Source organism: Ursus arctos, unplaced genomic scaffold, assembly GCF_023065955.2.
Source record: "Ursus arctos isolate Adak ecotype North America unplaced genomic scaffold, UrsArc2.0 scaffold_20, whole genome shotgun sequence".
Classification (NCBI taxonomy): domain Eukaryota; kingdom Metazoa; phylum Chordata; class Mammalia; order Carnivora; family Ursidae; genus Ursus; species Ursus arctos.
The window spans coordinates 31,529,946-31,651,841 of NW_026622875.1; the positions used below are offsets into that span (position 1 = coordinate 31,529,946).

Here is a 121,896-nt window from a genome sequence, read left to right on the forward strand (position 1 = left end):
CTATGGGTAAGAAAGCTTCTTCCTTGTAGATCACTAGGACATGTGTAAACTGAGGGAGACTCAGGTCTTGCAGGACTGTGATCTCTGTTAGTTAACTATTTGTTTTTCCTTTCCTTAGCTTTAGGGCAGCCAGGGGTGCCTGGGGAACGTCATGTACCTCCCATGGGGGGTGGAAGGGTGTCAGTTTCTGCTTTGTCCTCAGCTTGCCTTCTGTTCCCTCATCATTTAATTTATGAATGTTCTTTCTCGAAACTTCCCTTTTTCCTTACCTCCCCCAACCCCATAGTATAAATCAGCCACCCCTCACAACCCCAGTGCAGCAGCTCTTTCTGCCCACGGGTCCTGTCTCTGTGCTTTAATAAAGCAACATTTTGCACCAAGATGCCTCAAGAATTCTTTCTTGGCCATTGGCTCTGGACTCCACCCCACTGAACCTCACCTATATTCCAAAACCCCATCAGAACCCTGGCTGGGACAGTGTGGTCTCAGAATCCTTGGGGTCACAGGAAGACCGGGGGTGCCTGAGTACGGCAGAGCTCCCAGGCATTGGAGCGGGGAAGCCAGCTGCAATGAGCGAGCCCTGGAGTGGCCTCTCAGCTCGGGGTTGCCATAAACTGTGAACCGCGGCACAGTCGGGCGACCGCTCTCCGAGGCGCAGGCTGGGTGAGCATGAAGTGCAGATGGAGACCAGGGAGACAGGAGTGGGTGGCTGCTTTTCTCTGAGGGCTCACAGAGGAGTGGGACCCTGAGCTTTCACCTAAGGGCCAGAGATTGGGAGGCCAGATTTTCATGCTCACCCTCTAAAACTGTGCGGAAAAGCCTTCAGGGAACAGGGAACAAAAGCTCCGGAGAGCAAACTGCAGCAGATGACTTAGCCTGCCAGCCGCCCCCCCCCCCCCCAAGGGCGGTGCAATTCCGCCTGGGGCAGACACTTGAGAATCAACACAACAGGCCCCTCCCCCAGATCAGCAAGACCTTCAGGCCAAGACCAAAGGTTACCTACCCATCTATGAGAACAGCAAAACTCCAGCACTAGAGGAATACAGCACATAGAATTCATGGCTTTTTCCGCATCATTCTTTAGTCTTTCAACTTCAACTCTTTTTTAATTTTTTACTTTCCTTTTTCAACCAATTTCTTATTTTATCAACACCTTTTTAAAATCTTTTTTAATTTTCATTTTTACAGTTATATTTCATCCCTTCATTGTATTTATCTTATTTAATATGTAAGTTTTTCTTTCTTTACAATTTGGGGATGCAGTTTCTTCCAATAGACCAAAATACACCCAAAATCTAATGTATGGCTCTGTTATATTCACCCATCTAATCATATTCTCTTTTTTATTGTTGTTTTTTTCTACTTTTTTTGTATTTTTTTTGTTGTTTTGTTAAAGTCTTTTTTAATTTTCATTTTTACAGTTACATTCTATCCTTTCATTGTATTTAATTTTTGTATATATAAGTTTTTCTTTCTTTACAATTTTGAGATGTAGCTTCTTCTAACAAACTGATCAAAATACACTCAGGAGGTACTGTATTGCTCTGTTCTGTTCATCTGCCTGTTTATATCCCTTCCTGTTGTTGGTTTTTTGTTTTTTTCTTGTCTTTTAATTTCCATTTTTCAGTTACATTTGATCCTTTCATTGTATTTAATTTTATTTTTGTACATATATAAGTTTTTCTTTCTTTACAACTTTGGGATCTAGTTTTCTAAAAAAACAGAACAAAATACACACAGACTCCAATATATTTCTCTATTCTGCTCACCTGTCTGATTATATTCTCTCTTTGTTTTTTTTTCTCCCGGTTTCTGGTCTCTTTCTGATTTGTTTAGTGTATATTTCTCTGGGGTAATTTTTGCCATTTTAGTATTTTGTCCTCTCGTTCATCTATTCTTCTCTGGACAGAATGACAAGACAGAAAAACTCACCTCAGAAAAGAGAACAAAAGGCAGTACTGACTGCCAGGGACCTAATCAGTACGGACATAAGATGTCAGAACTAGAGTTCAGAATAACGATTATAAAGATAACTAGCTACGATTGAAAAAAGCATATAAGACACTAGAGAATCCCTGTCTGGATAAATGAAAGAACTAAAATCTAACCAAGTTGAAATCAAAAAGGCTATTAATGAGGTGCAATCAAACCTGGAGGCTCTAAGTGCTAGGATAAATGAGGCAGAAGAGAGAATTAGTGATATAGAAGACCAAATGATGGAGAATAAAGAAGCTGAGAAAAAGAGAGATAAACAACTACTAGATCACGAGGGGGAGAATCCAAGAGATAAGTGATACCATAAAGCAGAACAATATTAGAATAATTGGGATCCCAAAGAAGAAGAAAGAAAGAGAGGGGCGGAAGGTATTTGGAGCAAATTATAGTGGAGAACTTCCCTAATCTGGGGAAGGAAACAGGCATCAAAATCCAGGAGGCTCGGAGAACCCCCCTCAAAATCAATAAAAATAAGTCAACACCCTGGCATATAATAGTGAAACTTACAAATCTCAGAGACAAAGAGAAAATCCTGAAAGCAGCTAGGGAGAAAAGGTCTGTAACCTACAATGGTAGAAACATTAGATTGGCAGAAGACCTATCCACAGATACCTGACACCAGAAAGGACTGGCATAGTATATTCAAGGTGCTAAACGAGAAAAATATGCAGTCAAGAATACTTTATCCAGGGACACCTGAGTGGCTCAGTCGGTTAAGTGTCTGCCGTTGGCTCGGGTCATGATCCCAGGGTTCCTGGGATCGAGTCCCACATCAGGCTCCTTGCTCAGCAGGAGCCAGCTTCTCCCTCTGCCTGCTGCTCTCCCTGCTTGTGCGTGCTCTCTCCTGCTGACAAATAAAATCTTAAAAAAAAAAAAAAAAAAGAATACTTTATCCAGCTAGGATATAATTCAAAATAGGAGAGACAAAAAGCTTCTAGAACAAACAGAAACTGAAAGAATTTGTGATTAACAACCCAGCCCTACAAGAAATATTAAAAGGGATCCTCTAAGCAAAGAGAGAGCCAAAAAGTAACATAGACCAGAAAGAAACAGAGACAATATACAGTAACAGTTACCTTACAGGCAAGACAATGGCACTAAATTCATACCTTTAAATAGTCACTCTGAATGTAAATGGGCTAAATGCCCCAATCAAAAGACACAGGGTATCAGATTGGATAAAAAAGTAAGACCCATAGATATGCTGTCTGCAAGAGACTCATTTTAGACCCAAAGACACCTCCAGATTGAAAGTGAGGGGGTGGAAAACCATTTATCATGCTAATGGACATCAAAAGAAAGCTGGGGTGGAAATCCTTATGTCAGACAAATTAGATTTTAAACCAAAGACTGTAATAAGAGATGAAGAAGACACTCTATCATAATTAAAGGGCTTATCCAACAAGAAGATCTAACAACTGTAAATATTTAAGCCCCTAACATGGGGGCAGCCAATTATATAAGACAATTAATTACAAAATCAAAGAAACACATCAATAATAATACAATAATAGTAGGGGACTTTAACACCACCCTCACTGCAATGGACAGATCATATAAGCAGAAGATCAAAAGGAAACAAGGGCTTTGAACAACACCCTGGACCAGTGGACTTCACAGATATATTCAGAACATTCCATCCCGGAGCAACAGAATACACATTCTTCTCTAGTGCACATGGAACATTCTCCAGAATAGATCACATCCTGGGTCACAAATCAGGTCTCAATTGGTACCAAAAGATTGGGATCATTCCCTGCATATTTTTGGACCACAATGCTTTGAAACTTGAACCCAATCACAAGAGGAAATTTGGAAAGAACTCAAATACATAGAGGTTAAAGGGCATCCTACCAAAGAATGAATGGGTCAACCAGGAAATTAAAGAAGATTTTTAAAAATTCATGGAAACAAATGAAAATGAAAACACAACTGTTCAAAATCTTTGGGTTGCAGCAAAGGTGGTCCTAAGAGGGAAGTATATAGCACTACAAGCCTTTCTCAAGAAACAATAAAGGTCTCAAACACACAATCTAAACTTACACCTAAAGGAGCTGGAGAAAGAACAGCAAATAAAGCCTAAACCTGCCAAGAGAAGAGAATTAATAAGGATTAGAGCAGAAATCAATGAAAGAGAAATCAAAAGAACAGTAGAACAGATCAACAAAACTAGGAGCTGTTTCTTTGAAAGAATTAATAAGATTGATAAACACTTGGCCAGACTCATGCAAAAGAAAAAAGAAAGGACCTAAATAAATAAAATCATGAATGAAAGACGAGAGATCACAACCAACACCAAAGAAAACAAACAAGTATAAGAACATATTATGAACAACTATATGCCAACAAATTAGACAACCTGGTAGGGATGGATGCATTCCTAGAAACGTATAAATTACCAAAACTGAAACAGGAAGAATAGAAAACCTGAACAGACCCATAACCAGCAAGGAAACTGAAGCAGTAATCAAACATCTCCCAACAAACAAGAGCCCAGGGCCAGATGGCTTCCCAGGGGAATTCTACCAAACATTTAAAGAAGCACTAATACCTATTCTTCTGAAGCTGTTTCAAAAGCTAGAAATGGAAGGAAAACTTCCAAACTCTTTCTATGAGGCCAGCATTACCTTGATCCCCAAACCAAAGACCCCACCAAAAAGGAGAATTACAGACCAATATCTCTGATGAACATGGATGCTAAAATTCTCACCAAAATACGAGCCAATAGGATCCGACAGTACATTAAAAGGATTATTCACCACAACCGAGTGAGATTTATTCCTGGGCTACAAGGATGGGTCAAGATCCACAAACCAATCAATGTGATACACTACATAAATAAAACAAAGGACAAGAACCATATGATCCTCTCAATAGATGCAGAAAAAGCATTTGACAAAGGATAGCATCCTTTCTTGATTAAAACTCCTCACAGTGGGGGTGCCTGGGTGGCTCAGTTGTTGGGCGTCTGCCTTCGGCTCGGGGCGTGATCCCAGCGTTCTGGGATCGAGCCCCACATCAGGCTCCTCCGCTAGGAGCCTGCTTCTTCCTCTCCCACTCCCCCTGCTTGTGTTCCCTCTCTCACTGGCTGGCTCTCTCTCTGTCAAATAAATAAAATAAAATCTTTAAAAAAAAAAAACTCCTCACAGTGTAGAGATAGAGGGAACATACCTCAATATCATAAAAGCCATATTATGAAAAAGCCCGAAGTGAATATCATTCACAATGGGGAAAAACTGAGAGCTTTTCCTCTAAGGTCAGGAACACAGCAGGGATGTCCACCATCACCACTGCTGTTCAACATGGTACTAGAAGTCCTAGCCTCAGCAATCAGACAACAAAAAGAAATAAAAGGCATCTGAGTTGGCAAAGAAGTCAAACTCTCACTCTTTGCAGACATGATACTCTATGTGGAAAAGCCAAAAGACTCCACCCCAAAACTGCTAGAACTTATACAGGAATTCAGCAGAGTGGCAGGATATAAAATTGATGCACAGAAATTAGTTGCATTTCTATACACTAACAATGAGACAGAAGAAAGAGAAATTAAGGAATCAATCCCATTTACAATTGTACCCAAAACCATAAGATACTGAGGAATAAAGCTAACCAAAGAGGCAAAGGATCTGTACTCAGATAACTATACAACGCTCATGAAAGAAATTGAGGAAGAACAAAGAAATGGAAAAACATTTCATGCTCATGGATTAGACGAACAAATATTGTGAAAATGTGTATGCTACCTAGAGCAATCTACACATTCAGTGGAATCCCTAGCAAAATACCATCAACTTTTTTTGCAGAACTGGAACAAATAATCCTAAAACTTGTATGGAACTAGAAAAGACCCCAAATAGCCAAAGGAACATTGAAAAAGAAAACCAAACTGGTGGCATCACAATTCCAGACTTCAAGCTCTATTACAAAGTTGCAATCATCAAGACAGTATGATACTGGCACAAAAAGAGACACAGAGATCAATGGAACAGAATAGAGAACCCAGAAATGAACTGTCAACTGTATGGTCAACTAATCTTGGACAAAGCAGAAAAGAATATCCAATGGAAAAAAAGTCTCTTCAACAAATGCTGCTAGGAAAATTGGACAGCTACATGCAGAAGAACGAAGCATGACATTCCTTACACCAGGCATAAAAATAGACTCAAAATGGATGAAAGACCTTAATGTGAGACAGGAATCCATCAAAATCCTAGAGGAGAATACACGCACAAACTCTTTGACCTCGGACGCAACAACTTCTTGTTAGACGCATCTCCAAAGGCAAGGGAAACAAAAGCAAAAATGAGTTATTGAGACTTCATGAAGATAAAAAGCTTTTCCACAGCAAAGGAAACAGTCAGCAAAACTAAAAGGCCACCTACAGAATGGGAGAAGATATTTGTCAATGACATATCAGACAAAAAAAGGGCTAGTATCCAAGATCTATAAGCATCTTATCAATCTCAACACCCAAGGAACAAATAATCCAGTCAAGAAATGGGCAAAAGACTTGAACAGACATTTCTGCAAAGAAGACATCCAAATGGCCAACAGACACATGAAAAAATGCTCAACGTCACTTGGCATCAGGGAAGTACAAATCAAAACCACAATGAGATACCACCTCACACCGTCAGAATGGCTAAAATTAACAAGTCAGGAAACAACAAATGTTGGTGAGGATGTGGAAAAAAGGGAACATTTTTACACTACTGGTGGGAATGCAAGCTGATACAGTCACTCTGGAAAACAGTATGGAGGTTCCTCAAGAAGTTAAAAATGGAGCTACCCTATGACCCAGCAATTGCAGTACTAAGTATTTACTGAAAGGACACAAACATAGTGATCTGAAGGGGCACCTGCACCCCAGGGTTCATAGCAGCAATGTCCATGATAGCCAAACTATGGAAAGAGCCCAGATGTCCCCGACAGACGAATGGATAAAGAAATGTGGTGAGATATATATAATGGAATATTACTCAGCCATCAACAAAAGAAATCTTGCCATTTGCAACAACATGGATGGAACTAGAGGGTATAATGCTAAGTGAAATTAGTCAATCTGAGAAAGATAATTATCATATGATCTCACTGATATGTGGAGTTTAAGAAACAAAACAAAGGATCATAGGGGAAGAGGGGAAAAAATAAAACAAGACAAAACCAGAAAGGGAGACAAACCATAAGAGACTCTTAATCATAGGAAACAAACTAAGGATTGCTGGAGGGGAGAGGGAAGGGGGGATGGGTAATTTGGTGATGGACATTAAGGCGGAAATGTGATTTAATGAGCATTGCATAGTAAATAAGACTGATGAATCACAGACCTGTACCTCTGACATCAATAATATGTTATATGTTAATTAATTGAATTAAAATTTAAAAATAAAAAAATAATAAAAACAAAGTTTTTTGAATTCGTGATCACCCAATACAAGGTCAATATATAAATATCACCTTTATTTCTATATATTACCAAAAACAGTTGTAACTAGACAATGGAATTTAGAATAGCATAAAAATATGAAATGATTAGGGATAAATGTATTCAACGATGTGCAAGATCTGTGCACTATACAACACTGCCGAGATAAAGAAGACTGGAACACGTGAAGACATTTACTGTGTTCACGCATTAGAAAACTCCATAAAACTCCATTTTGTTGAGACTGCAGATTATTTTGAAGCTTCAACTTACTTTCACCCTGCCTTATCTCACTCTCTTGCCTTTGTGTCTTCAATATGTTGCCCTGTGCCTGGCACTAAGTAGGTGTCTAGTGTTCACTGAATAAATGAATAAAGATAGGATTAAATGTATAGGCAATAAATGAATAAGTGCAGGAAGTGATCACAACTACCTAAGAGGGATAGAAAAAGCTTCCTTCAAAATGGACTAGGAATTCTATAAGCTGTAATGAAAGGAAGAACATTAGACACAGAAATCCTCTTACGAGTAAAACTGCATTTGTCTGCGCTAGCTTGTGGTCAGTTTGTGGGAGACAGTGACTGTAAATGCCTTGGGAATATGGCCTGAGCTTATTGTTCCGATGGACCTTCTAATCTGTACTAAGGAATTTGTATCTCATTCTTCAGAATGGAGATGAGGGCAGGCACATTGAATATATTTAGTAGGGGAGTTCCCTCCTTCGTTTTAAAATACTGAACACCTGCTCTGGACCAACGCTTGTGTTTAATGCTAGCATAAAACTGGTAAAGACAGAAACCATTCCTGCTTCAGTTATGAAACTGTCATGGCTAACGATGAGAACTGTCTTTGTACCAGGCACAAAGTCCAATTCTTGTTTGTTTGTTTGCTTGTTTGTTTTACAACAGCTCAGATAGTTGTTATTAATTTCACTAAATGTGAAGGGTTAAAGAAACTAAGAACTGAGACTCCCAGTTAAATGCAGACCATGACTAAAACAAATTTTTTTAAGTTACCATTAAGAAAAAAATTAAATCACGGGGCGCCTGGGTGGCACAGCGGTTAAGCGTCTGCCTTCGGCTCAGGGCGTGATCCCGGCGTGATGGGATCGAGCCCCACATCAGGCTCCTCTGCTAGGAGCCTGCTTCTTCCTCTCCCACTCCCCCTGCTTGTGTTCCCTCTCTCGCTGGCTGTCTCTCTCTCTCTGTCGAATAAATAAAATCTTAAAAAAAAAGAAAAGAAAAGAAAAAAAAAGAAAAAAATTAAATCACACATTTAAAACGTAGAGTTTAGGGGCACCTGGGAGGCTGGTCAGTTGGACCACTGACTCTTGCTTTCTGCTGGGGTCAAGATCTGGGCAAGGGTGAGGAGGGTGGGGGGATGGGGGGTGCGTGAAAAGAAGCTCTGGCTCCCAGCTCAGCAGGGAGTCCGCTTGAGATTCTTCCCACTCCCCTCTCTCTACCCCCCTTCCTCCCCTTCACGGTTCTCTCTCTCAAATAAAAAAAAAATCTTTTAAAATTTCATAAAAATAAAAATTAAAAAGATAAAACGTAGAGTTTAATGGATTTCCACAAATGTATATATTTTGGCATCATCACCAAGACATAAAACATTTCTATTATCCCAAAAGTTTCCCTGTATCCCTTCCCAACCTTTGATCTGATTTCTAACACTATAAATTAGATTTGTCTTTGTGTTTCTTATAAACAGAATTATGCAGTATGTACTCTCTCTGCTTTGAATAATCATGATTCAATTTTGACTTTCAGCCATATTGTGGTGCCTATTACTAATTCATTTTTATTATTCCTGAATTCAGAGTTTTAAGGGTAAAAGATATTAATCAAATAATCACCTAATTAAGTGGTTAATTACAATAGCATTAAGTTGACCAAAGGATAAGTACAAGTGAAGATGTATTACCTTGTTTGTTGACAATTAAAGCAATATACACTGCGGGGCGGGGTGTATACGATCGACTTTGTGGAAAATAAATGTTATTAAAGGGTATCTTAAAAGAATCCTATGTCCTTATTTTACGTTCCTAGCTTTTAAAAAGTCAGCCCAGATGGAAACTTTTACTCCCTGGCCCTTTATACCTCCCCTTTACACACAGCAGAGAAAACGGCTCCATAAGGCGCATGCGCCGCCTCCACCAAGCGTTGTGAGCAACAGCCCCCGGTTGGCATTGCCACATTCGCGCAAACCCGGGAGAAGTCGGCGGCCCGGACTTGACTCTGCTTTCGCCTACCCAATCCCGGGAGCCATGGCGATCACGTGCGCGCCGGCGCCCAGCTGGCCAGGCCCCGCCCATCACACACGTACTCCCACGAACCCGGCCTTAGCCGCCCGATCTCCGGAGAAACTTCCGAGGATGAGGTTGCGACTGCGCAGTGGAGCCGGTGGGCGGGGCGGGGGAATGCGGTTGCCGGGATGTGGGGTGGCCCCACAGGCCGGGAGCCCCAGCGGCGCTGAGGAGGCGCGGCGTTGCCCCGGACCCTGGCCGGGAAGGCCCGGTGTCTTCCCTCAGCCACCGAAAATAAACTTTGCTGCTGTTTTCGCGGCGTTCTCGGGTCCGCCTCCCGGCGGTGCGGTGGTCCGCAAAGAGCCTTCGTGCGTCAGGGCTTCCCTCCTTCCCTGGGCTCGTGCGGGGCCTCGGCGTCATGGACGCCACGGCGCTGGAGCGGGACGCCGTGCAGTTCGCTCGGCTGGCGGTGCAGCGCGACCAAGAAGGTCGCTACTCCGAGGCGGTGTTTTACTACAAGGTAGGGCCGAGGACTGCTGCACCAGGAGAGGCCGGGGGCGGGTCCAGGTGCGGCGGCGGCCATGCCTTCTGGGCTTTGCTTTTCCCTCTTCCTGTTCTGCTGCTGTCATTTTCAGGGGAGAGGCGACCTGGCTTCTGCCAAGGTGGGGAGATTTGGTCGCGGCTTGGGAGCCACCACTTCTCCGGTTACAGTCTTGAATGGCAAATGTCCACCGCTGAGCTACTTATGGCAGCAGTAGTTAGGTATGGGTAGTTAAGTAGCTAATTCTCGCTGTCACTTGGCTCTGATTTATGGCTAGTGGGAAGTGGTCTCTGATACGCACTAAAATAATGCACGTTCGTTGAAGAAAATAAGGTTTTATAAGAGAATAACACGTCTCTTATCTTGGCATTTAATATATCTGTACTTGCTTTTCTACGCGTATTTACATACGCAGCTTTGAAAAAATTTGAGTGTAGTTTCGAGGGAACGACATAGTGATTCAACTTCTCTATACGTAAGACAAACTTGGATTGTACCGTGTAAACTATTTTTAACCTGTTCTTTGTATTTGAGCTTTTAAAAACTCATTACAGTTGCTTGTTTAATATAATTTTATTAACGACAGATGCGTAGTATTCCATTATGTGAATGTACCATAATTTATTTACAAACTAATGGGCATTTAGGTTCATTCTGATTTTTCAGCATCGTAAGTAATGGTGCGGTTAATATCTTTATAACTTATGCTTTACACATTTCTTGGCTTTTTCTTTTTTTTCTTTTTCTTTTTTTTTTGGCTAAGTTACTGGGGGCAGAATTATTAAAGAATATGATCATCCACGGTCCACTGTGCTCTCCAGTCCTGCGGATTTGCAAATACATCCCTCCAGCTGTGACTATGTCCTCCGCTTCCTTGTGGAGGTAGCTGTATCCTCATATTGTCCCCCCTCCTTTTTTTTAAAGAATGTCAAGCTTTGATAGTAGCGGAATAGTAATTTTTACATAAACGTATATGCTATCAGTAATATATGATTTGTTTTTCCTCAGATTATTTTATTGCCTTTATTTTATCATCTATATTTAGAGACTTTTGGTGTGTTTCAGAATCATTTCTTTTGCACTTTTTGAGGAAATTTTCGTGAAGGCAGTATTTCTTTAAAAGTAAAATTCTGTGTGTTTGAGTTTTGTGAAATAACTGACAAATATTCATAGGTTAAAGTAGTGCCACATAAAATAGCTTCGTGTAAAGCAAAAGAAAATGCTACGCAGGGCCTCTTGTTTGCTGTGAGATTGCATGCATGCCATTAGAAGAATTTTTATCCTTGAGAAAAGTGGTTGTGCTTCTAGGAACTGTGTATATAAACTTTACCAGATCTTTAGCATTTTCTGTCTTCATTACTGTTCTATGAGGGATTTCTTAATTGTCATTTTCAAATATAAATTAAATGAGTAAAATAAAATTGATATCAGCAATTTTTTAGTTGGCTCTATTTCTTTTAAGCAAGATAATTATTTGAATGTCAGTATTTACATGCAAGGTAGTTGGAGGTGTGAAATATATATATACTATCAGTATTTAGATAATAATAGTACATAAGAAAATATTTAATGTTTACATGTAAAGTTATATTTTCCTTCCGTGAAATAGAGTCTGAGTTGCAGCATCTGAGAATATCATCTTTCCTACACAGCCTTTCAGTGAATTTTCATTTGGATCAAAACCAGACTCTTTTTACTGATTTTGTTAAGTTCAGTGAAACAACTCCTGCTCCAACAACTGGATTCAAAAAAGTTAGATGTTCAATAGATGGCTGGCTTCTTTGGATCCACACAGGCATCAGCCTCTCTGAAGTGCACATGCTTAGGTTATTGCTGAAAAGGTGTTGTTACTTTGGAGAAATTTCTCTGTGGTCCTTCTCGCTGTGTTATCCTGGAATGGTGATGGGGAGAGTGAGGCTCTTCCTCACTAGCACAGCATAACTGGCTGTGGGAGTATTAGAAAAACTGGATGATGAATCCAGGTTTTCTTAATTAAAATAAGTTGATTTCATACAACTGACATCTGCTTTAAAATGTGTCACACTTTGGCAATATTTTCTATGTAGAAAGATATTTTCTTTCCACTGTGAGATATTTAACCTTTATGATTTTTTTTTAATTTTATTTTTAAGTAATCTCTGCACTCAGCATGGAGCTCAGACTTGAGATCAAGAGTCGTGTTCAGAGCCAGCCAGGCACCCTAACCTTTATTATTTGTTATATTCTTCCTTTGACATTTAATTTTATTTATCATTAACCAATTGATTATTGATTATTATTATTATTAACCAATAGTAATGAGTATTGTTATTATATACCTGTTATGCTTTTCAGGCTCAATTCATATTTTCAATCATATTTCATGTGATTTTAAGTCTGACCTATTGCATAAAGAAAAAGGAAAGCAAAAAACATGGAAGCTAAAGCTATTCTAAGAAAATGTTTATAATCTCTTGTATTTGAGTTTGTAAATTTTCAACAGTATGAGAAAATTGAGAGTATTGAGAACTGAAGAAAAGGTATTGGAGGGTTATATAACCCACTTGGTACTGTCCTAAAGACATTCTTATTTTGTCATTCATAGACAGCAATAGTGAGTTAGTGGTAGAGAAAATTCAAATCGTAATTCATCTATTAGATTCCTTTGATTTTTCTTCTTTTTTTTTTAAGGAAGCTGCACAAGCCTTAATTTATGCTGAGATGGCAGGATCAAGCCTAGAACATATTCAAGAAAAAATAAATGAGTATCTGGAAAGAGTTCAGGCTTTGCATTCAGCAGGTTAGTAAAGTACTACTAAGCTTACCGTTTTTTTTTTTCTTTTCTCTCATCACATTCTTTCCCCCTATGTTTCTCTTTTTTTTTTAATTTGTATTATTGAAATATAGTTGACATACAGTGTTATATTAGTCCCTTGTGTTTCTCTTTCCTTTTGCTTTTTCATCTTTGGATCTTGATCTTCACTCTTGCTGCTCATTCCTTTTTTGGTAATCATGTCTTTTAAAGTCATAGTATGGAAATAAGTGATAGATTTGTGAATAGGAACCTTACAAATAGTATAGTCCAATCTCCTAATTTCTCAGGGGTACAGTGAGAGTGAATTATATACATACAAACTGTATCATTGTCAGAGTCTAGGTTAGGACCCTGTTAAAGTCTATTTTTTAAATATCTGTCACATGCTGTCTCCTGATACTAAGATTAAATGACTACAGTTGACCCTTGAACAACAGGGATTTGAGCTGTGCAGGCCCACTTATATGCAGATTTTTTAAAAAAAGATTTTATTTATTATTTATTTGAGAGAGAGGGAGAGAACACAAGGGGGCGGAGAGGCAGAGGGAGAAGGACAAGGACAAGGAGACTCCCTGTTGAGCAGGGAGCCCATCTTCGTCAGGCTCCATCCCAGGACCCCGGAATCATGATGTGAGCCAAAGGCAGACGCTTAACCAACTGGGCCACCCAGGTGCCCCTACGTGCAGATTTTTTACAGTACTGTTAATGGACTTTTTCTTCTTTATGATTTTCTTAATATTTTCTTTTGTTTAGCCTACTTTATCACAAGAATATAGTATATAACACGCATGCAAAATATTTGTTAATCAACTTACGTCATTGGTAAGGCTTCCAGTCAACAGTAAGCTATTAAGTTTTGGGGGAGTCAAAAGTTATATGCAGATTTCTGTCAGTGCCCCTAAACCCCCACATTGTTCAAGTGCCATCTTTACTTCCCTTTAGTGTCAATGACTTGAGCAAGTATGTTCATGGTCTCTTCTATATCTGTATCCTCAACCTCAAGACCTTAGCTAAACTCTTTTTAAACCATATCTTGGAAAGCAACATGTAAGTAGAGACCTGGAACAACTTGTATTTATTTTTGTAAACAGCATGGCAAATGCCATGAAACAAGTACACAGGCTTAGTGATCACAGTTTTGTTAGAGGTATGTGGCTGCTGTCAAAATCTGCTATTGACATGGGTAGAAAAGAAAATGGTCACCTACTGACATTTTGTTTTAGAAACGCATTTTTCTCACTAAGAGTTTTTTTTTTAACCCTTTTTTTCTGCAGCTGTATAGTAAAACCACAAGCAGCTTAGAGGACTTTATTCAGCATTGCCTGATGGACTTTGTGCTACTTTCCACCACTCATTCTAAGTAGATAAGAGCAGTTATAAGCACATCATTAGGAAAAAGTAGATTCCATCATTGGATTTCTTGTTAGAACAATACCCTTAAGGATGAGGTAGTTGAGTTTAAGACAATGCCCAGAAATTGGACATATTGAAAAGTGAACTGCCTATGTAGCAGGGCCTTAACTGATAGAAAGTTATATTGATTCAGGTATCAAAAATACCACGTAATTCAAGTAACTCCATTTCCCCAGCCAAATAGATTTATAAATAAGATATTTATAAAGGTGATATTTAGGCACAGAATGTCACAGCTCTAATCTCTTAAGGAATAAAGACTTGTCAATGAAACAGAAATAAAGTTCAAAAAAGATTTTTAAAGCATAGGATACCTTAATTGTATTACCAGCTTTTTGACCCGTTATGTTCAACCTGTGGAGTGTAATCTGTGGAGAAATAAATGGTTTCTTTAATTAGCATTTCAGACAATGTTTAAAACAAACTTTGCTGATAGGAAACTCTTGAGTGTTAAGTTGATTTCTGGGTGGGGAAGGGTAACACGGTTTGAAATTCACCAGTGTAGTATAAAGAGCTCAACACTTAGAATTAAAAGATCTAAATTGTAGCTTGTAGCCACAAAACTTTAGGCTAGATCAGTCATTCTCAACTGGGAACAGTTTTGTACCTCAGAAGATTTTTGGTTTTTGGATTAGGGAGAAGTCGGGAGTATACTATGGCATCCAGTTCAGTAGAGGTCAGGGATCTTGCTAAAAATCCTTCAGTGCACAGGTCAGTCTACAGCAAAGAATTATCCAGCTGAACATGTCAGTAGTATGATGCTGAGAAACCCTAGGCTAGATATTATAATGTTTTTGAGCTTTCATGTCTTTGTTTTGTATATGGGATTAGCACATACTTCAGAGTGTTAACTGAGAGTTAAAATTCTAAAAGATCACCACCATACCTTGAAGAGACAAAATGTAAAGCTTTTTTTTTTTTTTTTAAATAACAGCTTTATTGAGATATAATTCATGTACCATAAAATTCACCTTTTGGAGGTATACAATTCAGTGGTTTTTAGTATATTTCCAGAGTTGTGCTGCCATCACCACTATCTAATTTTAGAACATTTTTGTTGCCCCGAAAGAAATCTCTTAGCATTCATTCCCCATTCCTCCCACTCCCTATCCTCTAACAACCACTAACCTATTTTCTATCTCCCTGGAGTTGTCTATTCTGGACATTTCACGTAAATAGAACATCTAATACTTGGCCTTTGGTGTTTGGCTTTTTTCATTTAGCATAATATTTTCAAGATTTATCCATGTTGTAGTATGTATCAATACTTCATTCTTTTTTATGGCTGAATAATAATGCCATTGTACCAATATACCATATGTTGTTTATCCATTCATCCGTTGATGGACATTGTCTTGTTTCCACCTTTTGGCTGTTCTGAATAATACTGTTTTGAATGTTTGTATATGTGTTTTTAGTTCTCTTTGATGCATGCCCAGGAGTGAAATTGCTGGGTCATATGGTAGCTTTATGTCTGATTTTTTAAGGAACTGCTGAACTGTTTTCCAAAGTGGCAATACCATTTTACATTTCCATCAGCAGTATATGAGGGTTTCATTTCCTTTACATCCTTATCAACATTTGTTATTTTCTGTCTTTTGTAATTTTAGGCACCCAAGTAGGTGTAAAGGTGGCATCTTGGGTTTTGATATGCATTTCCCTGCTGGCTAATGTTGTTGAGCATCTTCTCATGGGCCAGATGGCCATTTGAATATCTTCTTTGGAAAAATGGTTATATAGACCCTTTGCCCGTTATGTAAGTCAGGGTTCTCCAGAGAAAAGAACCAGTAGGATACATATAAAGAGATTTTGTATAAGGAATTGGCTCATAATGGAACCTCATTATGGAGGCTGAGAAGTCCCACACTTTGCAGTCTGCAAGCAGGAACGACCCAAGAAAGCCAGTGGTATAGTTTATTTAGTCCAAGTCCAAAGGCCTGAGAAGCAGGGGAGTTGATGGTGTAAGACCCAGTCCCAAGGGCAGGAAAAGACCCCCCCCCCCAAAAAAAAAGGCAGTCTGGCAGAGAGGGCAAATTCTCCCTTCCTCTGCCTTTTTGTTTTATTCAGTCCCTCAGTGGATTAGGTGATGCCCACCCACATCAGGGAGGACAGTCTGCTTTTACTACCAATTCAAAGGTTAATTTCATTCAGAATCACTCTCTTAGACATGCTTAGAAATCATGTCTAGCCAAGTATCTGGGGACCCAGTAAAGTTGACACAAATTAACATGATTACTCACCACACTCATTTTCAAAATTGGAGTTGTCTTTTTATTTAGTTGTAAGAGATCTTTGTATATTTTTGATACAGGTCTCTTGTTGATATATACTTTTATATTAAATACTTATTTCAAAGAACAGTAAAAATATATGGTTATTTAATCTGGACTCAGATGAATAGGAAACAGCAGGAACTTTATCATCAGGTATTGTATCACACAATTGTCTGTACTGAAAAAAATTTTTTTAATCACCTTAAAACATAATGAAGTTTCTTTAGGCTTGCATTTTTTAAGTTTTTTTGTTTTGTTTTTGGGAGTGGGGCCAGAGGTATGTAAGGAGGAGGACTGGTGTTATATTTTTTTAAAGGAAGAAAATGCTGGTAAGGAAAGAGAAATTCAGGGGGACATTTTTTTGAATAGTAAGTGGGGACTTTTTTTTAGGCCTTAAAATTCATATTGAAAGAGTCATTTTTTACGGATTATTTTTTGACCTTGCTAAGTTTTTAAATTGAAAAATTGTAGTTTTGTGTTTTTTTTTTTTTTAAAGATTTTATTTATTTATTTGACAGAGAGAGACAGCCAGCGAGAGAGGGAACACAAGCAGGGGGAGTGGGAGAGGAAGAAGCAGGCTCCTAGCGGAGAAGCCTGATGTGGGGCTCGATCCCAGAATGCCGGGATCATGCCCTGAGCCAAAGGCAGACGCTTAATGACTGCGCCACCCAGGCGCCCCTGTAAAGTTTTTATAAAGCGTGTCTTAAATGTATTAAAATGGTGTGTTGTTTCCTGGATATCTAAATACATATATAGGTAATATTTCATCTATATGGCTTTCTTCCTATCCTAGTTCAGTCAAAGAGTGCTGATCCCTTGAAATCAAAACATCAGTTGGACTTAGAACGTGCTCATTTCCTTGTTACTCAAGCTTTTGATGAAGATGAAAAAGGGAATGTTGAAGATGCTATAGAATTGTATACTGAAGCCGTAGATCTCTGTCTGAAAACCGTATGTATAGCTACTAGTTATATTTGGTGGAATTATGCTAAGAAATTTCTCTTACTAGTGAATTTTACTTAACAGTTCCTTAAAGAAAATAATTACTATATCATTATAAATATAATTAAGTTACTTTATTCAAAGATGAATAGAAAATTAATGATGGATTTTAACCTCTTGTTAAAAAATTGACAGAAAATTGAGGCATCAGGCAGTAGTTTTTTAAATTATAGATAGTATTTTTTTAACCTGTTTCAACCCATATACCTAAAATTAACTTACTGCAGGAAGAATTCATCACAAATCTATGAATTTAGAATAAACCTCCCCCTTTTTAAAAAAAAATTCTTACATTTAAAAACAAGGTAGTGGTTTGGGAGAGCTTTATTAATTTGTAGTGTAAAATCTATATGCTGAGTGGCTTTTACTCTTCCTGAGGACCCTGGTTGGAAGAGCTAGGTTTAAGGGGCATCTAGTGCATAAGAGCAGTGCATTTGACAGGACCGTGAGGTGAAATGATTGAGAGCGGTGTTCTCAGTATTGCCAGAGGATTGCCTTTTTGTTCAGAGAAACCATCGTGCCTGATTTCTGGAGGTAAGTGCTGGTCTCCTCAGTTTTGTGCTGCTCAGCTTTCCATGGCAGCATGTTCTTACAGTTGTGGTTCATTTACCACATGAAGTGCTCTTCAGGTTTACCTCAGTGACTAGTTTTCAATACTATTTTAAATATTTAAGGATGAGAACAAATTGTCATCTTTGTTTATTCTTTCATTATTTGAAGAACTATATTGCATTATAAGTTTTTTGCTTAGAAATATGGATCAAGCGAAGAAAAAAATTATGCTTCAGAATGTCTGTCTCTCTTTTTCTTAAGTCTTATGAAACTGCTGATAAAACTCTGCAAAATAAACTGAAACAGTTGGCTCGACAGGCACTAGATAGGTGAGTTTTGGTCACTCAAGTTCTTATCCATGGATAGCAGTGTACTATGTTACTTAAATTTGACAGATTTCTCTAAATATGTTAGAGTTCATAGTAACAAGCCTCCATCTTTAAGCTGAGATCTAGAGCAAGTCTACCTTCTTCCTCCAGCTGAATTTATTCCTCTCTAGTTCCCTACTTTAAACTCAAGAAATAACAGATCAGCCAAGACCTGTTTTATTTAGTTTTTGCTATGTGTAAAACAATGATTATGATGTTTGAAGTGGAAGACTTCCTTCTGTTGTGTAATACCAGATTTCTGGGGAAAACTTCCAGAGAGCGTTCCAGAGCTACTATTAAGGTAGAGAAATTGAGAATGAGCTGGCCTACAACCATTCACATACCCCAAATTATACAGCGTGTGTAGCTCCTTCAACTCTTCGCTCAAATGTCAATTTTTCAATAAAGCCTGCCCTGACCATTTTATTTAAAATGGAATCTCCTCCAGTACTTTCCGCCTGCTTACTCTATTCTAATATTCTTTCCCAAAGCTCTTAACCATTTCCTAAGGTATATGAAAGTTACTAGTTTATCATGTTTGTTATATTGCCTATGTCCCTTTGAACCCCCCAACCCTCCATGTAAACTCTGTGAATGCAGAGAATTTTGTCTGTTTTGTTCAATGCTGTAACCACCTAGCAGAGACATACCGTATGTGCTCAGTAGGTTATTGAGAATGAACAGATTTGCACAAGAGAATTATTCCTCTTAAAGAGTGTAATAGATGAAGGAAAAGGATGGAAAATGCATTTGTAGTTATAGCATGAATTAATAAAATTACCTCCTTTTGAGGGTCTGACTAGGTAGCTATACCACCCCCAGCCCTTCTTTTTTTTGATTGAAGTAAAACAGCCATCCTTCCTTTTCATTGTCATCATCTAACATTTAATTTATCTCTCCAGATTCATGAGGATATGGGCACTTGACACATAGTTATCTTCTCCATTTTCACTTTTTTCACTAGTCAGAATCGGAGGTGATGTTTATTACAACTATGTGGATAACCCATCCAGTATCCTCTGAGTGCACCCTAAGCTCAGAGGGGTGGGTCAGTCATTGGCTCCTTTGAGGGTCTGTTCAAAATTATGGATCCTCTTTCTAGGAAAAATGTACATAAAATTTTTTTCATGTCCATTTTATGTAATTTCAGAGTGTTCACAAGATTCCTGGAGCTCATATGTGGACCTCAAATTAAGAACTTCTGTTTTTTAGCTCGCTGAACCTTTGACAAAACAGAGCCAAAGTTCCCTTGAATATCATGTGAGACATTCCGTGATCAACTCTTGCTCCTAGTCCCTTTCCTTCTGCCTCTTGTTTGTACTTTTCACAGGGCCTTCATCCTTTTTTTTTTTTTTTTGAAGTTATCTTAACTTGCTATGCTGTTTCATACTTCTGCACCATTGCTATTTTCTACTTAGAATGCTCCCTCACTTCCCAGGTGGACTTCTCTGCAGCTCAAACATCAATTCAGAATAATCTCCCCTGACTTACTCTCTTTTCTTGGTCATTCAGTTAATATCTTCTGCTGTGTGTTCACTCACATGTAATACTTCTTAGTATCTGTCACTTTGGATACAGTTGTCTTTCTTTCCCCCACAAAACTGTGAACACTTTAAAAGCAGAGATTGCATTTAATACTCTCTCATATCCCCCTTACCTTTCATAGTATCTGACATGCAGTAAGTGCTCAATTAATGTTAGCAGTATTATCAATTAATGTATATCAGTTGTGAAATACTTACTTTTTGAAGTAGCTTCAGAAGTGTACTGCTGACTGGTATGTATGAATCGTATATACTAATTTTACATTAGGAGTGCTTGACTGGTTCTTGAAGTACATTTTATTTTCTGGAAAGCTTAAATGTGAGAAGAAAAACTAGAACAGTTTTTCTGTACCTCTTTCTATTACAGAGCAGAAGCATTGAGTGAGCCTTTAACAAAACCATTATGCAAAATCAAGTCAACAAATATCAAACCAAAGCCACCTCCAACGAGAACACATTTTCCACTAGGGACTAGTCCTTTCCTTGAAAGACCTCAACCTTTTATAAGTCCACAGTCATGTGATGCACAAGGACAGAGATATACAGCAGAAGAAATAGAAGTTCTCAGGTAAGTCAGTTTGATTCGTTGTAATGAATAATTTTGTTAACATAATCAACGCAGGTAATTTTATTTTCATTAGGTTTGGTGAGTTGTAATCACATCTTTGTTATAGTGTGTCGTGCTCTCATTATGAAATTATAAATTATATTGTCATATAGCCTCAACTTGAAGTAGTTAAAATTTGTTATATTTTAGTATTAGCATTTCTACTAGACATATGTTTTTCTGAAAATCCTAGCATACTTTAAAATCGAGCACTAAAGGTCAAACAGCAGAATTAGAGCTATGGCAGACCACTCATAATCTCTGCAGCTGGTAACCGGAGCCCTCCTAGGGAGAAAAACTGTTACCTTGAAATAGTGTAGGCCTGGCTCAGCAAAGGGAAGCCTGAAGTTATGAATAGTTTTTACATTTCTTTAAAGGGTTATAAAAAAGAAAACAAACAAAAAACAGAAGAATATGTGACAGAGACCTCATTACAAAGCCAGAATGATGTACAGTCTGGTCATTTACAGAAAACATTTGCCAACTCAGGGTCTGGATGCAGCCTCAGGGGATTTTAAAAATGCAAAACAACAAAGCTGAGGAAATCCTCGTGATTGCAGTCTGAGCCAGTGTAGATGGGCTAGATCTCTGCGCCAGTGTGACTTCTCTTCAGTTGGAGGAGATCCAAGCTGCTTAGAGCTGTGCAAGTCATGTAGTTGCTCACTTTTAATTTCCTAAAATTGCGCTGAAAAGGTGCCTTCGTTTGTAGCAGCCACCTGAAGGCAGTTATCTTTTTTTTCCTACTGGCGATTTTAATTCTTCTAATGTGTCTCATTTTGCTTGGAAAAATTGCATATGGGGGCGCCTGGGTGGCTCAGCTGTTAAGCATCTGCCTCCGGCTCAGGTCATGATCCCAGGGTCCTGGGATAGAGCCCTGCATCGGGCTCCCTGCTCCGCTGGGGGCCTGCTTCTCCCTCTCACACTCCCCTTGCTTGTGTTCCCTCTCTCACTGTCTCTCTCTGCCAAATAAATAAAATCTTTTAAAAAAAAAAAAGGAAGAAAAATTGCATATGAACCGCTACAACACACAAAAAGACAAAGAAGGATGGTTTTGGAGTTGAGAGACAGTAACAGTGCAACACTGAGGCTACTTAGCATCCATGTGCTCCTTTCTACACACATTTGAATTTCATGCTACAACGAAGCACTAATATTTCTACCTAACAGAATTCAGTTATCCTTCATACTGGTGAAAAGTTTTCATCCTCTCAAAATGAGGATACACACAGTCATTGTATCCATTGCTTACTGTACTAATTAGTCTTCAAAGTCAGTCACAGTCTCACTGAACATTGTTACCTAAAGGCTAAGTTGTGAAGCTACCCTGCAACTACTTTTAAATAAAATGAGGGAAAGAAACAGAAGAAGGAAATAGTTGATATATACAAATGAACATACACACAAAATGTGCAAAGCTACTACAAACCGCATTTCTTTTAATTTGTCACGTGGCCAGAGCTTCCTTCTTGCACTATCCATTCCTCATTCTCGTAACCAGGATATAGGAAGGACATCTATTCCAGAATTGTAAATGTCATGTTTTTTTTTTTTTTTTAAAGATTTTATTTATTTGACAGAGATAGAGACAGCCAGCGAGAGAGGGAACACAAGCAGGGGGAGTGGGAGAGGAAGAAGCAGGCTCATAGCGGAGGAGCCTGATGTGGGGCTCGATCCCATAACGCCGGGATCACGCCCTGAGCCGAAGGCAGACGCTTAACCGCTGTGCCACCCAGGCGCCCCATAAATGTCATGTTTTTTAAATTCCAAAATAACCAATTGCTTTCTCCTTTTGGGCTTAGGATAGGATTCATTTTGTGTCTTGGTGTGAGGGATACCTTCAGTACCTTTAGTACAAGCTTTTCTTGAGACCATGGTTTAGTTGTGAAGGATGTAAGTCTTACTCTTACAGGATTGAATTGAATCATTCATTTTTTTGGTATTCAACTATTTTCTGAAAATTTAATTCAAATAAAGATATCAACAAATGAGACTGTCATTTTCATTTTATTACAGTGCCATACTTTGTCATATAAATTTTAAATAAGACTGGTAGTTAAGGTAAACTCGAACATTTACTTTAGATTTTTTTTCCTTGTGTTTTATAGGACAACATCAAAAATAAATGGTATAGAATATGTTCCTTTCATGAGTATTGATCTGAGGGAGCGTTTTGCCTATCCAATGCCTTTCTGGTAAGTAAGCATTATTGTACTTTTTATTTCCAAGATGATTTTAATTTTTGAGTAGTTTTTCCATACTCTGAAGTCCAATTTAACTCATAGCCTTGAAATTACAATTTGTAATAAAAAAGTCTGTAAGAGAGGTACAGCTGTGGGAAAAATGTAAGGCAACATAGCAAGAGTATCTGTGTGGTCATTTGCCTGGTAATGGGCACATATGGCTCTCTTTTTGCCTGTCGTTACACGAGCACGGTACCTGGCACAAAGTAAATATTTGTCCAATTGGTGTGTGAATCACAACAGCAAAGTCAGTAAAGAAAGAAACGAATGGAAAAGTGGAATAGAATGATGACAGTGTCGTTGTTTACTAAAAAAAAATCCAAGAAAGGGTTAATTATGAGAATGTTGGTTAGCACAACCTTCTCGGATGGTGGCAGCTTGTGTTAAGAGCCTTAAAAATGTTACTTGGTTCATGACTCCCAGCTTCTAATTCTAAGGCAATAAAAGTTTGACTAAAGATGTGTATAATAAAAGCATTCATCAAAGCATCTGTTACAGCAAAAAAATTACTGAAACAAACTAAATATCCAACAATATAAGAATGAATAAATAATGGCACATCTATGTTATTATAGTAAATGTTTATGCTACCAATAAAATATACATCTTTGAAAGATATAGGGAAAATGCTTACAATATAGTAAATTTAAAAATGGAAAATTTGGATGTTGTATTTATATATTTTTTTCATTTCATGTATTTATGGATAGAAAAAATGATGTAAAGGTACACGTCAGATATTTACAGTGGTTATCTTTAGATAGCAAAACTGGGTGATTTAACTTTTTAAATTTTTTCAAAATTTTTGCAATGAGCGTGTTCTATTTATTAGAAAAAAATCAGAGTTGAATGTTTATTACATACCAAATATGTAAAAGGTTCTATAAAGAACAAAAGAGCTGCTTTCTCATTCTCTAATGCTTTGTTGTTCTTAGGTGGGCAAAAGTTGGACATCTAGCCAATGAGTTATCAACCTAGTTTTTTTTCACCCAGGCAACCATGTGATGCTAGTCACTGATTGGAGTCCAAGAAATTTTTATATCTGAGAAGCTCTGTAGCATTGATCGATGCTAAGGACATAGATTCTAGAGCCAAACTGTCCAGTTTTGTATGCTGTATGATGCTGGGCAAGTTGTTAAATCTGTCTCAGATTTTAAAATAAGAATAGAATCTACCTCATAGTGTTACTGTGATCATTAAATTAGTTAATAAAATATAAAGCACTTAATAATGCTTATTATATTGTTATATAATAAGGGTTAACTTTGAAAAATAATTATTCTAAATTATATTATAAAATTTGGTTGTACATTTCAGATACTTCAAAATGTGTAAAATAAACAAGCAAACAAAAGTTTATCCCTTTGACCATTAATTTCACTTCAGGAAACCAATTTGAAAAAGTGTTCATAGATATAGTCAAAGATTTATGTAAAAGATATTCATCAATATTGTAATTGTGAAAGTGTGAATCAGTTATTCTAGTACGTTCTTAAATGGTTATATCCAAGTAGGGGTATAAACTTGTAGTGTCAATCTGCGTAATAAGTTAAGATAGATCATGTTTTTAGTGCTCATACAACAGAAGAACATCTATAAGAATAATACCATACAACCATGAACAATCAAGTTTTTGAGAAATTAAATAACATGGGAAAATATAACTGAAACAGTAAAATATGATACTATGCAAACTCCCTTAATTTACGCATAGCACTTGTCACAGTTGGAATTTTATATATTTTGTATAAGATTACTTAGTGTCAGTCCTCCACACTGGATTTTAAGTTTCCTAAGGACAGAGAACATGTCTGTCTTAATTACACTCCAGTGTCTAGTGCAATGTGTGGCATCTAGTAGGTACTCAGTAAATACTTGCTGAATTAATTAAATTTGGAGAAAAATCAAGAATAAATACTATATTATTCTAGCAAGATTTTCCCATTCTTGTTTTTTAGATTATTTTACAGTAGAATAGTCAGAAGAAAAAGTAACAGTAAATATTTCAAAATTCAAAGGTAACAGACTAATGAAAAAAGGTTCCACAATTTATGAATCTTTGGTTAGAAAGATTGATTTTTAAACTTTTTTTTTTCTATTCAGGTCATGTATTTTTAAATCCTAAAGTAAGCATATTTGAATATAATATTTATAAAATATTTTTAATATCTTTAAAGTTATAAGAAAACACTGAATTTGATAATGGTGACTTTTGAGAGAACAGAGATTAAGGAATCTTGGATTTACTCTGTATTCTCATACGGCAGGTTAATAATACAAAGTAATTAAATTATAGATTTGAATTAACTTTATATTTTCCCTTAAATTTTGTGATGGCTGTCTTTAAATTCTTCTGAATTCGTTCAGCTCACTTTGTATGTACAATCAGCTACTGTTCCTACACAGGTACCAAAATGTCACCAGAACACTAGTGGTTCTTGAGATGGTCATCAAAAAGTTTGAGAAGTGTTATATACAATAGTCTAAGAAGTTTACATAAACCTTGGTTTATTAAACATTTACACATGTCCTTTAATGAAGAAAACAACGTAGGAGTTTGTAGATCACACCTGACCACAAAACCACCTTTCTCCTAATGTCAGTATTTTTTTGAGAAAAACATGTTATATTTGCTTCAGTTTGCATATCATAAACTTTGTATAATCCTAGAAATCTTATGAAACCCAAAGACTGTTACCCTTCTTCTAGAAGAGGTTTGAGGAAAGATGTTTTTTATTTTGTGCTATACATCAGTCTTAGAGAAACACCACACAGCATATTCCCAACACGCAGTCGGAGGGTAGTGGATAAGAATGGTGGATCTGGCACTGGAGACCTGGATTCAAATGCCAGTGCTGCCACTTTCAGCTGTGTGACCTTGGCAAGTTATTAGATCACTTTTAAACCTTTTCCAAAAATATTTGCTTTAATGGAATTGTTTTATGGATTAAATGAATAGTTCATATAAAATACTCTAGCATGATGTCTGGTACATGGTTATAATAATTAGCTGCTCTCATTGTTAGCCTTGCAGAGAAGAGTTTATCAAGAGCCGTCATAAGGATCTGTAGCTTCCTAGGTCCTTTTGAATTCAGTCAGCTTGTATTATTGTTAATGGTTCCATTTTATTGAAACTGAATTTCTTGAATATAATGATGTTAACTTAAACTTTTAAATTTTATTCTTAAATAGAAGTGAATTTAAGTTGCTTTCCTGTTTGCAGTTATAAATTTATATTTTTTTAATTGAGAAGGATGAGCACATTGACTGGATTCATCATTAAGTGTAAAGAGCCAGATTTGACCAGAGCATTATTTTAGGATGATATAAGAATAGCTATACTCATTCTACCAAATAAATAAATCTCTAGGAAATTTAATTTTGTTTTCGTGTCATTTTTAAAGATTAATTTTAGTAGTAGTAGTATTTAATTTTTATTATTACCGCAGTGATAGATGGGGCAAGCTACCATTATCACCTAAACAAAAAGCTACATTTTCCAAATGGGTACGACCAGAAGACCTCACCAACAATCCTACAATGATTTATACTGTGTCCAGTTTTAGCATAAAGCAGGTAAACATTTTATATAATTTTATATGAAAGCTAACATTTTGAAGTAATTTGAATATAGATTTGGGTTTTTTTTTTTTTAGCTTTTATTATATATTAAGGTGCATGAGTATAATTGGAAAAATTATTCTGCACAGTTTGACTTAGACATACTGAGATAATGTGAGTATGAATAACTGGTTTGAGCAATTACAGATTTTTATATAGACCCTGTTTATCAATATATTCTTGCAGATGAGAAAGTTGAGGGTCTCAGCTTCACCTTGATAAGAGAAAAATAGGTATTTTTTAAAAAGGAAGATATTAGGCTTATTTAAAACACTTCAGTGATGGAACAGCAATAGGGCTTTATTGTAGGCTTTATTCAGTTAAGTTTTGCATTGAAATACAGGTGTCTTCTAGTCAGTAAAAAAATAATGGTCCTGAAATACTGTGATTCAATAATCTTTTGATGTGCATATTCAGTTTAATTGGTCATATTATAATAAACTTCTTTTAAAATGCCTTTAAATTATCATTAAAAACTTATGGGTTCAGTGAGTATGCTTTTATCCATGTAAGAAATAAATCATCATATTTATTCTAAATTAACTTTGTTGAAATATTTTACTCAGTTTTTCTAGGATTTGTTTGAAGAAAATATGTGTGAGTTGGCAGTATAGAATTTCTGTTATTATTTTGGTATTCAAGCAACAGTTAACTCAGCATAAAATGTCAGCTGCTTAAGTGTAGTGGTTAAGTATTGTGGTAATGTTGAAATTACATGAAGGAATTAATATATTCATAAATTCTTATTAACAGACAATAGTATCAGATTGTTCCTTTGTGGCATCACTGGCTATCAGTGCAGCTTATGAAAGACGATTTAATAAGAAGTTGATTACCAGGTAAAATTTTGTATTTGTCCCTTTAGCCCTTTTCATATAATTGTCTCTTAACTAGAAATTAACAGCTTAGGTCTTATCTGCATAGAAAGTGAAGAAGGCATATCACTTAGAATATTGTGGCCCTGTATATGTATTAAACAGATGATTTGTGAATGTGTAAAGATTTCCTAAAATAGTCTAAGAACATATGCACATGTGTTAATATATATAAAATAGGTATGTTTTGAAATAAATAAAATTGGTCAAAGAAAATCCTGTCGTGTTTATAATTCTAGTATATGGTAACCACTAGCCACATGTGGATATTGTATACTTGAAAAGGGCTAGTCTGAATCAAAATGGGTTGTAAGTGTAACGTGCATCAGATTTTGAAAACTAAGCACAAAAAAATATAAAATTGGAAGATATTTCAAATTTTTATAGTAATTACACACTGAATATTTTGGATAAGTTCGGTTAAAATATATTAAATCTCACCTTTGTAACTTTTTTTTTAAAGGTTTTGTTTTGTTTTGTTTAAAGATTTTATTTATTTATTTGACAGAGACAGCCAGCGAGAGAGGGAACATAAGCAGGGGGAGTGGGAGAGGAAGAAGCAGGCTCCTAGCAGAGGAGCCTGACGCGGGGCTCGATCCCAGAATGCCAGGATCACGCCCTGAGCCAAAGGCAGACGCTTAACGACTGAGCCACCCAGGCGCCCCCCACCTTTGTAACTTTTAATATGGCAACTGGAAAATATAAAATATTTCTTTTGGCTAGAACTGCTGAATGTACTGAAATGTTACTGAAATAGTTTTTCTCTCATTTTTTAAAGTTTTATTAGCTAAAGATCATTCATTGTAAAATTAAGCATTATAATTTTTCATGCATCTTTTCCTGAGTGGTTTTTGTCTAAGTCCTTTAGATCACAAAGATAAATTAAACACAGACCTTAGTTTCAAGCTATTTGCCATCTTGGATAAATAGATCATATAAGTAAATAATACGTAGTGTAAAAGAAAATGGATACTGATACAAATATCTTATTAGATAATTTTGTGTAACTTTATCAGAATTGTGTTAACTTTATCAGAGTTGTAGTTAGTTGCCTTAGTTCTTGTTAATTGAAATGGTCTTTTCTTGAGCCAGTGAGAGAAGATTATTTCAACTGGCATAAAATATATCCACTTAATAGAAAATTTATTAGAGTATATAATTAAAAACTTAGTATTTTTCAGAGTATTGTGAAATTTACTCTTTATGATCTCATAAGATATTTTCTTTATATTAAATAAGCACTTTGGTTAGGGTGAAATCCTTTTCCTAGGCCTATCATAGAAAATTTTCTCATGTTTATTTTTATAAAATTGCCAAGACAGTAGCATATGTCTAAATAAAATATAATATCCTGCATAGTAGTTTATATTGAATATTAATTTGGTATTTCAATATTTATTTTCCTTACAAAAGCATAATTTACCCTCAGAATAAGGATGGTGAGCCAGAATACAATCCATGTGGAAAGTATATGGTAAAACTTCACCTCAATGGTGTCCCAAGAAAGGTGAATAATATCTCTCCCCACCCCAACCCCTTCTCTCTCTCCCTTCCCCACCTTTGAATATTGAGTAGAATCATTAAGAAATGTTATTTGTGTAAACATTTAAAAAGATTTTGAGTCTGGTGTTCTGCATATTGCTACCAATAACATCATGTTAATAATTAAAAATAAAAATTAAGAAAGTCTTTTTAAAAATGTTTTTGGGAAATTTATAGAAAATTTCAAGAAGTATCATTGAACTAATTATTACTGATGCTTAAACTTTAATCAGATAGTTCTTAATTGATTAAAAGGAAAAGGAAATCGGACGAACTAAATCTGTTAGGTCACAGGAGTTTTTATATATAGTCATAACCTCAAACCAAGAAGCCTTTAAAGTTATGTTTTCCTTTGTGAAATATATATAGTCTGCAATTACACTGTTTTCTTTAAGAGCTATGAGTTTGTTGTAATAGCTTGGTATTGTTGGGATTCTCTAGCTCTTGTCTACTCAGAGGTCCATGAATCAACATTAGCATTTACCTGGGAACTTGTTAGAATTGCAAAATTTTAGGCCTTATCCTGAACCTACTGAATCAGAATCTGCATTTAAACAAATCCCCTGATTCTTTCAGTCTGGGAAGTTGCTCAGTGGCTCAGTAATACTCAAATTTTGGTATGTATAAAATCACATGGAGGGCTTAAAACAAAAATTGCTGCCCCCCCCCCCCGAGTTTCCGGTTCAGAATTTGTGGGGTGGGGCCATAATCTGCATTTCTAACAAGTTCCCAGATGATGTTATGCTGCTAAGAAGTCCGTTTGAGAATCACTGTTACTTAAAAATTAAGCAAAATCATTGAGAATGGTTTTTCTGAACTGTAGTCTTTAACCCCTTGTTTAAAGAGTCTTTGAAAATGTAGTTGCATGATTCTCCTTTTAGTGTTAGATCAGAATTCTTCTTATCCTTGTTTCCCAAATCACTTAATGTGACTTAGAAACTGTGTCTTTGTAGTGATCACTTCCTCTACTACTTAAATGTATCTTTTGGCCATAGTGTTCTACTTTTACAACTGTACATAACGAGTCTTTTTGCAGGTTTAGGTTAAAATTACATGTAGTAATATTGTTATTTACGTTAATAGTGAGGCCCTTTTATAATTATTTTAGATATAATGTACATTTCTAGAATCTGTAGTAATTTTGATGGTATAGATCCATTTAACCAGTTGGGTCAAGGTTATCACATGACAGGGAGATTAACCTATAAAATTGAATAAAGACATTGTATAATATTTTATAATTGATCAGATTCTAGAAATATGAAGCGACATTACTTTAATAATAGGCTATTGTGCCTTTTATTTCATCTTTGAAAGGTATTTTTTTCCTTGATAGGAAGGATTTTGAGATATTTTGTACCACCTAAGGAAATTAATGTTCTCTTTCTCCAGGTGATAATTGATGATCAATTACCTGTTGATCATAAGGGAGAATTGCTCTGTTCTTATTCTAACAACAAGAGTGAATTATGGGTTTCTCTCATAGAAAAAGCATATATGAAGGTCATGGGAGGATACGATTTCCCAGGATCCAATTCAGTAAGTATCAGGATGATCCAGACACAGACTTATGCTACCTAATATGACTATTTTAAATTTAAGAGATTATAGATGACATTTTTTGTTTAAAGGAAAATAAAACAGTATCAACCCCTAAAAATGTTGATCAGTCACCTTATTAAGGAAAACTGTATTTTCTTTTACAAGGATAGTGCATTGTAAAGGGATTCAGGGAAGCCTTAAATGTATGTCTGCTGTCATATTGGGATACAAGACCAATTAATTAGATACAGTGTACCTTTCTAAAGACGTCTCTTCAGATCAAAGGGATGTGTCATATTGTCATCCTTATGTATGTTTTTTGATCTGTAAATTCAGGTTCAAGGAGTTTTTTTAGTTTTTCCCAATCTTAGCAAACTAAACTACAAAATCAAGGTGTGTGCCAGTGTCCTTTAGTTGGATGAGGCTTATGCCAAAAATTAATCAGATTAGTGTAACTTTGAATTATGACACTAACCAGCCTGTGGCCTTAGGAAAGGTATGTAACCATTCTTAGCCTCTGTAATATGAGGATAATACCCACCTCTCAGAGTTGTAAAGATTAAATGAAGTAATGTATACAAGTCATCCATCATTCATAGCTGGTTAGTTTCCCCACCTAGTACCAGGCCTTCACTCTTCTGGTTCTTACAGTGCTAGGCAAAGAATGTATAGGTCATAGTTAAATGCAGTAGGATATTAAAATTTCCTCTCAGTCTATATGCCCAGTTGTTCTGTTCTTCAAATATTTTTATAGTTTAGCTTCTAATTCAGTGCCTTTTAATTCACCCAGTGCAGCGTAGAGAGAGAGAATGAGAATACATGTAAGACATTAGATAAGTGGCTGTCCTAAGAACTCACTAAATGGTGAGTGACTGTCATCATCATTATTAAAACAGCTTTTATCTGTAACATGTTTTGAGTTTTCATCATATTTACCAGTAAAACAATTGTTGCATTCAGGAAAAGCAATGGAGATTATAAGGAACAGATAAACTTGTGCTTAAATCCAGGTAGGAATTCAAGTTAAATAAGAAATGTATTACTGGTCGAAAACAGCTTACTACCCTCTGATTTATTCTATCAATCATTACATCAAATCAATGAAACTTAATAGCTACCCTCGGAATTTATTAAAGAGCTTGAAAACAATATTGACTCAAGTCCTGAAAATGTATTTATGTTACAGAATATTGATCTTCATGCACTGACTGGGTGGATACCAGAAAGGATTGCTATGCATTCAGATAGCCAAACTTTCAGTAAGGATAATTCTTTCAGAATGCTTTATCAAAGGTAAACATTTTCTCTCTCTTTTTGGTAGTAAGAGAGGCTATCTTTTAAAATTCATGCCTTATTTAGAAGAGATACTGCAGAAACTGCGTTTTTAGTTATTTAGGGAGATTCTGGTTTTGTTTGTTTTCTTTTCTTTTTTTTTTTTTTTTTGGTCTGTTTGTTTACTCTCTACGCCCAATATAGGGCTCAAACTCCACAACCTCCAGATCAAGAGTCATGTGCTCCACTGACTGAGTCAGCTAGGCACCCCCAGGAAATTGTATTTTTAAAATGGACTTCGCTGTATGTACTTGCTAAGGCCAGCGCTCAGTTATCCTCACAGATGCTGCTATTTTTTTTTTTTTTTTGGTTGAAGGACAGTTTTACTGGCTACAATAAATCCAGATTATAAATAATCCAAAACATTTGAATCTAGAATATATCATATGGACAAATTGTTTTATACTTCCTAAGTACTTACCAATTTGAGGGAAGGTGGAAAAAGAGAAGTCTGAGAATATAAGGAGGAAGGTAGCTTTTAAGCCTTAAATGAATACTCCGCAGGTGGAGATGGGAAAATTGTGCAGTAGTACACATTCAGTAGTGAAACTAGAAAATTTCAAAGATTTGACAAAATGTATTTGACATCTTCAACTTTATTTGTAAATCATTTGAAAACTTAGCATTTGCTTTCCTTCATTGTTAAGTTTCTACCTGATAATTGTCTAAAACTAGAGGAGGGTGGGGCAATGTGATAATTTATCTGATTCGTTGTGAAATAGAAATGTACTTGTTCTTTGCGGGGTGTTGGGAGTAGCCCATTTTAGCAAAGATGTGAAAATTTGTGGAAATTTTCATGTAAACCTTTAGACTAAAGGAAAGATAGTGTGATCTGATGCTATAAACGTGTTTTCTTTTGATTATTTGTGTGTTGGGGTTATTCCAGGTTTCACAAAGGGGATGTCCTCATTACTGCATCAACTGGAATGATGACTGAAGCTGAAGGAGAGAAGTGGGGTCTGGTTCCCACACATGCGTATGCTGTTTTGGATATTAGAGAGTTCAAGGTTTTGCTTTGTTTTTTTTCTTCTTTCTTATACCTGATAGTAAGACATTGCAAGGATCCCAAATAGTATTATAGACCTTTTTTTTTTTTAATTTTAAATTTTAGGTAGTTAACATACAGTGCAATATTTGGATCCTGGAGTAGAATTCAGTGATTCATCACTTACATACAACACCCAGTGCTCATCAGTAGTATAATAGACTTTTGAATACCAACAAGTCAAGGTTTAGATGACGTTTTAAAAATCATTCTACCTATGACATTAAATAAAATGACCTTAACCATTGGAAATTATGAAATAAAAAGATGGGAAATGTAATGACAGTGACGCACAGATACTGATGACAAAATAGAAATGCCTTTTGCCTCTTTTTCATAAAAGGAAAGGGTTGAAGTAAACACAGAGCCCTCAAGGCTCTGGGCTATTTGCTGGTATTGGGGGCAATCATAACGTTAGGCTCTAGAGCGTGGTAGACATTCAGTAAATATTTATGAACGGACAAAAAATAAGAAAATACCTGTGAATTAGAAACATGCCAATGGATTTGCAAATGTTTCTCTTCCTAGCAGCCCTCACATACTCTCTCATTTCAGACTCTCTCTGCTCAGGCGTTGGAATGGTTGACTTCATTACTTCTCGGGTTACTGATTAGTTCTTTTTAACTGAAAAATAGATCTGTTCTATGGATTAGAAAATAACAGAGATTGACCCAAGTGTCCATCCACAGATGAATAAACAAAATGTAGTGTAAAAAAAAAAATAACAGAGATTGGGGCGCCTGGGTGGCTCAGTCATTAAGCGTCTGCCTTCGGCTGAGGTCATGATCCCAGCATTCTGGGATCGAGCCCTACGTTGGGCTCCCTGCTCAGTGGGAAGCCTGCTTCTCCCTCTCCCACTCCCCCTACTTGTGTTCCCTCTCTCGCTGCCTCTCTCTCTGTCAAATAAATAAAATAGAGAGATTGTTATGGGAGGATTCTTTTTCTCTGATGATACAGAGTACCTAAGCATTGTAGTCACTGGCAAGTTAACTAGCCACGTATTCCAGTTTCCCCTGCTTGAACTAACAGAAGGAAGTAGTGATCAATCAGCAGTGACAGTGTTCCACTATGTATTAATTAGATATATTTTCTTATACGGCATGTAAAATTATATGAATTACGAAGGCAGTAGGGACCTGCTGCAACATCAATTAAATAGTCTCAAGGCTTTCTAAATCAGCCACTCTTGTATCCCTAACCATTTTTGTAAAGAATAGTAATGTTCCTTTAAAAGTAGCATGAAAATTGATTACTTACAAAAATAAAAACGAATGTGAAATTGAATAAGCTGAGAGGTTTGTGTTTGTTTTAGAAATGTAATTTTTCACAAACATGAGTCAAACATTGGCCATAACAGTTGCTGTTATTTAGTACTATGTGTATGTTATTTATTGTTAAAACATCCTGGTAGGTAACCAGGACGCCTGGGTGACTCAGTTGGTTAAACATCTGCCTTCAGCTCAGGTCATGATCCTGGGTCCTGGGATCGAGTCCTGTGTTGGGCTCCTTGCTCAGCAGGGAAGCTGCTTCTTCCTCTGCTTGCCGCTCCCCCTGCTTGCGCTTGTGCGTTCGCTCTCTCTCTGACAAATAAATAAATAAAATCTTCAAAAAAAACCACATCCTGGTAGGTGATCAACAGTGAGATAATAGCAAGATAATTAAATTTAGATAATGAAAGTCAATATAAAAGTAAGCTTGAATTTGAGGAAATTTTCTGTGAAGATTGTATCATTTATTTTGAATAATAAGACTATTTGTTTTGATAGTTCAGAGGAAACTAGACAAATAACATGTTTATGAGAGAAATAGGCACTTGTGGTTTGACCTGAAAACAAAACATTAAAAAATTTGCTGAATGTCAGTAGAGTAAGAATTTCAGATAACAGCCATTTTAGTTAAAAATCAGAAAGCACTATTCACATAGTTTCAATTCCATGTGGGAATTATTCTGTAGAGATGAAGGCATTTTAGAGCATGTATGGTTGAAGTAAACTGTGACCCTGAGACAGGTTTCTTCACTATGATGTAATGGTCTCTGTTCATATGTATGCTTTATGTTCCTGTCTTAATTCTGTACAAGTCACTCATCCAAAGCAGCATTGCCCAGCTCGAGCAGACATCTCACAGTTTCCTTTTGCTTACACGAACTCTGTAGTCAGGGTTGATCTTTATCTAAAGGCTTCTTCATGTGTTAAAATTTATAGGGGTTTTCACCAGTATCTGATTAGTTATATACTTGGTGAGTTCCCTGGGTTCATCATTTTTTGCTTAAAGATTTTATTTATTTATTTTGAGAGAGAGAGCATGAGCGAGGGGGAAGGGCAGAGGGAGAGGGAGAAGCAGGTTTGCAGGCTCTCCGCTGAATAGGGAGCTTGATGGCCATGGGACTCAGTCCCAGGACTCCAGGATCATGACCTGAGCCGAAAGCAGATGCTTAACCAATGGAGCCACCCAGGTGCTGTCTGTATTTTGAGATAGTTCCTTAATTCTGACTTGAATTTAAAAATATTTCCAAAAATATTTATCTCATTTAGGCATTTATCTCTAGAACCTCTGTTGTGCAGATAGACCTAATCTTAGACTAAAGCTACTGGCAATCTTCTACATTTGTGAATATCCTCACTTAATAAGATTTTATTAATACTTGTGTGAATATGTTATCCTTTTTGTTTGCCTCTAACCAGCTTGAATATTCTAAGGTCTTCACTTTTAGTCTCAGCAGTCCTTTGGCTCATTTTGTTGTCTCCTCCTTGAGGCTATGTTCCATAGTCTATTGTGAAGTTACATCTCAGTTTCAAGCTACTGTCTCTAAGTCCAGGAAGTCTTACCAAGGGATCTCTGAATCCATCCAAGTCTTTTCGTTTGCTCGCACTTGGATATAACTTTGGAAATGGAATGTTTCATCATAAGCCAGATCCTTTTTTAGTCTAACATTTCTTCCCCTATTCAGGGCCTTTGAATTGTTGGTTCTCTACCCAGACAAAATCTACAGCTCCTTCTTAGTGTTCTTACATGCCAGTGATGCCTGGGACTTGCCCCAGAAGAGCTTAGCAGCAATTTTCTCTCCTTTATATTCGTTCTGTAAGAAGGGTTAGAGTTCTGAAATAAGGCAGATTTCCTGCTTATGTAGAATTAGGTTTTATGAAAAAATAATAATAGTTAAAATCTGTATGGCAGGAGTGGACAAAGGGTAAGAAGAAATTGAGAAAAGGAATTTGAAGATTCCTGAGAGGAATGAGTCGTATGTCCAGAAGTCACATCTTTCCCAGGCCATGATTTGCCACATTTAAAATAGCCGAGGAATGTGTCTTTCAGAAATGTCCCCCAAACAGTTTGACATCATTAGAAAATGAATACAGTTTCCTAATTTGACTGCCTGAAATAAGACAAATACTGTTTTGGATTTACAAGCTCTTTTGATTTTCTGAGTCCGTGTAGTGGTTTCTGTAGACACACCCAGTATTTCTTGAGCACTTACCATAACCTTAACACTCGTTTTATAAACTCAGTGGAGACTTCTGAAAAGGGACAGTAGTGTTACCATTTCAAGGAGTTTATAATCTCATTGGGGAGAAAAGACTCATACATTTGCACAAGTAGGAAACAGGATAGGACATTATTTGTTTTAAACTAAAGTAATACAGAGTGTTAGCACTATAAAGTTTAGAGAAGAGGTAGTAATTAAAAGAAGACAATTACTAATTGCTAAATATTTTGCATATTTTGCATATGTTACTTCATTTAATCTTCACAACAGTGTTCTAGGAGGTATTATAATCTTCATTTCATGTGTGAGTAAACAAATGATTAGAGAGTAAATGACCCGCCCAAAGTCCATAAAGCTAACTAATAGGAGAGCTGGCCTTTGGTCCCGTTTCATTCTGACTCCATGTTCTTTTTCTCTTCACTGTTTCAGTCTTCACTGAGAGACAGTCAGTGGAGGAAAAAGCTAAGGAGGATCTGCAGGGGGGAGGGTGGTTACAGGGGATCAGAGAGGGCCTTCGAGGAAAGGGGGACAGCATGGGTAAATGCCTTTAGAGGTAAAACTGTGAATAAGGGTTATTTGTGGGGATGAGGAGAGGAAAGACTGAATTAGAGCCAAAGATACATGGGGTATGAGTACTGGAAAATTAAATGGGTCCAGAACAGAGTAGACTTTGAAAGGATGGGGAACCCTTGCTGCTGTAAGGCAGCACTGTCCAAAAGAACTTCCTACTGTGATGGCGATGTTCCGTATCTGTGCTACTAGCTATGCGTGGTCCTTGAACACTTGAAATGTGGCTAGTGTGACTAAGGAACTGATTTTTCATTTTTTTTATTTTAAAAAATTTTAATTACCACCTGTGGGTAGTGACTACCATATGGACAGCATAGCTCTTGGGGATAGGTAGGTATTTACAGTTTTGGATCAGATATGTAACCTAGTGAAAATGTTGATTAAAGAGTATTGTAAGTTGATTTGGAAGGAAAAGTATTGATCAGTATCCAAAATGCATCCTGTCTTAGAAAATACGTGATATAGCTAATAAAAATTTGGTAATACTGTTTTGCAACTGTATCTCCTGTTTTTTTTTCAATAGGGGCTTCGATTTATCCAGCTGAAAAATCCTTGGAGTCATTTACGTTGGAAAGGAAGATATAGTGAAAATGATGTAAAAAACTGGACCCCAGAGTTACAAAAATATTTAAACTTTGATCCTCGAACAGCGCAGAAAATAGACAATGGTAATTATATCTTTTTAATTTTAATACCATTTGATCTTTAAATAGCATGCTTTAATAATTTGAAATGCATTAACTGACTGAAGTCATTTGTCATTAAGATATTTTATAGATTAACAGGCATCTAATTTTCAGGAATATTTTGGATTTCATGGGATGATCTCTGCCAGTATTATGATGTGATTTATTTGAGTTGGAATCCAGGTCTTTTTAAAGAATCAACATGTATTCACAGGTAACTTTTTTGTATATTTCAGAATATGCTTTATAGTAGTCTCCACTTTTTTCATGTAAAATATAAGGATTAATTTATGAAGACTAGCATTCTTTTTGTCATGCCCACAGATGACTGCAGTGTAATATTTATTTTGTTTATATGCTATTTTGGTTATGCCCAAAATTTTTTAAGCAATAAAACATCTGATAACTTAGTTGTATTAGAAACACAAAACTTAAAAATAGTCTTCTAATTTAGCTCAATGAGAAATTTAATTATTGCTTTCTTTGTTGACTTTGTCTTTTAGTACTTGGGATGCTAAGCAAGGACCTGTAAAAGATGCCTATAGCCTGGCCAACAACCCCCAGTACAAACTGGAGGTGCAGTGTCCACAAGGGGGCGCTGCAGTTTGGGTTTTGCTTAGTAGACACATAACAGACAAGGTACCAATCCCTTCTTACATATCCTGTACAGAAACTGTAAAAAATATAATTAGACCATTGTGAACAAGATACGTAATTTGGTCACCAGCATGTTTCATTTATATAGGTGGCTTGAAGATCGTGTTGTATTACATAAATGAGTATTTTCCTCTAAGGAAATTTATATACTTAAAATCTTGAAGAAAAACGTGAGTTTATGCTTGTCAGTGAGGGTTTTGAGCTTGATTATATATGCTTTAGGTCTTAAGAATATTAACATTAAAGTACTCTGAAGGGGGTTTGTTGATGTTAAATCATTAGGCCTAATTCTGGAAAGCATAACCATAGTCTTAATAGCCTCAGAGTCTTTTTAATGTTTTACTTTATACAGTGTGGTCATCCACTGAAATGAGTTTAATTCAGAAAAGTGGTTTTTATAGCACTAAGTAGCTGAAATGCTCTTAAAATTAGAATTTTTTTCCCTACTTGAGAGCATTTTGAGCCCATTTTCGTAACTACATTGGATTCTTTGTACTTTCAGGATGATTTTGCAAATAATCGAGAATTTATCACAATGGTTGTATACAAGACTGATGGGAAAAAAGTTTATTACCCAGGTATGTTTAGTAGACAAACATTCAAACAAACATTAAAATTACATTTACCTGATTAAAATGACAAACTTTTTGTAGATATTATGCAGAAATAATGCTGATCAGCTAATAAAAACCATTCAAACAGACGTGCTGGTATTTATGCTACTTTTGTGTTTTGATTTGTCTTTAATTTAGAGACCTCAGGAATTTGGGATTCCTATATCCTTGCATACTTCTGTCAGTGTTTTATTTCTAAAACTTAAATCCTTTTTCTCTGATCAGAAATTCTATGGTTTTCTGTGGACTCTTGGGTAAAATCTAAGCTCTTTGGTGTGGTTTATAAGACTTTTGATAGTCTGACCTTAACTGTCCTGTTACCTTTTATCTCAGGCCCCAGCTTTTCATAGTACCCTCAGTGAGGTACTGACTACTCCTGAACACACCATGCCCTTGCTTCCCCTCTTTTCATACAGTTTCTTCTCCCCAGTATCTCTCTCCTCCCTGTCTTCTACCCACTTACTCCTCTTACCCTATCCTATGTAATGAACATGGTTAATTAAGATCCACCTTAAATGTTATTTCCTCTGTGATAACCTTTCTGCCAGGCAAAGTGAATCTTTCCCTCTGCAGGGCTCCTGAGGCATTTAGCATACTATATTGAAACTACTTTGCTTTCACATTAGTGATGTGTGTGTAAAGAAATAAGTATGGTCATGTGTTTGTGACTGACTGGTTGCTTTGGTTGGTGGCCATGGAAGGCTTCTTTGAGAAGGGATAAGGAGGAACTCTGAATGACAAAAAGGAATCAGTCATGCAGGGAAATAGAGGGAAAAGCATTACAGGCAGAGGGAACAAGTGCGAGGACTCTAAATGAGAAAAAGAGTGTTTCTTAGAAACAGAAAAAAGGCCATGGGCCTGGGGTGGTATGGTATCAAGAGGTCAGAAAGGCTTGCAGGCTCAGATTACATGATGTTCTGTAAGCCACACCCGGGTTTAGATTTTGTTCTAAGTGTAACAGGAAATTGGAGAGCCTTGATCAGGAAAATGACATGATACGAATTTTTTTAAAGACCATTCTTTGTAGAATATATTGGCAGGGCAAAAAATGGAAAAGAACCAAATTAGTGGAGATGAGGAGGAGTGGGCAGATTTGGGTTTCAGTAGGATTGTCAGGACCTGAGTTGATGTAGGGGGCAAAGAGGACTCAAGGATGCTTTCTGGTTTTTTGGCTTCATTCATAAAAAGCTGCTGTAACATTTACTGAGATGGATAAGAGCTGGTGGGGGTGCAGTTTTGTTGTGGAGTAAAAGCAAAAGATAATTTTTTGTTTTGTTACTTATTTAAGATGCCTATTAGATATCAAAGTGTAGAAACCAAGGAAACAATTGGGTTTTTGGGTAGAGTTCTGAGATAAGGTTAGGATTATAGATACAAATTGAAGAATCAGGGGCATATAGATACCTTTTGAAGATAGGACTGTATACACTGCCGGTATAGAGAGTTGTAGGTACAGAGATGAACACCCACGACCTGACCCTTGGATTTAGACATCTTAAGGTTGAGCAGAGGAAAGTTACTGCACAAAAAGTAAAACAGAGTACCTGAGGAAATAGAGTAAGGTTTACATGACCCAAGGGAAGACAGTGTTTCATGAGGGAAAGAGTGGGCAACTGCAGCTGTTGCTATTTTAGAGGTGAAATTAGGTTAGAGAAGAAACATTTGGACTTAGCATCCTGGCAGTCATTGTTGACCTTAACAAGAACAGAGTTGGTGGAGTGGAGAGGTGGGCTTAGAAGCCCAATTGGAGTGGATTGAGGAGAGACTAGGAGGTAAGGAAGCAATTATTGACAGTTCTTTCAAGGAGGCTGTGCAAAGAAAGTGGTTTCGTTAAGTCTTGTTTTATTTAATCAGAAGAAAACATGGTATTCAATCCCTGGTAGTTGGAGGGTGGGGGGCCAGGCCCGGATTCTCTCAGTCAATATCCCTTGATATTCTGGAATGGGCATGGCACATGGTATTCCAAGGATTAAAGGTAAATTACCCAAATTTCTTATTTTTCATCTGCTGGCCACTATACAACCAAAAAAACACAAGTATTGTGAGTATATATTCCTAGCATTAAGATGTTTATATGGCTTTTGAACTTCAAAAATATTTTCGTTACGCTTTTTATTTGGGTTTGTTCTTTTTTTTAAATGCTGCTCCCTCTTACATATAGTGATACTGCCTTTTCAGAAAAAAGTACTTTTTGGTTTACAATTTTATTTTTATCACAACACTCTGAGGTGAATTTAAAAAGCACTCTTCTGTTGTTCCCCTTTTGACAATTGAGTAAACTGAGGCACAGAAAGGTTAAAAACCTTGTCCAAGATCACAGATATGCCCTTTCTTTTTCTTTTCACACTAGATCACACCACTCTAAGCGTTAGAAACTTATTACTTGTTTGAGATACTAAAATGTTTAGTTTTTCAATAGATTATATTAACAAATATTCAATGTTCCTAAATAAGCTAAATGATATAGCCTTGATTTTAAATGATGTGTAGTAATTGACATGCATGAAATAATTTTATTGTATTGGCCTTGATTGCAGTGAGACATCAGAGAATATATCAGATAGCATTGTTTGTAATAGCAAAATATTGGAAATAATCTGTCAGATTGAATAACTAATGGGGGTATAAATAAGTCATATTCATATGCTGGAATATCATACAGGCAGTTTTAAAAGGAATAAACTATTCCTGTATAGAACATGAATCTTAAAAACATGGTAAGTGAAAAATGAAAGTTTCAGAATAAGGCATATGGCTGTCCTTTTTTTAGTTATATGCCCACAGAAATAACATTTATTCATTCATTTTTAGGGATGTGTGTGTGTTAAATTCTGAAAAGATGCCCATTAATCCATCAGAGTGGAACAGAATAAGACTAAGGGTGGTGTTTAAAAGGGACTTTGTTTTATAAGGAAGCTAGTATGACCCCCTAAAATGTTAATTTAGTTCTGAATGGTGGGGAATATAGATACATTTTTATATACTACTTTGTATCTTAAAAAATTTCCTCAAAAAAAAAAAAAGCCAATCTTGATTCTAAAATCCTTTATTGGAGAAAATTCAACATAGGACTAATAGGAATTATCTTATACCTCATTGAATGTATTCCAAAAGATTGCATTTACTTCCTAGAAATTATTTAAATTTTTTGTTTAATTGTAAAGTTTTAAGTTGAAATTGAAATTCTTTAGTACTATTGTAAAGATAGAATCAAGGGGGGAGGGATGTCCATCCATTTGATTTTTTTTCCTATCATGACCTATAAAACTTATATTTAAAAACTGCAGAAACTAACGTATCCTTTTCTGTAAACCTTATTTGTAGGTGACCCGCCTCCATACATTGATGGCATTCGAATTAACAGCCCTCATTATTTGACTAAGATAAAGCTGACCACACCTGGGACCCATACCTTTACATTAGTGGTTTCTCAGTATGAAAAACAGAATACAATCCATTATACCGTCCGGGTGAGTAAACCAACATACAGTGACAGAACACAATGAAATAAAGTACATAAGGTGCTCTGCTTCGTAAGTGGAATTAGCTATAGAAAAAACTTATTTTTGAAAATTATTTTCTATAAATTTTTGTGTTTATTAATTCAGTATTAAATTATGCTTCCCACAGAAACTAATCCTTTTGAAAAGTAGTATTTTTATTTTGAATGACATATTGAATGAACATTTTAGTTTTCAGAAAAATAGTTTAGTCCTGTGGTAATGTGATATGTTGGACTAATTCTATTTCAGGACAAGCAGTTAAGAACTCCTTTAGCTTGTGTAATACCTTAATTGACTTAAAAAAAACATAACTTTGAACACTGTGAAAAGAAATCAATTGCCTGTAAACATATTGCTGTCATGTAGCTGGGCAGGTTGGTTGGTTGTGGGGGTATATTGTAATTTTTTTCTGCATAGGTTTTTTTCCTCCATACATCAGTAAGGGAGCTCAATTTGAATAGATTTTTAGTGATGAAAGGGACATTGGGAGGCTGCTTCCACCCCCTTTTTTCTTCAGATGCAGAAACCAAGGCCTAGGGAGATTGCCCTGAGTCACACACAGTAGCAGAGAAAGCCAGAACAAGATCCCTAGCTGTTCAATTCCCAGTGCATTAAACCTTTGTACAGAATAATGACTTTTATGTATGCCAACTAATTTTTCAGTCTTCTAGTATATTCTTTTATCACTTTGGAGTTTTTATAAACATAAACTTTATCACTAAATAAATTTTGTTTTAAATCTAGGTATATTCAGCCTGCAGCTTTACTTTTTCAAAGATTCCTTCACCATACACCTTATCAAAACAGGTAAGAATTTTTTCTCTGGGTCATAATACCAGAAATCTTAGAATTCCCTTGTCTTTTTCTCCTTTTCTCATTTTACTCACATTTAACAATTTCTTAAAAAACAAAAACATTCTGGACTTGACAGTAATACAAGGGAAATGAAAGTGTCCTCCAGTCTGGGTTGGAATACAAGATCTTTAGTGAAAAACATTAGTGATTCTTGGGAAGAAATAAAGGTCAAAGAAAGAAGATTGTGCAGGGGCGCCTGGGTGGCACAGCGGTTAAGCACCTGCCTTCGGCTCAGGGCGTGATCCCGGCGTTCTGGGATCGAGTCCCACATCAGGTTCCTCCGCTATGAGCCTGCTTCTTCCTCTCCCACTCTCCCTGCTTGTGTTCCCTCTCTCGCTGGCTGTCTCTGTCTCTGTCAAATAATCTAAAAAAAAAAAAAAAAAAAAAAAGATTGTGCAGACTTTGGTCATCAGGGAAGCGTCCATCATGTAGATAAACCTTTATTTTTAATTTTTTTAAAAGATTTTACTTCAGAGAGAACATCTGCACAAGCATGAGTGGGGGAGGGGCAGAGGGCTAAGCCGACTCCCTGCTGAGCAGGGAGCCTGCCATGGGGCTCCATCCCAGGACCCTGGGATCATGACCCAAACCAAAAGCAGATGCCTAACCCACTGAGCCACCCAGGCGCCTTGTAGATGAACCTTGAAAGTAGAATTTGAGACTGGTTTTGCAGGGTGGGCTAGATGTGTAGAGGAAGATTTGAGGGAGAATTCTTGGCTCCCTTGTTAAATATTGACCATATATGCTTGGGTTTATTTCTGGGCTCTTAATTCTGTTGGCCTGTCAATTTTTATACTGTCAATACTGTATTATTATTTTGGTGACTATAGCTTTATAGTGCAGCTTGAAATCAAAGTGTGTTATCTCCTGCTTTGTTCTTTCTCAGGATTTCTTTGGCTATTCAGGGTATTCTGTGGTTCTCTGTAAATTTTAAGAGTGTTTTTTTTACCTGTGTTTAAGGTAAATAAATCAATAAAAGTTATTAGAGTCCTGATAGGGATTGGATTGAATTTATAGATGGCTTTTGGTGTATTGACATTTTAATAATAACTCCTTCAGTCCATGAACATAGGATACCTTTCCACTTACTATTTTCAGTTTCTTTGATTAGTGTGTAATAATAGTTTTCAGATGATAGCTCTTTTACCCCATTAAATTTACTCCTAAGTATCTTATTTTTGATATTATTATAAACGGGATTGATTTCTTTTTCAGAAAATTTGTTGTTAACATAGAAATGCTACTGATCTGTATGTTAATTTTGTATCCTGCAGCTTTACTGAATTTGTCGATTAGATTTAACAGTTTTTGGTTGAGTCTTTAGGTTTTTCTATATATACAATCATGTCATCTGCAAATAGAGACAATTTTATTTTTTCCTTTCCAATTCGATACATTTTCTTTTTCTTGTCCCTTAGCACTAGGTAAGACTTCCAGAATATGTTGAATAGGAGTGGTGAGAGTGGACATCCTTGTCTTGTTCCTGATCTTAGAGATTTTAACCTTTCATCATTGTGTGGGACGTTAACTATAAGCTTGTCATATGTGGTCTTTATTATGTTGAGATGTGTTCCTTCTATTCCTCATTTCTTAGGGAAGAGTTTCTGTCATGAATGGATGTTGAATTTTGTCAGATGCTTTTTCTGTGTCTGTTGCGGTGATGATAAGATTCTTTCATTCTGTTTGTTGGACTAATTAGCGTATGTTGAACTCTCCTTGCATCCCTGGGGATGTCTGTGTTTTCATATAGTTCCTTAAGCTTCCTTAAGGATTGTTCTGCATTCTTTGACAGTTCGTAGATCTCCATTTTTGTAGGGTTATTGGAGCATTATTCATTTTTTTGGTGATGTCATATTTACCTGATTTTTTTGTGATCCTTAGTTTTTAGGTTTGTAAATCTGCACATTTGAGTAATCAGGCTCCTCTACCAGACTTTCCAGCTTTGCTCTGGCAGGGACAGTTTTCCACCAGTTAGCTTAGTTTGGGTTTCTGGGTGTGTCTGCTGGTACTGTCCTTGGGCAGGTGGAGCCTGCCGTGATGGTCTGTTTTTGGGCAGGGTGATTGTCAGAACTCTGAGGATGGGGATGGTGGCTGTGCCATGAGCTGGGAACAGTTGGGTAGGACTCCTGGCTTGGTCCTACCCAAATGAGGCTATAGAACAGACTCCACAGTTGCTTAGATTCTCTGGTCAGACTCACCATGTGGTCGGGACACAGTTCTATAAGCAGTGGTAGATGGGGCTATGAATTAGTTTCCCTGCTTTGGTAGGCACAACAGGACAGGACCCAGGGATCGTGCAGCTCATTATTTGGGGACCCGCACTGAATTCCCTAGTCAGGTGAGGCCGCCGGTTTTGCTCTGCAGAAAGGGTAAACCCACGAGCTGTGCTCTTTGTTCAAGCACCGCTATAAACAGGGCTGTGGGGTTATGCAGCTTTCCTTGTGCTCTGGTTCGGTTCCCTGGTCAGACAGGCTGAAGGCTGTATCTAGTGATGAACAGCCCTACACATCAGATTCCCTGCCTGGGCTCAGCAGGAGAAGTATCTCTTTGGTATTCTGACACAAGCCCACCTACACCCCAAGTTCTGTAACCAAACAGGGCCACTGGCTTTGCTTTGCAAACTGTTAGTTCTGCCCGCCTCTTGGCTAAAGTGGCACTAAAATGCACAGCATCCAGTAGTCGTCACCAGCCCTTCTGGTCAGATGGTGCTTGAAGGCACTCTCTACAGTAGTTGGGGCTGTGACTCAGCTCCTTGCTTGGGTGTGGGCAATCCAGGCTGCAGGGTGGGCAATCCAGGCTGCAGGGTGGGCAAAACTCATTTGAGTATCCAAATCAGGCAGATCTACACCCTGCCAAGTCCCCGGGTCAGAGCATACCCTTCATTTGGTTGTGCAGAGAAGCAAAGCCACTGGTTGGGATTACTACTTGGGCACTGCAGGTATGAATTCAGTCTGCCGAGATCCATGTGCTCGTTGTTGCAAGCTCCACCCTCTGTCGAAGATTCCCCTGTAATCCTCACAGTACAAGATGAGGTAGGGGCTTCTGGAAAGCCACCATGCTTGGGGGAAGCTTGTCCACTAGAAGAATCAGAAGCTCAGGGGAGACCTCTCCACATGGTGCTGCAGTGGCCTGGAGACAGTGCAGTCAACATGTCACTGCTTCTCTTATCCTTCTAATGCAGTCTGTCTGTGGTGCAGGAGGGTGCTTCTTCCTCACCCCCATGTTTGGGATTTTCTCAGTGCTGTCCTCTTCTGGAATAGCTATTAGTTGTCCTTGTGAACGGGAGCAAAGCAGGAGGAACCTTTGTTGCCATCTTGGTGACACCATTCCCTTTTTAAAGTCTTTAAAGTAGAATTGGAGAATGGGAAGTTTTGTTAATACAAAAACTTTGTTTTATTAAAGATTAATGGAAAGTGGAGTGGCCAGAGTGCTGGAGGATGTGGAAATTTCCAAGAAACTCACAAAAATAACCCTATCTACCAATTCCATATAGAAAAGACCGGGCCATTACTGATTGAGCTACGAGGACCAAGGTTTGTGATTAAGTCACTTTCTTAATATCGTATTAAAAATGAGTTTAATGGAACAGAATAGGGTTTTGAAACAGAGCTGTGCATATACAGGCACTTGATTAATGAAAAAGATGGCACTGTAGAGGAGCGGGGAAAGGATAGTCTGCTGAATAAATGTGCTGGAGTAATTGAGTATCCATGTGCCAAAAAGGTAATTAGACCACTTTCTCACATCACGTCTAAAAATCATCTGTTGCAGTTTGGTTACTAATAAAGGAAATATCTGAAGAAATTTCTCTTTATCCTGAAAAGTCATTAAGACACGAAGAGCGCATAGGAAGATTTGTAAATATGGTACATTAGTTATAAAAAAGAGTCCACAGTTTAAAAAATAAAAGCTTGGATAGGCATGTCATAAGAGGAGCAATCCACAATGACTAAGAAACCGTCGTAAGAGCCAAACATTTGTAACAACCCAAGTGTTCATCAGTGGCATTGAAGATTATAAATAGTCATATAGAGTCCTGCATAACAATGGAAACGAATTACAGTGACCCACTACGTGATGGATAAATCTTAAAAACATTGCTGAGCAGAAGCCACACACAACAGAACATTAGCTCTGTGATTCCACTTACATGAAGTGAGGAGCAGGCAAAAGGAAACTGATTTAAAGATGCCTGCTAAGGTTGTCTGACTATATAAAAGCCAGAAAGTAAGGGAGGGGGTCGGGAAGTGGGGGAAATAGTTGAAGGGGTTTAAGAGGTGCAAACTTCCAGTTAGAAGTCAGAAGGATGAAAAATACAACAGAATATCGTCATTAATATTGTTGCAACATACGGTGACTGCACTCACTGGTGAGCGTAACGTAGAGAACTGTCGTATCGCTGTTGTACATCTGAAACTAACAGAACATCGTATGTCAATATACTTTTTTAAAGAAAGGCAAGAAGGTGTTAAATGTTAGCTCTGCGGGGACGGGAGCTGTAACGAGAAAGGCATTTGCGCGCAGGGACTTGCGGCGCCGAGAGCTGTGTTGATCTCGGCAGTGACAACCCGTGTGTTCACTTTACAGGTTATTTAGGCTGTAGTTGTGTGCACGTTGTGTTCTGTTCCTCAACTTAAAAAGGTTTTAAAAACAGAATAAAAATAGTACTTCTAAATAAAACTAGGCTTAATTTTGCCTCTTTACAAACTATTTCAAAAACTAATTCTTTAGATACGGTTAAGCTATTTTTCTACAGTTTGATAGGTGAAATAGGTATCTGGTTGCTCTTTTGTATTTAATTCGTAGATTGAAATAAAAGTATTTGACGTATAAGTGTTTGACAATGTGTATCTTTTGCTTTGCCTATTCATGTCCTTTGCCCATTTTTCTCTTGGAAATTGTCATGGTTTTCTAAACTGTAAGCATGAATAAGGATCTGTATCACATATTTGCAAGTATTTTTCCCAGATTTTTTTTTTTTTACAGAGAAAAATTTTCATTTTAAAGTAATCAAATCTGTCTTCTCAGGTTTATTTTGCTATGGGCGGGAAATCTCACCCCAATATCGAATTTGTACCATATTTTTTTCTAGTTCTTTTGCGGTTTACTTTTTACATGTATATGGAATGTATTTTTATATTTGGTGTGAATACAGTGTAAGTTCTTTTTCCTAAATTTGTCAGCTTATCACCATCTAGTCCTTCCTTTCCCTACTGATTTGGAATGTCATGTCTACCATATGCTAATTACTTCTGTAAATTCAGATTTTATTTCAGCGCTTTCTCTCTCCTTCCACTTTTTCTGCAAATACAGTATCTTATTTAAATTTAACAGTATTCTCTGAGAGCCTGTGGCAAAAATACAGTTTCTTCTAAAGTAAGTTTATAGCTTCAGTTTAAAAATATAAATGGTATCTTGTATAATTAAGAGTAAAAATAGTATATGCGTGTGTTTCAGAGTGGTTTCCTCTTCCTAAAGCTTTAGAAAGCACATACTTGATTTAATAGTATATCTGCACTTTAGTTATTTTTAGGTATGTATTGGAGACTACTTAATAACAGTAATTGTTTCTTTTTATTGCTAGGCAATATAGCGTTGGATTTGAGGTTGTAACAGTGTCCATGGTGGGAGATCCCGGTCCCCACGGCTTTCAGAGGAAATCTAGTGGTGACTATAGGTAATGTTGGCATTTTGACTGCATCTAATATATACTTTTTGTGGCATCGTCTTCTGTAAACTTTGTTCTCATTTTCCCTGCATGTAGGTGTGGGTTTTGCTACCTGGAATTAGAAAATATACCTGCGGGGATCTACAATATCATTCCTAGTACTTTTTTGCCTAAACAAGAAGGACCTTTTTTCTTGGACTTCAACAGTATTATCCCCATCAAGACAACACAACTTCAGTGATGCAGCTTTCAGCATTTACTGGATTTTATACTTACCAAACATCAGCTCTTCAAATGGGGACAGAAGTACTCGGGACACTAAACAACCAGAACAGAATTAAATCTCTAAAAATGTTACAGTGGGATCTGGTGCTCAAGTCACAGTGTTTAGAATTGTATATAGTCAGAATTACCCTGAATCACTCAGAAGTACTATTTACACAGTTGTGTGTGTATAAGGAGTTGGTCTGCATCGAGGGGCCACATTGAATAATGGATCGTGGAGGACTGATTAAAGGCTAGGCTCAGGCAGCGCTTGTACGATGCCTTTGCTGAAAGAGAATAGAGACTAGATAAGGGACATGACTTATCCCCTCGCTGGGTGGAACAGTAGGCTGGTATAATATTCTGAGATATTTATATTCGTCTTTTGGCAGAGCATGTTGTAAGTTAAACCTGCTTGTGTTGTGACTCTCCTGTACATCTCGGGCAGCTAATTACCAAATGAATCATGTCACCATAACAGATGTTAATTGTGTTATGATTTTTAATGTTTGTTGCCCAGGTGTTACGAAAGAATAAAGCTTTAAGAAGTATTTTAACCTAGTTAACAATGAAGGTTGTTGAACTTAGGTACCTGTCTCCCATTAACTCATGTAAAGAGAACTGAGATATAGTCACTATTGCAATTCTTATTTTTTATCAGGCTGAATGAAGGTAGTAATCTGAGACACTGAAGACAGACATTATAATTTAGTTTGTATAGTCTTAAAAATGGTAACACTGAACAAAATACAGTTGAAAATTTAATATATGATAATTGGGGTTGTATTTGGAGGAAGTGCCAAGATACTACGGCCGTGTATAAATTCCCAGTTTACATAGAAATCCAGGAGAGCAGAATGATGCTCGGGACTTTAAACCTCTGAGAACAAGGTGGAATTTTTCATCGTCTCTACTTTATAATTATCACAACTTATTTTGTATTTCTACTACCTTTATTTGAAATAAAATCTTTATACTTACGGAAACTGCATAGTTTAACCTAGAGAGATTATTAAAGGGCTTCATCTAGTACGTTCCATCTAAAAGAACTCATTATTTACATGACCATTCAGGCTTCAGCAAATCTGTTTCATATTCAGGATGGTGGTTCCACTTTGGTAAATATTTAGTGCTTTCAATTTTGGTGGATTAATTAATTTTCTGTGGCCCTTTAAAGAAAAATTTAGATACGATTGGAATCTTTTCTATTAAAGATATTGTACAGGATGCAAACAAGACAGACCTAATTCCCGCCCTCAAAAACCTAATGGAGACCTACAGTTTAATCTAATACTGAATTCTCTTACAATAGAGCCACGGATATGGTGCTACAGATAGAAAAACAGTCTGAATGTCAACTCGATGCACATTAGAATCACCTGGGAGAGCTTTTTAAAAGTTCAGTACCTCAGGTGTACCCCAAATTCTGTGGGGCTCTAAGACCAGAGAAGAGCCGGCTTCTTGAAGCGCCCCCGGACAGTGCGGTACAGCAGAGACTGGGCAGCACTCCCGCACAGTCACCTTGTCTTCGTCCCCCTAACGCCGTGTCTCCTCACTGCTCAGCTTCGGTAGCAGCGGCAGAGTTCTAACCCAAACCGTGGTGACTGGGGCTTAAATTATTAGGATCCAGGACCTTAACTGGAAATTAGGGCAGATGACCACTGCGTTCCATGCTCTTCCTGGTGCCTAGAATGGAAGATTTAGGCAACATCAGAGTTTACTTGAAGACACAAAAAGGTAAACATTGTCTTCAGCCATTTTTATTACACTCAAGGAATTAAGACAAGTACAAAATAACCTAGTAATTAGGATACTGGTCATTAAAAAAGGAGAAAACACTACAGTATGAAGAGATGATTTACAAATGACTAAAATATACAAGCTGTGTCAGGATTAACAGACAACTTGAAATGGGGTTGCTTTTCTTTTAGAAATGCTAAGTTTTCTTAACAAAAAAGGACAAATAAAATACAGTGCTCTAAATATGTGTAACCATGAAAACATTAAAGAAAAGCAGTCTTAACACGTACTACTATTAGCATAACAGACTTCTTTGCTTCTATTTAACAGCCTGTGCCAACACATGCCTACTCCCTTTCCTAGCTTTAAGGAACAATTCCCTCTAAGAAATACTAATGCAGCATAACCCTTAAATAATTTATTTTTAAAGTCACAACCTACAGAGAAATTGACACCTTGTCAGTCTAGATATAACAATGGCAACCATTCTTCACATGCACTTCTCTTAAGTCCCCTGGCTGGTAGGATAAGGTTTATGCTACAGACCGTCCTCCCCCACAGCCACAAATCATCTTCTATGGTATGTCCCTCCCATCCCCACGTTGGCATTCACCTTTCCCACCCCAAAAAGTGCAGTTCATGGTAACCTTTATAGAAAATGGTTCTAATGGGTATCCCAGCACATAGGCTTTTTTAAGAAGCCCCTTCTGAATACCAGAGGTGATTGTGTTCTTGGATTTTTTTTTTTTTTTAAGCCTTCGCTGGGTCAAAAAGGTATGTTCTGAATATTTGAGTTTTTGTGTTTTTTCATTTCGGTCCCCTGGGATATAAAGGAGACACCATCTCCGTCTTCCCAAATTGAGGGTAAGAGAAGGAAAAGAGAAGCAAGCTGTCGACCCCAGTCTGGCTCCGCTTCCCAGCCCCTTTCCTGGCTCGGCTTCTTTCACAGGAACTAGTTATTGCTTCCATAACACTGTTACGGGTAATATTCCACAAAGGCTGTGACCCTGGCCACAGTCCACCACAACAACGCCTCCGCTCTGAAAAACAAACCAGCCCAAGAGCTCTCTCCCAGAAGAGCACTCTTCAGCCCTCAAGGTCGCAACTTCATCAGTGCAGTTGAGAGTAAACGCTTCAGATTTGGCATATAGTAAATGATTATTGGCACAATGTTCTCCATACAGCTTCGTGTATAAATACTGCTCTGCACTTGGGCCGGGGCTCTGGACGGATCAGCCGATCTGCACCATCTTTCTGTCGGCACTGAGCCCGTCTCTCCCCTTGGAGCACTGGAGGGAGAGCTGCTTCATCCTGCTCTCCAGGGCCTGGCCCTCGCGGGCGGCGCCACTTCGGCTCTTGCCGCCGCCGCCGTTGCTGAGACTGCGGTTGTTGTTGGCTTTGTCACTTGTTTTATTCTCTGCCCCTTCTGCCCTGTCTCCTGGAGAAACGGAAAGATCATTAAGTGAGTACTGGCCGTTCCGAGAGCCACGTGGGCCCAAGCCAACGCGACCCTCCAGAATCTGCCAGGGTTGCCCGACTGCCCCTCGCAGAGCGTCCTCCGGCACCTGGTGACAGACTGCTTTTGTTGCTCCAGGCATTTGATATATTCCTTATCTTTAGAGGGGGCTGGTTCCACCCTGACAGCCGGAAACAATCTCTAGCTCGTGCTCGTCAGGAGGACTGCTGGTGATGAAGGACGCAGAGCCCAAGCCGCCCTGTGCAGCAGCGGTCAGGAGCAGAGCCAGAAAGCCCCAGAACAGCAGCCGGCGTCTCCGTGATCAACACTGACTGCACGTGCGCAGCCCAGTGACGCAGCGCTGCGGGCGCCGAGACCTGGCGAGGGTCTAGAACAGTGCGGAGATCTGGCTGCCGAGGCAGGGCGTCCTCTGGCCCGGGCACTACTGGGGAGAGGGCTGTGACTCACCTCGTTCCACCTCACACTCGGGGGAGGAGGCTCCACTGCACTCGCTGCGAGGGCCCAACACCGGGAACATGATCCCAAACTCCGACAGAGACACGGGGCTGGGCAGGTCCAGGCTGCCGGGCCGCACGACTGCGGGGAACTGGTCAGGCATCTCTGATGGGCTCGTCGGCCCCGAACTAAAGCTGGATACCGACTGGGTTTCCGAGTCGTCTTCAGACACGAAGTTGCTGCAGTTGTCATCTTCAAAGGCCTCAGAGGCCACTAGAGGGAGAGAGAGAGCGGTCAGAGGTTCCTTAAACCCTCCAGAAGCGAGCGCTGCTGGCCAGCAGCCGGACACGGCCCGGGAACTGCAGAGTCCTTGCCACCGTGGGGACCTGATAAAAGGACTGACCCTCCCAAGTCTGCATGGCCAGACTGTCCAGCAACTTGAAGGGAAGCAGTTGGGTCCCACGGATATTCAGTGTCCTTCCGATAACCTTAGAACTCCCGCCCCAGAAGTCCGTGTCGACTACCTAAAGACACTGCCTAAAGGTGGGGGATGAGTCAGCCCCAGATCGGGGGCTTTTCTGCACCCCAAAACCCCAGGCAGATCCACACGTACAAAGGAAGAGAGTGGCCCTTTGTGATGCACCCCGAACTGAGCCAGTCAGACGTAACAGCTGCTTCCATGCAGTAGAAGGAGCTGCTGGAAGCATCAGTCCTGTGCGGAGGATCTGTGGGGACTGTGTGACCTCCGGGTAACTTCCGATCGCATAAAAGACACACCATTCGCTGCAAAAGGACAAAATTCCTTTACAGTGCTCTTACCTTGTGCCTCACTCGTTTTGTGGATCAGAATAACAAAGGCCCAGAGGACAGGTCATTCTTGTGGTTTGAAAGCCACTTCCACCTTTAACTATTTTCCCCTCAGCCTGTACACAGACCTGCTTATTAGACCTTTCCTATTCTCTCCTTCCCTCCTCCCTCATCTTTAAAAACAGCCTTGGTAGCGTCCCCTGGAGGACTACCATAAATGAAAAGTACTGTAACGCTGAGGACAGAAAACGGGCTCGAATCTGAATTCAGATCCTGTCTCCACTTCTTTCTGTGTAGGCTTGGTCAGGTTACTCACCTCTCTGAGCTTCATGTTCCTCTCCATATGAGAGGATGGATATTAGAGTACCTCACACATACTGACAATCAAATTTTAGTTTCCTTTCCTTTCCTTTGGTCCTGGCACTTAAACATTTGTTGAGTGAATTTAAAAACTCCGGAGGAAGGACCTTGGGAGAGCACCAACAGGGACTATTCCACAGAAAAGGGAAGAAAGGAAGTGTGCAAACAGTGCTGGAAAGGTTTTCTTGATCAACCTCAAGGGAAAACTGGACCATTTTCTTTCATCATACACCAAGAAAAACTCAAATGGATTAAAGACCTAAATGTGAGACCTGAAACCATAAAAGTCCAGAAGAGAGAACAGGTAGTAATTCTCGGACATCAGTTACAGCAGCATTTTCCGAGATAGGTCTCCTGAGGCAAAGAAAACCAAAGCAATAAACTATTGGGACTACATCAAAATAAAAAGCTTCTGCCCAGTGAAGGAAACAACAAAACTGAAAGGCAACCTACAGAATGGGAGAAGATATTTGCAAGTGAAATATCCAATTAAGGGTTAGTATCCAAAAAATATAAAGACATTTATACAAGTCAACACAAAAACAAATAATCCAATTAAAAATGGGTCAAAGACATGTACAGACATTTCTCCAAAGAAGACATCCAGATGGCCAACAGACATGGGAAAAGATGCCCAACATCACATATTATGAGGGAAATGCAAATCAAAACCACAATGAGATATCGCCTCACCCCTGTCAGAATGGCTAAAATAAAAACAAGTATTGGCAAGGATGTGGAGAAAAAGGAACTCTTGTGCGTTATTGGTGGGAATGCAAACTGGTGCAGCCACTGTGGAAAACAGTATGGAAGTTCCTCAAAAAATTAAAAATAGAACTACCCTACGATCCAGGAATCGTACTACTGGGTATTTACCCACAAAAATACGAAAACACTAATTCAAAGGGATCCATGCACCCTTACGTTTATTGCAGCATTATTTACAGTAGCCAAGATACGGAAGCAGCCCAGTGTCCATCAATGGATGAACTGCTAAAGAAGATGTGAGATAGATACATACGTATCTAATATATATATATTAGATACATATAATGGAATATTATTCAGCCACCAAAAAGAATGAAATCTTGCCACTGGCAATGAGGTGGATGGAGCTAGAGAGAGTATTATGCTAAACGAAATAAGTCAGAGAAAGACAAATACTGTATAATTTCACTCATATGGAATTTAAGAAACAAATGAGCAAAGGAGAAAAAAAAAAAAGAAACCCAAGAAACAGACTTAACTACAGAGAACTGTACCAGAGGGGAGGGGGGTGGGGGATGGAGGAAATAAGGGATGGAAATTGAAGAGTATACTTATCATAATGATAAAGGAGGGAACACAGCAAATGTATATCGGTTTCCCAAGGGGTGGCCCTGGGAAAAAAGGTCTCCACGGTTAGACACCAATGAGAGCCACCATTTTCAGACTTTCTGGGTGCCTGCCATTATTTCATTTAACCCCAACCTCCCCTCTACACAGTGGGCACTAGGTGCTCATACTCCCCACTTTACAGGTGAACAGTTGAGCCTTTGCCCGCATCGTGTACTACGGGGGAGCCAGGATTTGAATCAAATCTGCGTGCGCAACCCCTATTCTTCAGCAACCCTCTCCCTCCCGGCGGTACTTCTCAGAGGCCTGAAGGTTCTCATACGTACTCTGAATGTCAGAGAGGGTGAAAGTGTAACATTTCCCAAACTCATCCACCACAGAATCCTGACTCTGAGGAACACTCAGTGGCACCTTGATGAATACAGTGTTCCACAAAACGTGGGATGCCACGAGAAACGGCCACCTCTCTGGCCTGCCCAACTCTGACACCCTTCCATGATGGCGAGAGCCCCGGAAGCAGACCACACAGGCTGCGTCATCTCCCACTTGCACACGAGCCCCAGAACTCACCAGAAACGGCATCTGGCTCAGGCTTGCTCCCTGACAGGTCCTCCACAGACGTGCTGCTGCCCTCAGCCCCCACGCCGCAGCCCCGAGGCCCCATGGCGCTGGAGCGCCGCCGCTCGTGGATCTCGTCTGAGATCATCTCCAGGTTCTTCAGGGCCGTCTTGTACTCGCCTTTCGCCAGGGCCAGTTTGGCCTGCAGGTCATCCACAGTCTTCTTCAGTTGCTGGTCAGGAGAACAGGAGGCCCAGTAAGTGCAGGCAACCCTACTGGCCTTGCGAGGCTTCTGGACGACAGGTTCAAGCATAGTTTCTGCCCATCACTCCACTCCAAAGATGTCCCCAAGACATGACTGATGGCCGATTTCTCTTACCCGGCTATCCGCACACCCGATAAAAAAGCCACCACCAGCCCCAACTCCCATCCAGGCGACAAAGTCAAGCTAATAGCCAGAAACTACCACTGGCAGAACGAACCCCATCAGAGAAACAAGAATGGTGACAAACTCACACACAAGTCCCCCTTTCTAGCCATCTGGTCCCTTGCACTGTGGTTCTCTAACTTGAGCTTGCATCAGAATCCCCTGGAGGCCTCTTGAAAACACAGGTGGCTGGGCTCGCACCTGCAGTTTCTAATTCAGCAGGTCTGGGGTGGGCTTGGGAATCTGCACTTCCTAAGCGATGCTGATCGCAGGAACCACGGAGAACCACTACCCCAGTACAGTACAGAGAGCGGCCGAACGGCAGGCTGAGAGCACTTCAGGGACCACCGAGGCCCCAACCGAGACCATTTCGAGACCTGAAAACTCAGTCAAGAATGTGTTTCTCTCTCCGCTCTCCTCTTGTAGCAAATATGCCATGTGAAAGCCCGCCACATCAGGTGGGACTTTGCGGAAAAATCCCATCAACAGCAAACCCAAAGGCGGCCACACGTACCTCAAGCTGCACGTAGTACTTTGCCTTGAGTTCAAAATAAGGCCTGTGGAAGATACAAGGAAAAACGCTAAGGCCGAGAGAACACAGTGAGCCCAGGGGACAGCACAGGGCGTACCAGGGGCACCAGCTCTGGCTGGCAGGCCATCCGTCCAGGACGTAGTGAACTCTGACAAGGCCATGAGATGAAGAGAATACTCGTAGCTCTGGAGCCTGATGGATACACGTGCCAGTCAGAGCTGAGCTGACCAAAGCCCCGTCTCAAGACCCGGGAACCCACACACGTGAACACTTATCTCCTTGCACCCTGGTTCACCTTCCTCTCTGGGAGGCGGTTCAAGGCCACACAGGGCGTGCCCAGCAGCCACGGCAGCCCGGATCCCCTTCTCCTAAGGAGGAGATTGCCTCCCTCACGAAGGAAAAATAGATGAGGCTGGAGGGGAGGCTGCCTCAACACACGGGTCACCCGGGGAAGGGAGAAGCACCATTCCTCCCACACCGAAAGGATGGGGGCTCAGACCCCTCCTCCTGGATTCCGTCCGGGACCACACGGATCAGTCTGCAGACGCAGCCAGGTCGTGGGCAAGAGAGAGGACAAATACCAACGTTCTACTAGACCCCCTGTTCTGGGCCGTCAAAAGACCCTGGCTCTTCGTAGCGGCTTTGGTGTCGAGCGCTGAGAGTAGATCAGTGCTTTGTTCTCAAGCTGTTCACCCCCGGTGAAGCTCTTTGAAAGCCTGGAGGCCCAGCAACTGTGAGTGAAGCAGGGGCTTGTCCCCAAGATCATTACTGTATACAAATATACGGCAGTCGTGAGAGAAGCGTGCAAAAACCTCCGCTAAAACCAGTCTTGCACACATTCATCACACAGAGAACGTGTCTGTGCGCACAGCTCATCCCCATTATGCTGACAGCCAAACTGAAGGACAGGCTTGTCCACATTGTCCACCACAGAGCCAAGGGCACAGAGTTTCCCAGAGCCCAGCCCCAGGCCCCCGCCAATGAGCCATGCAATGGTTTGCTTCTAAATTCCTTTTTCTGTCTCCTGGGTCGGTCACAGCTGGAGCAGCACTTCCAGCATCTGGGGGTTACAGAGAACTTGGGGGGCTCTGAGGAGGCGGGTGCATGGCACATAAAGGGTGGAGAAGATGTCCAAGAGGAGGACAATCACACACGGGCCCGGGAACCCACACGCGCAGACTCACTTGGACTTGTTGATGGCCCTCTTGAGTTTCTTCTCCAGCTGCCGCATGCGGCCCATGGCCGCGTTGTACCTGGCCGCCGTCTCCTTGTGCACCAGCTCGCTCCTCGTCTTGGTCTGCTCCGCCTCCATGACCTTCAAAACACAGCAGGTGTCAGCCTGGCCAGACAGTCCCTTGATGGGCTATTTCCTGTACCATTTTTAATAATACTCTTTGAGGAAACTGTGGACAGACTAAGATTAAACTAAATTCCAAATAGAAGAGGAGTGCTTTTCTCTGTTAACCTGTTTTGGAAAAGTCTGGTCAGGTGAGAGAAAGCAAACTGGCTGTGGCAAAGCCTGGGAAAGAAAACAAGGAAAAGCAAAAATCAGAGAAAAGTGAAACATTCTCTGATTCCAATCGATGTCCACTTCCTCCTGCTCAGCCCTCCTGGCACGAAGTAGCCACTGTGGACTCCTTGGCTCCTGCCTTGGCGCAGGGGCTGACAGGCACGCAGATGGGCCAACAGCACTAGCAGGGACATCGAGGAATGGGGAGACCTCGCACAACCAGGCCTGTCCACGTCGGAGTGGCAAGGCAGTCCCCGTGTCAGCTTGTTGGCCTGTTCCCAAACATCGTGCATTAGCCGGGGCACACAACTGAATTCAGGATCCAGAAGGGGCAAACTTTCCATTTAAACACATGAATATCAAGTCATTCAGATCAGATTCTGAGGTTCACAGACACACGTGACCAGAGACCAGTCAATGTTCTGGCAGGAAATTCTGGTGGGGACATTTCATTGAGCCTGTTGATAAAAATGAGTTTATAACCAACAACCAGGGCCCATCGATGGCCAAAACCAAAGCGGCTGAGACGCGCATTCCCAGACACCTGGTCCTTTCCTCCCTTACATAAGCAAGCAGGACGAGGCCTGCCTTGAGGAGAGAGGAGGAAGGAGACACACGGCAGTTTAGGCCACGTAACCAGCCTGCCAGTTCTTTCCCATCTTCTAGATACAGCTCACACCTGTGTTAGCGGATGAACTGCAGAGGCCGGAGCGAGGCCAGAGGGCTCCCAGGAGCTCAGATGCCAGCAGGACGATTTTGGGGAGGCACCGCCACGCCTTTAGCTTGGGGCTGCTGATGCTCTCCCAAACCCCTCCCGTCAAGAGCCAGTCGGCCCTGAGAGAGCTTAGTTATGCACTTGCTCGTGAGGAGGATTTTTTAAAAGTGTCAGGGAAAATGGGGAAAGACTCAAAGGCGCATCACACACTGCTGGGTGTCCCGGCTCGTGTGCCCTCCCCGGTCCCCTCGGCCTTTCACTGTCTTGGGGCCGTTTCACAGCCCCGTCCCTGCTAGCACTCAGGCTGTACTGCAGGCGACTCTTATGCGAGAAGCGAAGGCGGACCGCGTCCCGGAGGAGCCCCTGCCTGCCCCGCACGCTGCACGCTTGCCAAGTCCCGTCAGCACTGCCGGTTCTCGACGGGCGCGTTAGCATTCTGTTACGTCTTACCAGTTTCCTCCTAAGTTAGGGAGTTAAACATATAAACAAATATAAATATAAAACATTCAAAATGTTATTTATCAGTTATGCTTTTTCCTGTTTAAGAATATACGGATCTTAGCAAAGGCTTTGATGCTTGAGACACTTTGAAACAACAGAATCAGAACCACGTCAGAGAAGGGAAGTACGACGGGCCTGATCTGAGCGGGCGGGAGGTTTCGCGCTTGCTGAAATGACTTCTCCGCCAAGCCCAAGGGGCTAAGAAGCTCTCTCCCTCTGCTTCAACACCAAAGATTTCACAGTTTTGAAATGAAGTACACAAAAACCGTCCCATACTTGGACGCTTAGCGGAGCAGCGGTAACTCTTCAGTCGTGACTTGAATCTTAAGCATTAAGGATTTGCCGGTGTGACCTTCCTGAAAACTCAAAACCCTAAGTCAGTGAGACTGTGGAGAACTGTGGCATTACGATCGGATGTGACACAGGGCTCCTCTTTAAGGAGTGGCGTGAAAGCATTTTAACTAGACCGATTCATAAAAAGCTGTGATTCGTGGCGACGGCACAGGAAGAGCCCCCACAAGCAGCAGGAGCCACACCAGCTGCACACAGGCCCTCGTCTCTCTCAGTGCCTAGTCTGCAAAACGCAGCCAAGTCTGTCTGAAATTAAACGCTCAGGAAGCTCCGAGCACTTGGCAATATTGCCAGTGAAGACCCAGGAGGCGGCGCGGCGTGCGTCACTGTCCCCTGCTTCACCCCCTCAGGCCACGTCGGCCGTCTCCCATCCCAACCTGGACCCCCACATACAACCCCCAGCTCTCAAAAGAGACCCCCTCCAACCCCCAACTCCTCTTTCCACCTCCAGGGAGAAAGTCAGTGAGCCTGCCGCCGTGGTTGCATGGTAACCAAGGAGCATCCCCCAACTGCAGCCCAGCATCAGGCACGAGCGATGGTGGGGGAAGGGAAGGGCAGGGCGGCCCAGGACCAGGGGCTTTGCTAGGAGGCCGGAGCCCCAGAGAACACCAGCAAGCCACAGAAGAAAGCAACCAGGAGGTCCCTTAGCGCCTCACGGTAGCCACAGGTTGGGCTGAGCGACCAGACGGGCAACTCAGAACTGGGGTACACACTGCCATTGCCCTGGGCCTCCCGGGGCCACCCTTGCTCTCCTCCAAGCCTGGCTTGACAGCTGTCTGGTCCAGACTCTCATCTCTGCAATGGGCTTTTCTTTTTACTCACCATCATCACCACCTATGGTGCGCACCCACAGTGTGCACAGAGACGCTGGCGACCAAGCCGTGGGCGGCCGGCCTCACCGGTATAGATGTATCCAGCAGCCGTGGCCGCCACTCCAGGCAGCATGGGATCCGGGCTGTGGGGAGGGCCGCAGCAGCTCAGGGGGCTCGACAGCAGGGGCGGCACGTGAGCGGGCTCTTCGGGATGGGCAGCCGGGGTAAAGGACGTGAAGGGCGGAAGGACGGCTGGCTGCAAGGGGCTTTATCAGCAGAGGATGCGTCCTTCCCGGTGTCCACACGTCCCAGAGCCCCATCTGCCACCCCCGGTGGGATGAGCAGGCAGGACTCAACAACGGAAGACAAGCAGGGCTCAGCTTCCCACCCCCTCTCCTGCATCGGGAGGGCTCCTGAGGGAGATAACTGTCCAATGGGAACAGAGTCTCACACTCCCGCAGGATGGCTGAGAACCTTCTCCCCAGAGAGGGCCCTGTCCTGGAGATGACCTGCCGGCCGTGTTCGCTTCTGGGCGCTCCCACCTCCTGGGCTGTCCCGAGTGCCCAAGAACTGACCACCGGCTGGGGCCCAATGGCAAGGTTTGAGGCTTGCCTGCCCTGAGGGGTCTGCTACTGGACAGCCACAGCTTCGAGACCCGGGCAGGCGAGTGGGCAGCGGGACCTGGAGGGGACATGCAGGCCAGCAGCTGCCTGTGCTCAGGACCCGGGGAAAGACCCAGGTCTCTGCCTCTCCTCCTGGGTCAGCAGCACAGAGAGAAATGTGGCTCCGGGGGTGCCAGCCTGGCCACATCCTGAAAGCCCAGGGCAGGCAGGCAGCTGGGTCCCGAAGGCCGTAGGGACCCTGCTCGCAGCAACCCACAGTGGATGCTGCCCCAGCTGGGCCGTCCTGCCTCAGTAGCGCCGGCACTGAACGGGCCTGCCAGGCCCCAGGCCGGCGGACATCCCCCGGCATGGCTCCTCACACCTGCGGGTCTGGCCTCCCCAACCCCCTGCAAACCCCAAGGCACTCCCCGCTTACTCCACCACCCTCGACGTCCCAGGGCCGAGACTGGGGCCCTCCTGTCCCCAGGGAAGGCGGTTTCGTGGTCTCCTCAGCCAGCCGGTTCGGGCTGTTTTCGGGTTCTGCGGCATCCCCGGGCGCGGGGGCCCACGGAGGTGGTTTCTCCCCGCGGAGCGGGAGGCGCGTACCCAGCGATGGCTGTGCACGTGCCTGTGCGTGTGCCCCGCTGCAGGCCTGGAGCCCCGCCCCCGAACCTAGGACGTGCGACTGGCTCCGTGCCCTCTGCTCTCCAGAGGCCGCCTGCAGCCTGTCCGTGAGCAGGTAAATGCCTCCCCATTCCCAAGTCACAGTTCCTTCTTCCTCTCTCTGCTCGCCTTTGACAGGTGGCAGAAGAGCCGATTCCCCTCCCCTCAGAGGCCACGTCTCCTCTCCCATCTGGTGACAAGCGCTCACCTTCCCACAAAGGCTGCTTCAAGGCCAAAATGGCCAAAGCTGGAGGGGCCTCTGCTGCCCAAGCCCCCAGGCAGTGAGCAGCAGGAACCCCAGGCCCTGTGTCCCCTGCAGGCAACTCAAGCGCAGGCCCAGCCCACTCGGCCACTCTGCCTCACCTCCTACGGCTTCTAAGGCCCTCCTTGAGCCCAGCACCGAGAGGAGAACTGTCCCTTTGTCCCGGTCTGTGGCATTACATGGGCCTAACAGAGGACGCTGGGACTCCTGGCATTGCTCACGGTTTCCTAGAATGCTGGCGTCAGCCATGGCTTTAGGGTGTGGCTGCCCAACGTCACCATACGTCTGAAGGGAACGAAGGGGACACACGGATGGACTTGGACAAGGAACAAGGGTACCCACTGCAGTATTCCTCCATGGTGCCCAGAGTCACCCAGCCCAAACACAGCCCAAACCACTGCCCCTTACTCAGGACAGCCTGGACGTTCCTGAGCTCTGGATCTCTGACCAGACCATTAAGCAGTACTTTTGGGGGGGGGGGGGGCGGGGAGAAGAGGGTGAGATGAAACTAGCTCCCTTCTTCTGAAGAAACAGGCTTCCTGGAGTAACCAGGAGTCAGACAAGGCAGGAGACATAGTCGGTACCTCCTTGTCAGAGATCAACCTGCATTCAGCAGGCGGAGTGTGGTGGCCCCATGGGGTTCGGGGAGCAGGCAACACGACCCCCATTTGGGGAAATGCTAAATCCAGAGGGAGATCCACAGCCAAGCCCAGAAGAAGGGTCTGCACCATCCATCCGATTCAGCGCGCCCCCTTCTGGGCTAAGTTCCTCAGTAACGCGGGCACGTGGTTGGGGAAGGCTCCGCCACCAGCTCTGGCTCTTGCTGGTGTGTGTTTCCAACTTTCCTTCCCCCTCAGCAGTTCAAACCTATGCAACCATGAAGGAATCTGGGGGAGAGAGCAGCAGCCCAGGCTGGAAATCCTGGCCTGTGACCCAGAACACAGGGGTTATCCCCACGACCAAGAAACCTCCAGTGGCCTCAGGGAGGCCCTCCCCAGGCCCTTAGGAGACCACGCGACCTCGGGAGGCCCAGGTACAGCCCCACAAGTCATGCACTGCACAACCCCAAAAGGCACCACTCTCAAAGATGACAGCATGAATGGGGCTCCCAGGAGCTGTGCAGCGTGGAGGTCCTGGGGCCACCTCTCCTTGACCAACTACTCACCATCCACACTAGGGCCCGGGGACTTACAAAAGAGGTTAAAAAAAAAAAAAAGGCACGGACATATTTTGTTCCTTTTTCAAGAACAGATTAAATAGTTTCTGAAATAATTTTGTAAGGCTGATTTAGATCTTCAGTTGAGGTGGAGGGAGGACAAAAAGGAAAAGCAGGCCTTTACCTAATTTCTTGGAAGGAGCTACTCCCCGCCCCCCTTTTTCTGGTCCTTTCCACAACTATCAGACCGTGGCTTATAAATTTCTAACTTCTACTTTGGTTTTTCACTGGCTGACCCAGAAAAGCTATTCCAGCCTGTGTGTGACTCTCTGAGCATCACGTCCACTAGGGGGCAGGAGGCGCAAAGCCACACAGAGCCAGGCCGGGTATCTCGGGCTTCAGGGGAAGGTGGCACGAAGATTTGACTTGAAGTCATTTGTGTGTCAGGCTTTCTATTTAGGGAAGCACAAGGCCATCTTTAATTATCAGATCCCCTAGGACTTGAGCCACTGTGGCAGATGACACTGAAGAGGGAGAAGCTGCTGGCGTTAACTCCTGACTTTTCTATTCTAGCCCCACAGGTGGCAAGACCAGGGGGGTTGCAGCCCCCCACCCCCTCTATATCACCCCTCCATCTAAGGCCTTCGTCGGAGCTGCTGAAGCCACATGTCAGCTCTCTCACTCACCCTGCAGCAAATCAGCCCGGAGAAGGGGATAGGTATCAAGAATATTCTGTGTGACTCCTAGAAAACCCAATGGAGTTAGGTAGAGATAACTCCAACTAAGCCAAGCAGCTGTCTTGACTCTGAATAATGTGGTCAGAGAGCAGGTCATGGGAGCTGGTAAAAAGCCAAAGATAATGGCATAAAACCTAAGAGTCAAATTAGGGTAAAGATCATACACGGCCCACTTTCTGTTCCCATGCTGGCTGCTCGAATCCCAGCCCAGCCTGAAGGCCAAACTTGAGTGCCCACTGGATTCTGGTCTCATCTGTCAGGGCCCCCACCCTCCTACCAACAGCACACATACCCTGAGTCCAGGCCCTACATGGTGTGGGGCTGTTAATCAAGGTCTTCCACTTGGGATTCTAAACTCAGCCATTCCCCCTGGAACTCAGTGGGAATAGGCCCTGGAAAATAACCTGGTCCCTCTGGGAAGCCCAATCCACAGTCAAGACCTTCAGGGATGATGTGAACCAGACAGACCTCGAGTGACACAGGGAAGGAAGAGCTATACCCATTACTGGAGGACTGCACTCTGAGTAGGGCTTAGTGCCAGGCCAGCAGAGACCATGCGGAGAGACAACCTGTGACTTTCAGAGAGCGTTTCCAGGCAACAAGCCTGGGAGTCTGTCTCCTCTGCTTGGGGAAACCCCCGCACCCAGAGCTCAGCAGGACCGGGGGGGTAGTCTGATCACACGGACCAGGGGAAGTGTGAAGGATGCTCCCTACCGCACCCACAAAGGGGAGGCCCCCACTGCAGAAGCCCACACGCGCACAGACACCTGCAGACACAGACGCATGCTCGAGAACCAGGCACTCCCCCCCCCCCCCCGCCCCGCGCACCCGGCAGTGACTCATACCCTCTGGGTGGCATGATTCAGCATCTCCTGCCAGGCGGAGTCGAACTGCCGCTTGTCATCCTCCAGCAGCCGCTGCTCGGCCAGGGAGATGGTTTCCTTGGCGGCACGGAGCACCTCTGTGGCCCTCTGGAAGTCCTGCGTGGCTTTCTGAGCTTCCAGCTGAGCCTGTGCAAGGAAGAACCCTCGTGAGGCCTCAGGAAATGGCAGGGGCCCCCTCTGGCCCAACACACCCTACAAAAGATGATCTTCCTGAGGGCTGGGACCTGCTCTGTCCATCTCTGCCCTTCCAAGTGGGAACAGGCCTGGTACCAGCAGGGCCTTGTAAAAGCTGGACGCGGGGACAGGTGCCAGGTAGGTGAGTAGATGATTTTACAGTCCAGGGCCCAAGAGACCAGATAAACATACCGGCTCTCGGTCAGAGCTGGAGATGGCAAACCCGTGGCCTTTCATTGAAAAGCTCTCATTTGCTAATGAGGCCACGGTGGACAGATACAGTGCTCCCCAATACCATCCCTGCCTGGAACCATGGCTCAGTGCAAGCATTCAGAACCAGAAGGGCCCCTGAGATCACAGTCCAATGGCATCATTCGACAGGTGGCTCCGAGAGACCCGGCCAGACCACACAAAGCTGGCAAGAAGCCGAGCTGTGACTGGACACTAGGCGCTGCAAGTCCCACTAAGTGCCATCATTCTGCCAGCCAGGCCCTCACCCAATTCACACTCACCAATGGTCACGGGGAAGGACTGAATGGTCACGACACAGCCTGCCTTTCAAGGAACATCGGGTGGGAGCAGGCACATAAATCGTAGCAGACCGTACATTACACCGCCACCAGCCACATGTGGCTAGCAAGCATTTGAAATGTCCTTAATCCACACTGAGTATAAAGCACCCCAAATTTTAAAGGCTTAGTACCAAAAAAAGAATTATTAACAATCTCAATTTTCATAGTGATTACGTGAGGAAATGATAGGATTTTGGATGTACTTAAATAGATGATCTTATTAAAATTAATTTCACCTGTGTCTTTTTTTTTTTTTTTTTTTACTGTAACTACCAGAAAATTTAAAATTACATAGTTGGCTCACATTCTATTTCTTCTGGACAGTAAACACATCTCCTCCAAGAGTGGCCCATGAGATTGCATCAGGAATCAGCAACAAAACCCCCTCAGGCCCCCACTCTGAATTTCCCAGCAGAGCACAAGCAAGCCACTGCCCAACGCTGGGCCGCAGCAGCATCTGACCCACCCACCCTCCGTTACCCAGATCGGTTACACGAGCCCGTGGACATCCACGGGGTAGCCCCTGGCACTCAGGAGAGGGGAACAGGGGCCCTATCCATCCCCAGAATGAGTCTCACATGACTTAGAGGAAGTCTTGGAGAACCACAAGACAAAGATGGTTAAGGAGAACAAAACAGACTTGGAAAACACCAGCCCCCAAGGCAAGGAACAGTGCTGTGACCCCATGGGTGCCACTCTCCACCCTTCAGGCAACAGTGGACACGTGCTGTGTACCACACCCAACCCAACCCTCCAGGACAATGATCTGGTCAGGGAACAGACAGGCATGGAGGGGACATCCAGAATCTGTCCCACAGAGCTGAGCACTGGAGCGCCCTGGGAGGGAGATACAGAAAGTAGGAGGGTGTGTAGGACAAATTACTTCCAGGAGAGGGAATCCAGGGCTACTTCTGAAAAGACAATGATCCCGGAGGACTAAAGAACATGACGACCTGAAAAATGCAGGGTTGGTGGGGGGCCAGGAGGAAGCAGCCTCGTGAACCACAGTATCTGCAGGAGACCTTGACAAAGGCGAGGATCAAAGTTTCAAAAGGTAGAGGAAGAGCACTGAGTAATGCATGGAATTGCTGAATTGTTATGTTGTACACCTGAAACTAAAATAACACTGCAGGTTAACTACACTGGAGTTAAAAATAAACATAGAATAAAACAAAATAAGAAATAAAAGTATGTATACTGCCATCAAAAAAAAAAGTTCCAAAAGGAATCAAGAGTGGGGGCCTGAATGAACACCAGACTAATGCTTCAACCAGCAGCCCCGGGGCCTGCCTGCTGGCGGAGGGCCGCTGTGTGACCCTGGGCCGCATGGCCAGGCAAGGGCGCCTCCGAGACACAGTGGGGACAAGGGGCCCGGCCCTACAGAACTGACCAACCCGCCGCGCGGTAACAAGACAGCACGGCGTGCTGCTCCAGCCTGCAGGCCAGTCTGTGGATGTCCCGTGAGAGGACAGCCCGGGTGGGGCCCTCCCTCGGCCTAGCTGTGCTCCGGGGCAAGTGGGGTGGCACGGGCGCCCGCCCCACAGACCACCCACCGGCTTCGAACCGACACCAGCAGACAATAATTAATCCCACAGGATTCTCACATTTCTGAAGGTGGGATTCGTATTTATGTTTTTCAGGAAATTTTAGTATTTCAATTCAGCAACACTTAAGGGTAAACTCTCTTCCCCCAGGTCTCCCAGGTGTTGGCACCAGGCTAGGTCATGGTAATACAGGAGGCATCCATGAGTTTACACACACATCTAACTGGGGAGGGTTAACTTCAAGATTGCTTCCCAGTGTCCTAATGGGACACGTGACCTCAAAATCAGAAGCTGACTTAGCAAGCCCAACAGGGGCTGGCTAGCCAGTTCTCACTGGTGTATGAGGGAGGACACCCAGAAATCTTGGGCACAACCAATGGCAGCAAGTTTTATCTTCAAACTCTAAAAAAGGACCTAAGCCCTAGTATTCATATATTGCTCCTGGTGTGCACAAATCAGGCTGTGGTTCTCCCAGCAGAGAACCCAGTTAGCAAACTGAAGGGCTGAGGCTCTGCCTAGAAGAGTACTGACGAGGAAAATGGTGGGGGAGCTGGGTTTTCGCTGTAAGATGCAACACAGGAAAACTTTGAACATCTTTATGACTCATGGATACTAAAGACTTTCATGGAAACATCTCTCTGGAAAGAATTTTAAAAGGCTGCTCATGAATGAATTTGCTAAGTGACCTTCATTAGACTCTGGCCTGGGGCCAGCTGTGACTGTGAAGGCCTCACATGCGTGAGTGTTCCACGGTGTCATCAATAAGGCGGTGGAGGGGAGCGTGAGCGGAGAGGTCCGCCATTGTCCAGGCTGCCAGGAGAAGGGAAAGGCCACAATCCTGGCCATCTACTAGCCTTCCACCCCATGCCATATTTGGGCTCAGGAAGGAACGAGAGTATCTGGACGTTTGCGCTGGTTGCAACAAAGGGTCAGGGTAGAAGGAAGTTTACAGACCATCCAGTTCAAGGCCTTCATTTTTCAAAAGATGACCCAGCAATGCAAGACAACTTGCTGAATGTCACACAGCTATTCAGTGCCTGGCCACAGCCAGGAAACCAGAGCTGCTGACCCCTAAACGTGGCTAGTTCTGCTCTACCTCTAATATGAGGCTTCAGTCTACCTTTGACCCATGAAAACTGGATGGTATCTCTCCATCGTTTACCATCACTCATCTCCAACCTGCATAACTTTGGCAAGGACATAAGCACCGCACGACTGGACGGTCTCCCTGTAACTAATACATACCAAGAAGAGCTGCTCAGGGGACCAAGGATGAGATGAGAATTCAAGGTGTGCGTGGGACTGCTGCCTGCCACCTGTGGCTCATGCGGGGGCCACTAACAGACAGCTAGTCGGCTAAGGAAATTGGAAAGGAATCTCATCACACACGGCTTCCCAAAGCCAAGCTTCAGCTGGGGGTGGCTCCAAGTCACGGACAGCGCCCCCACGATGAGACCAGTCTCGTACCTGAGTGCTAGCAAAGCCCTAAGGATGGAGACAGGTGGTTATAAGACAGTAATGATAGCAGTTACTGTTTGAGCATTTATCCGGAGTCAGATAATGTGTGAGAGGTGCTCTGAATACAGTACCTCATTTCAATCTCAAAATTCCACTATGAACGCAGTCTAATTATTATCCCTCCTTTATAAAGGAGACCAACACTCAGAAAGGTTAAATAAATTGCCCCAAATCACACAGTTAACAAGGGTGAGGTCAAGACTCAAAGCCTGAGCCTATGTTCTAAATTTCTATTAAATACCACCTGCTGGGGCTACAGACTCCTCACAAAGAGGTCAAGCTCACTTCCGTCTTACCCCTGCACCTGAAACAAGGCCATGCTGGCCATTGCTACGTAGATCCAAGTAGGTAGGGGCGTGCCGGGAGAAAAGAAGTCAACCACAAGGACAGCACGCTGCTGCCCCAGAGTGCACGCAAGGAGCAGGCCGCTGCTGTCCGAGCGGAGCACGCACAGTGAGGAGCCAGCGTGCAGACAGTAGGGTCCAGAAGCTGATCCTGAATGCCCTCCAAGCTTAACCGCTCCTACAGCCCCTAATGCTACTTCCTTATCTGCTCTCGGGAACAACTTGCATCCCACTCACAGAGGAGAGCACGGAGGATGGAAGAGACAGGGAAGCATCTGTCAAAAATCACACTCCCATTCCGGGTCCAGGTCCTCCTGGGAGTGGAAGCAATTACAGAGCAACCAGTCTTCCAGAAAGCCCTGGATGCTGGGACATGTAAAGGAAGATGGGGGTGCCCCCCTTTCTTCTAAAGAGGGTGGGGAAGACACCTGCCTGGGCGGAAGCAGAGGCTGCCCGGAGTAGGAGGTCAGCGACAACCCTCCAGCGAACATGGGGCTGCAGGGCACTGAGGAAAGGGAGGCCCGGCTTCTCCTGCTGGGTCAGTGCTCCAGCTGGGCTGGCCCCAAAGCCCACAGGCATCAGGACACAGTTGCTGCACTGAGCAGCCACTGGCAGGGGACCCTCTGTCCTTGTTTTGCTTTTCTCTTTTTAAACTGGATACAGTTTTGTTCTTGCCTCTATAGTGAATGTTGTCTGTGCTGCTGGAAAGAACCCATCTTCCAGCTAGAAGCTCATGAAGAAAAGTCCCAGATTCCTCTCGAGGCCTCTGAGGAAACCAAAATTTTTGAAAGCAGGATCCAAACCCCTGCTGGCCTCAGTGAGGGAGGCATGTCCGGGATAAACATCAAAGGGGACAACAGACAGGGGCATCCGTTCTCCATGCGATTCAAGCTCTCGTTTTTTGCGTGTATTCTGAGCAATCCTAGTCATCAGCAGCTGCCAGACAGTCTGAGCCTCTCAATTCTGAACACTTTCAATCCTTCCACACCCCCTTCAAACTTCTGTCTGAGGTTAACCGAAGGGTGGCCGGAGATAGGAGCCGGCCATTTTGACGAGGCTGTTTGGCTCCCAAGGACATTTTGGATACAAACATTTTAATCAGAATTACCCCAGGGTAGATACATTTTCATTTGAAAGCATTTTCTACAGAAAATTCCACTACAGTCCATTCAGTTCCTTGATCATTTTTCATCCCCAGTGTTTCTAATTTTTCATTTTTCTTTAGTCAAAGTTATTTTTATAAAAATCAGTTCTTTTCTGCTTCAAATCAATAGATTTGATTCACTGAACGGTTTCATCCATATCACACTTTACTAATTACAGCTTGTGCCACGGAGCTTTTCATTATTTTTCTCAAACTCGGTTTTCCTGGATCAATTTTGGATAGCCCTAAAAACCTGCTGAGCACATGGGACAATTTCCACTCAGTCCCAGCTGTCACCGTGCACAGGCTGAGCCATTATCAGTTAATAGTCAACGGCATAATACAGGATATAATAAATGATAGAGTCTAAATTAAAGGTCCATGGTGTGTATCTGTGAAAATCATGAGAAGACTGTGTGCGCTTCTGAGACAGAATGTAGGGCCTGCAGCGGTTTCAGAGGACAGGCCACAAAGCTCTTTAAGGGATCCCCGTGTCAAAGGGGCCACGCGGGATTAGAAAAATCAAGGTCAGATCAAGCTCTGTTCTGAGGTTAAATATGAGCTACTTAAAAATAAAAAATTAAAAAGTTTGGGTGCCTGGGTGGCTCCGTCGTTAAGCGTCTGCCTTCGGCTCAGGTCATGATCCCAGGGTCCTGGGATCAAGGCCCGCATCCGGCTCCCTGCTCGGTGGGAAGCCTGCTTCTCCCTCTCCCACTCCCCCTGTTTGTGTCCCCTCTCTCACTGTCTCTGTCAAATAAATAAATAAAATCTTTAAAAAAATTATAAAGTTATTATCTATGTTCGAAACAACACAGCTAGAAGGGAGAGCTGGGGGCTGGGAGGGGTTAGATTGGCCAAGGCTTAAACACCGTAGAAGCCGGACGAAGAATAATACGGGGCTCTATTACACTATTCACTACTTTGTATTTGAAATCTTCTATAATAAAAAGTAAAAAAGAAAACAAATGCTATCATTTGCAACTACCCACTTAGGGTTTTCTAGAAATGCACTAATACAGGAGGTGCTAGCCACATGTGGCTATTTACAATGAAATAAATTAAAATGTCAGTTTCTCTAGCCACATTTCAAGTGCTCCACGGCCACATGTGGCTAGTGGCTCCCATACTGGACAGTGCAGATACGGAACGTTTCCAACGTCACGGAAAGTCCTACTGGACAGCGCTGGCCTAGATACTGTGCAACCCTGAAAGGAAGGGCGACAAAAGATCTCGGCTAACATCCATAGTCTTGAATTTGCTGTGCTCCTTAAAACAGCTGCATTCCTGCCTTAGGTGATTCATAACCAGACATTTAAAAACCCATCCTAAAGGAACCTGGAGGATACACTGTGGCAAGACTTGGATGTGGGGAAGGCCTGGCCACCCAATATGGTGTTGTGACCCTGTTTCTGGCAGGACCACTCCCCGTGGCCACCCAGGGCCTCACACTGACCAGGGCAGGGTCTAACTCAAGGGTTTCAGTTGGGGTCTTTGGGGAGGTTCTTCCAGGATTGAGTCCACCTTGGCGGGTCTCCCGTGAGGGGCATTAGCCCGCAGCTAACCTCTGGACGCAGGCATACACACCCGCATCAGACCCCAGGGCTTCCCGATCCACTCAAGGGCCACTCGTCCCTCTGCGTTAGGTTGGCACCACTTGTCACCCTACCAAACCTCCCCAATTTGGCCAAAATCTTCTGGCAGGAGGAAGGCACAGGCCTTGGACTTCCCCAGGGCACCGGGGGCCACTTAGTCCAAATCAGCATGTCAGAGCCTGTCCACCGGCGCAGGTCTCCGACCCCCCCCCCCCACACTCCTACCCCATTCAACTATCAGCGGCTTACACGGTCTGCCAGCCACGCACGGCACACCCCGGCAGGCCCCCCGATCAAATCCTTTCTGTTGTTGCAAGGACACGACAGATGTCCGGCCCTCCCCACCCACCCCAGCTAGAAGGACGACACCTACTTCCTCCTCGGGCTTCCTCTTGCTCTCACATACACCCTGGCTGGGCACGGCATCTGTGGGCTACAGAACGACCAGCTGGCACGAATTTGGGGCCGGGCTTGAGGCAGAGGCATGAGGCAGAGGACAGCAGCTATGCCCAGTGTCAAGGCCCGCGTGACCCAACAGCATCCCAGAAGCCACCACCACACCTGGATCCCTGCTCCACAGAGTCAAGTCACCGAGTCTTCGGGCTCAAGGCGATGGAAAAAACGTGAACCAATCGTTTTCTTTTATGGAATAAAATCCAAGAGCCTAACAAAGTAAGATGGCCAGCTCCAGGGCACAAGTCACATACCCCATCTCTTAAATTCTTCAAACGTGTGCAAACGCAGAGTTCCCCTGCTGTGGCGGTTTCCCCAAATTCAGCACGGGCTGTACCTTCGTCTCCACAAGCCCATTCCAACGTATCTCCCTCTCTGCCTTGGCCCCCCACACTGTCACGCCCAGGACACACAAAGCATCAGCATCGCCCAGTGCGAAGGCCACAGAGACACACACACCAACCAGGGAAGCCATCCCATCCTTTCCAGGGAAATGCAAGGTGGACCCAGGGCCACGACACAGGCCTGATCACCGCCCCGCATCCTGGGGGGGTGGAGAGCGCGGCTCTATGCTGCAGGGCAGTGGGGAGGCGAGGGGGCCAGACCACCACACCGGGGGCGAATCCACAGACTCTGTAACCATGCAACACTTCTCTGTGCTAGTCAGGAGCCCCCGTTTCCTGTGAGGAGGATAGAGAAGCCGAGAAGTGGGCGTAGGAGGAACTGGGACGCTGGAGCCGGGAACAGCATCTCCCTCCCCTCAGCCACAGCCAGGGAGTCAAAGGCTAGCAGCCATGAGGCGCCCCTGGAGCAAAGCTCTGATCCCCGATTCTCCCCTTCCTCTCCAGGGGAGGAGCAGGTGGCCCACTGGCCCCCGCGCCGGGCTCGGCCCCTGCAGACACGCCCTCTCTGCTGTCAACTCTGCACAGGGCCCCCCGCAATTCCAGGGACTGCTCCCTGGAAAGATGTGCCTTCCAACACCAGGGGGACAACCAGGTCCCCCTTGCAGCCCTCCAACCCCCAGGGACCCCAGCTCTTAACAGACCACAGTGGCAACAAAAGAAACCCTCCAAAGCCCCGCACAGACCGGAGCGGACTGAACAGCACAGCTGGGCCACTCTGAGGCAGCACGCTTCGTCCGGAGAACGGGGAGCAACAGGGGCTATTCCCGGCACCCACGATGGCCATTGTCTTGGGTCTACAACCTTGAACAAGTCATTAGACTTCTCGGACTAGAATGCCAAGGCCTCTGCTAGTTCCCAGGGAGCCTCGTTTTCAGCACTGAGGATGCATAATGACAGCAGGGCTCACAAGGTCATTCTGGAATGAGGTGTCCGGCTTCAACAGGTGGAAACACTCAGTCGGCAAGGAAGTTAGGCACTGAGCTATTTCGCTTCTGCCGTCAGCATTTTTATTGTGTGTGTTTGCAAATCTTCCAAAATACAAAGTTAATAAAATTGCTTCTTGAGGCGCTTCTCAGTCAGCTATCATTTTGCTCTTTATCTACGACAGAGTTCTTTCTGTAAACTCAAAACTATGTCCCTGGGTTGGGCAACAGCGTAATGCAAGGGCAAAGGGGAGGCCCGCACTGTCAAGTCAACATAGAACAGCTGTGTCAGGTCAAACGGTTTAAACCAATAGTAAGAAACACATTTTTAATACAGCTGGGGAAATCTGAAGAAGGACTGGGTACTGGAGGATATTACAAGAACTTTAATTTTCTTAGGTGTGAAAACGTGATCTCTTAGAGGTTTTTATCTATGAGAGATAAAATACATAAGTATTTATGGTTGAAGGTATATGATCTCAGAATAGTTTTAAAATAAGAAAACAGGAGAAGAGAGAAGATGTGATTGGCAAGATGCTAGTTGCTGCTGGTGGTGATGGGTACAGAGAGGTCGCTGATTATTCTCTCTGCCTTGCTATATACTTGCAATATTCCATCATAAAAAGCGGTCAAGAAATGTTTTTTGAGGGGCGCCTGGGTGGCACAGCAGTTAAGCATCTGCCTTCAGCTCAGGGCATGATCCCGGCGTTATGGGATCGAGCCCCACATCAGGCTCCTCCGCTGGGAGCCTGCTTCTTCCTCTCCCACTCCCCCTGCTTGTGTTCCCTCTCTCGCTGGCTGTCTCTCTGTCAAATAAATAAATAAAATCTTTAAAAAAAAATGTTTTTTTGAAGACCTGGCTGTTAACCTGCCACATAATCACAAAACTCAGAAAATGTTACTCACTGAAAAGACAGAGAAACCAAAGCTATCTGTCAAAAGTTGTCCTCACTAAAGGCAAAATTTAAGTGGAATAATAAATAAAACCAAGGAAACACCAGTAGGATTGCCAAGGAGGGAAAGTTAGGCATCAGCATGTTGTCCGAGCAAGAACAGGTCTCTAAGACTGGAAGGGCACCCAAGCTCTCAAAGCCTACCCTGCCCATATCTGAGATGCATCAAAACATGGGGGTCCAACACTGGCCTCCCAACACCCTGTTAGTGGCCAAACCACTCCAGCTGTCAGCTCTGCGTCTCTTCTGCTATGACTTAAAGCCCTCGGCTCTTTCTCAGTCTCTGGCAAAGACAGAGAAGAAACAAATACATATACTCACGTGCCACAGAGCACTTGCAAGGCAGGCTGAAACCCAGTTGCCGGGACCTGGCTAAGTCCTGCCCTTCCCTGCACCCCACTTTTATTGCCCTGAGAGAGGAAGGACGAAGGAACTGGGGCAGGCGTGTTTATGAAATCCTACTATGTGCCAGGTGCTCCTGCACCCGGGACCCTAGCCTACAGCCCTGCTGGTGAAGTTATTATTGTACCCATTCTACATCCAAAGAAATGGAGGTTAAGGAACTGGTCCACGGTCACACGCTAGAAAGAAAGGACAGACTTCGAACCCCAGCCCTCCGACTCAGGGACCTGGGGAGGAAAAGCACACACACACAGCCCCGTATTGTTCCACTTCCCCAGGGGTAAAGCTTACAAAACGGATTCCCTAGATCTGGATGAGAAGTCACAGGACCCTCTGGGCCACCCGGGGTTTGGTAAACAATCTCCACCACACCGTTTGCACACCCACTCTGCCGAGCCCCGGGGCCAAGAGCTTTTGTCTGTAGAGCACCCAAAGGCTTGACAAGCCCTGCCCAAGCTCCCCCCCCCCCCAGTTCTGTACGAGGAACAAATGTGCCCTAAGGAAACCTCGGCAGATGTTTCCAGCTTTGGTTCTTAACCGGATTGTTTTACAAACTTTCCAACTCGTCTCCAAGATTCCAATCTCACAGAGCCAACTGAAACTCCGCATGGTACGGATTTAATCCCTCACAATTCCACTTAGGACACCTGGTAATCTTTCTGAAGTGCACATCTGATGACGTCACTCCCTAACACTCTCCCCACCCCCAACACACTCAGGCCACAGACCAGGTTCTCATTTCCCACCCATCCAGTGAGGCCCAACCCCTCACCATTCCTTCAACATTCCTCGCTCTTTATGCCCCATTCCCTCCGCCAGCAACACATGCCCTTCCTCCTTGTCTCCACCTAGGGAACTCCTACTCACCCCTTAAAACCCATCTCAAACCCCCATCTTCTGTGAATTCCTTTTTCACAGCAGTATACTGGACTCATTTGTTTAACAATCATACCTTCTTTCTTAAGACACTTCATAGGCAAAGAAAAAAAAAAAGTTGTCATGCCTCAGCCTCTTCCTTGAAGTGAACAGTCCTATTCTCCTAGGACTTACAGGTTCCCCCCCTTTTCTCAACTCTCATTGATAAGTTTCCCAACACTTGATGGAGAACTCATTCAGACTGACCTGCACTGCCCGACAGTGGCGGCGCACATGACAGTTTGCGGAACACAGCTTCTCGAGGCCGGGAACTGTGGTTTGTACCTTACCACTCACAAAGACCAGCACAGAGATGACACACATCCCCGCCCAAAGCCACTCGCCCAGGTACTTGGGTGATACTGCCCACCATGGGCTCCTGCAGCCCATTCTGCCGAGGAAGGCCATGATCACCGTCTGCCGACACGGGTGAGGAGACTAATGAGCAGTCTCTGGTTGATTGGTTCAGGAAATCCCCACCGTCCCCAAAACAGTAATGACTCTGACTCCTGAAAATCACATTCAGAAGCGAATCTAAGGTGACATGCACAACCTATGACAGAGAGAGACACCATTAGCTCACCACAGGGAGGTGAACTCTGGATTCCAGAGCTGGCCAGAGCTCTGCCCGACCTCCTCACCACCTGCCCGCCTGTCGCACATGCCACAGGCCAAACTTCCATGGGCCACCTGTGCTCCTCCTGTCTCCGTTTGGAGGCTGCTTTCTAAAACGACTAAGATAAATGGGCTAAAGTCCTTAACATCGCTCTTGCCCCTGAGACACGACATAGAAGAAATAATGGGAGCATCTGTTGATGGTCCCTTCCCCCCCAGCTGGGATCCATCAAAAGAAGTTCTCAATTGAAGCTTCCTTCTATCAGCCAGCACTGGTCTCCCGCCAGCCAGCACCCCACAGCCACTTGGCTTCACTCCCATGAGGCTGCCATTAACACAGGCAGAGGACACGCCCATTCTACACAAAGTGACTTCCGTTAACACTAACTCACTCGGCAACCTGGAATGGATGGTCAGGAAAAAGGTTCTCGGAGTTCTATTCTTGGTATGGAAGCCTGGGAGAAACCCACCAAGGGGTCCTGAAGGGAAATGAGGGAGGAGACGAAACAGTAGGACAGTTCAACACCAGAGTCATTACCAAGTGCTAAGTGATGAGAGACACCTGGCCAATCCCCCAGACCCAGGACCCTTGGAGTTGGTGCGACAGCAGAAAACAGCCAGAAACCGCAGTGTCCCCTTTCTGCATAGTGCATGGAATTTCTATGACCTCAACAGCAGCATCGCCAGTGACCCAGGAAGCCTTAGAAGAGCAGGGACTGTGTTACTGAACTTTTTAATTCCCAAAACCTAGCCTAGTGGCCCATGACTGCAGTTGTTTAAGAAATATGTGTTTAATTAAGGTACCAAGCTAGGGTACAAATGATAAGCCACAAACAACTCCCTTGTGGTCAATCTTTTAATGCTCCATGTGATGTTTTTTCTTCTGTGGCTCACACAATCAGATTAATGTCTCTCTGGGCACAATTATCCTTGGAAATGCCCATTTACGTGATGTGAAAACTCACTTGAATAATGACCTGTCTACACAAAATTGTGTGGTGTGAATCCCATTCTCTCAAGATCTAAATAACCCCTCTTCCAGGAACTCCACCGTGCCTCCTTCCGGCTAAAAGATCCATAACCCAGGTCCCAGTGGGTCTTCAGAAAATGTGTTCCTGGGTGAAATTTTACTCCCTCTGAATTCACAGGACCAAGTTTCTATACTTTTTTCACCCCTCTGCCACATTATAAGATAGTGGATGTGGAAAAACACTGAAAACTGCCCGACATTTGAACATTGTCTCCTGACATGTCTCTTGAATCATTCTGCTCTTCACTTGGTCTTCTTGACAAGATTACAAACTCCCTGAAGACAGCGGCCACGATCTGTACATCTGGGTGTCACTACCACCAGGACAGTGAAGAATGCGCACTTAGAAACAGGGACAATTCCAAGCCCTCCATGAGCCAAAGACCTTGGCTGGCCCTTGCCACCTTCCCTGAGTTCCAGGCTTCCCTGGGTCACAGGGTACAGCCAGAGGAACAGCCGAGACACTGAAATGTCAAACCCCCTCCTCCAGCCCATCTTCTGCCTCTGGGGCGGCATGACTTGGCTTAACTTCTACCTGCAATAAGATCTCCCAAGGAATTCAAGGTCAGGGGGATGCAGACGAAAAGCAGGGCTTCGCATAAATAAGAGTTAGCACAACATAGCTCCCTGCTTAGCTCAGGATATGTACAAGCTGGGGGGTCAGCTGCGAGACAAGGCAAAGCTGTCCACGCGGCCACGGCCGGCAGACCCCGCAGGAGCAGGCTGTCCGGAAGAGTAGCCCCTCTGGCCACTGGAGCCCGTGCCACTTCAAGTCACCTAGGAATCTCTGGAAAAGACAGGAATGGCCTTGTGACAGGGCCTCAGCAGCAGCTGGGCGCCCGGCTCAGGGAGGCAAGGGCAGCACCCGCCGGCATGGCAGGGGCGCTCCGAGGGAGCCAGGGCTCTGCAAACCCCCTCTTTCCCACCCGGTATTGCCAAGCAAAGCTGCTCGGAGGACTCAGGACCTCTCCCAGCTCTAACGGGTCAGGAACAAATTGCAGCCAATAAAACTAAGAAAGAAAAAGGATAAGACACCCAATGGAAGGATCCAAACGTCCCAGAGCCAAGACGATTATGCCTTAAGCCTGTGTAACTCAGTCCCAAGCATCCCTCCTTCCATCAAGCATTCATTTCACCTTTACTGCGGCCCGTGAAGATCTGCAAAAGGATAAGGAGCAATTTCTGTCCTCAAGGAGCTCGGGTTTCCAGGGCAGGGTTCTTAGCCCTTGGTGTAGCGGTTAGGAGCACAAACTTGGAACTCAGAGGGCCTGGGTCAAATCTTGGCCAGGCTACTCCCTGGCTGGGTCACCCCAAGCACTTTAATTCTCTGTGCCTCAGTTTCCTCATCTGCTAAACGCAGACAACACAGAAGCGACCTCGTGGGGTTGCTCTGAGGAGCGAGCTAACACATGCAAAGTGCTTAACCAGGCACACAGTAGGCACACAGAAGTGCCAGCTGTTCCACGAGCAAGCAGTAACGAGCATTATTCGCTCATAGTTATTTACCCACGGGACATGGGTGACCTTGAAGGGAAGCTGATGAATACCTTGGGATTATGCTACGATTTATGCACCCACTCGCCCAGGTTTTCGGAGGATGATGTCTGTAGCTTTCATCAAATTCTCCAAGAGGCAAAGCTGAAGGAAAGCTCGGTGAGGCGGGGGGACCGCAGGGCAAGAGCAGGAGTTACACTGACCCGTGCCCTCGCTTTAACCAGGCAGAGGGTGAGAGCCAAGTAGCGCTGCCCAAGAGAACTCTCTGCAATGACAGAAATGTTCTCTACGTGCGCTGTCCCAAAATAGTAGCCATCAGCCACGTGTGGCTACTGGGCATTTGACACTGTGGCTAGGGAGACTGAAGAATTGAACTTTTAGTTTTATTGATTTTAGGACTTGGTCCTCAAGTAGCCACATGTGGCTAATGGCTGCCATTTTGAACATCACAGAGCTAGTCAGGGCGGGGAGGGAAACATCGCAGGCAGAGAACAGAATGGGCAACAATGCAAAAACACTCCATGATGTACCCAGCACGTGGGAGGGGGTGGCGGTGGGGCGAGGGAGGGGGCGCACAGGGGCGCAGCACAGAGAACACAGGGGCCAGAGGATGAGCGCCAGGCCAGACAGAAAAGCCCTGTGCGCTGCGCTCAGATCTGGGCCTGACGCTGGACACAGATGTGTGGTATGGGTCAGCGTTCTCCAGAGAAACAAGAGCCAAAAGGACGCACACTCAGGTGTACCTCATTCAAGAGTGCTTCACTTTACTGCACGTCAAAGATACTGCATTTTTTACAAACTGAAGGTTTGTGCCAACCATGCATGAAGCAAGTCTATGGGCGCCATTTTCCCACAGCATCTCCTCACTCCATGACTTTGTCACATTTTGGTAATTTTCACCAATATTTCAAACATTTTCATAATTATTATATTGAATTGCTACAATCTCATGATCAAACTTGAATGGGTGAGGAGTTGCTTCTTAGGGATGAGCAAAGAAAGTGGTTTCTTGAGATGGAATCTACTCCTGGTGAGGATGCTGGGAACATGGCTGAAATGACGACAAAGGATTTGGAGTATCTCATAAACTTAGTTGATAAAACAGCGGCAGGGTTTGAGAGAATCCACTCCAATTTAGAAACAAGTTCTCCTGTGGGTAAAATGCTATCAAACAGCATCGCATGCTGCAGAGAAACTGTTCATGAAAGAAACTGTCAAGCAATGTGGCAGACTTCACTGTTGTCTTATTTTAAGAAATTGCCCCAGCCACCCCAGCCTTCAGCAACCACCACCCTGATCAGTCAGCAGCCACCAGCATCGAGGCAAGACCCTCGCCGAGCAAAAAGATGACGACTCACTGAAAGCTCAGATGATAGTGAGCACTGTTTTGTTTTGTTTTTAGCAATAACGTATTTTTAAATTACAGCACATACCTTCTCAGACATAATGCTATTGCACACTTAACAGACTACGATATACGGCAAGCAGTTTTTATCTGCAGCGGGAAACAAAAACTTTCATTTGACTTGCGTTATTGCAACATTCGCTTTATTGCAATGGTCTGGAACCAAATCTGCAATATCTCCAAGGTATGTCTGTTTATAGAGAAAGAGATTTCTGTTAAGGAATCAGCTCATGTCATCAGGGCTGGCAAGTCCAAAATCTGCAAAGGTGGGCCAATAGGCCAGACTCAGAGAACTGCTGATACTTCAAGTCCAAAGGCCATGTGCTACAGAATTCTCTCTTGGGGGCACCTGGGGGCTCAGTCAGTTGAGTGTCCAGCTCTTGGTTTCGGTTTAGGCAGGTCATGATCTCAGGGTCCTGACTTCGAGCCCCATGTCAAGCTCTACGCTCACCAGGGAGTCTGCTTAAGATTCTCTCTCTCTCTCCCTCTACCCCTCCTCCCACTCACTTGCTCTCTCTCAGATAAAGAAAGAAATCTTACATTGGGGCGCCTGGGTGGCACAGCGGTTAAGCGTCTGCCTTCGGCTCAGGGCGTGATCCCGGCGTTCTGGGATCGAGCCCCACATCGGGCTCCTCGGCTATGAGCTTGCTTCTTCCTCTCCCACTCCCCCTGCTTGTGTTCCCTCTCTCGCTGGCTGTCTCTGTCAAATAAATAGGTAAAATCTTTAAAAAAAAAAAAAAAAATGCTCTCTTGTTCAGAGGAGGTCAGTCTTTTGTTCCATTCAGGCCTTCAAATGACTGTGGGCAATCTGCGTTACTCAGATCCCACGGTTTAAATGTAAGTCTCATCCGATAAATGCCCTCACCGAAACAGTCAGAATAACGTCTGACCACGCACCCGGGCACTGTGCAACCCAGCTACGTTAACACACAAAATTAACCATCACGTGCCTTAAAGTTTCTGGAGAACTATCAGCAGAACTGATTCTGGCAAGATTCAGTTGGGAGGCGGGGGGGGGGGGGGGGGGGGGCGGGGACAGGTGGGGGAAAGGCACTAGAAGGCAGGAATGTCAATGGAAAGGCTATTCAATCATCCAGGTCAGACGTCAGGGCCTCTACAGAGAGGGTGGAAGTGGGAAATGAGTCATTTAATTAGCATTTGTTAAAAGAAAATATGAATGGATTCTGTGACTTGACAAAACACACACAACACAATTACACCTTCATGGGAAGCTACGATTTCCTCCTAGGTCTCCCACACAATATAAAGGACAGGAAGTTTCTCCACACACCATAAAGGGAGGGAAGTGACATAGCAGAGAGAAATAGGGTTTACTACACTTCCCTACTCTGAGGAGTCCTTGGCCTACTCTGTGGGTCACACCTGCCCACTCCTAACTCCTTCCAACCCAGAGCCTTTCTAGAAGGTAGGTAAACCACAGCCCAGACATGGCACAGTTATCTGCCTCCCAATATCTACCCTCCCCTCCATCCTTAGAAACAACCCTGCTAGTGAAAAAAAACTCTAAGCCAAGCCACCCGTGCAGCTACCCATGACTATGTGACTAGGTTCTAGCAATGAAATGGAAGCAGAGTGTTGTCTGAGAATTCCAAGTAGACTCTTCAAAACAGAAGGGGCCTATGTTCCTTCCACATTCCTCTTTCATCCCTTCTGTTTGGAAATGCAGATGTGATGGCTGGAGCTCCTGGAGCTATCTTGGACCATGAGGTGGCTTTGAGGCTGGAGCTCATAGGACTGAGCAATACATAGGTCATTGGGTCTCAGATGACCATGGAGTCACAGCACCAGCCTACACTAGACTGCCTACTTCAGGTCTTCTTCCAGGTGAGAGAACGTATCTTAGTGTGTGTAGGCCACTGTTTTTGAGTCCTTGGTTGCTTGCAACCAAATGCAATTCCTGGTTGATATAAGAGGAAGCCATTATTTTATGCATAAGGCAATGTAAATTTTGGAATTTCAGGCTGTAGAACTTAGGTGCTGGGATGAGGCTAGACAGAGGAAGAATGGACAGACCTCAATATAGCGCCTTCATCTTATGATTTCTTTCCAACTGCTCTTCAAGAACCCACTACAGATGCCTTCAACCACCTTGACTGAGTGCCCAGGTTGGTATAAAAACAGACCTCCCCATCTCCTCTGTGTAAAGAGAATCTTCACTTAGTTGGCCTGACGCTGAGATCAACAGACTTAAATTCAAAGAATGAGAGAACCTCAGGAGATTGATACACCATGACTTTTAGAAATAAAAAAAGGCCCAGCATCTTTTCTACACTATGGAGCTTTGCCAAAGGGCTGGGGAATGCGCTTGAGGCTGGTAATGAACTGATGAACAAATGGTATCCTCATTTTACTTCCATTCAACCCCCTTCTTCAAAGTGAAGTATACAAAGCGAGGCTTCCTAAAAATAGCTGATCATTGCCCTAAGTGCAGGCAAGAGGCCCTCTTTCCCCCGGGAGCATGTAAGCTCCCTGGTGCCTGGCGAAGTCTGAAATTGAAAACTAAATAAACAAACCTGAGTAAATGATCAAAGTAACTCATAAAGACACTCAAGAATGGGGGGAAGGGGAGAAGTTCAAGGGAGGCAGATGCCAGGTGGTGCCCGGATAAGTCAGGGCAAAGAGTGGCCGAGGGACCCACATTCGGGAAGATCCTTCAGAAGAGACCTTGTTCATGCGGCCTGTCCACAGAGCCCTTCAGAGTTCTCTCTGGAGCCGACTGGCTCTTAGCCACCAAGATGGTAAGGCTGGGGGGCAGTGATCATAGACTCAACCATTTCAGGGCATCAGTTGAGGGTCTGATCTTAGGCGTCACGAGATCAAGCCCGGCATCAGGCTCCACACTCAGTGTAGAGTCTGCTTGAGATTCTCTCCCCTCCCCTCTGCTCCTCCCCTGCTTGTGCTCTCTAAAATAAATAAATAAAATCTTTTAAAAAAAAACAAAACAAAACATTTCTTCCTTGAAACACTAGGCTTCGGAGCGTAGAACTGTAGCGTGAGATGCTGAACCCGCTCAGCTGTACTGAGTACTCCTACAGACTCACTCGCTTGCACCTGCCCAAGGCTGCAGGCTAAGGAACGGCACCGCGGGCCCAGAATCCTTCCCTCCACAACAGCACATGCTATGGATTCGGGAACCTGAGAGGGGGTGGCTGACTCCAAAACAACGTTGTCCATCTGGCTGATGACTCAACACAGCTCCCCTCCTTTGTAGGGCTGCTAGATTTGACAAATAAAAATATAGGACTCCCAGTTAAATTTGAATTTCAGGTGCACGGCAATTGTTTTTGTTTTACGTAAGTCCCAAATATCACGAGAGATCTTAAAAAAAAAAAAGAAAAGATCGGAAATTCAAATTTCACTGAACATCCTGTATTCCATCTGCTGTCCCTGCTTCTGCTTTACACCCCACAGGACATCCCACCACACAGACAGGAACACCTGGCTACCGCCTGAACTTCCCTGTACTTCCCTCTGGAGAATGGGTGTGGTTCCTTCACACACCTTTGAGCAGCTACTGCTGGGCCACAAACACGGAGCTGGGAATCCACATTCCATTATGGGAAGCAGAGTATCCCAAGACAGGGGAAGGTTTCTAAAGCAGAACTGCTCAAAGGTCCAGAGTCCGTAAATATCTAAGCCTTATCACACATCTACTGCTTAGTGTGAATAAGGCCATCCGATTCTTCAGGGTAGATGTGCGCAGAAGGAAAGGGGGAGAATATGAAGTCACCCTGGGACGGCAGGGAAGGGGGAAACGGAAGAGAAAAGAAGGAAAGCAGGGTGGGCAGAGGGTGGATCCCCAAGGTGAGGAAAGGGAACAGAAAGGTAAGCCAAAAGTGCTCAAGAGAAATACCACCACCTGTCTGGGACCAAACCTGGCTACCGACAGCATGAAAAGGCCAACCCGTGTTGACAACACTCATGGCAAAAATACATCCCACACTTGGATTTTCTTCAGCTGAGAAATCGGTCACCCTGCCACTCCTTCCAGGAAACATGGGTGGTTTCCAGAGGGGGAAGGAGGGGACGATCCTTAATAACACAATCATTTTATAAAGAAGACGGAAGGAGAGAAAAGAGACACATCCGAGGAGCCTCATGGTTTCAGACACAGTACAAAACTCCACATGCCCCACTAACCGCTAAACTGCCGTGACAAACCGCCTCCGTGGGCTTCAGGCAGCACGCTGCCCCCCAGGCGGCACTTTCCGGGCATCAGCCATGCCCCACTGAAAGGCAAAGGGGACAAGGGACAGGGAACCACCCCTGACAAAACCCCCACTTACAAGTTAATGGGGGGTAATACCTCCAGCTTCACACTGCTTGGCTGACACCCTGTTGCAACCAGTCTCCACTGCTGGCCAGGCAGGAAGGGTCAAAGCAAGTGGCCCACTGCACCCCCGAAGAGAAAACCTCAAGATCAGCAACACTCGTGCTCCAGCCCCAGCGGAGGGTGCCTATTGCGGAGCCAGCCAAGCAGGGGTGCGGAGACTCCAGCAAGGCCAGCCCTGCCAACTTCAGCCTCAAGACCTCCCCTGGGGCAGGAGCCTTTGACCTGGGTCAGAAGCTGCCACAGACCCTCCCCCCTCCACTGAGCCCATCTTGGTCAAGCAGCTAGGCTTCCAAAATGCAGCTGCTTCTTTGCCAGGACCTCCAAGCAAGACCGCAAGGCAGGATACAGTCTTACAGGCGAGGAAGAGTTAACAGCCTGGTCCCCTCTCTTGCTGTAAATCAGCAGGGCCTCTGCTCTGGGACAGGTGCCCCATCACTCACCGCCTGCCCTTACCATGGGCCGTGGGGATGACGCGGTTCCCAGGAACCGGCCTGGGGCCACCCAGTGGGAACACGATCAGGGCCGTGGGGAAGGACGTCACTGACCCAGACCTCCTCACCCGAGTCCCAAGTGAGAGCTGCCACCCAGGGAGGCCGGGGGCCCATTGGAAATGAAAGTGACCGGGAAGAAGGGAGGCACGATGAAGTTGCGCTCGAGTCCCAGGAGAGCCAGGAGGGTGTGCCACGAGGGGAAGGAGTTTCAAAGGGCCCCAGAATGCTTGCAACAAGAGCCTCACTGTTACCCCAGGGCAGAAGAGGCAGGGAAACAACGGCACAGATGAGCTCATCTTCCTTTGAACCCTCCACATCCGTTACTGCTCCAACCTGCCCCTACGATGTGTCCGTGTGCAGTTCAGGCTTTCCGATAGTCAGGCAACGCCTCGGAAGGGGTAAGCACCGGGCGGCAGCCAGAACCAGGTAGACGGGGGTTCAAATCTCTGCTCGGCTCCGCTCCTCACGAGGTGGGTGCTCTGGGGTGCCGCTTCGCCTCCCCGAGCCTCACTCAGTACCCCTCCGTCTGACCACGACAGTAATGCCACCTTCAAGTTTGCTGAGCGGACACAAGAGAATGTACATGAGGGACCTACGACTCTACAGGCCAGGGACCTAGTAGATCCTCGGTACGTAAGGACGTGGAGCCCCCTGAATAACTCAACCTCTCCAAACGTCACTCTCCAGCCCTGCAGAACTTTAAAAAAGTACCTCCCTCCTGCATGTGAAGCATTTAGAAAAGTGCCTGGTACACAAAGACTGCTCAAATTCCTCTCCTCTCCCTCCTTCCCTCCATCCTGAGTCTCTGACTCCGTTCTCGCCACACACACACTCCCAGCAAACTGTCACCTCCATGTTGACTCCCAGCTCCCCACCTCCAACCGGCCCTGCGTCCTGGCCGGTGACATTCCCACTGCAGCCCTCACCATCACAGCTTTAACATTCAGGGGGGTGAGCTCACCGCCTTCTCCCAAAGCTGGGTCCCCACTGTCCACTTCCTCCTGGCATTCAGGCTCTTCAGGTCAAAACCCCGGAGTTCCCTGTGACTCATTCTTGACCGCTGGTTAACCACTAAGACTGTTAAAGCTTCCCTTCACACACTCTCAGATTAAGCCACGACACCAGAGGGTTTATGCAAAGGCCCAAGTAATGGGCTTTGGCCTCCCAGACCAGCTTCCTCATCTGTACTACGCGGACACACAGGAAAGATAAATGACACGCCCCCCCCCCCACAGGGCAGTACACATGGTGCCCTAACACAGCTAGATCTCAAAAAATGGTGCCGCCATTAATGTAAGACATGATATTTCGCGTCCATGTCTAGTTGCCATCTCAAACAGTGTAACTCCCCACACGTAAGAACCCACGGTGGCTGCTGCAGCTGCTCGGCCCAGTCTGGAAGCCAGGCCGAGGCTGTTGGGTACTCCCTCAGCAGGCCACCATTCCTTCCCCACTCGGGCCTCCAGCTCCCATAAGGCTCCCTTTGCACAGCCCTCGAGCCGACACACTTACCCCAGGTTATGTCCACACGGCTTCTCCCTCAGATCTCAGCTCTTTCGTCTTTTCTACCCTGACTCTCTCTCGCACACGGGGGCTCCGGTGTGCCTTTCTGCCCAGACTTCCCCACACTCCCACCCCCTAGAGTGACCTCACCCCACTGGCTTCTTCCACACGAGGTCTACACCTGGGCCGTGTGGTTCAGTTCTCTAACAAATGAGCCTCCCCCATGGGTGAGTACAAATGGTCCCATTATTCACGGATTCCGTATTTGCAAATCTGCCTACTCGCTAAAACTGATTTATAACCCCCAAATCAATATTTACAGCACTTGCAGGGTCTGGACACACACAGAGTAGCCGAACAGTTCAGTCCCTCCGCATGCGCGTTCCCAGCTGCCCCCTAACGAGGCGACACTCTGCCTTCTTGCTGCAGCTCTCACGCTGTAAACAACTGTCCGCCCCGGTCTACTTCGTGCCATACTTCTCACATTTTTGTGTTTTGTCGGATTCAGCTGTTTAAATTGGCCCCCAAGCCTAGTGCTGAAGTGCTGGCTAGTGTTCGTAAGTGCAAGAAGGCTACGATGTATGTGCCTTCTGGAAAATATGTGTTTCACATAAGCTTCACTCAGGCGTGAGTCACGGCGCCGTTGGCCCTGAGTGTAATGTTAACAAATCAACAACGCGGTACCTCCAGAAAAAGGAAGAGGAAATCTGCAGATCCCTACAAGTGGCCGCTCCAGTAAGTGCTGAAGTCAAGTCCCTCGTGCGTGAGGAAGCTACAGAAAAGTGGCTAATCTGGGGACTCCGTTTGGTATCAAAGCACGGGAGATCATGACCAATTAAAACAGCACAGTGGGCAGCACTGTGTGATGCTGAGAGCCAAGTAAATTTACGATCACGTCCCTCAGGGTCAGGAAAATGCTCGGACCTCCTGGGCTAGTGAGTGTTTCATTATAAGGAAGTACTGTATATAATTAGTTACTTGTAAGAAATAAATATTAAATTAGGCGTCCTTGTATTTTTTTAAGATTTATTTATTTATTTGAGAGAGAGAAAGCATGCACACAGCAGGGACAGGGAGAGAGAATCTCAAGCAGGCTCCACGCTGGGAATGGAGCTTGACCCAGGGCTCGATCTCACGACCCTGAGATCACAACCTGAGCCGAAATCAAGAATCTGTCACTTAACCGACTGAGCCACCTAAATAAGGTGCCCCTAAATAAGGTGTCTTTAAAGACAAACATACATGAAAGAAGGTTAGATATGGATCAGTTGATGAAAATGTGACCAGAGGCTCTCAGGACCCTGACCCTCTACTTCCCCCAGGAGCAATGCCTCAGGCGGATGTCTAATTCAGCATTGGTAGTGCCTGTGGCGAACATAACTGTCATGAATGATGACAACGGACCGTTTACCTATGCCTTAGAATCACCTCGCTCGTATGTGCCGACGGGGCTCCTGGAGGAGACTGACCACATTTCATGCTCCACAATGGCCAGCACAGACACAGGCGGATGCTGAGAAAACACTCTTTTATTCGCCCATCCACTAGCCCACTGTTATCCAGAGTTTCGCTCTAGTTCTCAAAAGGGCGGGGGATGGAACTCACACTTTAAGTCAGATCAGCAACAAAGATTCTACTTTTGCCCAAAACACCACACCCCACCCCATATACTTTATGAGACTGAGAGTGGAATGCCAGCTCCACAGTTAGGCCCTTTGTTCTGTTCTGTTCTTTTTTTTTTTTTTAAGATTTTTATTTATTTATTTGAGAGAGGCAGCGAGAGAGGGAACACAAGCAGGGGGAGTAGGAGAGGGAGAAGCAGGCTTCCCACTGAGCAGGGAGCCGGATGCAGGACTTCATCCCAGGACCCTGGGATCATGACCTAAGCCGAAGGCAGACGCTTAAAGACTGAGCCACCCAGGCGCCCCCCTTTGTTCTGTTCTGTCCCTAAAACCAGGTCCTGACAATCGGTAGGAACCCAGTAAATATCTGTTGAGTCAAAGACAATGATAAATTCGAAGGAAAAAAAATACTCAACAAGAGAGTAATAACCCATCCCTGACATATACTTGAGTTTAAGTCCCAACTTTGTGGACACTAGCCCTCTCCTTCTCCACTTACGGAGGGTCTTCCGCAAAACAAAACAAAACAAAACCCAACATCCAGAATTTCCCAACAAAGAAAGACTACAACCCTCTCTGCTCCTCTGTGATTAACAGAAGAATTCAAGGGATTATCTGATGCACTTGACCTGCTTCATTTCATGGGAAACAGGACTCTCCATCATTCAAGGCCCTCCCCACATTGTCTGTTAGGGCTTAGAGCGCGTGCCCTCAGTGAAAAAGTCAATCAGATACACCCCTCCCCATCATTTTTGATCCTCTGGCACACTTTACCCCCACAAGCGACTCGACTCGGTAGTTACTCAGGTGCCCGGGTCACCCTCCTGTCCTCAAATTCTTGACATTTTACATATCTCCTCTCGGCCAGCACAGGACTGCTTCTGCCATCCCGCGGTTTCTAGCATGGTGGTCTTTTGTTTTTAAGGCCCCAGATTCACCATAGAGACACAATATTTGAGAGCAAGCTACATCTGGAATAATAACGTAGATTCTTTTTCTTTGATCCAGATGCTTTACATGTACTGGTTTCATCTCCGTGGTTAAGCTGCGAAAATGACTAGAATACTTTGCGGGTGCTTTGCGGTAGAGTTTCTTTCCCCCCCACCTCTTCAGTTTGGACTGACGTACTCTACCCAACAATACGTTAGTCAATGTGATGCAGGCAGAGGCTTGAAAAGGGCTTGTCCTTTTCGTTCCTGAAATCCCACACCGTGTGAAGAAGCCCTAGCTGGTCCAGTCACCCGGGACGCCTTCGCTGACCGCCAGCCAAGTGCCTGACAGATGAAGCCAGCCCAGATCAGCAAGCCCCCAGACAACCCACCAGCTGATTACATATGCATGACGTCAGCCACGCCTGAGATCAGAAAAACTGCCCAACAAAATCATGAGCTAGGTAAGTGTTTCAGACCACTAAGTTTGGGGTGGTTTGTGTCCCCAGCAAAAGCTAACGTACACGGCTCCATCTTACAGATGAAGAAACTGAGGCACAGAGACTCAGCAACCCACCAAAGTCCCACGGCTATTAAATGGTAAGTTGGGGTTCAAAGCCAATAGGTCTGGCTCAGAGGCCAGGCTTTGCCAGGTGTCCTACAGCTAAGCTAGTCCACGAGCTCCAAATGTCTTCCCACTGGCCTCCTTCCTCAAAGGAGCTTACAGGTGTGGGCCACGGACTTACATGGCCCCGCAAACACACGACGGGCGACGTCCAGCACTGAATAACCCTCACAATTTTGCATTTCTGTTGCTCTTCAGGTTTGCAAAGTCTTCTGACGCATTGCAACCACGTAAAAACAAAGAGTTGCCCAATGTTCATTGATGGATGAATGAACAAAACGCAGTGTATCCATACAGCAGAATATTACTCAGTCTTAAAAAGGAATGGAATGTTAACACATGCTACAACACGGACGAACCCTGAAGAAGTCAGGCAAAGAGAAATAAGCCGAACACAGAAGGACAAATACTGCATGATTCCATTTATATCGGGTACTTATTCATAGGGACATAAAGTAGAACCATCACGGGCAGGGGGCTGGAAGGAATGGGGTGCTGATGTCTAGTAAGGACGGAGCTGCAGTTTGGGAAGATGAAAAGTTCTGGAGATGGATGGTGGGGGGCCCACAATATATGTGTACTTAATCCTGCTGGATTACATGCTTCCAAATGGCTCAAATGGTAAAATGTATGTTTTACTTTCCACACCTCTTTAAAAAATAAGCATGGGGAGTGGCGGGCTAAAAATGCAAGCCCAGGGTCACTGCTAGACGGGTTAGAGCCCAGGGAGCAAAGCAGCTGTTCAGGCTTTACTGAGTCACATGGCTCCGCCCCCCCCCCCCCAGGCGGATGTCCCCCGAGACACACTGAAGGCCACACGGGCTGACAGATATGTCAAAGCAGCCTTACAAACAAGCTCCAGCTCAAGGACAAAACCCCTCAAATCCATCAAAGCCAGTTCCCTGCCCCCACCCCAGCTGGGCATGGGGGGCTGGGTTCTACCTCCTCTTGTCAGAATTTGGGCTGGATTTTCACCACCACAGGACTGAATCTGACTCGGTCCTGATCTGCCATGACATCTGGAATAAAGTTAATGCAAATTTTTGATAAGCAAACAGAAGTTCTACAGGCCCAACAATTATAAACCTTTGTAAACTCTTTCTGGAAAACCAAGCTCTTTAAGTCTCCTCTCCATTGGGACTCTGGATGGATGGACAGGGGCATTCGGTCAGTATAAAGCCACCACTACAGGATAATCTCTTATACAAAAAATAATAATAGATACACATCAAATATTAACGGAATACAAGGGGACTTATTTTCTTCATTTCGTTTATTTTCCAAATTTTCTACAACAACAAGTTGTTTCATGGAGCTGAAACCTAAGCTCGTGCCGGGAGTCTGCAGACAGACACACGTGACCTCACTGAAATCCTACAGACAACCTCGCAAGAGAGCCAGGGCTGCTCCCGCAACCATCCCCGTCACATAGGCGAGGACGCGGAGGCTCCGGGACCGCAGCGCCTCATGATACAACTTGAAGCAGACGCTCTGAAGGCATCTCTCAGACACCGTCCCTGCTGTACGCAGCCAGAGGGTCCGTAAATACAGAAAGGAAGGGGGTGGGGATAAGAAAGAGGAAGAAAACAGGAAGCCCCACTTGGCAGCCGCTGGAGGGGCGCCCCACACCCTTCAGCATCGGGAAGGTCAGAGGATGTGGGGGCACAGACTCACCACCTGGCCCGAGCCCAGGCAGCCCACCATGTGCGCAGATGAAATGTGACATCCGCGCCTGGCCTCAGCCTTTGAGCGTCCTTCCAGTTCCTTGGCTACAGACCAACAAGGCCCCTTGGGGCTGAGGGGCAGGGGTCACTCGGGGCCATCCCTGCCCTTATTCTTCCTGCCCCACCTGCAAGAAGGCAGGGGTTCCCTTAACAATCATCTTGGCCTCTGCTAGCTGACAGTGAGTCAGTCACCCCCAGGGTCTGGGTATGATCTCGAGACCTGATGACTCAGGGGCTCACCCACAGAACTCCACAGCTGACACAATCACTGTCCTCACCAGCCAAGAGAAGGCATGAGAGGAAGGAGCAATGCCGTAGTTCGCAGGTGCCCAGCAGCGGGACCCTGCCAACCCAGCTCCTTCCCACCTCTTTCCCCATCAAAGAGGACTTGGGTACAGAAGAGAAGAGAGTGGTGTGAAATCTTTCCCAGATGTGTCACAGACAACTGGGGACCTACCCAGCATATGAGATTTAAATGAACCCAAACCAGACAAAGCTGGATTTGCCAGCCGTGTTCCTACCCCTCTGCTCACGTGGCCATGAGCAGATAAGTTGGTAGTCAAGGGGCAACAGAGGAAACGCTCAGAATGCCAAGGGCGGGCCAGGAGGAGCATGGACCCTGCTGGTGACCCGCCAACTCATCGTTCACGCTCCTGTTCAGGCATTCCTCGAGGAGCCGCACTACTACAAACAAGTCAACAAGAACCACTCAGCCGGACAGAGTGCCGCGGGGAAATGGCAAATCAAGGAACGAGGGATGGGGGTGCTGGAGATGGCGAGTGGCAGTTATACCAATGGTAGCCCAGGAAGGCCTTGTTGATACAGTGACATTGGAACAGAAACCCAAAGACAAGGGAGTGGACCATGCAAATTCTAGAGCTGAGACAATGAAAAGCAGAGGGACCAGGAAGTTCAAAGACTCTGAGGTAGGAGCACATGTGACATGAGTACAGCCAAGGTGGATGCCTCCCGCCAGCGGGGGCCAGTACCTGATGGACCAACCTCCCCCAGCCCCTAAACCACAAACATCCCCTTAGCCATCTCTGTGCCGAAACCCAAGCTCTGAGGACCAGGGGGCGAAACGTCTGCCACAACTCCAAGGGCCTGTTTTAATAGACTACTCTTAATCGTCCCGAGGCACGGGCATGTGGATGGTTTTAACAGATATTTGTGGGTCCAAGAGAGGCAGAGGGCAATAAATTCAAGCACTGAAGACTTTCAGAAAGAGATTTCACAACCTCCTCAGTATTCATCTGTGCTTACATTAAGTTATCAGAAATTTCCCCTCCAACCTAACCCGAACCCTTCATGCTGCAATTTTATGTCAAGAATACTACTCTGGGCTACCTGGCAGTGGTGGGGGGGTGGGGGGTGGTGGACAACAACACATCCCCAACTTGGGGTGCACCTGAAAGACTGCTGGGACACAAGCACTTTTGAGAGACAGTACCTCAGGGTTCTGGAGCTTCTGGAGACTGGCCAGCGCATTTTGAGAAGGGCTTCATCTCCCTGGAAAGCTAGAGGACTGGGCGGGGCCCAGAGGAAGGTAGAAAGCGGGGGTGGCTGCTCAGAGCTTGTCGCAGACCAATGAGTAATTGGCACTTTGATGCTGTACAACCCAGTTCAGCTGGCCACGGAGGGAGGCAGGGCTCAGGCAGCCATTCTGTCTAGGAATAAGGTGACTTATCTGGCAGGTTCCATACAGAAAGCTCAGCTCAGGGTTCACAGTGTGAAACCCAAAAACATAGCTTGGTTCTTGGTCGAACCACCAAAGCATCAAGGGGATCCCCTGAAGAGAAACTGGAGGGGTGCCTGGAGGCAGGGCAAAGGGCAAGAATGCCCAACTCTTGGCCCCTGACCCTCAAATGGGTCTGAGCTGTACACGTTCCTCCATTTCTGGGGACTCATCTCCCAAGGGTTCACCCACCCACGATCTCCCCTTCCACGTCCAACGACCTGCCTGTGCACACAGTAGGTGCTCAAATACCTGTTGCTCACACTTTCTGGCCAGTAGAGACCACAGCTTCCATCACATAAACACACACCAGGGACAGGACCCACACTCTGGACTCACTGCTTAGGCCTGCTTCGGGGGGCGAGTCACACTGAAGAGACACGGGACTGGGGAGCCAGAGTGGGCGGCGGTATGTGAAAGTCCTCTCCCCCCCGGGGGCCTGCTGAGTGTTGGGGGCTCTTTTCCTCCCCCCACCCCGGGACCTGGCGATCAGAGGCTGGGAGGGGCCACACCACATCTGTGAAGCCAGAACCAGGTCCCGCGCCGCACAAGACGGCCCAGCTGCCTGGGGAGTGGATCTGGGCACCACCTCGGCGTCCAGGCGGCACCCACTCACAGGGCCATCCAAACGCCAGCACCCACGCTCTGTTAGTAGCCTCGAGAGCTGGAATGGAGCAGCTTGTGGGGGGAGGGAAAAATAAGAGGCTGTCTTCAAATGCAGCTGTTTACAAAGTCACGGTCGTTCTGCCTCCCAGGGGACTCGGGCTTCTACCCTTCGGCGGAGTCACGCAAGTCAGAAGGTTTGGGGCAGCAGGCAGGGGCAGGGCAGCCGGTCTGCGGGGCTCCCTTACCTGCCTCGCCACCCTCCGCGCCTCCCAGTAGGGCTTCGAGTCCTCCACGGCTTTGCCAATTTTCTTCACCAATTCGTCCAGCTTCACCGTTGCTTCCACCAGAACAGAGCGGAACTTCTGACGGGCGTCCTGCACCAAGGAGAAAACAAGGAAATAGTTCAGGCTTGAGAAAGAATCCGTGAAAATCCACTTTCCCTAACCAAAAGCACCAAGGAGGGCCTGCACACAACCTACAGGCCCTGAAATTCATACTTTTACAAGACAGTATCTAAAGCAGCACCGTCTGAAACGTTCTGGAATACTGGGAATGTTCTATCACTTGTACTGTCCAGTATGGTAATCACTGGCCAAATGTGGCTATCGAGCACTTAAAATTGGCTAACGAGACTGAGGACATGTGTTTCTAAATTATTTAATTAACTATATTTAGATTTTAAAAATAAGTATGGCTAGTGACTACGAAGGTAGACAACTCAGGTTGTTTTTTTAAGATGTTTTTATTTATTTGACACAGAGAGAGAGTGTGCGTGCACAAGTTGGGGAGGGGCAGAGGGATGAGAATGGTACCGGTGCCATGGAACCCAGCGGCAGAGAACCTCGCCAGGCCAGGTAAGGCGGGGGAGTCTTGTGGAAAACAGCCAGAGGGGTAACATCTACACAGAAGCCAGAAGCGTGAATGGTCACTTGTGGTGGGGGGAGAGGAAATACCTAGCCCTGCGCAGAGGAGCACATTCAGCAGAAAGGGGAGAGAGAGGCTTGGGGTTTCCGAAAAAACCCGAACGAAACTAGAAGTCTGGAATGTGGAGAATGGCAAGAGATAAGGGTGGCTACCCACGCTGGAGACAGCCAGAGCAACCCGATTAAGAGTCTGGAAGGGAGGAACAGGCAGGAGGGCTGTTCTAGGCTTAACCACACTGTGAAAGTCAACAAACCCAGATCCACGGACTTCACGGGGAGGAAATAAAATTAAAAAGAAAGATTTTAGTGCAATGTCTAGGAAGACCTATTGGAAGGTTGATCACAGACCCTACACCCCTCTACTCTTTTTCCCTTCAGCATTTGCGTGACACAGCCACAGGGCGCGGGGGGGGGGGGGGGAGAGGCTCGCATTTAAGAGGGGAAATGGCTACTCAGAGAAGGAACAACACATGAACACCAGCGATGGGGCTGCCCCAGGACCAAGCAGCCATCCTGCTGGTAGAACACGTGTGCGCTCCACTGGCCGCAGAGGGCCTGCCTCACAAGTAAGGCTCCGAAATCTCTAAACACCTAATCACAGGGGCCTCCTGGGCCAACGGGATGACTCATGGCGGTGAAGGAAGGTCTGCTCACTTCTAGTTCATTCCCCTCCATCATATGGCGCCAGGGCTTGCTGGATGGGTTTGAAAATGATGCCAGCTCCCCAGCGTACGAGGCTACCACCTTCGCCTCGTTCAGCACTTTCTCAGCTCCTGAGCCCCATCCTACTTCCGATACTGGCCTTGGCCCTTTCCCCAGTCCTGTATCGTCGTCATCATCATCTTCCCTGCCTCCCGCTCTACCTAGCCAGGCCTGCACTCACCTGCTACAGCTTCTAAAGACGAAGAACCCACTAGATTTGTCCTCCAGAGCAAGTGCCTTCTCCCAGACTTAACTTCCAATATGTAGGAGGCAGCATGTTGTCCGGGATTTTATATATATATAAAATATATATATATATATATGATGATGGATCCAATCCCATCCAAACCTCTGTGAGGCCCTGTTCAGCGAACTTATTAATCATTTTTATCCCCAATAGCTACTCCACCTCACAGGGAGGAAAGGTAGAAGGAATAGAGGAGAAAGCAAACGTAAAACTACTACTAGTTCCTGGACACCCAGCAGACGCTTGGTAAAGGCACATAATCCACCCCCGCTGCCCCACCCGACCACCTGGCACAAAGAGAGACCCACGATCCTATTTTAAGAAACACCAAGGAGGTCTCCCTGCGGCGGGCGAGGCTGACATGGTGGAAGGGGCAGCCCGTTACACCGGGTGGGCAGACGCTTTGCAAATGCGCTCGCACGCATGACTGAATCCTCGAAGTCCCCACCGGGGGAGGCAGCGCCAGTGTTACCGCCGTCCAGACAAGTGAGAAAACTGAGGGCCCAATCAGTCGGCATGTGACCCAGGGCAGATCATGGCGTCACCCTGGTCCTCTTTTGTAAAATGAGAATTGGGCCCCAAACCAGCAGCCTATGGGCCAGCAGGCTTAGCGCCTGTGGTCTGTACACTGTGTACTAAATGCCAGGAAAACCCATATTTAAAAAAAAAAAAAAAGTGGACCCTCAACCATTCTCATAAAGGAAAACAATCTGATAATCTGGCAACCCTGGGTCCCCATTCCTACCTGGCACCCACCTAGAAGTGGAATAGAGGGTGCCCCCTTAGAAAGAGATTGCCTGGGCGGCTCAGTCAGTTAAGCATCTGTCTTCGGCTCAGGTCATGATCTCAGGGTCCTGGGATCAAGTCCTGAATCAGGCTCCCTGCTTGGTGGGGAGTCTGCTACTCCCTCTGCCCTGCTTGTGCTCTCCATCTTCCTCTCTCTCTCTCCCCCTCCCTCCCCAAAATGAAATCTTAAAAAAAGAAAGAAAGAAAGAAAGAAAGAAAGAAAGAAAGAAAGAAAGAAAGAAAGAAAGAAAAGCAAAGAAAGAAAGAGATTGCCCCTTCCAGTCCCCAACACCCCCCGTGCCTGAATCACGCCCGGCCTGCATCACTCATTTAGGTGCCCAGCCCAGCCCCTGGAGACTTTTGATTTGCCAAGAGCTATTTTGGGCCCTGGTGAATAGAACCCACCCAAGTCTGTCTTGGTGAGGGAGAGGGATGTAGAGTGCAGATGGCAGTTTACTATGGGGCCGATGCTATTATAAATGCTTTTATTCCATCAATTTGTGCAATCGCTAACGACCTTATCAGGTAGGTGCTATTGCTGTTATTTGCATTTTACAAAGAGGAAAACTGAGGCACAGGGTAGCTTGCCTGAGGCCACAGAGCTGGGAAATGGCAGAGCCAAGATTTAAACTCAAGCAGTAAATAAGTATAATGTGTGAGAAATACTAAGACCTCAGTATGCACACAGCAACAGAAGCACAACTGGGAAGGCCACCCGAAGTGTCATCCAAACCAGGCCGCAAAGAAAGGGGACGTGGGGGTGTCACCAGACAGAGATGCAGGGGCATCAGCAGCAGAGGGAGCAGCAGGGGCAAAGAGCCACAGGCCAGGGGGCAGGCGGGGGCTGGAACGAGAACGGGCACGTGTGCGGAGTTAAGGCATTGGAACTTTATCCCAAGCACCGTGGGGAGACATGGTGGATTGATGTATTTATTTCAACATAAGTCTCAACTGACCTCCCATGCCCCGTCAGAAATGACCCAAGAATGCGTTCTACCACAAAAAGGAAAGTAATGGTAGTTTACTGGAAAGCTCCTCTGAGAAGCACTTCCATAGTGGCGATCACGTGAGCACTGAACACGGACTACACCATAGTTCTGGTGGGAGGGAAGGAAGTGTTTGGAAAGGGGTGTGTGGGGGGGGACAGAGGGAGGAAAGAGATTAAAATCTCATCTTCCAAGTGGGATGCTGGCAGATGGTAACTAAAGCTGACAAATCAACAAGAAACCACACAGAGCCCACTATTTAGAGTCCTAGAAGTTACTACCTAATCAGCTAAAATACCTTAAGCTGACCTATTAGACTGCCTCTAAAGGAGGAAAAAAATGGGAGTGGGGTAGAAGGATGGGACACTAACGCAGGGTTTTTTTGTTTTATTTTGTTTTTCCCTTTTTAAAAACCGTGGTAAAATACCACGGTGAATTTTTAAGCAGAGGCATGACGGGATCAGATCTGGGTTTTAGCAAAGAGTTCACAGGGCTCCTCAGGTGATTCTGGGGGGCAGAGTCAGGGACCCACCAGCCTGAGTAAGTGTGTGGCCACCAAAGGGTACCGCACCCAAGAGACTTGATTTGACACCAGCGTTTCCCTCTATCAATGAGGCTGTGTTGGCGGGGACGGTGACGGTGACGCACGACTGGCTGACGTCCAACCCCCAACAAGCCTATTCATCCAAGACGCATTAAAAGCTGAACACAAAGCCTGCCTTCTCCCCGAGAAGATAAGCAGACCCACTTCCATTACGATTCCACAGAGAATCACAGCCATTTGAGTAACAACTCTCCATAAATACTGGAGCGTGAGAAGCCACAAACCAAAATCTCTACTGCCTGCCCCATGTTAACAGCCCTGATTTTCCTCGGCCTCACCCAGGGCCCAGAAGTGGTCATGTGACCCAGGCCTGGCCAATCAGATTTGGATACTCCTAGCCTCGGGGAGTGTGGAGGGAGAGCATGTGACCCATCAGAACCAATGAGACTTCATACTGGGACTTCTCTGAAACTGTTAGACAAACTGTTTTCCCCAGAGGCGCCTGAGAGAATGGAATGAAAGCGTGGAGCAGATGACAGCCATCTTGGCACCGTGAAAGGAGAGCCTGAGAGAAGAAAGCCCCAGCAACACTTGGAGTTTCTGGACCCGGCAATGCTTCACAGTCTAACCCTATACTCCAACTTCCGCAGATCCGCAGAGCCAAAACAGCACACACATCCCCCCAGCTGTCATCACTGTTTTATGTTTTGTTCAAGCTAGTTGAAATTCTATTTCTGTCCTTCACTATTGCATGAAACCTTAAAAAAAAAAAAAAGATTGAAAAGGATGCCATAGTCATATTAGTGTAGACAGGGAGGGCAGGGTCAATCTATAGTCCATACCATGGCAAAGCACTGTAATTAAATATGGTTAACTGCTGGAGGTTCCCTTCCATGACAACAAAGCCATGCTTACATGGAGCAGAATCTGGCACTTTAATTCAACCTAACTTGTATAAAAACATTTCTTTAAATCCATCTTAATGCTAGTTGGCCACATCTTTAAAGACACCTTCCACAACTGAACTTGTACTTTATGCTTTAGTTCCTAGTTCAAGGCAAGAACTGACTGTGGTTCTCCTATCTCCTACAATTACAGAAAAATGTGTTTCCCAAGACCAGAGCGGAGGGTCGCTTCCAGCAACGTCCAGGGAAGGGAGAGCACTGACTCTTTTCCCTACAGTAAATGATCCATGCACTTCCCTATAAACTTATCTCCCGAGAACGAGCAGACCTTTCACCAGTCAAGAAAAACAAGTCATTTACCATCCGGGGCTGTTTACCGGCTGATTTTTTAGATCAGCATGTGAAGAAGTTCTAAAAGAATTCCCTCTGCTTGGATCCCTCAGTTCTTCAAATCTGAAAACTGTGTCATTTCCACTAGGTGACTCAGGCTGAGGGCAATTTATTCAAGCAGAGAACTGCTGAGGGAGGCGCCGAACCCCTGTGTGAACACGTCAGTGTGTCAGAAGTACAGCCGGCATCAGCAAGCACCCCGGCAAAACCAAACCAGCCAGCACCAGTGTGCTGGTTGTCCCCAACTGGGGACCGGCCTCTATTTTCTGGCCAGTCCACTCACCTAAGCCTCAATTATCTTGCCTGTAAGATGAGAATGACAGCCTTTCCCCTTCACAAACGCATCCCCAGAACCAAGTAAGATGAAGACGGGACATCAATTTTTTTTAAAATGACTACCTTGCTCTTTCCCTGTGGGGACCCCGTGTGCAATGGTTGCAAACAGTAGCCTCCTTGGTAGTGTATGCAGCCTGTTGATGTCTGACCTCATGCTATCTCCAGTCTAGGCTCCGCACCGGGACGCGGGGTGCCTTTGGAAAGCCCTAGGGCACATCCGCCAAGCCATCACGTCCATCCATACCAAGCTGCAGAACAAGGAGCATGTGATCAATGCTCTATGCAGGGCCAAGTTCAAGTTCCCTGGCCACCAGAAGATCCACATTGCCAAGAAGTGGGGCTTTACTAAATATAATGCAGATGAATTTGAAGACATGGTGGCTGAAAAGTGACTCATCCCACATGGCTGTGGGTCAAATACATCCCTAATCATGGCCCCTTGGACAAATGGCAGGCTCCGCTCTCATGAGAACCTCACCACTGCCCCCTCCCTATTCATGCCAATAAATCCTACTTCCTGTCAAAAAAAAAAAAAAAAACCTGTCCTACAAATTAAAGATGCTGTCATACTTCAAAAGATCCTTAGTAATGCCATTTATAAATACACCGCTGCTTGTAGAAATATTTCACAGGCATTATCTGAGCCTCACAATGACCCTGTAAGACGGGCTAAGCAAGAATGACAGTCCCCAGTCTGCAGGTATCTCAGGTATAGTGCTGCGTGGCCAGAGGTCACACGCCAGCGCATGTCAGACTTCAGACAAAAGCAAACACACACCTTTAGTCTTTTTGTCTGATGCAGTTCCCTTCACCTGTGGTTCCCAAAGTGTGGTCCAGGGGACAGTGGTGGGGGTCCCTGGGGTCTTCAGTGGGAGTCTGCAAGGTCAAAACCAGTTTCATTATCACGATGGACTTATTTGCCTTTTCACCTTTGTTCTCTCAAGAGTGTTCAGGGGAGTTTTCCAGAGACTACTTGGTATGTGCCATCACAAGAGATGGAATGCAGAAGCAGAGAACTCAGCTCTTCTATTAAGCCAGACTTGCAAGAGACTTGTTAAAAACAAACAAGCAAGAAACTATTAAATGATTACTTTCCTTTTATGAAATTTTTTTAGTTTGGGAAAATAGTTATTTCTGATCATATATGTGTCAACATGTAAAAGGTTTATTACTGTCATTTTTAATGAATTAATACAGGTTTTTAAGACTATAAAACAAGTTTTTAACTTTGCTAACACAGCAAATATTATAGATATTACCCACAAGTCCAGAGCTCTCTGGGGTACTCAATGATTGGATTACAAGAGTGTAAAGGGAATCCGAGGCCAAAAGCACCAGTCTGCTGTGTAGACTAAGCCACTCTCTCCCCCTTGGGCCTGCTCTGCAAAGACCTCTTGCAAATTAGAAACACCCGTGTATTTTCAATAAGAGTGAAGCAGTTGTTCCTTCTCAGATCTTTCTGCTTTTGTCCAAGGAGAAGGCCCTGTTGGTGCTACTATGTCTCCATAGCACCTTCCCACATCTTTACATTTGCTAATTTCCTTAAGAATGGGGGAGCTAGTCTAGCTCAGAGCCTTCCACAGAGAAGGGAATCTGCTAGAATTTGATAAGCAAAACAGCAAATCCACTGGAAACGAAACGGCACTGTTTTTGGAAATCACCAAGCTATGTGCCCTTCCGAGTTGGGCACTTGTACATACATGTAAAATTCTTCAATAAAAAGCATGCTTTAAGAGTATACTTATCATAAGCACTGAGAAATGTACAGAACTGTTGAATCACTATATCATATACCCGAAACTAACACTATGTTAACTACACTGGGATGAAAATTAAAAACTTAACAAAATAAAAAGCTCGCTTTTAAAAAGCGTTTTCCTTTGGATGGCTTTGCACTTACAGTCATGAAGTCTCCATTTCAAACAAGGTGAAGTAAAAATATGAATCGGCTTAAAGGAAAATATGGAATAAACAGTATATACAGAACTAGGATATGGCAAAAATTATGACAGTGGCAGAAGAATAACTAGAATTCGACGTGTAAAGTCTCCATTTGCAGGAACATTCTAGAATTACATGACAAAAGGCACCACTGGAAACTGACTTACTGACCAGTTATAAGGTACCTGGGATGTTTTTAAGTTTACTATGTACCATGTTTTCTTTTCACCCTTTCAGTCTATTCTTTAAGAGCACTTGTGGCAGCTATTAAAACACACAAAGAAAACACTTGAAATAGCGCTTGGGTGAAAAGGGATAAGAGCTCTCCAGAGGTGTCTGACAGAACTTTCCGCAGGAGTGGAAATGTTCTGTATCTGTGCTGTCCAGCACAGATGCCGTTGGCCACATGCGGCCAAATGAAAATGTGAAATGTGGCCCGGATTTTTAATTACATTATAACGTTTAAATTATAATTTAAATAGCCACATGTGGCTCATGGTTGCTACATGGGACTGCACAAGTCTAGCCCCTAACTCTGGATTTCACTCCCCTTTTCCATTCTGGGAGATAAGGCCACACGTCTCCGGCCCTCCAGCGGCCTGTTTTCCTTGCCTCTGTTTAGTTTTCCTTCCCTCGGTCCCAGGTCCCAAGGGGAGTGGCTTTCATAGCCCTATGAGAAGGGCAGCCAGGACAATAACATTTCACCTTCGGGAATTTTGCAGCAGAGGCAGAACTGGAAGAAGGCTCCAGTGGAGAGCTGGGGCTTAGAGAGCCCAACCAGGAAGGCCAAGGCTTGAGCATGCAGGAGCCAGGAGGAAGCAGAAGTGGGGAGGGAAGGGGAGCAAGGAGCTGGAGTCAGCCCCACCACCCCTCTGGGAGCCACATTCCCCATCCCTGCAGGCCCAATGCCACATCAGCGAGGGTCATCCAACCAGAAGAACCTGGTTAGAACAGCTCTAAAGGAATGGCAACATGCACAGAAAAGAACAGGGAAGAAAAGAGCAGGGCCTTCGACCGGGAGCCAGTCATTGCTGAGAACCAGGTACCTAGCTCCTCTCCCTTCTGACTCCTTTTCTTTTCCACCTCAAGCTCTGACTTCAGTAGCAGAGGCCTCCTGGGGTATCTGTCAAACCCACCAGTTCCTCCCGTGGGGACTGTCCCCACTGCATCAGGCGGAACCTGGCCACCATATTTCTGCTGCAAGACCCTGTCTCAGGGAACAGAGGAAGCCAGAGGAGGGAGAGACAAAGCAAGGGCAGATAGTGAGCCAAGGCCAATGAGAGAACAGAGGCAGCAGAGAGGAAGGCTTGTGGGAGATTAGCTGGGTCCCAGACTCTAATCCTGCAATTACACGGCCACATAAATTATCAATCAAACCAAGGCACTTCTGACCGTGAGGCGGAACACTATTAATAACTAGGCTGGAACAACGGGTGTAAACCGAGAGGGTCGGCCATCTGGGATGTTCAGGCTTTCTGTGCTTAAGGCTCCATGGTGCTTCCCTCCCTTGGCTTCCGTGAAAGGTTCCTTCAACCTTTCAGAAAATCCTCCCTTTTAGTAAAGCCTTCTGAGTGGCTATGGGACACAGTGTAGGGGTTTCTAATCCCAGCTTGGGCACTGCCCAGCTCCGGACCCAAGGGCAGGCCCTATGCAGCTTGACTGCCTCGGTGACAAGGCCAGGTGCTGTTTCCTCTTTTCATAGCACCACACCACTTGCCCTGGTTCTGAATTATCAAGAGGTTCCTTCCACCGAGAGGGGGGAAAAGGAAAGTAAGAAAAGATGGTGGTCAATATGGTTTCCTGCTGCAAGTTCCCCTCTTCTGAGGTTAACAGAGATCTTAGAACTTTCTTTAGGCTCAACGAAAACCAAGTTCCTCCTACAGAAAGGCTGATCTAGAGCCCTGACATGACTATAGGATGTTTCCAAACATGCAGGAGAGCACCCAGTCCCCTCTCAAAGGACATCACAGCCCACCAGAGCTGTCCCTGCCAGCCCGGATCATGAGGTTTCCCTTGAAGATCTGGCCAACGTCAAGATCCCATCCCCGAGGGAGGCCCTGCCATTTGGAAGCTGAGTTAAGGCAGCTGGCAGATCTGGGAATAAGGAAAAGGCTCTTCCTTTCAAAATTTTAATTTAAAATACTTTCAGATTTGGAAAAAAAAAAAAAAAGGAGGATAAGATGCAGACATGACATCCCTTAACCCTGAAATTGTTCAGCCCATAGTTGTCTTACGTAACCAGAGTACAATGATCAAAATCTGAACGTTAACACAGATACAACCAATTAATCTGGCCTCTGACTTTATTCAAATTGCATCAACTGTCTCACTATTGTCTTTTATAGTAAAGGAAAAAAACCTTTCAGGATCCAATCCAGGCTTGCCAGCTTGCATTTAGTTGTCGTATTCCTCTAGTCTCCTTTAATCTGGAACAGTTCTTCAGTCTTTTTTTTTTTTTTTTGTCTTTCATGGCCTTGATATTTTTGAATAATATGAGCCAGTTACTCTGTAGAATGTCCGTTTGGAAAAGACTCACTTTCAATTCATCTTTTGTTTTATGATGTTACATGAGTGTGAGCCACCAGAATGGAACTGAACCAATTATAAAACAGTACGTTTAAACAGCCCAAGGTCCAAAGCACCACAAAGAAAAAACGCCATAGCCCTTCAAATCTTGGGGTACAAGGGTCAGTCCTAGTTAGCCCTGGAGGAAAGACTAAAGTTACATAACAACCCTACATTCTCACACACACTCTCACACACACTTTCACACACTTACTCTCACATTCACACACTCACTCACACACTCTCACACCCTCTCATATTCTCACACACACTCTCACACTCACACACAACACTCACAAACATACAACACTCACACGCTCTCTCTCACACACACATGCTCATCCACTCTCACATATACTGTCTCCTCTCTCTCTCTCTCTCTCTCTCACACACACACACACACACACACACACACACACACACCCCTAGAAAGACTGACAGGTCCCAATGTTTTTTTCATTCATGGCCAAACACAGGTTTTTAAACCCACAGGATTCTTTGCATAAAAGGAGGCACAATTGCTGAAACCATGGCATTTTCTGGAGTTCAACCACAAGTGAACTATTTCCATGTTTACACCAAAGGCTTATGAACACATTTGCTCAACTTCAGGACCCACTTTTTTCTTTTACCTTTTTTTTTTTTTTAAAGATTTTATTTATTTATTTGACAGAGAGAGAGAAAGAGACAGCCAGTGAGAGAGGGAACACAAGCAGGGGGAGTGTGAGAGGAAGAAGCAGGCTCCCAACAGAGGAGCCTGATGCGGGGCTCGATCCCAGAACACCAGGATCACGCCCTGAGCCGAAGGCAGACGCTTAACCGCTGTGCCACCCAGGCGCCCTAGGACCCACTTTTTTCTAAAAATTCGCAAATATTACATTTTGGATGGAATATACCATTGACAAGCATGTTTATCAGGGGTAGTGCTTCAACCACACCCACGCTGGAATGCAATACAAGGCCCATTTTGTAGTTAACACGAGTTTTGGAATCAGGACGCTAGGGTAAATTCACGTAACCTTGGGAACCTGTCCAGGTCGTGCAGTGCGGCCTCTGTTGGAAGCATGATTCCACCCACCACAGCACTCCAGGCAAGCTGGCTGTCCTGCCTCCTTTGGAGAACCTTCCTCCTGCCTGCAGCTCATCAGAATGGAAAGAAAGGAGGGCACAGGCCGCAAAAGAATGAAGTCAAAATCCATTGCTATCACTTCAGACATACAGAAAAATCCACCTGAAGAAATAACTAAAAACATTAAAAGTGGTTGTTTCTGGGAGTAGAACTAGGGGGTGGGAAGGAATGAGGCAGAGGACTTTCATTTCTCAGTAAAACTTCTCAGGGGCTTTTCCCTACCTATGTGCAAGAAGTGCTTCAATAAAAATAAAATGTTAAGCCTATTGCAGCATAGATTGACCAAAGAGCTTTCGCATTTCCCCCACCATCGAGACTAAGGGGGATTCATAATTCTTTTGGCATATAGCTAACATCGAAATCTCGGGACTCTGCTGGTCATTTAGCTCAGATGCTCCCATTTCACAGATGAGGTAACTGAGGCCTCGGGAAGTTAAGATCCCCTCCCAAGGATGTATACCCGGTGAGAATCAGAGCGGGTTGAATGCCTTGTCCCCTAAGTCCTACACCAGCATTCTTTCACCCGCAGTCTTGGTGGGGACCTCAGAATATGCGTCCTCCACACGCACAGCACACATCCCTACACCACTTGCGGCTGTGGCCTCCAGTCTCAGACTCCTGAATTTAAATCTTGGCTCGCCTCCCTGCTGGCCATGTGACCTGCGAGAAGGGACTCAATCTTTCTTGCCTCCATTTCTTGTCAATGTCCTCGGGAGCTGCTGTGAGACTAGGGTAAACTATATAAAGCACTTAGCACAATACTTAGCACACAATAAGCTTTCAATAAATCATGCCTTTTATGTAGGCGCCATTATTCAATAAATGACAAAAGGTAGAAAGAACCAACATTTGTTGAACACTCCGGGCTAGGGACCGTGCCAGGCACTTCATAAACATCCCTTATTTAATCCTTAACAGCCCTGCAAGACAGGTATTGCCCTTCCCCTTGCAGAGAGAAGAAAAACCCAGAAAGGCAAAACAAAAACAAAACCAAAAAACACCCCCCAACCTTGCCAAGACTGCTTAGCTTATGAAGAGGCAGAGGCAGAGGCAGAATTCAAATCCAGCCCTCCTGAACTCCAAAGCCCACTCTTTCTACCACGTTCTAGGTAGTAAGTATCTACTGACTCCAAAACAAGTTTTCCTACCCATTTTTGACCCTACGTTTTATTGCAGTGTGGTTTGCTTTAACAAGTTCCCACTTGGGAAGTAGATCCAATTTCTAGCAAATGCAGGCAAAACCAAGATTCTATTTCCCCAGTGGGGATGCAAGCAAAACCAGGGGCAAGGAAAGCAAGCAGCATGTCCAGAGCTGCCCAAGAAGCTTGAGAACCTCCCCTCCACGCTCCTGAATTTATAAAGTGTCTGCCGAGCTACTGCACTTTCGGCTTTAGGCTCCACTGATGTTTTCTAATAGGCCTTGAAGCCATGGCATCATTTTCTCTCAGACAACATTTTTAAGAAACGGGCACAGTGGCAAAGCATTCCCTAAAACAAGACCCAGAGCGTTGCTTAAACAAACAAACCAGTTTCCTTTTGCTCTTATTGTTGCTGGCTGGCTTAAGGGTCACTGAGAATGCTGACCAAAGGCCTTGCTTTGCCCGCTGGTTAACCATTAAAGCACCTCGACAAGGCATTGTGAAATGTGGTTGGTCAGGAAGTAAATGAACACGAATGGCCTGCAGGCCTCAGAACGAGTCCGTGTCCGTACCTCATCACCATGAGCATGGCGGTTTTAAAACGTGGCTCGAGACTCTTTGGCACTGCTCCCCATCGAGAGATGGGATCTATGTCCCCTCCTCGTGAATGAGGGTGAGCTCATGACCTCGTGGACCACAGAATGTGACACAAGTGCTGCTATGAGACTCCCAAGGCTTAGACGGAAAAGGCCATGCATGATGCTTCCACCTGGTCACATCGGGATGCTCACAGTCGGGGGAGCCAGATGCCTTAAGGAGGTCAGAGGGCCTGGGCCGTTGTGCCGGAAAGGTCAGATTCAGCACTCCGGTTGAGGACCCCAGCTGAGCTCCCAGACACTGGACTGGGCCTCCTCAGATGTCCTGTCCAGTCAAGCCTTCAGATGACCACAGCCCCAGCTGACATCAGACTGCAGCTGCGTGAGACCCTGCAAGGGAGAACTGCCCAGCGGAGCATTCTCCAAATTCCTGACCCACAGTCACCAGCAAAACAGAGCACCTGTTCTAAGCAATGAGGTTGTGGGGTAATTGGTTGGGCAGAAATAGTAACCAGAACAATGAGGCAGGACAACACCCCCATTATACTCTTCTTCCAAGAAAGCCAAAAACTGGGGAAGAGAACATCGAATCTTCAGGCTTCCAATCGAGCAGGGTGAAGCCGAATCCCTGCACGCTAGCACCAGAAGGGGAGGGCGGACGAGCACAACCAAACCCCATTCATCATGCCTCAGCGGAGTCTAAGGCCAAACAATGGAAGAGTTTATACTAAGTGGGCTTGTCTGCGGTTATAACAAACAGCGGATGTTCCTCTCATTGTCTCCCTGTTAGCAGTTTCTTTCTGTCAGAGCAAACATTAATATCTCTTGGATAACCCAGCAAAACTCCACAAAGGAAAAATCAGGCAAGAATAGAACAAATTTTTTTTTCATCTTCCTTTAAGAAAGTAAGAGGCTGGTACCCCGAGCTCACGAGGAGGTGCTCTGCAAATTATCATGAGGCCCTTGGTGAGGACGCACCACATACAAGCCCCAGTCTTTACTGCTGGAAACGTCCGAGTGAGGCTGGGCAGGTGAAGCCACTCTCAAGAGGAGCCGGGCAACAAGAACTGGGATACTTGCCAAAGGATAAGGCTCAGTAGAGGTTCAATTCATCCAGCCAGAACACACACACAGCCCGCTATGTTAAAAGTCCCTACGATAAACGCTCAGAGGAAAAAACAGCAGCTTTGTATGAAAAGACAACAGTCCATGGGGACTGCTGCTCTACCGACTCTGTGACCTGAAGCTTCTCTCCACCACTGGGACAGCAACGAATCCATCCGCCCCTGTCGTCTTCTGAGGTGGGGACACTTTGTGGCACCTCCAAGTGAAAGGGATCTTGGAGAAACCTGAGGACAGTCCCGTTCACTACAGAAAAGTTCGTTTGTGCCATAGTAGCAAGTGCCTGTGTTCCTACGACGGGCTCCAGCTGAGGGCCAGCCAAGTCTGCGTATCATCTCACTGGTCTTCACAGCTTCAAAGGAAGACCTACCTGATTTTTTTCTTAAGGCAATGGAGTCTGTTCCAACATTGGAGAGCTGTTTCCGTGTTCTCGCCAACAGCCCGTACTAACAGCAGTTTGCGAATGGAGCGCCTGCGAGTGAGATTGTGCAAGACAGCCTCTCTGCGCCCACAGGCCTCATCCACTCGAAACTCATATAGTAACTCAAATTCATGCAATAACTAAGTTTCAATATCTAAATAGTCTCAATACTTGAAATGTTTCCCACTATTCTATCTTGGGGATTTCTGAGTTTTCTAGTAAGTGTATCAATGAGGGTTTCTGGCTGTAGACAATCCTCAAAATGCCTTTACGGCACTTGCCATGCCACCGTGAATTACCACGATGACCATTTAACAATACAGTAATTCACCAAGCAAACCCACTGACATCAGGGTTTATCTACAATGAAGGCGGGGACTACCAATCCAAACATTTCTTCCCACCAGCCTTCGTAGTTGCGAAAATTCCTTCCATATAAAATTCATGTCTTTGACTCGTAAAGACATCTCTTTATAACAGTTTCATTCTCCATCCCATCCCTTGCTTATGAAGATGATAAAATACAGTCATTGTGAATAATTCATAAAATACCAAAAAATGAAACATAAAAATCACCCGCATTCTTACAACAGCCACGAGTCACATCTGTGGGTACATTATCTAGAACCATGCTTCTCAAACTCTATGGTCTTGGACTGTCCACCCCTCACCCCGCTGTGAATCAACGCTTCTGCGGAATGCAATAAAAATAAACTAGAAAAGTGAAATGCCATGTGGAAGTCACAGCAATGTCACACTGCGTTTAAAAAAAAATGTCCCAAGTCTTACTCTCAATTTCTGTGTTTACTTCACCTTAATAGGTCATAAGCAATTCATAGTCTGTGGACCACACTAGACCTTTCTTCTCTCAGATGCAGATTCTGTTACTGTATAACGTTTTATATACGGTCCACATACAGTTTTATATATACTTTATTACCTAATTTCCTCCCACTAACTAGATCGTGGCCACTTGTCTCTATCCACATATGCCATCCTTTTTTAACGTGAAAGGCCACTCTTCCACCTAAAACTAACAGGATATTGTTCATCAACTGTATCTTAAAAACCAACCAACCCATAGCATCTCCAAGTAAGGCAGAACCTTATACCTTCGTGAGCTAAGACCCCTCTGAGCAAGGGACTTTGGGGAGGGCAAGGAGAGCACAGGTTGTCTTCTATCAGTGTTGACACTGTGCGCAGGGGCAGTCTAGGAACAGCCTGGGGACAAACACAATTCCAGAGCAGGCAATCTAGAAAGGAGCCCTGCCTGTTTTGTAGGACACCGTGTAGGACAATGCCGAGAGCCACGAGTCCACAAGGAAGCTTGATCCTGGCCACAAACTAACACTCATCCATTCTGACACACACGATACCTGTGTTCAGGCACTGCAGGGGATGCTGGGGCGCAAAAATGGGAGGCCCAGCCCCTCCCTCCCAGGGCCCAGTGGGGGAGCCAGACAAGTAAAGAAATGACAGGAATACAGCCTGATGAATATGCATGAGATAGGCACAGATTAAGACAGGCTCCTGGGCCCCATCCTCAGAAATTCTAACTCCTGGTCCCAGGGTCGTGAGTTTAAGCCCCACGCTGGGTGTAGAGATTACTAAAAAATAAATGAACTTAAAAAAAAAAAAAAGATTTGGCAATTCTAACAAAGTCCTATGTCACACTGAGGCAGCCCGTGCAAGGGCCACACTTGGAGTGGTTCACAGCCAGAGGCAATTTTGCACGGCAGGGGACACTGGCAAGTCTGGAGGCGGCTAGGTTGTCCCAACTTGGGGTGGGAAGGGTGCTGTTGCTGGCTCTAGTGAGCAGATGTTACCGCAATGCACAGGGCAGCCCCCACCCTCTCACCCCCGCAACTAAGAATTATCCAGCCTACCATGTCAACAGAGCTGAAGTTGAGCAATTGCTCAAGAGTAAGACACTTGAACTCTATGCCTCCATTTTTATCAGCAAAATGGAGATGATAGCATCTATTGCATAATGTTGTTCTGAGGTCTCAGTGAGTTATGTGCACAAAGTGCTTAGAACAGGGTCTGGCACATCGTAGACACTATTATTGTGAGCTGTCATTGTGACTGAAGAGCAGTTAGGAGACAAAAACAGGCAGGGAAGATGTCCCAGGATGGACCGAAGTCTTCCCTGCAAGGATGAACCACGCTGCAGCCCACAGCTGTCCCGTTTCGGTAAGAGCAGCAATACTTATAATGGCTCACTATGCACCATCACTGGGATGGGGAAACCAAGCCCAGGGACAGTCATGTGCCCAAAGCCATGAAGGGGCAATCTGCTGTCATTCATCCACTCGGACAGCCCCTGCGCACCACAAACTACCAGACAGATCCCAGGAGAGGACACGCGCTAACAAAGCAGGGCTCTCTCAGGAAGCTGACCTCCACACCCCAGCAGACCAGCCACAGAGCAAAGGCCTGTTGCTCCAGTGACTTCAAAGTCCATCCCACCCATATAAGCCCTCTCTCTGGCCCCTTGCCCAGAGCCAGTCTCTGACAAAGAAATGTCATGGTGGGGCGTGGGGGAGAACGGAGCCCTGGCCAGAGACTGTGAGAGGCCTTGCTCCAGTGGACATCCCATCAAAGATTTTTCTGCTTCTGGCACCCCGTGGGCCGTGGCGCTCCCTGCCTGCCCTGCAGGCATGAGGCCTCTCCGTCACTCTGGCTGTGTGGCTATCAAAGCACTGCCTCTTGTCCTCTAGGCCACCCCAGGACATGGGCGAGAATCACTACCCCAATTCACAGACAAAGTGACTCAGGTTCCAAAGAGCCAAGTGCCCCTAAAAGTCAGCAGACCTCAGATGCTACCCCATGTCACCTGATACTGAGACCAGTCTTCCCTCAACCCACTACTTCCCCGTGACTTTGGGTTTGGGGGGTTTTTTCCTGATGATAAAGTAATACAAATTCAACGCAAATAACTCAAAAAATATATAGGAAAGTATAAGGACAATAAATATTGTTCATCTCTCATTAGATAGAACGTGTATAATCTTTGCCAGATATTTCTACACAGATAAACATATTTTTTAGGATAGGACCATACTGTGTGCTCTTTTGGAATCTGTTTTCCATTCAGACATCCTTCTAGGTTAATAACAAGCCATGTCATCATTTTAAGGCCTAGGCTACCAGCCATTGCCCACGCACAGTATTCATTTTACAGATCCCCTATTGATAGTCATTTGGGTTCATAATTTTCCAACATTTTTAAACAACGCTGCAATGAACAGTATTGGACCTATATCCTTGCCCAATTATTCCCTTTGGATAAATTCTTACATGTGCAATTGCTGGGTCAAAAGTTACTGTCCCTTGACATCCCAGCAGCTGTGAGGGGGACCATCACTGAAGCAGGAAGCCCTAAGTCCTACCATTCTGATGGCCAAATTTCAGGCCAAAATTGTGAGGACAGCAGCAGCTGCAGCTCCAGCTCACATCACCCAGACGGCTTCCAATTCACCCCCACCTTTCCTCTCCCATCCCTGAGGTTCCAAGCACAATTTTTTGTTGTTGTTGTTTTTAAAGACAGAGTGCTGCTTTCTGGAGGGGGAGAAAGGCAGATTCTAGGTGCAAGCCTTATGCATGTTTGGGGAACACAGCTGGCTCCAAGAATCAAATGCTTTTTCCAACCACCCCCACCTAAGCAGTGAGGGAAAGAGCTTGAGCATTGACAATTATCGGCTTTTCCCTCCCTGGGGAAGGGCAGGCTGAAAAAGTCAGCTTCTAACTACTTGCAGGGAGAAAAGCTGTCCATGGGTAACTAGCCCTGGTGGTGTCCTTCCTCCACCAGGGCTAGTTTCCTGGCCCTTAGAAGAACCTGCCTTCCAGGCAAGCAAGGGAGACCATGAAAACACCGCACATCATGGTCAAAAACAGGTAACTGGCACGGAAATATTGCGATCTTGATTACAATGCTTTAAAAATCCTCTGTGCCGCATCTTGCTTTCATAAACTCTTGGGGAAAAGCTCGCTCTACAGAATATCTCTTGTAAAAGTATATCGGCACATTTACTTATCTGGCAGGGTTGTTACACACTGAGTGACACATTTCTCTGACTCTCTCCTCTCCTCTATCCATGGCTTACCACCCCCCTCAGGACCGCGGAGCCCCTCCCTTGCTGGTGCTCGGTCAGGCCAGGTCTTACTCCCAGCTTAGCACTGGCTGTTCTCTCTGGCTGGAATGCTCAGCCCCCACATGGCCCTGAGGTGCACTCTGTCCAGACAGGCTTTCAGGGAAGCCTTTCAAACCCGCTAGATGTAACACTGCATCCTCCAGGCTCCCAAATACCCACACTGCTAGCCCCTCCCCGCCTTGTTTTTCTCCTTAAGGCATATCACCCCATAACCTACTGTGTATTTTAACTAATTATAATTCTCTGTCCATTCTCTCCACTGCTCTCTCCCCTTTGCAGTTCTCAGCACACAGTAGGTGCTCAATACATACTCAATGATTAAAGCTGACTAATCCACATGTCTGTGAGAAAATACATTTATTTTCTTAATTTGAAATATCAGGCTCATATCCAAGGGCTTCTCTCGTTAAAAGGTTACTCCTGTCGCCAGTTTGAAAGGACGGGCCCTCTTGATATAAATCAGAGTGCAAGGGAATACGACATTGTTTAAACAATGGCAGAGGCAAACCGAGGCTGCAGGAAGGGGCAGATTTCCAACTGACAACACAGAAAGTGGCTGGCATCCAGAGGTCTTTCGGTACTCTCCGATTTAAAGAACCGGAACAAGGGGGACAAGGGATGGGATCCTAGGGTGAATCCAGGCCTGCACCTCAGCCTACGGCCGCCCAGAGGCAACTGCGCCACGTTCTGAGGGAAGCAGCAGCTAACACAAACCCCATCACCAACATGCTTTAATCAGAGTCAAGGTCGGGAGGGGTACTGGCCACTCCAGACTGTAATTTTTTTTTTTAAAGATTTTATTCATTTATTTGACCAAGGGGGGTGGGGGCGGAGAGTGAGCACAAGCAGCGGTAGCTGTGTGGCAGTGGGAGAGGGAGAAGCAGGCTGTGGGACTCGATCCCAGGACCCCGGAACCACGATCCGAGCCGAAGGCAGGCGCTTAACCGGCTGAGCCACCCAGGCGCCCCACCAGATCGTAATTAAAAAGCAAAGGGACAAGAAATGCAGAAGCAAAAGACCCTTCCCTAGAGGCTCTGAAATGACAGCCAATCAATCCTTATTATTTGCAGATTCCATACTCACTAAAATGTATGTGTAATTCCAAAATCAATACTCCCAAGAGCCTCTACAGTCAGTCACTCACGGGCAGGCACAATTTCAGTTGCTGGACATGCGTGTTCCCAGGGAGGCGGAACACAGAAACCCTCCGCCTTGTTTCAGCTCTCCTGCTGTAACCAAGTGTCCTTTCCCGGTCCAGCTGGTGCCTCGCTGTTTGCACTTTCGTGCTTTGTGCTGGGGACTCAGCTGTCTGAAGCGGCCCCCAGGCCCAGGGCTGCAGTGCTGGCCAGCGCTCCCGCCCACGAAGGCTGTGCCGGGCCTTGCGGGGAACGCAACGCAAGCTTCCTTAGGGCCCGAGGCACGAGGCTGTTGCCGATGAGTGTAACAGTAATGAATCAACAATGTCTACGAAATAAACTGGCTTTAAACAGAAACGCACATAAAACAAGGTACTAGATTGCTCAGCAGATGAAGAGTGACCAGAGGCTCAGAGGAACACGTAATAAAAGGCCCAGGCAATGGTTCAGTATTCCCTAATTCAATGTTCACAGTGACTTTACAGAAAACTGTCACCATGAATAACGAGAGAACCAACCCTATATTAAAATGGCTGTTTCCTGTCCCACATCTTTTGGCACACTCCCCCCACCACCCCCACGGCTCACTCCATCTGCTCCTCTTCACACAGGGACTCCTGCGCCGTGGGCTTCTGCTCAGGTGTCTTCCAGTGACCCCTCCCCCAGAGCCCCTGTCACATCACTCCTTGGCTGCAGTGATGACAATCAACAATTATCATCTACCTCTCGGTTCCTCACCCTCAACTAAAATTAGCTTCCCTGAGGGCAAGGCCTTTGTCTGGTCCACCCACTGATCTGCAGTGGCCCAGACAGTGCCCGACCCAAGGTGGGTGCCCGGTGCTTGACGGAAGGAACGCAGCCCACCACAGACACACGTCCTCCTCCCCTCGGGGCTCGGGCAGCGTGAAGAGCGTCAGGGCACTGGCGCTGAGGGTGAAATCCCACTGCTCCTGAGTCTGACAGGAAACGCCTAGGAGACCTGGGGCCACACGTGGCTATTCAGCACGCAGACGTAGCCGGTCCAAGCTGAGATGTGCTCTAAGCGTAAAATATGCACAGGAATTTGAAGACTTAGTAAAATATATATATATATATATATATATGCATAAAACATCTCATTAACTACTTGTATATTCATTTCATGTTGAAATTATACCATGTTGGGTGTACTGGGCTAACCAAAATAGATTAATTTCAGCTGTTTCGTTTTTACTTTTCAATGTGGCCATGAGGGAAGTTTTCATGACTTAGGTAGCTTGTGTTATACTTCTGTGAGTCCACCTTGATCCTAATAATACCAAGAAAAGATCAGTCAGCAACACAAGCCCCTCTGACCACCTCTCTTCACTGCTGCCAGGGCTCTCCAGAGCAAGGCCGGAAACACCTGTCCTGCAGCTTCCCGTGACACACACAGACACTTACGTGTATTCAGAAAGAGGATTGTGAAATCAGAGCTAGAAGTTTATCAGGTGAACCAATTTAATACTCCGAAGGTAAGTACCTTTATGGAGCCTTCTTGTTCATGGCCCAAAAAAGCCAAGTGCAGGCATACAAATATTTGTCAAATAAAGCAATCCTTTGGGGGAAAAAAAAAAGCCTATTTCTGAATTGTCTACACAGAGTTGGAATGGCAAACATGGGAGCTAGAAGTGGTGTGGAAAATGACCTGGCTCTGCCATATCACTGAACCATGAGACCCTGTACCTCCAACATCCTCATCTGGAGAAGAGGCAGACCCCACTTTCCAGGACTGTGCTCTCCAGAACTTTCTACAATGATGGAACTGTTCTCTGCTCTGCCCAATATGGTGGCTACTAGGCTCTTGAAATGTGGCTACTGAATTTCTCATTTTATTTCAATTAATTTAAAGGTAAAGAGCCACACATGCCCAACGGCTGCCATATTGGATAGCACAGTTCTAGAATGCTGTGACAGGAGCTAAAGCTTGTAAAAATCACTCTGTAAACTCTAAAGCCCTGTAAAAATGGCAGGGGTTTTGTTGTTTAATATATTAGAAATGTGAGAGTCCGAGAGATTTCAATTGCCCCAAGAGACTCGATTCATCAGAAGTCAAAAAAAAAAATCTTAAATAAACATCCAGGTTCCTCACCTGGGGGGGAGGGCGGCCTGTATACGTAAATACAATCAAAATAGAGGGGTGAGCAATAACGGTTCACACAGAACTCAGAAAACATGCTTTTAATCCGCCCCCCTTTTTTTTTGGCCAATCTCAGATCTGGTGCCTCCAGGGCCTAGCCATGCAGTCAGAAATCAAGGCTGCCAGTGTCCTCCCCTGAAGATTATTCTTATCTCCCACACCCTCATTCTTAGGGACCAGATGTTTCCTGCCCTTTTCAGTGACCTTCCCTACTACTTCTCCTGCTACAGAAACAGGTCCTCCCAACAGCTCTCTGCAGCCCTTGGGTTCTCTGAAGGAGTCATTCACAGACACTCAGACCCATGTGGGCGTTGTTCAAATGTGCTGATGGATGGTAAAACCAACCACCACTAAAAAGGGATGGGGACTAATTGGTAGCTGCGAAGAATGCTCATCTATTTACACTCACGTTGGAAGATGCTCATGAAATTCAAATCAAGTTCTAGTCTCCCCCAAGATTCTTCCCAGCAGGAAAGCCCTTCCAGTCTAAACAGCTTTTTGCTACCATTAAGATCATTATACTCTACACGCAAACAGACAATAAGGAAATGAGCAGGGAAGTGGAAGGGGGGTGAATTTTTAGGAAAGTCAAAGAAGGTAGAAGTCTAAGGGAATACACAATGTTTCCAAGTACAAAGGTAAGGAGCCACCCTAAAATATCGGAGAAACTTTGTAAACTCATTCATTCTTCTCCCTTACAGGATGCAGCTAATTCTCCCCTCAATCCTTTCAAGCTTTTCCGCAGACTCGTGAACTTTAGTGCTCCACACAGCCCTTGGTTTTGGCCCCACCGAGCTCCCATGATGAAACACATGTGAAATAGGATCCACATGTGTTCCACCCACCCGCTGGGCTCAGCAGTGTATTTTATTCTGTCAGGCAGCGGGCTGTTGCTCAACTCCGTGGAGGGGACGCCAGCAATCATCCCCCAGCTATTAAAACAAGATCAAGCCGCCTGGTGTCAGCAGGACTGACACCACCTCACCAAAAACAGGGACCCAGCCTCCAGTACCTCAAGTTCAGTTTCCCGTCTGTTGATGTCATCCGTGGATTGATTTAACTTTTCCAATTCTCCCTAGTGAAGAAAAGAGAGGGAAGAAAGATTTAAGGGATTCGTCTTTTGTTTCCAATATGACTGCGCTCGTTCTCCACAAAAGTACTCCAGCACAATCTGTAGGAAGAGGGATGAGTCACTATTAATTCTCAAGGAAAATTGTTGAGCCCTGGCTTGAAGAGCAAATGAATGTCAGTTATTTCTGAAACCTTTTTCTTCACAGTGTCCCTTTCAAAAATCCCTTAAGGTCCCAGGAATTTTTTTCTTAAAACGTCAAGTATTTATTGCACATATATGCCTTTACGTAAACCCACCTGTTAGAAATGGTTAAGGAGTCAAAGTAAAACAGTATCTCCTGCCTTAGAGCAAAAACTTTGCGGGGGGGAGGGGAGGAGACAGTAAAAGAAAATAAACAAGGCCAAGCTGAAACTATAAACCCAGTGAAATGATTTAAAACAAGGGCAGAATTCTGACATTAACTCATTAGTGGCCGAGTTCGTTTTCTAGAAATGAAAACCTTTTCCTTTCAAACTGTCAATTATTAAACCTACCTAGCTGTTTTAACAAAACAAAAACGGTTTTAATCCTGATTCTTTAAATAAACATTTATAAACTGACATTTTGTAAAAAGTACCCAGTGAGAAGTTAACTCATTTTACTCTGCAAACAAAGGATCTGGTAAACAGAATTCCTGTACCAGCAAAACAAGATTTAGTAGTCTAAAGTAGTGATTTTAATTAATAGAATTCCTAATGCAAAGATTTTTCCACCTGATCTTTATCTTGCTAATCTGCCAAAACAATTCATTTAAATGGCAACAGCTGAGTTAAATGGGCTTTTAATTGATCTGCGCACTGAAAAACCAATTAGGGCTCCAGAAATTGCAGAGCACGATTAAAAACAATATATATATATATAGTAAATGATTTATGGAAAGGGTAGAAAAACGGGTCTTGGATTTGCTGTGCTTTTTTGCCTAGAGGGTGAGGAGGTTAAGCTGTCACTCCTAGATCTGGGCTTAGAAATTGTTTTTTAATCATCTCCCTCAGAAATGGAGGCACAGAAAGCCAGGCCGATACCCTCGCCTTCTCCCCGCGTGAGCTTTGCGCATCAGTTGTCCCTGGTTTCTGTTCACAACCCGACCCAACAAGGAAAAAAGCTAGGGTTTTCGACGATTTGAAGCCAAGCAGAGGTTTGAGCCAGTGGTGACAATAAGCCCTTTGCTAACAATGAATCAGAGGAGGAGGAAGATGGCTCAGGCCGGGCACCTCCGCCAGGTAAGGGCTCACAACCCGGGCACGGGTGCCAGCGCACGCCGCAGGGGCGGACAACGCCCACGGTGCCCAGCGCCCACGCTGCCCGGCCGACCCCTCCGCCCCCGGCCCGGAGGCCGCGCGAAGCCAGCTGCGCCGCGAGCCTGGCGGGGGGGGGGGGGTTCCCCGGCACCCGCATGGCGCCCCCGCCCCCTTTTTCCCTTTGTTGCACATACGCCCGAACAACTGGGCACGCCGCGGCGACCCCCAGATCCGGCCGGGCGTCTGCGGGGGGTCCCCACGATATAGTCAGGCCGCATCCACGCGAGCACTGCAGCCTCCCCGCGAACCCGGTGAAACTGGGAATCCGGACCCTCTCTTCTCGCCCGCGGACCTACGTGGCCACCACCGCCCGGGACCGCAGGCACCGGGGGCCGCGAGGCGAGTGTAAGTGTGGATGCCCGCCTCTGCGGCGCCCCCCGCGTGCCCTACCTGGATCCGGGGGTCCACCTCTTCCTCCTCCTCCAGCCCCTGTTCCATCGCCTCTTCCTCCTCTTCCTCCAAGTCCCGGGCCGACGGCGGGAGCTCTGCCGGCTCCTCCGAGCGGCTCCGCTTCAGCGCCGCGTCCATACGGGCAGCCGGAAAGCGAACCGCGCGGTGGACTTCGGAGCGTCCGTAGGGATGGCAGCAGCCGCCGCAGGCTCGGCCAGAGCCGTCTCGCCCCAGCCCGGCACAGTCCGTAGGCGCCGCTCGCCGATGCGGATCCCGCCGGCCCCGGCTGAGCGGAGGAAATGGGCGCGGCCGCCCCCTTTCTGCCGCGGCCGTCAGCGCAGCGGCGCCCGCTCCGCCCTCGCCCCGCCGGGCCGTCCTCGGCGCTGACTGTTCGCCGCCGGTCCCAGTCAGTCACCCAGGTCTCCGTCACAAAAACCCCAGCTCCCTGAACACCTTCAGGCCGCTGAACTAGGAGAGCCGTCCCCCTTTGTCAACTTAGCAGCCCGACAGATCACAAACTACCCACCGTGACCGCCTGCTTTCGGGGTAGCTTTCTCTCTCCCTCTTCAGCCCGAGCAAACTGTATGGAAGGAAAGTTTGGGGTATTTCCACTGTCTGAAGTCACCTTGGGAAGCTTGTACTCGGTGACCCTGGACCAGTTTCGAGATTCGCTCAAATCCCTGTATACCTCCAAAGCACCTTTCTCCCCTTGGGTGAACCTTGGGAATTGGATCTACTCGAAGAGTTCTCCCAGAACGGGGAACTGAAACATATGCTCACACGGACCCAGTACAGAGGGGAGCTGGGTGTGGCCTCATGCCTGGAGTGCTTGGCCAGAGGCTGGGTGGCCCCTGCTGGGCAGAGCTCCATACCCAAAGGCCTGTGCTCTCATAGCTGTGCCATGGCCCCACCTGAATGGCCCAGAAGCACGGAAAATCCATTGGTGATGGGGGATGTGGGTGGGTAGGTACAGCCTTGGGGGGGGGGGGGCAGATGTAACCCCTGTTGGTGGACCCGCTCTGTCCAAGGATTTATGAACTGGCAAGGTTTCCTGCCCACCTTGAACAAGTAGGGAGCCAGAGTTTGCCTGGCAAGCTCAACATCTCGAGGCCAAAGAAGGAAGGGGCAGGTCTGTGCTTTTATGAAATGTCAGGGCCACTGTGATGTTTAGGGAACACAAATTCAGATGACCTTAGCCAAGCAGGCCAGGATATTGCCAATGGCCACTGCTAACGTCTCCACTACAAAAATGCAGAATTGTGTACACTTTCTACACAGAGGCTTGTGGCCCATCAGCTCTGTGAGTTTGGAGGGCAAACTTGCTTTGAGAAAAAGCTTTCTGAGAGCCTACCTTGAAAGCCACTTTTGGGAAACCTGCTTACGATGGCTTCATTAGAAGCTACGCGGGCAGCGGCGGCGGCAGGTTACTCCTTGGGCAAGGTACCACCCACACATGCCGGCACCGGCGTCTGCTGTGAAAGGAGAGCCGTGCTGCCTCCTGGAGCTAACGCAGGCGTACATGCTGGGTTTGGTTGAAAGTCACACCTGGCCACTGTTTCTTACAATCAAGGGAGAGCCGCGAGACTTTGCGAGAGGTCCTGAAGCCCCTTGCTAAAACCCTAGGTGCTCTGGCTTTTCCACCAGTGTTTCCCCGGCGGCTTGGAACGGAGCCCGTGGCTGAGCAGGGTTATCCTAGCTGTGAATAAACAGAGACGGAGGTTGAAATCAAGAGGAGTGAGGTCAGCCCTGACTCTTCCTCGCTTCTCCGTTTTGGGACCCCACCCTCACCATTCTCCACAAGGGCGTCCTACACACACTTCCATGTCAGCTTAGATCTAGGAGCGATCGAGGGCTTCAGAACGCCACCACGGACATAGGGCAACTGCTCTCGAACCTCAGTTCCGGCTTTTTGTTGTATTTTTAGGAGACCTGGGCCAGTTACAGCATTAATCCCCATAGTGTTCTGAAGTTAAAATAAGGAAAATAAATCACAGTGCTACTGTTTTTACTGCTACGTAAATGCGTAGGAAACGAAGCACAAAATGAACTGAGGGAGACAAGGCAGAGGTGCTTGTGTGGTTACAGGGAAGGCCTGTTGGAGAAGGGCGCTTTGAGCGAGGATCTGAGAGACACGAGAGAGTGAACCACGTGCCTTCACGGGAAGAGCGTTCCAGCCACAGCAGCTGGGTTTGCAGAGGCCCCAGGGGGAAACCGTGCCTCAGGCGCTGGAGAGCCCGGGGTGCAAGATCTGAGACCTGCAGGTGGGTAGACCAAGGAGGGCCATGGCATGGTAAGGAGCTCGGATTTTACTGACGGAGTGATATATAATCACTCTGGCAGTGTGGGAACTGGACTGGGGTTACTGGGGAGCTGGGGGCAGAGGGGACACAAGGAGATGACTTAGGCCAATGGTCTAGCGGTGGGAGAGGAGAGACGCCTCGGCTGGTTATTTCACTTTCCCAGTGCAACGGCGGGCACGGTCAGCAGCTGAGAATAAGGGTGGCAGGGGGAGGCTTAGAACAACACTGGACCCTGGAGGAGAGACACTGAAGGAGCTGGGAAGTCAGTTGACCAGGGGAATACATTATACTTGCCAGGCTGCACTGAGGACCCACCTGTGGTTTGAGATTCTCGGTGTGACCAGTCAGCAGGGACGAGTGGTTTTTCCCACCCAAGCTCAGCTTCTGCACACAGGTGGAGAGTAGTGAGAATGCCAGTTTTA

General features: G+C 44.9%; 2 protein-coding genes and 1 pseudogene across 6 annotated transcripts; 2 read left to right on the forward strand and 1 right to left on the reverse strand.

The window, feature by feature from the left end:
- Window positions 1-9,820: 9,820 nt before the first annotated feature.
- CAPN7 (calpain 7) lies at window positions 9,821-50,246 on the forward strand. 2 transcript variants are annotated; one of them, XM_026496987.3, is made up of 21 exons: window positions 9,821-10,185; window positions 12,877-12,985; window positions 17,480-17,637; window positions 18,502-18,569; window positions 20,520-20,720; window positions 22,865-22,951; window positions 26,449-26,575; window positions 27,374-27,459; window positions 28,909-29,002; window positions 30,430-30,576; window positions 31,766-31,872; window positions 32,798-32,918; window positions 37,537-37,681; window positions 37,814-37,913; window positions 38,203-38,338; window positions 38,859-38,934; window positions 42,295-42,440; window positions 43,218-43,280; window positions 46,731-46,861; window positions 48,913-49,005; window positions 49,093-50,246. In XM_026496987.3, exons 1-21 carry the CDS (start codon window positions 10,084-10,086, stop codon window positions 49,235-49,237), a joined length of 2,442 nt encoding a protein of 813 aa, XP_026352772.1. In that variant the 5' UTR covers window positions 9,821-10,083; the 3' UTR covers window positions 49,238-50,246. The 2 variants fall into 2 exon arrangements, with proteins under 2 accessions (XP_026352772.1, XP_044239330.1); XM_044383395.3 differs by lacking the exons at window positions 38,203-38,338; window positions 42,295-42,440.
- A 758-nt stretch (window positions 50,247-51,004) lies between these two features.
- Window positions 51,005-119,882, reverse strand: SH3BP5 (SH3 domain binding protein 5). 4 transcript variants are annotated; one of them, XM_057315850.1, is made up of 9 exons: window positions 119,701-119,882; window positions 117,388-117,450; window positions 94,441-94,569; window positions 65,086-65,250; window positions 58,116-58,246; window positions 56,914-56,956; window positions 55,985-56,204; window positions 52,925-53,185; window positions 51,005-52,438 (listed from the first exon to the last, which is right to left on the reverse strand). In XM_057315850.1, the coding sequence occupies exons 4-9, from the start codon at window positions 65,107-65,109 to the stop codon at window positions 52,233-52,235; spliced, it is 885 nt and encodes a 294-aa protein (XP_057171833.1). In that variant the 5' UTR covers window positions 65,110-65,250; window positions 94,441-94,569; window positions 117,388-117,450; window positions 119,701-119,882; the 3' UTR covers window positions 51,005-52,232. The 4 variants fall into 4 exon arrangements, with proteins under 4 accessions (XP_057171833.1, XP_026352773.2, XP_057171831.1 ...); XM_026496988.4 differs by lacking the exon at window positions 119,701-119,882 and adding an exon at window positions 119,175-119,645; XM_057315848.1 differs by lacking the exons at window positions 65,086-65,250; window positions 119,701-119,882 and adding an exon at window positions 119,175-119,653.
- LOC113254196 (small nucleolar RNA SNORA70) lies at window positions 100,053-100,212 on the forward strand (annotated as a pseudogene).
- Window positions 119,883-121,896: the final 2,014 nt, after the last annotated feature.

Coding starts and splice junctions, on each gene's coding strand:
- SH3BP5 (XM_026496988.4), bottom strand. CDS start 119,312: ATGGACGCGGCGCTGAAGCGGAGCCGCTCGGAGGAGCCGGCAGAGCTC. Junction 94,570..117,387: donor GACGGGAAACTGAACTTGAG/GTACTGGAGGCT, acceptor TCCTTGGTGCAG/GACGCCCGTCAGAAGTTCCG. Junction 65,251..94,440: donor CGCGGAGGGTGGCGAGGCAG/GTAAGGGAGCCC, acceptor TTCCTTGCACAG/GCTCAGCTGGAAGCTCAGAA.
- CAPN7 (XM_026496987.3), top strand. CDS start 10,084: ATGGACGCCACGGCGCTGGAGCGGGACGCCGTGCAGTTCGCTCGGCTG. Junction 18,570..20,519: donor GCTCGACAGGCACTAGATAG/GTGAGTTTTGGT, acceptor TTTCTATTACAG/AGCAGAAGCATTGAGTGAGC. Junction 38,935..42,294: donor GAAAAAAGTTTATTACCCAG/GTATGTTTAGTA, acceptor CCTTATTTGTAG/GTGACCCGCCTCCATACATT.